This window comes from Oncorhynchus mykiss, chromosome 7, assembly GCF_013265735.2.
Source record: "Oncorhynchus mykiss isolate Arlee chromosome 7, USDA_OmykA_1.1, whole genome shotgun sequence".
Classification (NCBI taxonomy): Eukaryota; Metazoa; Chordata; class Actinopteri; order Salmoniformes; family Salmonidae; genus Oncorhynchus; species Oncorhynchus mykiss.
The window spans coordinates 59,740,978-59,885,156 of NC_048571.1; the positions used below are offsets into that span (position 1 = coordinate 59,740,978).

The following is a 144,179-nucleotide window of genomic DNA, read 5'->3' on the forward strand; positions in this document are numbered from 1 at the left end:
TAAACTTGAGTGTCTCCCTTGATCCTAGGTCCTGGCAGAGTTGTGCAGTCTCAGGACAGCGGAGCTTCGGAGGAATACGCAGATTTAAAGAGGAATCTGTAATTTTTTCCTCCAAAGAGGTTCATGAATTTATCACTGCTGAAGTGAAAGCCATCCTCTCTTGGGGAATGCTGCTTTTTAGTTAGCTTTGCGACAGTATCAAAAATGTATTTGGGATTGTTCTTATTTTCCTCAATTAAGTTGGAAAAATAAGATGATCGAGCAGCAGTGAGGGCTCTTCGATACTGCACGGTACTGTCTTTCCAAGCTAGTCGTAAGATTTCCAGTTTGGTGTAGCTCCGTTTCAATTTTCTGGAAGCTTGCTTCAGAGCTCGGGTATTTTCTGTATACCAGGGAGCTAGTTTCTTATGACAAATGTTTTTACTTTTTAGGGGTGCGACTGCATCTACGGTATTGTGCAAGGTTAAATTGAGTTCCTCAGTTAGGTGGTTAACTGATTTTTGAACGCTGACATCCTTGGGTAGGCAGAGGGAGTCTGGAAGGGCATCTAGGAATCTTTGGGTTGTCCGAGAATTTATAGCATGACTTTTGATGATACTTGGTTGGGGTCTGAGCAGATTATTTGTTGCGATTGCAAACAAAATAAAATGGTGGTCCGATAGTCCAGGATTATGAGGAAAAACATTAAGATCCACAACATTTATTCCACGGGACAAAACTAGGTCCAGAGTATGACTGTGGCAGTGAGTAGGTCCGGAGTCATGTTGGACAAAACCCACTGAGTCGATGATGGCTCCGAAAGCCTTTTGGAGTGGGTCTGTGGACTTTTCCATGTGAATATTAAAGTCACCCAAAAAAATGTATATTATCTGCCATGACCACAAGGTCCGATAGGAATTCAGGGAACTCAGTGAGGAACACTGTATATGGACCATGAAGTCGGTAAACAGTAGCCATAAAAAGTGATTGAGTAGGCTGCATAGATTTCATGGCTAGAAGCTCAAAAGATGAAAATGTAGTTGTTTTTGTTGTAAATTGAAATTTGCTATAGTAAATGTTAGCAACACCTCCGCCTTTGTGGGATGCGGGGGGGATATGGTCACTAGTGTAACCAGGAGGTGAGGCCTCATTTAATAACCTGTTGAATCTAGGGAGCACTATTTTCATTTTTGGAAAAATAACGTTCCCAAAGTAAACGGGCTGTTTTGTCAGGACAAGATGCTAGAATATTATTGACTGCTTAGGATAGAAAACACTAAAGTTTCCAAAACTGTAAAAATATTGTCTGTGAGTATAACAGAACTGATATTGCAGGCGAAAGCTTGAGAAAAATCCAATCAGGAAGGGACTCTTATTTAGAAAGCTCTGCGTTCCTATGCATCCCTATTGAGCAGTGAATGAGATATCAACCAGATTCCTTTTTCTATGGCTTCCCTAATGTGTCTAGTGTCACAATACATAGTTTCAGGCTTTTATTTTGAAAAATGAGCCTGAACGTCAACATTGTGTCAGTGGTCATTGTGTCAGTGGTCAGCTGGAGGCTCTCAGAGTGTTTTGTGCGTAAAAGACAAATGCGGCCATTGTTTTCTCTCTTTCCTCTCTTTCCTACTAAGAAGCCACCTGTCCCCGTTGATATATTATCAAATAGATATTTGAGGATTGATTATAACCAACGCTTGCCATGTTTCTGTCGATATTATGGAGCTAATTTGGAATATTTTTCGGAGTTGTCGTGACCGCAATTTCCGCAATTCAGCTAAACGTGAAGAACTAACAGAGTTATTTCGGCTACAAAAATAATATTTTGGGAAAAAAGGAACATTTGCTATCTAACTGGGAGTCTCGTGAGTGAAAACATCTGAAGGTCAGGGTGACAGGGTGATTAACAAAAGGCTAAGCTGTGTTTCAATATATTTCACTTGTGATTTCATGAATATGAATATTTTCTAGTAATATTTATGTCCGTTGCGTTATGTTAATTAGTGTCAGTTGATGACAATTCTCCCGGATCCGGGATGGGTAGATCCAAGATTAACACAGTAAATTTATCAGGCTTAAGCCATGTTCCAGTCAGGCCAATCACATCAAGATTATGATCAGTGATTAGTTCATTGACTATAACTGCCTTGGAAGTGAGGGATCTAACATTAAGTAGCCCTATTTTGAGATGTGAGGTATCACAATCTCTTTCAATAATGGCAGGAATGGAGGAGGTCTTTATTCCAGTGAGATTGCTAAGGCGAACACCGCCATGTTTAGTTTTGCCCAACCTAGGTCGAGGCACAGACACGGTCTCAATAGGGAAAGCTGAGCTGACTACACTGACTGTGCAAGTGGCAGACTCCATTATCTACTAACACAAAACAAAGAAAAACTAAAAAGATGGAAAGAAAATTTGTATCCACTTAAGTATTTATTCACTATCGTTGTTTGTGTGTTTTTTTTATTTTTGAAGAAAAAAAGAGAAAAAAGCAAGAATAAGCTGCCTGCTAAGCTGGCAGGCTGACAAACAGCATGCTGCCTGGCTTGCACCCTATCTCCTTTACCCTAATCTTGGCACACAGAAACTAATCGGCTACTCGATTTTGGAACATTTTAATGAAAGATTACCTTAATCCAAACTAGAAAATTGAACTCAACCCATCAATCACCCCATTGTCCCCATAACTGTCATGACTGTGGGCTCAACATTTCTGCTTTTGCTAACATTTTACCTTTGACCCCTGACAGAACCTTCCCAATGCCATGAACGCGGCTGAGATCACAGACAAGATGGGCCTGCACTCCCTGCGCCACCGTAATTGGTACATCCAGGCCACAAGCACCACCAGTGGGTACAGCCTCTACAAGGGACTGAACTGGCTGGCCAACCAACTGAAGAACAAGAAGTGAGAAGCGGGAGAGGTACTAGGTGAACCAGGCAGGTAGTGCTGAGCAATTAACCGAAATGTCAGTTATTTTTAGTTTTTTTAAAACAACTAATTGACCGGCCTTCCATTCCATTTCATTCAGGTATTTCCTGTGAGCTCAATGCGCACACTGCGCTGCAGTTTCTCTAGAGATAAATCAGATCAAGCCTGAACTGTACAATATAGTAGGGAGTTGTATTTTCCAACAGGCCAATGTTCTACATAGTTTAACGCAGAAAAAGTGATAATTAACTACAAAGACCATTATCCATTACAGGCCTACGTGTTTCTGTTATGCCTGCTATGTAAGAGACAGAAGAATGCGCAGTTGCTTCGTGAGGGATCTCTACCTGCAAATACATGACCTAAGTGATTGATAGTTGGTATTCAGCAGTCATAAAGTATGCCTTATTTACTTTTAAGAACTACTAAAATAGTGATTTTACAGACAGCTTTAAGCAGCAGCTCTATAGAGATGAGATGATGACTTGGGATGAAATAATAAAGTCATCAAATAAACAAATGTAATAACAACTGAAATATTTTATTAACGTGACATAATGTGACTAAATGATGGTTAATAAGTAATAAGCACTAATGGGCAGTCACTACCATCATGGTACTTGTATTAATAGTTTTATTCTTTGTTGTTATAGTATTCAACCAACATAATGCATAGTGCATTTCATGAAAAAAATATGAGTGATTCTTTTTTAATAATCGAACCGAAACCGAACTGACCTCAAAAAGCACTAATCTCTCAGCACTACAGGCAGGACAACACCACTGGGACTGGGGGTTGGTGAGTTGGTGGTATGATAGTGGGTGTGGGGAGTTTGTCAGGTTGGCTTCGTTGCTTTTTGTTAAGGTTTCGGCCATTGTTTATTTTTTTTCAATGTGCTGTGAAAGCAACAAGGAAGTGACTGCCTCCTCAGCCTTGTAGTTTTTCAACTTTTGTAGTTTTTTTAATGGTATCCAATGTGTAAATGGTAGCAATGGTCTTCAAGCGCGAAAACGATAAGGAAGCAATGCGGAAGTGGCCGTCACTTTCACAGGGTATTGAGTGGATGGTGGTTTGTTGGATGATGAGGATTTGAGTGATTACTGACTCTCTTATTGTCATGCCCTGATTTGTTGTTTTCTGTCTGTCTGTGCCAGTTTGTCTTGTTTGTCAAGTCAACCAGCGTTTTTGTTCTCAGCTCCTGCTTTTCCCAGTCTCCCTTTTTCTCGCCCTCCTGGTTTTGACCCTTGCCGGTCCCGAATCTGAGCCTGCTTACCTGACCATGAGCCAGCCTGCCATCCTGTACCTTTGCCCCACCACTCTGGATTATTGACCCCAGCCTGCCTTGACCTGTCGTTTGCCTGCCCCTGTTGCCGTAATAAACATTGTTACTTCAATACAGTCTGCTTTTGGGTCTTACCTGAAATGTTATACTTATGCCATATGCTCATTACTCATAGGCTACATGCATACAAACAAACACAAATGTACACAACCAAACACACGTCTGCTGTTCCTGTGTCGAGCTCCTGACAATGGGTGAGATGAATATTAGTATAGATACAGTATTGAAACAAAATGTGACTCAAACATGCATTCCTTGAATGTGTTTTTGAATGTTTCTGTGTCGCTTTGACTTTCCATCTGTCAGCTCTTTTTGATCCAGTTGACGTGGTTTGTCTTTCTCTTCGTGTCCTCCTCTCTCCCTTCCTGTGGAGTAACAGAGGATTTTCTCCACTTAAACAGGGTTTTTATTCACTTCACTCATACCTTGTATCGATTGTTATAAGCTTTTTGTTCCTTTTTCTTTTGTGAGCAACAGTGTTGCACTTTGTGTGTGTGTGTGTGTGCAAGTATGTATCTTTGAGAGTGTATATGTGTTGTATGAGAATGTGTGTGTGTGCTGGCATGTGTTTGATTTGCCAGGTAAGAAGGCGGTGTATGTGGATTTATGCAACAAATATAACAAAACTTCTCTAATCATGACATCACATGCTTGTAATTGGCTGTCTGAAACTTCATTGTGAGCCTCATTGGCTCACACACTCTATTCTGTTCCCTTAAGTAGTGACCTGTGTTGTGCTGTATTTGTTTGACATATAGTGATAGATTGCCATGGGCTCCTAGTAACCAGAACCAGAAGATAATGCCTTCTTTCCTGCCTTCGCTCCCTTGTAATATCAGAAATCAGTCTGAGATAGGTCTTGTAGTTGTCCTCCCACGTTTCCACTGTGATCAGGTGAATATACAGTTCCTTATGGGCATGTGGACTTTATCATTGGTCTCCTCTAACCTGCCTAATGGTGCTAGCACTGCATGGACTAACTGCACTGATTTCTGTGTAATAGATGGTCACAATAGATAGCTGGATGCTTATATTGCCAAAAGTTCAAATGCAGCTGCTCTCACACACAAGAGTGTGTTCCATAACTGGATAAAGAGATGCATCACTGCTGAGTCTCTTTTAGCCAAGTGGTGAGATGTGTGATGCCAGTATTGGAAATGATGTGCAACTGTGATGTCCTGCAGTTTGACTCAGACACTTATACACAAAGATGTGCACACCTCTCCTCACTAACACAAGCTGCTACTGCCTGCCTTCCCTAGTTAGGAGTCACAAACTGCATCATATTGCTCGTACTTGAGTTTCTTTTGTCTGTGTTGAGTTGGATCAGAGGAAGACATAATTGTCTAAGTTGATAGGTGACTGAATATGAATATGATGTTTGTTGATGTATGTATTCATGACTGTGTCAATTTATTTGACATGCTCATTTTAATATATTTAATTATTTACTTACAAATAAGCAGGGTGAAACCATTTATCTTTGTATTTTTCAGGAGTTGTATTCTATTTGACCTGTCAGATACAGTATGTTGGTAACACCTAAAGCAAATGACAGTATAAATGGAATGCACTGAGAATATTCATGGCATTACTAGAACAATACCTGACCTCAAACCTCTGATTGTATTCTGTCAAGACTCAACACATCAAACACTCTGATTTAGTTGCTTGTCCAGATGTAAGTCATTCTACCACCACTGATACCAGCAGAACTGAGGTTACTGTCTTTTTGGTGAGTGTTGTAATATGTAACACTATTAAATCATATGCAAACCACACAGTCCAGTATTCACATGCATACAGCATCTGTTACTTGTTTGTGTTGAATAATTTGAGTTTTGTTGCCTTATGTATAACCATTCTACAGTTTTTATATACCTTCTATGAAATGTTTTGTTTTTTGCTCCTTAATGCAAAATTGGTCAACAAGGGGGTTCTGTCCTCTGTCTTCCTTTGGGTTCCTGTGTTTGAGGAGTGTGCTTGGTTCATTTCTAGTAGTTGGTTTTTGGGGTACTGTAAAGTTTGTCATCAGAAGGAGACCAAGGTGCAGCGTTGTAGGCGTACATTCTTTTATTTAAATGTTCCAAGAAAAAAATAAAAAATACAAAGAACGAAAAGCTTCGTCGTGCAAACTCTTTGCACTCAAACAAAGACAAGATCCCACACTGAAGGAGGGAAAAAGGGCTGCCTAAGTATGATCCCTAATCAGAGACAATGAAAGACAGCTGCCTCTGATTGAGAACCACACTCGACCAAACACAAAGAAATAGAGTACATAGAATGCCCACCCCAAATCACACCCTGACATAACCAAATAGTAATCACCCCCCACTCCCTACGCTGATCCCTCCACTTCTGTGGATACGGACCGTGAATCGTCGCCGGAGACTCCGGACCGTGAATCGTCGCCGGAGGAACCGGACCGTGGATCGTCGCCGGAGGCTCCGAACTGGGAACCACCGCCAGAGGCTCCGGACCGGGGATCGTCGCCGGAGGCTTCGTACGTGGAACAGGTCTCACCGGACTGAGGAGACGTACTGGCAGCCTAGTGAGTGGAGCTGCCACAACACATCCTGGCTGGATACTCACTTTAGCTCGGTGAGTGTGGAGAGCTGGCACAGGACACACTGGGCTATGACGGCGCACTGGAGGCATAGTGCGTAGAGCCTGCGCAGGATATGCTGGGCCGTGGAGGCACACTGGAGGTCTGGAGTGCAGAGCTGGCACAACGCGTCCTGGCTGAATACCCCCTGTAGCACGGCAAGTGCGGGGAGCTGGAACAGGCTCCAACTCCTCGTAACGTCGCCGTTCCGCTTTCACTGCCTCTATCCCCTCCTTCGGACGACGATACTCCCCAGCCCTTGTCCAGGGTCCTGCTCCCTCCAGGATTTCCTCCCAGGTCCAGTCCTCCTGACCACGCTGCTTGGTCCATTGGTGGTGGGATCTTCTGTAACGTTTGTCATCGGAAAGAGACCAAGGTGCAGCGTGGTAGGCGTACATTATTTTATTTAAATGTTCCACCTAGAAATAAACAATACAATGAACGAAAAGCTTTGTCGTGCAAACTACATGCACTCAAACAAAGACAAGGTCCCACACTGAAGGAGGGAAAAAGGGCTGCCTAAGTATGATCCCCAATCAGAGACCATGAAAGACAGCTGCCTCTGGTTGGGAATCACACTCGGCCAAACACAAAGAAATAGAGAATATAGAATGCCCACCCCAAATCAAATAAAACGTCTCTCCCAGGGCGTGACAGGTACAAAAATGTGATGTTGTCTGTGAACATAAATTATGATAATCAATGGGAAATAGATGAATTACCTAGTGACTTATTGATGAATTATCAAGTATCTGGGGTGTCATGGACACCTTGTAAAGCTGTAAAGTGATGTAATAAAACAAAGGAAAATAGACTAATTTTCTCTATGACCTGTCTCATAGGCTCTGTGTGAACGTTACTGAAATGTATCTGACAGATGTGGTGACAAATTCAACAGAAGTAGATGACATAATCAACAATCAGAGTATTATTGGCTATAGCCCTCTATCTGCACTAGATCCCAACTTCGGTTCTCCAGTACCCCCAACAGTTCACATTGTTATGGTAGCCCTGGACAAGCACAACCGATTCAACCTATCATCAGGCCCTCAATGAGTTGAATCAGGTATGTTCGTCCGGGGCAAAAAATGTGTGCCGTTGGGGGTACTCAAGGACCAGAGTTGGGATCCACTGGTATGGAGTGCTCCATCACATCTTACCTAGAGCCAGGACACAATCACGCTTCATTTCTGTAATACACAAGTCATTTCTGTAATAAACCTGTGCATCTTTTCATGTTGGCCAACATTTCAAAAATGTTATTGCCATATGCATATGAAATGTTTCATTGCCTGGCCTAACATGAAGGCAACTTTAGTCTAGCTGAATGAAGATATTGTGAAACAACCTCTACATGCTTGTGTTTAACTGTCTATCTTTGTATTTGACCCCATACCTCACTGTTAACCAAGATGAAACAAGAGGTCCTTTTTTGAAATTATAAGATCTTTGAGAAGATCTTCCTGGTCGAACCTCTGGCTATAAAGAGATATTTACTATTCGTTTTTTAACATTGCATAACAACAGTAGGTTTATGGCAATGGCACAAATAAGAACATGTTGGGATGTTTTGGGGGGGAGGGGGGGGGGGGGCTCTACTAAGCTTACACACAGTGCCTTGCGAAAGTATTCGGCCCCCTTGAACTTTGCGACCTTTTGCCACATTTCAGGCTTCAAACATAAAGATATAAAACTGTATTTTTTTGTGAAGAATCAACAACAAGTGGGACACAATCATGAAGTGAAACGACATTTACTGGATATTTCAAACTTTTTTAACAAATCAAAAACTGAAAAATTGGGCGTGCAAAATTATTCAGCCCCTTTACTTTCAGTGCAGCAAACTCTCTCCAGAAGTTCAGTGAGGATCTCTGAATGATCCAATGTTGACCTAAATGACTAATGATGATAAATACAATCCACCTGTGTGTAATCAAGTCTCCGTATAAATGCACCTGCACTGTGATAGTCTCAGTGGTCCGTCAAAAGCGCAGAGAGCATCATGAAGAACAAGGAACACACCAGGCAGGTCCGAGATACTGTTGTAAAGCCGGATTTGGATACAAAAATATTTCCCAAGCTTTAAACATCCCAAGGAGCACTGTGCAAGCGATAATATTGAAATGGAAGGAGTATCAGACCACTGCAAATCTACCAAGACCTGGCCGTCCCTCTAAACTTTCAGCTCATACAAGGAGAAGACTGATCAGAGATGCAGCCAAGAGGCCCATGATCACTCTGGATGAACTGCAGAGATCTACAGCTGAAGTGGGAGACTCTGTCCATAGGACAACAATCAGTCGTATATTGCACAAATCTGGCCTTTATGGAAGAGTGGCAAGAAGAAAGCCATTTCTTAAAGATATCCATAAAAAGTGTCGTTTAAAGTTTGCCACAAGCCACCTGGGAGACACACCAAACATGTGGAAGAAGGTGCTCTGGTCAGATGAAACCAAAATTGAACTTTTTGGCAACAATGCAAAACGTTATGTTTGGCGTAAAAGCAACACAGCTGAACACACCATCCCCACTGTCAAACATGGTGGTGGCAGCATCATGGTTTGGGCCTGCTTTTCTTCAGCAGGGACAGGGAAGATGGTTAAAATTGATGGGAAGATGGATGGAGCCAAATACAGGACCATTCTGGAAGAAAACCTGATGGAGTCTGCAAAAGACCTGAGACTGGTACTGAGATTTGTCTTCCAACAAGACAATGATCCAAAACATAAAGCAAAATCTACAATGGAATGGTTCAAAAATAAACATATCCAGGTGTTAGAATGGCCAAGTCAAAGTCCAGACCTGAATCCAATCGAGAATCTGTGGAAAGAACTGAAAACTGCTGTTCACAAATGCTCTCCATCCAACCTCACTGAGCTCGAGCTGTTTTGCAAGGAGGAATGGGAAAAAAATTCAGTCTCTCGATGTGCAAAACTGATAGAGACATACCCCAAGCGACTTACAGCTGTAATCACAGCAAAAGGTGGCGCTACAAAGTATTAACTTAAGGGGGCTGAATAATTTTGCACGCCCAATTTTTCAGTTTTTGATTTGTTAAAAAAGTTTGAAATATCCAATAAATGTCGTTCCACTTCATGATTGTGTCCCACTTGTTGTTGATTCTTCACAAAAAAATACAGTTTTATATCTTTATGTTTGAAGCCTGAAATGTGGCAAAAGGTCGCAAAGTTCAAGGGGGCCGAATACTTTCGCAAGGCACTGTATGGAATTGTTTTAAGATGAGCATACCATGGATCATTTAACTATATGATTTGGAATTTTAGGAACCTTTTATGCATAAAAAAAAAAAAAAAAAAAAAAAAAAAAAAGATTTGATACAATATTGAATAAAATATTATAGCCCATAGAAACGCATTGATTAACACATTCATAAATGGCAAAAAACTGTAAAAAAAAAAATCATAAGGGAGTGTCTGTCCTATTATCTAGGAGATATAAGAAACCTCAAGAATGATTTTTTTGGGACACATATTAAACCCCTTATTTTTGTTGGCACAAAACTACCTCCATACTTCTATTCATTTGTATGGGTTATGTTCAGATAAGTCCTGAGACACTTGTGGGGGTAGTAGAGCAAAATGGAGAACACCATCATGTTCGTGAGTCTCTTCTTTCCATAGAGTGGTCATTCGTTTGTAGCCCAAAATGTGGGACACTGCAGACGTTTTTGTGAGAAGACCAATTTTTGGGATGTCTCCTGGTCTGACAAACAGCTGTATCTCTGCCACTTTCCAGGCAGATGCATAAGGGTGACATTGGCGAATGTGAGACGCAGACCAATTTCTCTAGCTTAAACTAATGGATTTTGATAGGGATTTTTAAAATTATGTTCATTAGATTGACTCATGGGTGCGTCAATACACTCTTAAAGATTTCAATTAGTGCCTGTCTGTTCAGTCACTGACAAACACACTCACACAGACTGGAGTTACAGGCAGAGCCAGTTTCAAGAGAGCAGTTGTTAAGCTGGCTCATCCACTCAGTCTCTCTCCCTCAGTGTGTGTGTGTGTGTGTGTGTGTGTGTGTGTGTGTGTGTGTGTGTGTGCGTGTGTGCGTGTGTGTGAACTATTCTGAGTCATTGTTCAATCGACAACCTTCATGATGACATATAGACAGTATATTCATATGCAGGTCCTCTACTAGGATAATCATCAGTTCATCACTGTTACAGAATACCAACATTTAAATAGTTGAATTAATTTGATGTACTGAGAAAAACAGTGTTTCAGTGACGCACACGAGAGAATGCAAGAATGTTTTCCCCCTCTGTGCACGGGCTTGTAGGGGTTGAGAAGTAAATTTGACCCGTGGACAATGCTGTCATTCTGATAGCGCTGGTCCAGCCCCCTTCAAAGAAAGAGTGACCAGTCCACGCTACCTAGACATTTATCAATGGTGGACTTACATTAGCCCCGCGATAAGCCAGGAATACCAAACGATGTTGAGTCAATTGTGTGTAGTGTTGTTAATCATCATTAATTGGTAGGGCTACAAGAATGTCTACAATTTATTTTTTCAAATACTTGATGTATATAATTATGGAAGGATATCCAAAAGACATTACAGAAATCAGAAAGATGATACGAAAATGATTTGTATTTTGCATATTGACATGACCAATACGACTAATATAGGCGAATAAAAAAGAAACATGATGAATAGGAAGTTTATTTACTCACAAAGATGGTTCAATAATGATCAATTCGGGACACTTCGATACAAGGTGATTTTCGTAGCAGGTTAGGAGACCAATTTCTCAACCTTAACCCCAGTCTCCTAACCTGTTATGTTAATTATCCTTGCCTGCTGCGTACATTCTCCTAACCTGCTACGAAACAGTCACTTCAGTATAGAAGTGGAGTGAAGATCGTTTCCTTAAACAATTAGTTGCAAGTATTACGTTGTAGACTTGACGCAGACAGTTTTGGAGTAGCCTACAGACGGCGCATTTGTCTCTGGTTGGTTCAACGACAGTCTCTTGTCCAATCAGTGACTACTGATGATTTTACACATCAGAGAGGTTGAAAGATTGTAAACTGTGCCAAACCGATATACACTCGCTCTATCCTCGCCTATATTTTTGTCAATAGGCATACGAGTAGGCTTTTTACGTTTAGTTTTTCTGTAAATTAAATGAATGTTTTAATCCATTCGAATCTGCTGAGTAGTCTTCTGCTGCAAAGAGAACGTTCAAGATCGGGGACTCTTAAATCCGAATTTATTTACTTAGCCTGTTCTCTTTGAGATACGGTACATAGCAGGGGATACATGTTTACATTTAATTGATTTATTTGACTAACAATTCATGAGCAGGAGGAAACCGTGGAGGGTAGTCGATATTGTACATCTCTCCCAGCTCGTAATGTTTGATAAATTGTGTCAACTGTCGGAATGAGGGGACTCCGGAAGGTGCTCGCGCTATGCGTCGCGCTACCATGGCTCCAGCTCACCTGCGCTCAAACTCAAGAAGGTAAGTTTCGTGCCTGTATTGGGCTTGCCGTCAAATTGATTAGACTTTCGCTCAAGTAATTTCCTCTTCCCCCGACAGTGCCCAAATTTCTGTTTAAAAAAACTATTGTGAAAATGAGGAGTCATTTGGGAATTGGCCCAAAGTGTCTCATTTTGTAGCATACCGCATTTACGCCCCAATAAAGTTGCCTATTATTTTGTCAATAATCCCAATGTGGTTCGTGTTTTTTTAGGAGGGACCAATCCCACAGTTGTGTACATAAAATAGTCAATATGGCATCACTTGTCCTCACCTAAATCGGTGCTGTGAATCTGACCCTAGAGACAAAACCAGTTTCATATGTGCTGAACCTGTTTGCTGTGCGTTAGTCGACTTCAGTTAGCCGACATTCGAAACAGCGTGCTTGTATGTGTTTGTGTCAGTTGTGTCTGTTATCGCTTGCCATGCAGCTCCTCCCTATAAATGTCTAAGAAAACAATGTTTACTTTCTGTTTTTCTGTGTCTTTCTCACTTTGCACTTCAAAAGTGTTCCTGGAAAATACTTTCAAATCTGTGCAGTGTATTCACCTGGTATTCATAGTGTGTCAGGTGTGAGTGTGTATAGCCTCCATGTCAGAGTGAGGTGTTGTGATTCGAATCACAAACAACCACGAACACTGGCTGAACTTTGCCTCTGTACTTATGTCATCCGGCTGTAGGTAAATAAGGTGGTGCATTGCAGGAGGAAAACCATGTAAACAACAGGTCAGGGCACAGGTGATCCCCATCAGGTGACAGTCAATGGAAGATAATAGGCTGAAGTAAATAGACTCATACTGTACATGTCACTCAACAGTACAAATATATTTCATATAGATTTTGAAAAGCATCAAATCAATACTTTATTTCCTCTGCATAGCACACTATCCTTATTTCAATGTATTCTCTAGAGATCTATAACTCCTCATCAATATCTGGTAAACAATTCATTCATTGCTGGTAAATGTTGCATGGATCCATTTATTTTTTTACATGTTAATAAATAGTTTATTACACAATGGACCAGAGTTGAATCAGCATGTTAGAATACTCACACTTTATTTTCTGAGGGACAGCTGGTCCTATATGTAACAGGTTGGCTCCAGTCAAATTGAATGAAATATAATTCGATTGATGGACTGGTTCATTAATTGTCCTATATGTGACCATGAGCACTGGTCAGGTAGTGGTTTGTTGTCTTAGCCATCGGGGATGTGGCACAGAGCTCAAGATTACAAGGCCCTGTGTGCCATAAACTCATATCAGGGTTCAGAGATAACAACAACTGCCATGTCATAAAAATATACCTATCACAACACTTTCTCAGGCATCTCTGAAGCTTGGATTTTCCTCAATCTCTTCAAGCTTGTTTTCTATCACCTGGAACTGTGTATGTATGTGTGTGTGTGTGTCTGTGTGCACGTATGTTTGTCTGTGTGTGTGTGTGTGTGAGGGTTGAGGGTTGACATTCCTGGCATGACTATTCTAATGCTCAGATGTTTGTGACTGTAGCATATTTATCTGAATAATTTAATTCTTGTTATATGACACAAATGTATTTTTAATGATTGATAATTTAGCGATTTCTGGTAAAGACCTTAATTGAATTATGATGCACACCCTTGTAGAAAATGCATTATTTTTGGTTAATAAAAACAAACAATTTACCTGTTCAGGTTTTATAATACAGTTATACATCAGGATATTATTTTTGACGATATATCGCAATATTATTATTATTATTATTATTTAAATGGTTCCAATATGTATTTATAGATTTGATTTAATTTCCTTCTTTGTAATTGCACAATAACTGCCCACACAAAACAATTTGTGCCTTACAGGTAATCCTCTCAGTGTTTACTGCTTCACTAGAGGGACACCTGTTCTTATTTACGGATACGTCACAAAAAAATGTTGTCGCACCGGTTAGTGAGGCATGTACTCTAGCATGTTATTGTGTAACCCCTGAACTTTTCAATGTGAACCTCTCAGTCAACACTAGTGTTCCCTTCGCAACACAGGTAGATGTACCCCTTACAGTGAATATTTACCATTTTCATCTATCACAAATAATACCCTGCATCACTGATGCAATTTTCACCAGTATGTGGTACATTTTAACAACTCTTAGTACAAACCTCAAAATAGATCATCAAAAAGGCAGTTCTTTCAAAACTCTAAGTACAACACACAAAATCCTACACACACTTTTTCACCAAACTTAATCATCCAGAAATACATGTTTCACATTGTTCATATTAAGTAATTGTATTTTACAATGCAATGCTCATATTACTTTTGAGAACTACATAATTAAAATATATGTCTGTAAAGTATAAGCTTCTCACTGTAATCAGTGCCTGGAATCTGGTTCAGGTTATTAATCTACCTACCAGGGTGTTTACAAATAATACAGAAACAAGATCATCCACATGTATTGATCACATTTTTGCTAGTACTGTAGGACTTTGTTCTAAAGCTATATCCGTACCCATTAGTTGCAGTGATCACAATATAGTGGCTATATCCAGGAAAGACAAAGTTCCGAAAGCTGGGCCTAAAATAATATTTAAGAGATTATACAAAAGGTTTTGCTGTGACTTATGTGGATGATGTTAAACATCTTTGTTGGTCTGATGTGATTAATAAGGAGCATCTAGACGCTGCACTTGATGAATTTATAAAATGTATTCTTCCAATTATTAATAAACATGCACATGTTAAGAAACTGACTGTTAGAACTGTTAAGGCTCCATGGATTGATGAGGAATTTAAAAACTGTATGGTTGAAAGAGATGGGGCAAAAGTAGTGGCTAATAAGTCTGGCTGCACATCTGACTGGCTGAATTACTGCAAATTGAGAAATGATGTGACTAAACTCAACAAAAATAATAATAAACTGTATTATGAAGCCAAGATCGATGATATAAAGAATGATGGAACCATTTGATGTTGCCAATTATTTTAATGATTATTTCATTGGCAAAGTGGGCAAACTTAGGCAGGACTTATGTATTAAAAACCAAATAATGAAAAAAAGCATTGCAAGTTGGAATTTTGTGGTTAGTGTGGGAGAGGTGGAAAAATTATTGTTATCGATCAATAATGACAAACCTCCTGGCATTGACAACTTAGACGGAAAGCTACTGAAAATGGTAACTGACTCTATAGCCACTCCTTTCTGTCATATTTTTTATCTGAGCTTGGAGGAAAGTGTTTGTCCTCAGGCCTGGAGGGAAGACCAATTCATTCCGCTACCCAAGAGTGGTAAAGCAGCCTTTACTGGTTCTAACTGCAGACCTATCAGCTTGCTGCCAGCTCTGAGTAAACTTTTGGAAAAAATTGTGTTTGACCAAATACAATGCTATTTCTCTGTTAACAAATTAACAACATACTTTCAGAATGCTTATAGAGAAGGGCACTCAACATGTATTGCACTGACACAAATGTCTGATGATTGGTTGAAAGAAATTGATAATAACAAGATTGTGGGAGCTGTCCTGTTTGATTTCAGTGCAGCCTTTGACATTATTGACCATAACCTGTTGTTGAGAAAACGTATGTGTTATGGCTTTTCAACATCTACCATATCTTGGGTTCAGAGCTATCTATCTAATAGAACAGAGGATTTTCTTTAATGGAAGCTTCTCTAATGTTAAACATGTAAAGTGTGGTGTACCGCAGGGCAGCTCTCTAGGCCCTCTACTCTTTTCTATTTTTCCAATGATCTGCAACTGGCAGTAAACAAAGCATGTGTGTCTATCTATGCTGATGATTCAACCATATACGCATCAGCAACCACAGCTAATGAGGTCACTGAAACCCTTAACAAAGAGTTGCAGTCTGTTTTAGAATGGGTGGCCAGTAGTAAACTGGTCCTGAACGTCTCTAAAACTAAGAGCATTGTATTTGGTACAAATCATTCCCTAAGTTCTGTAACTCAGCTGAAACCTGGTAATGAATGGTGTGGCTGTTGAACAAGTTGAGAATACTAAATTACTTGGTTTTACCGTAGATTGTACCAGTACGGGAAAAAGTACAAAAATGTATCCACTCACTACTGTAAGTCTTTCTGGAGAAGAGCGTCTGCTAATGACTAAAATTTAATTGTGATCTGTCATGGTTAAAACATAGATTCAATGGTTGTAAAGATAGGGAGAGGTCTGTCTGTAATAAAGAGATGCTCTGGTTTTATGACACCACACTCCAAAAAGCAAGTCCTGCAGGCTTTAGTTCTGTTTTATCTTGATTATGGTCCAGCCGTGTGGTCGAGTGCTGCAAGAAAATACGTAGTTAAGCTGCAGCTGCCCCAGAACAGAGCGGCATGTCTTGCTCGTCACTGTCATCAGGGGGCTAATATAAATGCTATGCATGCCAGTCTCTCTTGGCTAAGATTTGAGTAGAGACTGACTGCATCACTTCTTCTTTTTATAAGAAATATTAATATGTTGAAAATTCCAAATTGTTTGCATAGTCAACTTACACACAGCTCTGACACACACATTTACCCCACCAGATATGCCACCGGAGGTCATTTCACAGTCCGCAAATCCAGAACAAATTTGAGAAAGTGTACAGTTTTTATTGAGCTATTATTGCATGGAACTCCCTACCATCTCTTATAGCTCAAATGAACAGCAAACCTGGTTTCAAAAAACAGATAAGCAACACCTCACGGCACAACACCTCACGGCACAATGCCTTTCCCCTATTTGACCTAGATAGTTTATGTGTATGTATTGATATGTAGGCTATGTGTGCCATTTGTAAATTGATGTAGTTCTGTCCTTGAGCTGTTCTTGTTTATTAATGTTCTGTATTATGTCATGTTTCATGTTTTCTGTGAACCAAAATTCCAAAATACCAAATACCAAACATAGAAAGTATGATATGTACTCGAATGTACTACTATGATGATGACTATTATGTAACAAATCAAAGTTTTTTGGTCGCTTACAAAGATTAGCAGATGTTACAGCAGGTGTAGCGAAATGCTTGTTTTTCCAGCTCCTACAGTGCTGTAATACAATATCAATACAATACTCATTATATTTCATAGTAAACGTATATTTTTGGATCAGTGGTTGATTGGTGAAAGATGTTTACAAACAAAATAAATGCACAATGAAAGGTTTTTAATTTAATACTGACTGTATTACAAGTTTTAAAAATTCAGCATATACTTGTGAAAATAGTACCAAAGTAATAAAAAAACATACATAGACCTCTAAGGTATGCGGTAATCTCTTGGTGTCCTGAGCCAAGTTTCTGTTTACCTCATCCATCGTTTATATCACTTTATAAAACGTGTTTATCTCCTCCTCCCTCTTTTCTTTCTTGTCTTTCTTTTCTTCCCTTTTCTTTCCACTCCACTTTTTGAGTGTTAAAACATTGGGAACATGAATGAAAATTACAACTAAACCTAATCCAGGACTGAGTAATGTTTCTAGAGGGTTAGGCTACTGGCTATGACAGTAATGTTTTCAAACGTGTTAGGTTACTATCTATGGCAGTAATGTTTTCTAACGTGTTAGTTTCCTGTCTATGGCAGTTTTCAAACATGTTAGGTTACTGTCTATGGCTGTAATGTTTTCAAACGTGTTAGGTTACTGTCTATGACAGTAATGTTTTCAAACGTGTTAGGTTACTATCTATGGCAGTAATGTTTTCTAACGTGTTAGTTTCCTGTCTATGGCAGTTTTCAAACATGTTAGGTTACTGTCTATGGCTGTAATGTTTTCAAACGTGTTAGGTTACTGTCTATGGCTGTAATGTTTTCAAACGTGTTAGGTTACTATCTATGGCAGTAATGTTTTCAAACGTGTTAGGTTACTGTCTATGGCTGTAATGTTTTCTAGCTGTTAGGTTACTGTCTATGGCTGTGATGTTTTGTAGCGTGTTAGGTTACTACAGTGCCTTGCGAAAGTATTTTTAGTGTTTGTGTGGTGATTGTATACTTTCGTGATTGTGTGTGCCTGGGTGTACATGTGCAGGTGCACAGGACTATTTCTCAACAGGCAATTGAACTGGTTGAGTGTCAACAGCTTTAAGCCATCTACTGATAGCAGTGACCCAGCTCAGGCTTCTCCCAGCGCTTAACCTAGGTGGGGTAGTGATAACATGGTTCTCATTGGGAAATGTACACATAAGAACATAATTACAATCTAATGGGTTTCCAATGACCAAATGTGTATACATTGCAAAGTCCATGGTCCAATTTGAGCTGAACAGAACTCCTACAGTACACTGTGCTTGACTGTAGCTTGTACAACTTGGATCTAGTTGGTGGTTCATTATATAATAATTTCTGATCCTTGTTTTTTACATGTTTATTATTCTCATGCAACCTCACAATGCGGGTTGCACATGTATGCAAATGCTGGGCTATAGCAAAAATGTGCAACCCTGTGGGTGTCCAGGACCAGGATAGAAGAGCACTGGTCTAATGTAGCACGCTGCTAAATTAGTGTTCAGGAATGTCCCTTGACCCTCTAACAAGGTAGAGTCAGTGTGCACTGTCTGGCTCTGTGTGTGTGTTCACATTCCTCCATACTAGAGTCAGCACCTGTGACCCCCCCCCGCATACACCCTCTCTCTTTCTCTAACATCCATTCACAGGGAAATATTGTGATGAGCCTTAAGAAACTATAATTTCACTCTGGACCTAACACTATTTGAACCTCTCTCTCTCTCTCTCTCTCTCTCGCTCTCTCTCTCTCTCTCACAATAAAGTGTCTACTATCTCTGCTTTACTGCTTTATGATGTCTGGGCCTGCTCATTGGACTGCTCACACACTATGCTACTCTCTCCAGAATCACCTGCTAGCTTTTACTGATTGTTATTTCCTGTGTGAAGCAAATTAACTAGTACATGTTAACACACTCCTAGCACATGTCTGTGTGACTCCTCACAGTCTCCAGATTTAATGCTGAACATTTATTTCAGATAATTGTGAGAGCACAGGAACACAGCACATAGACAACATGTAAAAAGTGCACATGAACTTGACAACATGGTCTATTTACAGTACCTCATGTTAGTTAAAGTTCAATGTCCCATCAAACCCAACACAGTATATCTTGTTCTTAGAGACATATCTGTCTGTGAATCTGTGAATAAATAACTTATTGATATATATATGGAAAAATATTAATGGAACAGCAACAGCAACTACAATTAAAAAACACATGTTATTATCTAGTTAGCCTCTCTTCCTTCCTCTCTCCCTCTTTCACTTTTTCTTTCTCTCTCTTTGGACATCTGGCTAAGATTTGATTAGCAAAACAGTCTCAGTTGCAATGACATTGAAATGGAAAAGGACTGGACTCCTACAGTCCACAATTAACAAGGCCTTGTAGGTATGCCCCAGAGACAGTCAGTCACTGTATTATATGTAGCACTAGCCTAAAGGGAATGAGAAGGAAACGTGAACAAGTTATTTATTATTCCTAGCACTAACATGTATTAGTCATAGTCAGATTTGACTGTAAGTTGTGACCTGATGTGTTACATCAAAACTACACAAAATGTGTCAGTACAACAACAACATAGGCTAGAGTTAAAAATTGAAATCCTTAAAACTGAAGAACTGTCTTTACCCATCTTTCCCCCAGTGATATGCTCCGGCACCCAAAATGCACTAAGCGTGACAGGAAGTTCACAGACGCAGTACACGCTAATGAAGGAGATGTACAGTGGCTGTGAGATCGTCATGGGTAACCTGGAGATCACCATGATGGAACACTGGAGGGACTTCACCTTTCTTCAGGTGAGGGGATGAACAGGTGGATGAATGGCAACAGGTGTGTATGTGTGTGTGTCTTGCACCAGGAGAATGTATCATCTACTCCAGTCAATAGAAGTCTATATATATAGTGCCAACACTAAACACACAATCAGACATGTCAGGCCACACTTCCCTCTGGGGCACAGAGAACAACACAGAGATTTTATCATTGTGTGTCTCTTGTGGATGATGTCACTGTCTCCTGTACACAATGAGTCCTCTTACATTCCCCTGTGAAACCTTTATCACTGTGGCGCGGCCATGGTAACTGATCACACAGCCATGGTAACTTAACACAAAGCCACGAAAACCAGTTAGTTATCCGTAAACAGAGCCATATACTGTATATGCCTCTGCCTGTAACTAGTTTCTGTCATGGCACAGGTATAGGATCTTAATTTGAGCCAGTTTGATACAGCAGGAAAATTATCCTGCAGCAACAGGAAGTGTAAAATATTATGTGGATTATAATTAATGGACATTTTTTTGTAGGAGTTGATACATTCAAAAGCCTTTTTAAACCTCAAATACACTACAAGTTCTCCTGCAACAGGGTGATCAAATTAAGATCCCACATCTGTACTGTAGTTACCTAATGTTACGGCTGTCATGGTAACAATTGATGAGTGAGAGAGTAAGAGGGATGTTGTGATGTTATAGTCAAAGTTGTTGAATTTTAGAATTAAGATGTCAGTACATGATCCGCTACATCAGGTATTCCCAAACTGGGGCATGCGTACGCAATGCCGTCGGAGATACACCAAATAAAAACGTGATTCATATTTTAAAAAATATGTATATAAAAATATATATATAATTCTTCATATTTTTTTTATTTTTTTTTATTTTTACCCCTTTTTTCTCCCCACTTTCGTGGTAACCAATTGTTGTAGTAGCTACTATCTTGTCTCATCGCTACAACTCCCGTACGGGCTCGGGAGAGACGAAGGCTGAATGTCATGCGTCCTCCGATACACAACCCAACCAGCCGTACTGCTTCTTAACACAGCGCGCATCCAACCCGGAAGCCAGCCGCACCAATGTGTCGGAGGCTACACCGTGCACCTGGCAACCTTGGCTAGCGCTCACTGCGCCCGGCCCGCCACAGGAGTCGCTGGTGCGCGATGAGACAAGGAGATCCCTACCGACCAATCCCTCCCTAACCCGACGCTAGGCCAATTGTGCGTCGCCCCACGGACCTCCCGGTCGCGGCCGGTTACGACAGAGCCTGGGCGCGCCTGGGCGCCCTTAACCACTGCGCCACCCGGGAGGCCAATTCTTCATATTTTCAAACAGTACATTTATATTTTCCAATGGGGCTATACATTTGGGTGAGGTTTTTTTCTCGCCTGAGTAGCCTCATTTTACTACCAAAAATAAAATTAAACCATCTAGTGTTCAGTGAAATAACAACACAATGTCAAATACAGGTAGCCTAGTCAAATAATTCACATCCAATCACATTAACCGTTACTCTCTCGCGGGAAACCTTCACTCTTGCGCAGACATTTAGAAACGAAACATGACAATTTAAAAAATAAGCCACATGAGATTTTTGAGTGAGAATAAAGACTTTTGAGTAGTAAGACATGTATAAAAGCAACATATACCATTAATAAGAAGGGGCTAGAAGCGTCTTATATGGTGAGCTACCAAGTCCCTAGGACAGGCAAGCCCCATACTATTGTGGAGGACTTCATTTTTCTTGTTGCCGCAGATATGGCTGGGACAATGCTGGGGGAAAAGGCCAAAAAACTATACAGACAATGCCATCAAACAACACTGTTTCACAACGCATCAGTGACATGGCAGGAGATGTTTTGAAACAATTACTGCTTCGCATACAAGCCAGTAAAGTATATGCTTTACAGCTGGATGAGTCAACAGATGTGGTGGTCCTGGCACAGCTCCTGGTATATGTCCGTTACGTTTATGGGGGGTCAATTAAGGAATTATACCCTGATGAAGACAGCTTCTCTGTCGAAACGTTGATTATTAGGTTATTAAATTATTGCATCTGAGCTCCTAGAGTGTGCGGCTCTTCTTTAATTTTTAAGTGCCACAACCTCACCTAAATAGGTGTACGTTTCTTTCGCCTCTGGGTCAATTAATGAAGACATCTTCTTCTGCAAACCACTGAAAACCAGGACAACATGAGAGGATATTTTTTAAAGTACTGGACAGCTTTGTGACATCAAATGGACTTTGGTGGTCAAGATGTGTTGGTATCTATACTGATGGCGCAAAAGCCATGACAGGGCGACATAGTGGAGTGGTAACGCACGTGCAAGCAGTTGCTCCCGGCGCCACTTGGGTACACTGCAGCATCCACCGAGAGGCTCTTGCTGCCAAAGGAATGCCTGACAGCTTGAAATATGTTTTTGACACTACAGTGAAAATGGTTAACTTTGTTAAAGCAAGGCCCCTGAACTCTTTCTCAACCATGTAATGCTTTTACATATGACAGAAGTGCCTGGTTATCAAGGGGCAAATTATTGACACGTTTTTTTTTTTATCAAGAGATGAGCTAAAACTTTTCTCACTGACCATAATTTTCACTTGTCTGACCGCTTGCATGATGAGAGTTTCTCACACGACTGGCCTATCTGAGTGATGTTTTTTCTCGCCTGAATTACAGGGACTCTCCTCAATTGAATTCAATGTGCGGGACAAAATTGAGGCTTGGATTAAGAAGTTGGAGCTATTTTCTGTCTGCATTAACAAGGACAACACACAGGTCTTTCCATCATTGTATGATTTTATGTGCACAAATTAACTCAAGCTTACGGACAATGTCAAATGTGATATAGCGAAGCACCTGAGTGAGCTGGGTGCACAATTACGCAGGTACTTCCCTGAAACGGAAGACACAAACAACTGGATTCGTTATCCCTTTCATGCCCTGCCTCCAGTCCACTTACCAATATCTGAACACGAGAGCCTCATCGAAATTGCAACAAGCAGTTACGGGACTATAAAAAGTTTGGGAACCACTGCGCTACATAAATGTTCTTTACTCCGCATACTAGAGGGATACTTGCATGCAGGCTTTTTTCCCAGCCCAGTTCTAACACACCTGATTGAGCAAATCAAGGTCTTGATGTGTAGTTGATTCAATTGAATCAGGTGACAAATGCCTGCTCACACTGCTGCTCTCCAAGATCAACAATGAGGAACATATCCGTATCCTGTTTCCGTCTACAGTAACACCTTTTTCTTTCCGCTTTCTCTTTTCCTCTTTCCTTCTTCCCTGACCTCTTCTCCCCCGTAGTCTATTAGAGAAGTGACGGGCTACATCCTCATTGCCATTAACCAGTTCAGCCGGCTGCCGCTGGACCAGCTCCGTGTCATAAGAGGCACCACTCTGTACGAGGAGCGCTTTGCTCTGGCTGTCCTCGTCAACTACCAAAAGGACGGCCAACACGGACTGAAGGAGCTGGGCCTCACACACCTCACAGGTACGCACGCACGCACGCACGCACACACACACACACAACATTTTTTTTATTGTGATGAAGATAAGTCTTTAAGTGATACACATCATCATCATGAACAGCAACATGGTTATCATGGTCCACATGCCAACTACCATACGAACTTCAGTAGCAGGATTGGGGTAAATTCCAGTCAATCCAGGAAGTACAATGAAATTCAAATTTCAATTCCCAACTGTAGCATGAGAGATGAGAGGAGGCACTGCGGAGAGAGAAATACAAATTTGTGCCCGTTTTGATTTGGTTACTCACCAACGTGTTCTGGCCTGTTAAACTAATTGTTCATCTTCCTTTGTGTGTGTGTATGTGTGTGTGTGTGTTCCAAAGAGATACTGGAGGGAGGGGTGCAGATCATTCAGAATAAGTTCCTGAGCTATACCCCTCAGGTGAACTGGTTGGACATAGTGAAGGATGGAGACTCTGAAGTCATCATCAATGAGAACGGGCCTGAACGTGAGTATAGCATCAGGTAGATGGTAGTACTCACAGAAATGACATGTATTCAGATTAGTGCTAGGACTGCTACTATATACACTACTGTTCAAAAGTTTGGGGTCACTTAAAAATGTCCTTATTTTTGAAAGAAAAGCAAATTTTTTGTCCATTAAAATAACTTAAAATTGATCAGAAATACAGTGTAGTCATTGTTAATGTTGTAAATGACTATTGTTGCTGGAAATGGCAGATTTTTTTATGGAATATCTATATAGGCATACAGAGGCCCATTATCAGCAACTATCAATTATGTTAGCACAGCTGAAAACTGTTGTGCTGATTAAAGAAGCAATAAAACTGGCCTTCTTTAGACTAGTTGAGTATCTGTAGCATCAGCATTTGTGGGTTCGATTACAGGCTCAAAATGGCCAGAAACAATGAACTTTCTTCTGAAACTCGTCAGTCTATTCTTGTTCTGAGAAATGAAGGCTATTCCATGCAAGAAATTGCCAAGAAACTGAAGATCTGGTACAACGCTGTGTACTACTCACTGCACAGAACAGCGCAAACTGACTTTAACCAGAATAGAAAGAGGAGTGGGAGACCCCGGTGCACAACTGAGCAAGAGGACTAGTACATCAGAGTGTCTAGGTTGAGAAACAGACACCTCACAAGTCCTCGACTGGCAGCTTCATTAAATAGTACCCGTAAAACACCAGTCTCAATGTCAACAGTGAAGAGGCGACTCCGGGATGCTGGCCGTCTTCTTCTATGTTTTTGTGTGATGTAGTTTTACATTTTCTAAAATGTCTGACATGTTTTTCAGAGCCATGTGATGAAGCATGCGGAGGTCCATGTTGGGGGCCCAGGAATGACACCTGCCAGAGCTGTGAGTCACTTTTGACCCCTGGCTCTCATTTTCTGACAACACTAGATAGCTTCGCTCTCATGTAATGTCCTACAACCCAGCTCAGTCAGTTTGCTTGACTCAAAGTTCTCTATCTCTCTCTCTGCCCCTGCCCCCCCCCCAGTGACGAAGACAGTGTGTGCCCCTCAGTGTAATGGCCGCTGCTTCGGGAGGAGTCCTAGTGAATGCTGTCATATGGAGTGTGCAGGAGGTTGCACCGGACCCCTGGATACCGACTGCTTTGTGAGTTTGCTATACACACAAACACACCGCAAAGAAGTCTTAAAAGTTGCTCTGATAGTCATTGGATAGAAATGAATGGGTTAAAACTATACTACTAAGCAATGCATACAGTATCATATAACTGTGTTTTTTCTCTATCCAGGCCTGCCGTAACTTCAACAACTCAGGCTCCTGTGTGCCCCAGTGTCCCCAGACCCTCATCTACAACAAGCACACCTTCAAACTGGAGCCCAACCCCAGCGCCAAGTACCAGTACAGTTCCATCTGTGTGGCCCAGTGCCCCAGTGAGTCCACACACAGCATGCTCTCCCCACTTCCCCTCACCAGTCAACTCCTGGTCATAACCATGACCATCATGTCTCACTCATTATCCTCATTCAATCTATCAATTTTCTAGCATGGTCCAAACTTCCTGTGGATTTCCCTGTGGATTGTAATGATTTGGTTTTCTCCCTTTACCTGTCCCTCTGCCCCACTCTTTCTCTCTCACATTACATTCCTCCTCAGCTAATTTTGTGGTGGACGGGAGCTCGTGTGTGAGCAGCTGCCCTTCTTATAAGACGGAGATGGAGAAGAAAGGAGTGAAGAGGTGTGAGCCCTGTGGAGGCCTCTGTCCCAAAGGTACCCGGCTGTCCAGTGCCCACACATACACCCTTCAACTATCATTGCTTTATAGAGAGTCTTCTACTCCAGCAACCTGCCCTTTTCTCTTATCCTTTCTTCTCCCCTCTCCTCAAATATCTAGCTTGTCAAGGAACAGGCACAGCCTCCAGGCAGACAGTGGACTCTCAGAACATTGACAGTTTCATCAACTGCACCAAGATCCAGGGTAGCCTTCACTTCCTGGTCACCGGGATTAAAGGGTGAGTGACAGCAGCAATATTCTATCAAAATGGCATGGCATGGGGTAGTCTAGCTGCCTCTGGAGCACATGTATGATGTATTGCTACCAGCTTATGTTCCAATCTGGCCCAATGTTTTTACAGCACTCTCCTACCTTTCAGCTCTAGCTCTTTCTATCCAATAAACATACAAAATACTTAAATATATACAGTACCAGTAAATCTACTCATTCAAGGGTTTTTATTTATTGTTACTATTTTCTACAATGTAGAATAGTAGTGAAAACATCAAAACTATGAAATAACACATATGGAATCATGTAGTAACCAAAAAAGTGTTAAATCAAAATATGTTATTTAAGATTTTTCAAAGTTGCCACCCTTTGCCTTGATGACAACTTTGCACACTCTTGGCATTCTCTCAACCAACTTCATGAGGTAGTCACCTGGAATGCATTTCAGGTGATTTCTTTCCTTCTTCATGCGTTTGAGGCAATCAAATCAAAATCCAATCCTATTGTATGTGTCACATGCACCGAATACAACAGGTGTGGACCGCACAGTGAAATGCGTACTTACAAGCCCTTAACCAGCAATGCAGTTTTAAGAAAATTCCAGAAGAATAACAAATAATTAAAGAGCAGCAGTAAATAACAATAGTGGGGCTATATACAGGGGGTACAGGTACAGAGTCAATGTGCAGGGACACCGGTGTCGAGGTAACTAAGGTAATCTGTACATGTAGGTAAAGTTATTAACGTGACTAGATAATAACCGAAAGTAGCAGCAACATAGAGGGTGGGGGCAATGCAAATAGCCTGTTCAGGAGTCTTATGGCTTGGGGGTAGAAGCTTCTTGGACCTAGACTTGGTGCTCCGGGACTGCTTGCACTACCCTCTGTAGGGCCTTGCGGTTGGAGGCCGAGCAGTTGCCATACCAGGCAATGATGCATTCCATCAGAATGCTCTCGATGGTGCAGCTGTAAAACCTTTTGAGGATCTGAGGACCCATGCCAAATCTTTTCAGTCTCCTGAGGGGGAATAGATTTTGTCGTTCCCTCTTCACGACTGTCTTGGTGTGCTTGGACCATGTTTGTTTGTTGGTGATGTGGACGCCAAGGAACTTGAAGCTCTCAACCTGCTTCACTACAGCCCCGTCAATGATAATGGGGATGTGTTCGGTCCTCCTTTTCCTGTAGTACACAATCATCTCTTTTGTCTTGATCATATTTAGGGAGAGGTTGTTGTCCTTGCACCACACGGTCAGGTTTCTGACCTCCTCCCTATAGGCTGTCTCATCATTGTCGGTGATCCGGCCTACCACTGTTGTGTCATCTGCATACTTAATGATGGTGTTGGAGTCAAGTCCACGATCCAGTTGCAGAGGGAGGTGTTTAGTCCCAGGGTCCTTAGCTTAGTGATGAGCTGTGACGGCACTATGGTGTTGACTGCTAAGTTGTAGTCAATGAATAGAGTTATCACATAGGTGTTCCTTTTGTCCAGGTGGGAAAGGGCAGTGTAGAGTGCAATAGAGATTGCATCATCTGTGGATCTGTTGGGGCGGTATGCAAATTGGAGTCGGTCTAGGGTTTCTGGGATAATGGTGTTGATGTGAGCTATGAGCAGCCTTTAAAAGCATTTCATGGTTACAGAGTACTATGGGTCGGTAGTCATTTAAGCAGGTTACCTTTGTTTTCTTGGACACAGGGACTATGGTGGTCTACTTGAAACCTGTTGGTATTACAGACTCAGACAGGAAGAGGTTGAAAATGTCAGTGAAGACACTTGCCAGTTGGTCAGCGCATGCTCGGGGTACGTGTCCTGGTAATCCGTCTAGCCCTGCGCTCTTGTGAATGTTGACCTGTTTAAAGGTCTTACTCACATCTGCTGAGGAGAGCGGGATCACACAGTCGTCTGGAACAACTGATTCTCTCATTCATGTTATTCAGCTCATCTGGTAGACTCGTATCACTCGGCAGCTCTCGGCTGTGCTTCCCTTTGTAGTCTAATAGTTTGCAAGCCCTGCCACGTCCGAAGAGCGTCGGAGCCGGTGTAATATGATTCAATCTTAGTCCTGTATTGAAGCTTTGCCTGTTTGATGGTTCGTCGGAGGGCATAGCGGGATTTCTTATAAGCTTCCAGGTTAGAGTCCCGCTCCTTGAAAGCGGCAGCTCTACCCTTTAGCTCAGTGCGAATGTTGCCTATAAGCCATGGCTTCTGATTGGGGTATGTACTTACAGTCACTGTGGGGACGACTCCATCGATACACTTATTGATGAAGCCAGTGACGGATGTGGTGTACTCCGCAAAACAGTCCTGTAGTTTAGCATCTGCTTCATTTGACCACTTTTTTTAAAGACAAAGTCACTGGTGCTTCCTGCTTTCAGATTTCCCAAATGGAGGGCGAGGGAGAGCTTTGCACTCTGTGTGGAGTAAAGGAGTTGTTTTCCCTCTGGTTGCACATTTAACATGCTGATAGAAATTAGGTAAAACTGATTTAAGTTTCACTGCATTAAAGTCCCTGGCCATTAGGAGCGCCACCTTTGGATGAGCGTTTTCCTGTTTGCTTATGGCGGTATACTACAACGTTTCAGGTAAGACCCAAATTCAGACTGTGTTCAGGTAACAATGTTTATTACAGTGAGCAGGCAAACAACAGGTCAAGGACGGCAGGGGTCGATAATCCAGAGTGGTGGGGCAAAAATACAGAACGGCAGGCAGGCTCATGGTCAGGTCAGGCAGAGGTCGGTAATCCAGAGGGGCTATAGCGGTGTGCCATCCGGCTTAACATCCTTGGGTACCGGTGGGTGTTGCGGATGCAAAGTGGCCCGGGCCTTACTGAATCCTCCCGGAGGTCCTGATACACCGCGGGAATGGCGGAGATGTCCGGGGCAGAACGGGCTCCAGCCCACAATGGCACCACTAGACCAGTCAATCGAGGGATTGTGTCACTGGAGCCAAGAGAATCCCAATAACAAAGGAACCTGCTGAGAATCAATTAGCAGGAATTGGATCGTCTCGCTGTGGTTCCCGACACTCGTAGGTTGATGGAGGTCGTATGGTGGGTGACCCGGCCTATAGAACACCCGTCTAGCGCTCTAACATTCATGGGAAAGGAGAGGGGTTGAGTGGGGATGCCCAGCTCGGACGCCAGGGAAATGTCCGTAAGACTCATATCGCCCCCCCGAGTCGATGAGTATCTGGAGAGACTTGGACTGGGCCCCCCACAGCAGGGTGGCATGGAGAGGGGGGAGATTAGGGGAAGAAGCTAAATTGTCCTTAGGACCCACCAGAGTACTCATCCCTACCAATTAGCTAGGTCTTTTGAAGGGACAGGTAGACACATAATGATAGGCAGTACCGCAATACAGACAATACAGACTCTGGGTGTTAAGTCTGCATACGCGTTCGGCTGGAGACAACCTAGCCCTGCCGAGCTGCTTTGGCTTGGGAAGAGGTAAACTGGCAGTCTGGGACGTAGACGCCGGGGACTTCCTGAGTCCATCAGATGCAAGGTGGGATCCTTGAGTGAGAGATTGGGACAGCAATCAGACCTCTTCTGCCTCCTACGTTCCCATAGCCGTCCATTGAGCCAGATGGTCAAAGCGATGAGTGAGTCGAGATCCATCAGTAGTTCCCGGGCTGCAAGCTCGTCCTTTACTTCCTCCGATATTCCGTGCAGGAAAGTGTCGAACAGCGCTTTCGGGTTCCAGGCACCCTCCGCTGCTAGCGTGTGGAAATCCACCGCATAGTCAGCCCCACTGAGGGAGTCTTGCCAAAGCTGGAGTAACCTCTGGGCAGCTTCTCCACTGGACACCGGCGCCTCAAACTTTTGTCACCTCCGACCACGAATACCTCCAGACTGAGGCAGATGGCGGATTGTTGCTCCCACACCAACGTGGCCCAGGCGAGTGCCCTCCCGGACACCAACGTAATGATGTACGCTATCCTCGAGCGGTCCAAGGGGAACGAAGAAGGCTGCAGCTTGAAAACAAGGGAGCACTGGAACAGAAAGGCCCAACAGGTTCTGGAATCTCCATCGTAGGGCTCCGGGGGTGGTAAGTGGGGTTCCTGGGAAACCGGGGTGATGGCGCTGCTACCAGCCGGGGTACCAGGCGTCCAAAGCTAGGCCGTGACATTCAGCCACGGCCTGAAACCCTTCCATCAGACCGCGAAGCAACTCCTTATGCCTACCAATGGTGGCTCCTTGGGAGAAGATGGCATTGCGGAGCTGGTCCAAGTCTGCTGGGTAAGTCATGGCCAGTTCGTACTATAACATTTCAGGTAAGACCCGAATGCAGACTGTGTTGAAGTAACAATGCTTATTACAGTAACAGGGGCAGGCAAACGACAGTGCAAGGCAGGCAGGGTTCGATAATCCAGAGTGGTGGGGCAAAGGTACAGGATGGCAGGCAGGCTCAGGGTCAGGAAGAGGTCGGTAATCCAGAGTAGGGGCAAAGGTACAGGACGGCAAGCAGGGTCAGGGACAGGCAGAATAGTCAAGCAGGTGGACAGGCAAGGGTCAGAACCAGGAGGGCGAGAAAAAGAGAGACTGGGGAAAAGCAGAAGGAGAAGTTGACTTGACAAACAAGACGAACTGGCAACAGACAAACAGAGAACACAGGGATAAATGCACAGAGGATAATGGGGAAGATGTGCGACACCTGAAGGGGGGTGGAGACAATCACCGATGAAACAGATCATGGCGTGACATATACAGCTCATTGAGTGAGTTTTTAGTGCCCGCATCAGTCTGTGGTGGTATGTAGACAGCTATGAAAAATACAGATGAAAACTCTCTAGGTAGATGGTGTGGTGTACAGCTTATCATGAGATACTCTACCTCAGGCGGGCAAAACCTCGAGACTTCCTTAGATATCGTGCACCAGCTGTTGTTTACAAATATGCATAGGTTCCCACTCTGTGTCTTACCAGAGGCTGCTGTGTTATTCTGCCGATAGTGTATAACCTGCAAGCTGTATGTTATTAATGTCGTCGTTCAGCCACGACTTTGTGAAACGTAAGATATTACAGTTTTTAATGTCCCGTTGGTAGGATATACATGCTTTCAGTTTATCCCAATGATTTTCCAGCGATTGAACGTTGGCTAGCAGTACGGATGGCAAAGGCAGATTAGCATGATCCTCACAAGGCACCCCGATCTCTTTCCACAAAATCTCAGTTTCTATCTCCAGCTAATGACAGGGATGAGGGCGTTTGGAGTATATCCTTCCCATCCGACTCATTAAATTCTTCGTCCAATTCGAGGTGAGTAATCGCTGTTCTGATGTCCAGAAGGTGGCAGCAACATTATGTATGTACAAAATAATTCACAAACAACACGGGAACAAAAATAATAATTGCACGGTTGGTTAAGAGCCAATAAAAGGGCAGCCATCCCCTCAGGCGCAATCAGTGGCGTTGTGACAGGGTAGGGGTGGTATACAGAAGATAGCCCTATTTGGTAAAAGACCAAGTCCATGTTATGGCAAGAACAACTCAAATAAGCAAAGAAAACTGACAGTGCATCATTACTTTAAGACATGAACAGCAGTCAATCCAGAAAATGTCAAGAACTTTTAAAGTTTAAGTGCAGTTGCAAAAACCATCAAGCGCAATGATGAAACTGGCTCTCATGAGAACCCCCACAGGAAAGGAATACCCAGAGTTACTTATGCTGCAGAGGATAAGTTCATTAGAGTTACCAGCCTCAGAAATTGCAGCCCAAATAAATGCTTCACTGAGTTCAAGTAACAGACACATCTCAGCATCAACTGTTCAAAGGAGACTGCGAGAATCAGGCCTTCATGGTCAAATTGCTGCAAAGAAACCACTACTAAAGGACACCAATAATAAGAAGAGACGTGCTTGGTCAAAGAAACACAAGCAATGGACATTAGGTGGGTGAAAATCTGAGAGACGGAGTTCAAATTTGAGATTTTTGGTTCCAACCGCCGGGTCTTTGTGAGATGCAGAGTAGCTGAATGGATGATATCCGCATGTATGGTTCTCACCGTGAAGCATGGATGACGCTGTGTAGGTGCTTTGCTTTGCTGGTGACACTGTCAGTGAATTCAAGGCACACTTAACCAGCCTGGCTACCACAGCATTCTGTAGCGATATGCCATCCCGTTTGCGCTTAGTGGGACGATCATTTGTTTTTCATCAGGACAATGACCCAACACACCTCCAGGCTCTGTAAGGGCTATTTGACCAAGAAGGAGAGTGATGGAGTGCTGCATCAGATGACCTGGCCTCCACAATCACCCGACCTCAACCCAATTGAGATGGTTTGGGATGAGTTTGACTGCAGAGTGAAGGGTTAAGCAGCCAACAAGTGCTCAGCATATGTGGGAACACCTTCATGACAGTTGGAAAAACTTTCCAGGTGAAGCTGGTTGAGAGAATTCCAAGAGTGTACAAAGCTGTCATTAAGGCAAAGGGTGGCAACTTTGAAAAATCTTAAATCTTAAATATATTTTCATTTGTTTTAACACTTTTTTGGTTTCTACATGATTCCATATGTGTTATCTCATCGTTTCTACAATGTAGAAAATAGTAAAAATAAAGAAAAACCTTGGAATGAGTAGGTGTGTCCAAACTTTTGACTGCTGCTGTATACATATTCAAAATGGCACAGTAATGTCAACTTGATGTGTTCACCTTTCAATGGACCTCACTATTTATGTTGGATGATCTTCTATACACAGTGATCCCTACAACAACATCACAGCTTTGGACCCAGAGAAACTGAAGATCTTCAGAACTGTGAGAGAGATCACAGGTGTGTGCTTGTGTGTATGTTGAAGTTTCAAATGCATGTGTCTGTTTAGTGGCAGCGGTGTGAGTGATATGATGTATTCGTGTTTGGAAGGTGTTCTGTGTTTTAACACCTTCTGCGGTTGCCAGACGTTCTGAGTATCCAGTCGTGGCCTGAAAATCTGACTGACCTGTCGGTGTTCTCCAACTTGGGAACCATACAAGGAAGAACCCTCTACAGGTGACCATCTATCTCTGTCTTTCGCACTCTCTGACATTAGACTTGTGTCTTTGTCTCTCTGCACTTAAGAAATATCACTTTCTACAGTATGTGTCCACTGAACCCATTTCCATCTCCATCTGTGCTTAACTGCATTGTAGACATGCATGCATAGACTGGCCTGTTGTGTCTTGTGTGTCTTGTCACCACTTTATCTCTCATCCCCTTTCACCCCATTTCTCATCCCCTGCTCTTGCTCCCCTTTCTCTCGGTCTCTTCTCTCTTTCTCTATTCCTCTCTCGCTCTCTCTATTCCTCTCTCGCTCTCTCTATTCCTCTCTCGCTCTCTCTCATTTGTTCCATCAGCGGCAGACACTCTAAAAAGTCCAGTAGTGTGTGTGACAGTTGTTTTAGTAATCTGACTACTAATCTTCCTGATACTGTGTGAACTGAAAAACAGCGTCATACTCAGACAATGCTAAACAAAACAAAAATCCTCTGAAGTGGTTACGAGTGGTCTTGAACTGTATGAGAAGTGTCTCAGCTGGTGATGGGTGGGGGATTTTAGTGTAGTTGAGGTATAATCCTCATGATTGTATTTTGAACTTGATCATACCTTATGACCACCAGTGGAGGTCAGTGCCGTTTAAAATGAAGGAGGATGATTTTCTTTTCATGAGCATGGCCTTATTTCTTTTACAGCATATTGGATGACTCTCATTCATATTCTGTTCACCCAGTTCAATGTAACAGGTTATAGGTGTAGGCTACTACATGATCTTCTAATTTTCCATATACCCATCATGAGGTTGCTACAACCTAGCTTATGAATGAAAGTTTACAACGTAGGAGCACACAGGTCGAGAGACAAATTTGAGGTGACAGACAGTGACATTCAATACCGCCTTGCACGCTTTTGCCTGCATCTAGCTGATATAGGCTGTAATCATTAGTCCAACAGTTGCAAATGAGAGTTTCTCTTGGACAAATTCAGGTGTGTTTATCCCCGTTTTGTTGTGTTCGCTTACGTTTAAGGAACGTTTTCAACAGAATCGACAGAATGATTACACCCCTGATCACGTGTAACAGAGTTCACTCTCATAACACCCACCTTGTATTCCTGCTCTTCCCTTCGCTTGTGGACTTCAATGCACAACAAATCAGCTGTATGCGACCAGGCGAAAAAACCTTTCCAAGCCAAACCTCTACAAACAGCCTACATCGTTATCACCATAAGCTAAAGTAACGTCATAGTCAGCATAGCTAAAATAACTAACGTGTTAGTAAACCCGCTAAAATCATACAGTAAAGTTAGTGTACAGTCAGTAAGCAGTTACACCGGCAGGCCCCGGTGACAATAAATTACTAATACCAAAAGCTTAACTTGTGTAACGATCGTCATATGAAGAAGTGGACCAAAACGCAGCGTGGTAAGTGTTCATGATAAATGTAATACTCAAAACACTCTAACAAAATAACAAAGAGGGGAAAACCGAAACAGTCCTGTCAGGTGCAGACACTAAACAGAAAACAACTACCCACGAAACCCAAATGAAAAAGGACAACTTTTATATGATCCCCAATCAGAGACAACGATGGACAGCTGCCTCTGCTTGGGAACCACACCAACATAGAAATAAAGAAACTAGATTGCCTACCCTAGTCACAGTGACAACTTGACTTGGAAGAGTTCCAGTGTTGTGTTGGAAAGTCATAGCCAGCTAGCTAACATAGCATCCCTCTGTTTGAGCAGGGTGTTTCAGTAGGCTAAACTAGCTAGCTAAGTAAGGGAAACTGAAAGTGAAAAAAATGACTCTCTATTTCGCTCTTGCTTCTCCTTCATTTTGGAAGAAAGTAATTTGTTCAAAACTGTTCAACTATTGTCTTTCTGTTTCTACTCACCACATTTTATACACTGCAGTGCTAGCTAGCTGTAGTTTATGCTTTCAGTACTAGATTAATTCTCTGATCCTTTGATTGGGTGGGCAACATGTCAGTTCATGCTGCAAGAGCTCTGATAGGTTTGAGGACGTCCTTCCGGAGGTTGTTCTAATTACTGTGTAAGTCTATGGAAGGGGGAGAGAACCATGAGCCTCCTAGGTTTTGTTTTGAAGTCAATGTACCCAGAGGAGGACGGAAGCTAGCTGTCCTCCGGCAACACCATGGTGCTACCCTACAGAGTGCTGTTGAGGCTACTGTTGGCCTTCTTTTCAAAATAGTGTGTTTTAATCAGTTATTTGGTGAAATGTCATTGTATTTACTATAGTTTTATCTAAATAACTTTTTAAATGTTTTACATTTCAAATGTTTATGAAATTCACTGAGGAGGCTGGTCCTCCCCTTCCTCCCGTGAGCAGTCTCCACTGATGACCACATTGGCTAATAGGAGTCTCTACCACAATAGCATATGAATTCTATACATAATAACACACACATTTTCTGTCTACATGTAGACAATTAATTCATGTTTGGGAGCAGCAATGCCTTATCTGGGATTCATTTACTTCTCTTTCCTGACTTGATTTATGTTCCCAGCACCAATATACATTTGTACATATTTTTTTCTGAAATATCCTCCATTCCCTCCACCTTAATGGTTCTCTCTCTCTTGGCTCTCTCTCTTCCTGTCATCACCCTATCCCTCTACCTTGCTTCTCTTCCTCCTCCTACATTCTTCCCTCCTCCCTCTTCTCCAGGGGCTACGCCATGCTGGTGATGCGTATCCCGTCACTGACCTACCTGGGGCTGCGCTCACTGCAGAGTATCAATGACGGCGGTGTCTACATCACAGGAAACAGGAAGCTATGCTACCACCACACCGTCAACTGGACACGCCTCTTCAGTAGTAGCTCCCGCCCACAGCGCCACCAGAAGAACATCGACGTCAAGGACAACCGACCCCAGAGCCAATGTGGTGAGACGGGGGATAGAGGAGAGAGATTGGGTGACATCTTCAAAATCATTAAGTAAATTTTTTTGCGTGTACACTAGTGAATTACTAATAGTTTTTTGCATATTTTTTGTTGTGTGTGTGTGTAGTTGCGGAGGGGCATATGTGTGACCCTCTGTGTTCGTCGGAGGGGTGTTGGGGTCCTGGGCCAGACCAGTGTCTATCCTGTAAGAACTACAGCCGGGGGGGAACCTGTGTCAATCAGTGCAGATTTCTCACCGGGTCAGTACTCATTCAAAAAAAATGTGTCTTTATAATAATGTTGATTTGTCAGTATGTCTCAATGTGTGTACGTGACTATGTGTTTAACCTATTTTTCCAATCTCAATCTCTGCTTTTCTCCAGGAAGGGGCGTGAGTTTACAAGTCCGAAGGGAGAGTGTATGCCCTGTCACTCGGAGTGTGAGGTCCAGGAGGGACAGCCCACCTGCATAGGACTGGTATGCTCACCTCTAACATCTGCCCATAGACCTCTCTCAAAGCATCTTAAAAAGACAGTTCTATGAGCTCAGAGTGATTAGTTGAAAAGTGTCTCTCAAAGTTTTCAGGACTATCTGAAATGTAGTGCTTCACTGCCGCCTTGTGGATAATATTTTGAACCACAATTACATGGATATTGTCAACTGTCTCCATCTCTCCATCCCCCTCTACCGCCCTCGCCGCCTCTCTCGCTCCTTCGCTCGCTCACTTTCTTTCTTTCTCCCTCTCACTCTCTCACTTTCTCTCTGCAGGGAGCTAATGAGTGTGTGGTGTGTGCCAGTCTGAGGGACGGTCCTCACTGTGTTTCCTCATGCCCTGAAGGAGTGATGGGGGAGAAGGGTCTCATCTTTAAATACCCCAACCAGCAGAGACGCTGTGAGCCCTGCCACCTCAACTGCACCCAGGGGTGAGAGACGAGTTAGAGAATGGGGGAGTGTGTGCGTGTGCGTGTGCGTGTGTGTTAAATATCTCTCTGCTCTGTGTTTTCAGTTGCTCAGGCCCCGGAATTGGGGACTGTTTGGACTCCACCAGATTAACTGATGGGTGAGTGTAGTTTCTATATTTTTTCTACCTGTGACTGACAACCTGATTTCTCCTCACTGTAAGTTTTGTTTAGTCTAGAACGTAGCATTATTCATTATTGTATATCAGGTGCTGATTGGCTGATACATGTCTCTTTTCAGCCAATCCATTACAGGAATTGTTTTGGGAGTTTTGGCAGCAGTGATAGTGGGCTTCTCCATCTTTGTGATGAGTGTTCTGTACCGCCGAGGTCTTGCCATCCGGCGCAAGAGAGCCATGAGGCGATACCTGGAGAGCGGAGAGGTGGGAAGGGATGCTGTGTGTGTGTGTGTGTGTGTGTGTGTGTGTGTGAGAGAGAGAATTATAATTAATTAATAATGAATACTCTTAATAAGAGTATGTGTAGTCTATTGTCTTGATATGTGTCGATATTAATTGTGTGCATGACGTGCATGTCTCTGTAGAGTTTTGAGCCTTTGGACCCTGGTGAGAAAGTGGTCAAAGTTCATGCCAGGATCCTGAAGGTCACTGAACTCCGTAAGATCAAGCTACTGGGCACCGGTGTGTTCGGCTCCGTCCACAAGGTGTTTACATCATCAACCGTCGCCCTCTTAAAGCCCCTATTATCATCATCACCCTGCACCTCTCCGATTTTCCCGTAGGCCCTACATGTATTGTGCTACTTACCTTACTTGTCTTCGTTTCATTGTGAGGCAACCCCTCTCTCCTCTCTTTTCCTCCATATTTCTCAGGGCATTTGGATTCCTGAGGGAGACTCAGTGAAGATCCCTGTGGCCATAAAGACTATTCATGATCGAATGGGGCAAAATACCTTCCATGAGATCACAGAGGTAAGAAAACACTCTCACACACCCACTCTCAAGAACCCCTGCCCCTTAAAGCATACCGACCTGATACCCACTTATCTTGACTCTTGCTGCACCCCACCGACATACATCACTGTTGCAGTTGTTAACCTTTCTGATCTCCCCATCCCGGATCCGGGTTCGTGAATACAGACTCAAGCTCATTACCATAACGCAACGTTAACTATTCATGAAAATCGCAAATCAAATGAAATAAATATGCTAGCTCTCAAGCTTAGCCTTTTGTTAACAACACTGTCATCTCAGATTTTCAAAATATGCTTCTCAACCATTGCAAAACAATCATTTGTGTAACAGTATTGATGGCTAACGTAGCATTTAGCATTAGCATTCAGCTGGCAACATTTACACAAAAAAACAGAAAAGCATTCAAAAAAATCATTTACCTTTGAAGAACTTCAGATGTTTTCATTGAGGAGACTCTCAGATAGCAAATGTTCAGTTTTTCCTGAAAGATTATTTGTTTAGGACAAATCGCTCCGTTTTCTGCGTCACGTTTAGCTATGAAAAAACCCCTGTATCCAGGATTGTGTAAATCTATCAGCAAGCTCATTAGCATAACACAACGTTAACTATTTATGAAAATCGCAAATGAAATGAAATAAATATGCCATCTCTCAAGCTTAGCCTTTTGTAAACAACACTGTCATCTCAGATTTTCAAAATATGCTTCTCAACCATAGGAAAACAATCATTTGTGTAAAAGTAGCTAGCTAGAGTTAGCATTTCGCGTTAGCATTTAGCGTTAGCATTAGCGTTAGCATCCAGCACGCAACATTAACAAAAACATAAAAGCCTTCAAATAAAATCATTTACCTTTGAAGAACTTCTGATGTTTTCAATGAGGATACTCTCAGTTAGATAGCAGATGCTCAGTTTTTCCAAAAAGATTCCTTGTGTATTAGAAATAGCTCCGTTTTATACATCACATTTGGCTACCAAAAAAAATCCATAAATTCAGTCCTCAAAACGCAAACTTTTTTCCAAATTAACTCCATAATATCGACTGAAAACATGGCAGACGTTGTTTAGAATCAATCCTCAAGGTGTTTTTCACATATCTCTTCATTGATACATCGTTCTTGGAAACATGGTTTCTCTCCTGAATCCCAGGAGAAAATGCCTGCACCTGAAGATTACGCACAAATTTAGACAAAGGACACCGGGCGGACCTCTGGAAAATGTAGTCTCTTATGGCCAATCTTCCAATGATATGCCTACAAATACGTCACAATGCTGCTAAGACCTTGGGCGAACGACAGAAAGTGTAGGCTCATTCGTTGCGCAATCACAGCCATATAAGGAGAGAATGGAAAACAGAGCTTCAGAAATTCTGCTAATTCCTGGGTGATGCATCATCTTGGTTTCGCCTGTAGAATGAGTTCTGGGGCACTTACAGACAAAATCTTTGCAGATTCTGAAACTTCAGAGTGTTTTCTTTCCAAAACTGTCAAGAATATGCATAGTCGAGCATCTTTTCGTGACAAAATATCGCGCTTAAAACGGGAACGTTTTTTATCCAAAAATGAAATAGCGCCCCTAGAGCTCTAACTGGTTAATATGTATGTTATTACCACCCCATAGTCTTTCCTCTGCTTCCATCCCAATGGACATGTATTTATTCATCACAGCTACAGTTGTTATGATGTACAGTACCAGTCAAAAGATTGGACACACCTACTCATTCCACAAATTAACATTTAACTAGGCACACCTGTTAATTGAAATGCATTCCAGGTGACTACCTCATGAAGCTGGTTGAGAGAATTCCAAGAGTATGCAAAGCTGTCATCAAGGGTGGCTACTTTGAAGAATATCAAATATATTTAGATTTTAACACATTTTTGGTTACTACATGATTCCATGTGTTATTTCCTAGTTTTGATGTCTTCACTATTATTCTACAATGTATAAAATAATAAAAATAAAGAAAAACCCTTGAATGAGTAGGTGTGTCCAAACTATTTACTTGTACTGTATATAGTGCTATTTATATTGATATTGTTGTTTTTTATTACCATTTCATTATTTTATTTCACTTAGTTCTGCATGATGGAGCTCAAGGACTAGGATTTTCACTTTACCCTGCAATCACACCTGCAACCATGTACATGTAACTATTAAATACTGAATCTCTAGGGGGAAAAATAAACTGTTATTAATGCTGTTAGATTTTTTTCTGATAACCCCTGCAGCACATGATGGTGATGGGTAGCTTGGACCACCAGTACATCGTCAGGCTCTTAGGTGTCTGTCCAGGTGCTAGTCTCCAGCTGGTCACCCAGCTAAGCAATCAGGGGTCCTTACTGGAACACATCAGGCGCCACAGGGACAGCCTGGACCCACAGAGGCTGCTCAACTGGTGTGTGCAGATTGCCAAGGTGAGATACCGTGTGTGTGTGTGTGTGTGTGTGTGTGTGTGTGTGTGTGTGTGTGTTTTTTTTACAAATGAATTAATAGTGAAAAGCTGATATGTCTTGGGTAAATAAGTATTCAACCTCTTTATGGCAAGCATAAAAACATACAGGAGTAAAAATTTGCTTAAGAAGTCACATAATAAGTTGCATGGACTCACACTGTGTGCAATAATAGTGTTTAACATGATTTTTTAATGACTACCTCATCTCTGTACGCCACACATACAATTATCTCTAAATTCCCTCAGTCGAAGTACATTTCAAGCACAGATTCAACCACAAAGAACATGGAGGTTTTTCAATGCCTCGCAAAGAAGGGCAACAATTTTTTTGTAAATTAATAACGCTTTAGATGGTGTATCAATACACCCAGTCACTACAAAAATTCAGGCGTCCTTCATAACTCAGTTGCAGGAGAGGAAGGAAACGGCTCTGGGATTTCACTATGAGGCCAATGGTGATTTTAAAACAGTTACAGAGTTAAATGGCTGTGATAATATTTTTACATTTTTTAAAATTGAACCTTTATTTAGCTAGGCAAGTCAGTTAAGAACATATTCTTTATTTACAATGACGGCCTATACCGGCCAAACCCGGACGACGCTGGGCAAATTGTGCGCCGCCCTTTGGGACTACCAGTCACGCCAGTAGCTAAGGAAGGATCAATAACATTGTAGTTACTCCACAATACTAACCTAAATGACAGAGTGAAAAGAAGGAAGCTTGTATAGAATAAAAAAATATTCCAAAACATGCATCCTGTTTGCAATAAGGCACTAAAGTAATACTGCAAAGAATGGGGCAAAGAAAGGAACTTTTTGTCCTGAATACAAAGCGTTATGTTTCGGGAAAATCCAACACATAATCACTGAGGACCACTCTTCATATTTTCAAGCATGGTGGTGGCTGCATCATGTTATGGGTATTTTTCAGAGGAATAATGTATGTTAGTATTACGTGATTGCTGTATTTATTTTTTTGATAAACTAGGGACTAGGACTAGGGAGGACTAAGGAGTTATTTAGGATAAAATGAAACAGAATAGAGCTAAGTACATACAGGAAAAATACTAGAGTAAATCCTGGTTCAGTCTGCTTTACAGCAGACATTGGGTAACAAATTCACATTTCAGCAGGACAATAACCTGAAACACAAGGTCAAATATATACTGCTTACCAAGGCAACATTGAATGGCCTAGTTACAGTTACTTAAATCGGATTGAAAACCTATGGCAAGACTTGAAAATGTCTGTCTAGCAATGATCAACTACCAACTTGACAGAGCTTGAAGAATTTATTTATTGCAAATATTGTACAATCCAGGTATTGAAAGCTCTTGGTCTTATCCAGAAACACTCACAGCTGTAACCGCTGCCATAGGTAATTCTAATCATTGAATTTTTCTTCCACTTTGACATTACAGAGGATTGTGTGTCGAACGTTGTCAAAAGAAAAGACAATTAAATACATTTTAATCCCACTTTGTAACTTAACAACATTTGTAAAATGTCAAGTGTGTGAATACTTTCTGAAGGCACTGTATATGATAGAAGTGTATGTGATAAAGGTGTGTGTGATTGTGTATGTGACCGAGGTATGTGTGCTCTCCCCTGTCAGGGTATGTACTATCTGCAGGAACACATGATGGTCCACAGAAACCTGGCAGCCCGTAATGTGCTCCTGAAGAGTGACTACATGGTCCAGATCTCTGACTACGGCATCACAGACCTGCTCTACCCCGATGACAAAAAGTACTTCTACAATGAGGTGAAAGTGTGTTGACGTCCTCGTTAGGTCACATGGAAAAACTAGACATGGATAATGTCTCAGCCTATTATTGATCTTTTGCTCAAAATTGTCTAGAAGCATCTGCTGTCATGTCTTAAGTGAGATGTCGACTAGATAAATGCCCTGTTTCTATACGTGTTTTGTATTGCTGCCATGAACACTAACTATAATGTTTTTTTCCAATGGCCACAGGCTTTGAACTCAATGTAATTCATGGTGACATAGTTCCCTGTCTTGTCTCTCTCACCACAGACGGCCATTAAATGGATGGCTCTGGAGAGCATCTTGTTCCGTAGATATACACATCAAAGTGATGTCTGGAGCTATGGTGAGTCACCGTTTGTGTGTGGGTTTCATGTGCTTTTATAGACTTTTATATCAACGGTAAGTAAGTTCAAAGTACTTGTGTGTATGTTGAATTACCATCATTTTACAGTGTCTATTATATTTCTCTGTCTTGCAGGAGTGACAGTGTGGGAGATGATGTCATATGGGGTGGAGCCCTACTCGGCGATGTGTCCACAAGAAGTGCCAGACCTTCTGGAGAAGGGCGAGCGTCTTTCCCAGCCACCCATCTGCACCATAGATGTCTACATGGTCATGGTCAAGTGTGAGTGACCACCCTCTCTCCTTCACCCTCAATACCAATATACCTAGTTATCCCTCTAGCCACTCTGCCGAAGAAACAGTGGTAACTCCCGGGTGCTGTTATCTACTGTGAGCAAGCTCCTCCAACCTGTGAACAATTTTTCTACCTCAGCCTCCCCAGAAAGGTGCAATCAATACCTGTGCTTCTTCCAAAGCAAAATGTAAAACATGAATAACACCATCCTGCCCTCTCCAGCCCCAGTAGTTGAGCTACTGAGTCCTACCCTCCCTGAGTCAAGATTCTCCACCTTCACCACAGTCACTACAGCTGATGTAGTCAAGCTGGTTAGGACAATGAAGCCCACCACTTGCTCACTTGGCCCTATTACCACCTCCCTTGTGACGACCTGCTTACCTGCTCTGGAGCCTTTCTTCACTGAAATGATCAACAAGTTTATTATCACTGGATGTGTCCCTCAGCTCAAACTGGCCGCAGTCACACCAGTACTTAAAAAGCTTGGATCTGACCCTGACAACCTACAGAACTACAGGCCTATTTCCAACCTGCCCTTCCTGAGTAAGCTGTTTCTGGCCCACTCCAAAACCATCTGGCCACTCACAACCTACTTGAGCCCTTCCAGTTGGGTTTTAGAGCTAGACACAACACTGAGACTGCCATGATAATGGTCACTAATGACCTCCTCATGAATGCTGACTCTGGGGCTGCCAGCATCCTCATACTGCTGGACCTCGGTGCAGCACTCAGCACGGTCAGCCACACCATCCTGCTAAACTGCATGGGGAAGCCCCTTGGCCTGTCAGACACTGTCCTGAACTTGTTTAGGTCCTATCTCACTGATCGCTACAAGTTTGTAGCCATTGGTCCTAGTAGGTCACACACAATGGTAGTCCGATAGGGGGGTGCCTCAAGGGCTAGTGCTGGTTAAGTTTATTTAATTTTTATGTTTTTTTTTTTTGGGGGGGGGGGTTGAGGTGAGGAGGACGATTATTTAAGATACTGTTTAAAGAGGCAGGGTTTCAGATGTTTTTGGAAGATGGGCAGGTTACTAGCTTCAGGGGGAAGCTGGTTCCACCATTGGGGTGCCAGGACAGAGAGGAGCTTGGAGCCGGAGCTTCCCAAGAGACCTGAGGTGGCATAATGGAGTGCTCAGGTTGGGGTGCAGGGTTTGAGCATAGCGTGAAGATAGGAAGGGGCAGTGCCTCTTGCTATTCCGTAGGCAAGTACCATGGTATTGTAGTGGATGTGAGCTTCAACTGCAAGCCAGTGGAATGTGTGTAGGAGTGGGGTGATATGAGAGAACATGGGAAGGTTGAAAACCAGGCAGGCTGCAGTGTTCTGCAGGGTTTGATGGCACAAGCGGGGAGCCCAGACAACAGTGAGTTTCAGTAGTCTAGACAGGAGAGGACAAGTGCCTGGATTAGGACCTGCGGCGCTTCCTGTGTGAGGTAGGGTCGTACTCTATGGATGTTGTAGAGCATGAACCTGCAGGAGCAGGTCAATGCTTGGATGTTTGCAGAGAATGACAGGGGGTTGTCCAGGGTCACGCCAAGGTTCTTTGCACTGTGATGGCGACACTGTGGAGTTGTCAACTTTGATGGAGAGGTCTTTGAGCGGGGAGACCTTCCTCGGGAGGATGAGCAGTTCCATCTTGTTGAGATTGAGCCTGTGTGGGCCGACATCCAAGTTGAGATATCTGCCAGGCGCGCAGAGATGCATGTCACCAACTGGGTGTCAGAAGGGGGGAAGGAGAAAGTTAGTTGAGTGTCATCTTCATAGCAAGGATAGGAGACACCATGTGAGGATATGACGGAGCCTGAGTGACTTGGTGTATAGAGAGAAGAGGAGAGGGCCTATAACCGAGCTCTGGGGGACACCTTTAGGGAGACTACATGGTGCAGACACAGATCCTCTCCACGTCACCTTGTAGGGTAGTTCTGTGTGAGTGAGATCAGTGGACTCAATAGGCTGAGTTGATGTCGTCAACCTTTTTCTCAAAGTGGTTGACAAAGTCGTCTGCAGAGAGATAGGAGGGAGGGGGAGGGGGCAGTGGATTAAGCAGGAAGAAGAAGGTGGAAAAGAGTTTCCTAGGGTTAGAGGCAGAATCTTGAAATGTAGAGGGGCAGAAAGTGGCTTTAGCAGCAAATACAGAGGAAGAGAAGGTAGAGAGGAGCGATTGAAAGGATTAGTTTAGTTTCCTCCATTTTCTCTCAGCTGCCCGCAGCCCTGTCCTGTAAGCTCACAATGAGTCACTCAGCCACGGAAGAGGAGGTGAAGGCAGAGCCAGCCGGGAGGAAATGGGACAGTGTGAGTCATAGGATGTGGAAAGGGAGGAGAGTAGGGATGAAGAGGCACAATCAGGAGACAGGAGGGAGAAGGATTTAGCAGAATGGAGAGATTAAAGGATAGCAGAGGAGAGTGTAGTTGGAGAGAGAGTGAAGATTGCGACGGCGCATGACCATCTGGGTAGGGGCTGTGGTTAGGGTTGGAGGAAAGAGAGACAAAAACAGAGTTGGAAAGAAATGTATCAAAGGCAGACGTTGGGCGGTTGAAGTCGCCAAGTACGAAGAGCGGCGAGCCATCGTCCGGAAATGAGCTTATCAACGTGTCAAGCTCATTGAGGAACTTTCCAAGGGCACCTGGTGGGCAATGGATTACAATAATGTTAAGCTTGAGTGGACAAGTGACAGTGACATTATGGAATTCAAATGAGGAGATGGAAAATCTCCACTTAGGAGAAATGAGTAGACCCGTGACACCACCGTGATGACCAGATGCTCTCGGACTATGAGAGAAAAAAAAAAGAGCAGCTGGAGTAGCAGTGCTCCCTGGGGTGATCAAGGTCTCCGTCAGGGCCAAAAAGTCAAGGGACTGAAAGGCAGCATAGGCTGAGATTAACTCGGTGATCATGACCACAGATCGGCAGTTCGAAACACTGCCAGAGACCTGGAATTCCACATGGGTTGTGCACGCAGGGCAGGGTACACTAAAATATATATGTTTTTTTTTATTAATATATTTTTTAAATTCAGCACCCCTACTTCCAATGCCCACTGCACTCCTGGTTAGCTGCCTGCAGAACATCAAGGCATGGATGCAGTTGAGCTTCCTGCAGTTAAACTGCAAAAAAGACAGAGGTCGTCCTGATTGGCACTCGCACTATCATCAACAACATCAGCAGCTACAGCCTCAATATTGATGGTGTCAAGGTCCTCCCCTCCAGTCAGGTTGACAACCTGGGTGTGATATTTGACAGTCAGCTCTCATTTGATGCCCACATCAAGAGTATGACCAAAGTTTAATATGTCCATTTACGGAACATTGCCAGGTTAAGACTTATGCGATCACAACCTGCAGCTGAGCGACTCCTACACGCCTTTATTTCATCCCGTCTGGACTTTTCTAACACCCTTTTTGTTGGCGCATCTGCCAAGAGCCTAAACAGGCTACAATATGTCCAGAACTGTGCTGCACATGTCCTCACCCACATGTCCCTAGAGTACACTGGATGTATTACATTGAAATAATTAGTTTTGATCTGAAAGTATAGTTGATAAAGAATGCACAAACAACTGGCACTTTATTTTCAATGGGACTCACGTGGCATTATTATAATTTATAGGCTGGATGATTGACGAGAATGTCCGTCCCACCTTCAAGGAACTGGCCAATGAGTTTACCAGAATGGCCAGGGACCCGCCGAGGTACCTTGTGATCAAGGTAAGACAGAATGCCATCTTTGGGAGAAATCAGTTACCAGTAGCCCTACAAATCTATATGCTAAGAATGTGCTTTTCAACTCCCAAATGCCAGTCATTACAGTCCAAAGACTGTGCCGTTTACTTGACAGTCACACTCTTGTTCATCCAAACCAAATGTCAGCTCATGAGGATAATAATGATGTTGTTGGAGAAGTTGATGATTATGATGACTGAAGTTGCATTCCACCAGGGAAGCCCGTCAGACTCTCCCTCAGATGTATCTCACCAACGAAGCACAAAGCTGGATGACATAGAGGCGGGGCAGGAGGACCAGGATGAGGACGGCACGCCCCCTCTCTACCGGTCACAGGCCAGGAGTCTCTCGAGACTTTCAGGAATGGACAGTCACAGGGTGAGGGCTCATATGAGGCATCTCTCCATATTCATACACTATACAAGGAGCCACAAGTTTTTCTGGATCATGTGTCCTATCTAGGAAACCCCTGGCCCGTATCTATGTAACATGGGTAGATCGAACCACCTTTTTGGGTACCCTGTTTTCCTCTAATCCCCATCCTGTGCTGTCCCATTTCTGTATTCCCCTCAGGGTGTTCACAGCAGTCAGGCTGGATACCTGCCTATGACCCCAGGACTGGATAATCCTCAGGTCAGTCACTGGAGATGAACCATGACCATTTTGCATACAAAGATACACTACCGTTCATAAGTTTGGGGTCACTTAGAAATGTCCTTGTTTTTGTAAAGAAAAGCACATTTTTTGTCCATTAAAATAACATCAAATTGATCAGAAATACAGTGTAGACATTGTTAATGTTGTAAATGACTATTGTAGCTGAAAACTATGGAATATCTACATAGGTGTACAGAGGCCCATTATCAGCAACCATCACTCCTGTGTTCCAATGGCACGTTGTGTTAGCTAATCCAAGTTTATAATTTTAAAAGGCTAATTGTTCATTAGAAAACTCTTTGCAATTATGTTAGCACAGCTGAAAACTTTTGTTCTGATTGAAGACGAAATAAAAATGTCCGTCTTTAGGCTTGTTGAGTTTCTGGAGCATTATCATTTGTGGGTTCGATTGCAGGCTCAAAATGGCCAGAAACAAAGAACTTTCTTCTGAAACTCATCAGTCTATTCTTGTTATGAAATGACAGCTATTCCATGTGAGAAATTGCCAAGATACTGAAGATCTCGTACAACGCTGTGTACTGCTTCCTTCACAGAACAGCGCAACTGGCTCTAACTAGAACAGAAAGAGGAGTGGGAGGCCCTGGTGCACAACTGAGCAAGAGTACATTAGAGTGTCTAGTTTGAGAAACAGACACCTCACAAATCCTTAACTGGCAGCTACATTAAATAGTACCCGCAAAACACCAGTCTCAATGTCAACAGTGAAGAGGCGACTCCGGGATGCTGGCCTTCTAGGCAGAGTTCCTCTGTCCAGTGTCTGTGTTCTTTCGCCCATCTTAATCTTTTTTTTTATTGGCCAGTCTGAGACATGGCTTTTTCTTTGCAACTCTGCCTACTCTGGTGTTATTATTTATTTACTAGTTAACCTTTCTAGGGCAGGGGTTCTGCTAGCGGAGTCACAAAAAGCAGAAATATAGATCAAATGAATCACTAACCTTTGATGATCTTCATCAGATGACACTCATAGGACATCATGTTACACAATACATGTATGTTTTGTTCGATAATGTGCATATTTATATCCAAAAATCTGAGTTTACATTGGTGCCTTACGTGCAGTAATGCTTTGATTCCAAAACATCCGGTGATTTTTCAGAAATACTCATAATAAACATTGATAAAAGATGCTAGTGTTATTCACAGAATTAAAGATAGACATCTCCTTAATGCAACCACTGTGTCAGATTTCAAAAAAACTTTACGGAAAAAGCATAATCTGAGAACGGCGCTCAGAACCCATAACAGCCAGAGGAATATCCGCCATTTTGGAATCAACAAAGTTAGAAACAACACCATAAGTATTCACTTACCATTGATGATCTTCATCAGAAGGCACTCCCAGGAATCCCAGTTCGACAATAAATTACTGATTTGTTCCATCATTTATGTCCAAATAGCCACTTGTTGTTCAGACCGGGTTCAGACCAGTAATCCATCTTCATGTGGGGCGCAGGCACTTCATCCAGACAAAATCTCAAAAAGTTCCGTTACAGTCCTTTAGAAACATGTCAAACGATGTATTGAATCAATCGTTAGGATGTTTTTAACATAAAACATCAATGTTCCAACCGGAGAATTCCTTTGTCTTCAGAAAAAGCACTGGAACGAGAGGTAATTCTGTCGGGAGCACGCGTCATGAGCCCAAGGCTCTCTGCCAGACCACTGACTCAAAGAGGTCTCATGAGCCCCTCCTTTATAGTAGAATCTTCAAACCAGTTTCTAAAGACGGTTGACATCTAGTGGAAGCCCTAGGAAGTGCAACCTCATCCATATCTCAATGTGTATTCGGTTGGCTAAGTTTTGAAAAACTACAAACCTCAGATGTCCCACTTCCTGGTTGGATTTTTCTCAGGTTTTCGCCTGCCATATGAGTTCTGTTATACTCACAGACATCATTCAAACAGTTTTAGAAACTTCAGAGTGTTTTCCATCCAATACTAATAATAATATGCCTATATTAGCATCTGGGACAGAGTAGGAGGCAGTTCACTCTGGGCACGCTATTCATCCAAAAGTGAAAATGCTGCCCCCTATCCCAAAAAGGTTCATGGACAAAAAAATGGATTTTCTTTCCAAAAACAAGAACATTTCTAATTGACCCCAAACTTTTGAACAGGAGTGTACATGAAAACGTGAACATGCTAACACGTCTTCCACCCTATATCAATCCTATAGGATTGATCACTCATATTGCATTATACTCCCTTTTCCCCTGTATAGATGGTGTGGCCATCAGCGTCCCGCTCTCGCCTCAATTCCGCCCGCACCATGTCAGAGAGTTCTGAAGGGCGGGGCACTGTGGTGGAGCTGGAGATGAGTGAATACTTTTTATTGGCTGGCAGCATGCGGAGAAAGCGGCATCGGGAGGACAGTGCCTACATGTCCCAGAGGGACAGCATGTCAGGGGGGCCGTCTGAGACCCCCTCCCCTGACACAGAGGGGGAGAAGGACCAGAGCGGATACATGCTCCCCGGACTGGGTGACAGCCCAGGGAGAGGTGATATACCAGAGATAGATGACGCAAACCAACATACCACACAATATGCATAGAAACATCTATCTTTGAGTTTCTGTCTGTTGAACATATTGCATTTATGAATGTTCATTAAGCCATATAAAAAGTGTATATGGTTTTGCATGACATGTTTGGGGATGGTTGCATGGCATTGTTATAACTCTGAGTATATGAATGTCAGTATTAATTGCAAGAGTACTCAGATCATTTCAGATCTCTGGATCACCTTACTCACTCCTTTTTCTCTTGTCACCCTTCTCCACAGAGACCCTACTGTTTAGCTCCCAGGTCACCCTTCCTCACTGGAAGACGTCCAAGGTCTCCTCATACCCATCAGGACCCTCGGAGGACCATGACAGTGCCTGTGAGGAATATGAGTACATGAACAAACAGGCGTCCATTATGTATCTCTCCCCCAGGCAGCAACCTGGACATTCCAAAGATGGCCCACATCGGCTGAAGATGAACAAGAGGCAATGCTCTTCTGTGCCGGACACAGAGTACTCAAAGTGCATGGGGTACAGGACATCAGCTGGGGAGAACAGCGGAGGCCAAACCAAGAATTCAGAACACCAGGACTATGAATTCCCAGCTCTCAACTCTGATGCAGACAACACAGAGCAACTGGGCTCCGGTGATATGGAATACAAGTACATGGACATTCGAAGTGTTGGACCAGAAGCCAGTGAAAGACCAGACGATCCCCCAACACGAGATGTGCCTCACCCTGGAGCTACGCCTAAACAGCGGATGAAAGGCGAGAGAGAGGTGGAGGAAGAGGAGGACGACGAATACGTAGTAGAATATGTAGAAGAGGACGACTATCAATACACTAACAGGCAGCCCAAGCTGCGGCAGGATCTGCGAGGCAGGGAGGGTCTGAGGATGCAAGGAGGAGGAGAGGGAGAGGTGGATGAGTATGAGGACATGGATTCCCTGGCCGCCCCTGGAGCTGGGGACCCAGTGGAGTACGAGAATGTGCAGAGAGAAGGTGAAGGCGCAGTGGGAGGCATAGGGGGTCAGCACACAGGGATGGGGGCATTTGTAAAAGTGTGTGCAGGGGTAGGGGAGCCTAGTGGCGGAGATTGCTCCTTTGACAATCCAGACTACTGGCAGAGCAGGTTGTTCCTGAAGCTTAACGCTGTGAACACGTAGGGAAGTGGACCTCCCTCACTGGCGCTGAAGAGGATAGACTCATCTGTAGCACTTCCATGCCAATTGAAATCAATGAAGGACCAGGGGAGGGGAGAAAGCCATCCAATATTAAAAATATGTGTGGCATGTTTATAACTATATTTTATTTTATGTTTTTTTACCACGTTTTCTCCTCACGCTTCTTGACACAATGCCCACTTAACCAGGAAGCCAGCCTCACCAATGTGTCGGAGGAAACACTGTGCACCTGTCGACCGTGTCAACATGCACTGCACCTGGCCCTCCACAGGAGTTGCTAGTGCGCGATGGGACAAGGACATCCCTGCCGACCAAACCCTCCCCTAACCCGGATGACGCTGGGCCAATTGTGTGCCGCCCCATGGGTCTCCCGGTAAAGGCCAGCTGCGGCAGAGTCTGGACTCAAACCCAGAATCTCTATGTTTGTATCTTTAATGTGTCTGTTACAGGTTTACATTGATCATGTTTTTATCCATAATAACATAAGTTTTGGGATGGTTTCTTTCTGTATTACAAGTGGAATGCACTGTGAGTGAGGGAGGCACTAATGAAATGGCCAGATTACAAGCTTTGTATTTGTGTTTACTTATAAGAACAAAAAATGTATTTGTACAATCTCCTTTTTCACTTGTATTTTCATGTTTTTAATATGTTAATGTTACCTTTTAGTGATATTTTTTTTGCTTTTTTTAAATAATAAAACTCTTTGAAGAATGTACATAATTGTTATTGATCAGGGGGACATAATTCTCATTCAGTTTGTTGATACTAGATCTTTAATTCATTTATATTGTGCTGGTCTTGCTGTTTCTTCTGACAGTCCCATTTATTGGGGTAAGTGAGAAATAAAGGGGCACGTTCCATGTCATCTTTATTGCAGTTGGTTTGAGCAGATTACTAGAGCTCAACACCAGGAACAACATCCATGCTTAAAAGCGCAGCATGCACTCTGGTACTGAAATCCATGCCTCAGGCTGACCGTTTCCTCAGCTGGGAAGTGTGCGTGCACCTACTGTAATTTTGTCCTAGCTCTCCAGTTCAGTGCTTCTTCATTCATTTATCTTTTCAGAAACCAAATCAGTTTTTACCATATTCGAATAAATCAGAATGTTTTCAAATGTTTAGCCTACTTGTAAGACACTTATAAATGTTCCTCTCCCCTTAGGGCATCAAAAGAAATGGCACAGCGCTGAAATTCCCATTTCCATGATTAACACAAACTTAATTCAAAGCAGATGATCATGTGGTATTTGTATTTTATCACATTATAAAGTAACAACTTGATTTGACAAAGGCAGTAAGGCCCTCTGTTGGGATGGGGTTTCTCTCCGTATATCGTGCTCAGTGAGTCTGAGTGATCACTGTTGTCTGGATTGATGATAACCACCGAATAATTTTCCGTCTGTATCTAAAGGACTCTTCTCCAGAGCTTAGACTGCTCCAGAGTCACCGGAGAGTATGATGATTAGGATGATGATGTGTCACCCACATTTTGCACAATATTTACTACTTGAGTCAGTAGTGATTATAACCTTTCTTGGCATGTTATACTTGCAGCAAAGTCACAGTGCCAATACAAAAAAAGACGACCTGTGACGCAACCCATGTTGTGGATGTAGATGAATGTGTGAAATGTAGTTTATTCTGTGGTGCTACGTGTATAGGTATAGTAACTTGAAGGGGATTGAAAAACTACAATCTAAACCATGAAGCTTCACTTCTCATTTTGGCGGCATGGTTGTTGGGACGTTTTTTGTTCTTACGTAGGAAGGGGGTGGGAGGAGAATCTGGAATGAGGGTGCTGGGCTTTTTATCAGCGGAGTGGAGCTTTGGATGTGTGTTGGTCTTGGAGCTTGACATATCGGGAAAAGTGTTGTAAAGAGAGACGTTGTCAAGATGTCTGACAACGAAGAACAAGAACAGACCATCGCGGAGGACTTGGTTGTCACCAAGTACAAAATGGGAGGTGACATCGCCAACCGTAAGTGTCCGATCGGAATGACTTGAAATGAGGTGACCTACTCTGCATGCCATTCGTTTCGTACACACAGCCCATAGTGACAGTGTAGTCACCATAACAGGTAGGCACATACCAATGGCCTTGTTCGAGAGCGTCAAAACAGTGAATGTATCATGGGTGAATTGTGACTGACGGATCTACAAATAATAATTAGTCGTTATGATTCAAGGTGATGTTGGAGATCAGCCAGTTGGCAGTCGCATGTACTGTCGAACAAGCCCAATCAATGACTAAGAAGGCACAGTCCAACAGCCATGTGCTTTGACATGCTAGTCGCAGATTTAGAAACGTGTGGAATGGAAATGGGGCCCAGTCCTAGTTGTCTAGTAACTTGGTGCTAGCAAGCTGACCTCACGTGAACAATGTTAACGCGGTTATTTTGTCAACAACGTAGGCTGTAGATGATTTAACAGTTAGTCACATCAGACAGCTAGCTGTCGAGTTTAGCAAGCAAGCTAGCTAACCAACCACCTTATTTGTTAGTTATCTAGATGTAGCTAGTTGGCTAGCTACTCTAGAAGTCATAGCTAGCTAGCTAGTTCACAGTTTGGGGATAACTGCATTTATGTTTCCATGTCAACCACACAAATTGTAGCTATATGATTGTGCCTGACTAACAGATTAATTGGAACAACAGAATTTGATAGTTAGCCAGCTGTGTGGGTAGGTAGCTATTTAACGTTAGCTACTTGTTTCAAGTTAAGTGAAATTTAGGTCTAACGGATATACTGTTGGCTACAGTGCCTTCAGAAAGTATTCACACCCGTTGACTTTTTCCACCTTTTGGTGTTCCAGACTGAATTTAAAAATTATTAAATTGACATATGCCACAGATCTACACACAATACCCTACAATGTCAGTGGAATTTTGTTTTTAAAGACTTACAAATGTTTTGAGTCAATAATTATTCTACCCCTTTGTTATGGTAAGCCTAAGTATTGAATATTTCAGGAGTAAATATTTGCTTAACAAGTCATATGTTGCATGGACTCACTGTGTTAAAGAAAAATTCAAGTAGTGAATTTCAAGCACACAATCAAGCACAAAAAAACAGGGAGGTTTTCCAATGCCTCGCAAAGAAGGGCACCTATTGGTAGATGGGTAAAAATAAAAATAGCCGACACTGCATTGAGCATGGTGAAGTTATTAATTACTCATTGGATGGTGTATCAATACACCCAGTCACTGTAAAGATACAGGGAGTCCTTCCTAACTCCATTGTCGGAGAGGAAGGAAACCACTCAGGGATTTCACCATGAGGCCATTGGTGATTTTTAAAACCGTTACAGAGTTAAATGATTGTGATCGGAGAAAACAACTGTGGATGGATCAACAACATTGTAGTTACTCCTCAAAACTAACCTATGACGGTGTAGGCCGTCATTGTAAATAAGAATTTGTTCTTAACGGACTTGCCTAGTTAAAGGTTACATTTAATTTAAAAAATATATGTCAATAGGTGCTGTATGTGTGAAGTAGAGAGATGAGGTAGTCATTCAAAAATCATTTTTAAGACTACACACAATGCGTGTGCACCTTATGTGACCTGTTAAACATGTTTTTCTTCTGAACTTATTTAGGCTTGCCATAACAAACGGGTTGAGTAATTATTGACTGAAGACATTTTAGCTTTTCATTTGTAATTAATTTGTACAAATTTCTAAAAACATAATTCCACTTTGACTTTATGGGGTATTGTGTGTGTGTGTGTGTGTGTGTGTGTGTGTGTGTGTGTCGCTGGCCTACAATCTCAGTTTTGTAGATATTTTTTTAAAGTCAGGCTCTAACACAATAAAATGTGGAAAAGGTCAAGGGGTAAGAATACTTTCTGAATGTTTGGCACTGAATGTTTGGCTGGTTTCCAGCTATGGACTTCAGAGACTGACCTCAGTCCCTAGGTTATGACTCATAACTGCTCTTAAACGCTAGTAAAACCAAATGCATGCTTTTCAACCGTTCGCTGCCTGCACCCGGATGCCCGACTAGCATCACCACCCTGGATGGTTCCGACCTAGAATATGTGGACATCTATAAGTACCTAGGTGTCTGGCTAGACTGTAAACTCTCCTTCCAGACTCCTATCAAACATCTCCAATCCAAAATCAAATCTAGAATCGGCTTTCTATTTCGCAACAAAGCCTCCTTCACTCACACCGCCAAACTTACCCTAGTAAAACTGACTATCCTACCGATCCTCGACTTCGGCGATGTCATCTACAAAATGGCTTCCAATACTCTACTCAGCAAACTGGATGCAGTTTATCACAGTGCCAAACGCTTTGTTACTAAAGCACCTTATACCACCCATCACTGCGACCTGTATGCTCTAGTCGGCTGGCCCTCGCTACATATTCGTCGCCAGACCCACTGGCTCCAGGTCATCTACAAGTCCATGCTAGGTAAAGCTCCGCCTTATCTCAGTTCACTGGTCACGATGGCAACACCCACCCGTAGCACGCGCTCCAGCAGGTGTATCTCACTGATCATCCCTAAAGCCAACACCTCATTTGGCCGCCTTTCCTTCCAGTTCTCTGCTGCCTGTGACTGGAACAAATTGCAAAAATCATTGAAGTTGGAGACTGTTATCTCCCTCACCAACTTCAAACATCTGCTATCTGAGCAGCTAACCGATCGCTGCAGCTGTACATAGTATATAGACTATTTTTTTTATTTTCTTTTTCTACTGTGTTATTGACTTGTTTATTGTTTACTCCATGTGTAACTCTGTTGTCTGTTCACACTGCTATGCTTTATCTTGGCCAGTTCTCAGTTGTAAATGAGAACTTGTTCTCAACTAGCCTACCTGGTTAAATAAAGGTGAAATAAAATAATAAAATAAAAGTAACCTGACAATGAAACTTGTTAAATGGCTGCTGATTCATCATGACACAATACAACCATAATGGGTAGTCTTATTCATAGAGAACGCATATGGTGTGATTGAATGTAATAATGACATCTTTGGTCTCACTTCTACACTCTAATCTTTTTGACCTCATCTGTCTGATACCGCTCCACCTCCTATTCCCCTGACCGCCCTCTCTTCTGTTATCCAGAGGCCCTGCGTGTGGTGATTGAGGCAGCCAAGTCAGGGGTGTCTGTCGTCAACCTGTGTGAGAAGGGAGATGCTCACATCATGGTCGAGACTGGCAAGGTCTTCAGGAAGGAGAAGGATTTAAAGAAAGGTGAGGGGCTGGGATAGAGGGGAGATAAGGATGGGTGAGAAGTGCAAGAGGAATGGGGCTATTTACTGTACTGATAAAACTGTTTGCCCTGTCTCCCATAGCTGTTTATGTAGGGCAGGTGGTTCAAAGCAGTGGTTGTTCTCATGATGTGGTTAATGTGTTGTCATACTGTCTCCAAATTAGAAACATCACCTGATCAGTTCAGCCTGTGGCAGGAGTCTGCATGTGTCCATGCCACACATTCACAATGAGCCTGAACGTGGGATGGGTCATTGAATATGCCAGTGAGATGACAGAACTATGAAGAGTGATATAGGGCAAGAATAGGGATGTAATTTGACATCAGTCAGGTCTCTCTCACAAACACTACAGATTATTTTAAATTAAAGATTTGGTGGTTCTCTCTTCCCTTTTCCAGGCATTGCCTTCCCTACCAGCGTCTCAGTCAATAACTGTGTTTGCCACTTCTCTCCCCTGAAGAGTGACCCTGACTACACACTTAAAGATGGGGACCTGGTCAAAATGTAGGAACCTCCATCTGCAGTAACGTGGCCCCCATCACTCTGTGTCTCCAGTACCTCTCTCGTCTGTCATCTTGTGTGCTGTGTTCTCATGCATCTGATGCTTGGCTGTTGGCTTGTATTTTCTGTTAGGTCTCGTCTCTCTGTATGTCTATGTGTGCCGTATGTCTATCTGTCATGTGGCAAATTCTAAGTAATGATTGGATTACATGTCTTGTTCATCTGGCATTGGTGTTCAATTGTCACTTTGGCCATTGCGTAGTTAAACAAGCCTCATCATCTTAGTTGTTGAATTGCCCACTTTTGTCTTCATCTCTGACCCTACCTTTCCTGTTTTGTGTCAATATATAATAATGTCACTGTTAGGAATATTGTGAGTGTAATGTGTTTAAGACCCAACTAATGGTTAAATGCCAGCTTATGCTGTGGTACTGTATGGCTGTGCCATTCTTAGAATCTGAAAAGTAACCTTTTTCATTACTATAACAAAATCCTGGGTGTGTCCTTCCACCATGACAATGAAATTGCTAGTGTTGCTGTCTTTGAGCTACATTGAGCCCCCTGCAGTATTGTTGTAGGTGAACATGAACAAACCAGTAACAAAACTTACCCTCAGCACATCCTCACTCACCGTAATATAATCACACACATTCGATTATTTCGTATTTGTCTGACCTTGTATTTTTTGTTGACGTCTTTCCCATATGATCTTTGGGAACACAACATTGAAATAATAATCTCATCTAGTCCTTTTACACAATTACATACAGTGCCTTCAAAATGTATCCATACTCCTTGACTTATTCCACAGTTTGTGTTACAGCCTGAATTCAACATTGATTAAATTGATTTTTTTCTCACCTATCTACACAGAATACTCCATAATGACATGTTTATAGAAATGTTTCCAAATTTATTGAAAATGAAATACAGAAATATCTAATTTACATAAGTATTCACACCCCTGGCAGAAATAATTCTGAATGTCTGATGCACTTCTATTTTCCTCATGACTTATCACATTTTCATCTCCCCTTTTCCTTTCCATCTCTGCCCCCTTTATTTCTGCAGTGATCTTGGTGTCCATGTTGATGGCTTCATCTCTAATGTAGCTCATAGTTTTGTTGTGGGAGCTACTAAGGTATGTACCTTGTATGGCCTTATGACTTGGTTTTTGATCCCTCATCGCAACAGGCTTAAAGTTCCCACCTCTTCCCTGTGTATGTAGGAGGCTCCAGTGACAGGGAAGAAAGCTGATGTGATCAATGCAGCTCACATGTGTGCGGAGGCAGCCCTACGCCTTGTCAAGCCTGGCAACCAGAACTCAAAGGTGACGGAGGCATGGAACAAGATTGCTCAGTCATTCAAATGCACGGCCATTGAGGGTGAGTGCCTTTGCTAGTTAAGTTGACTCTGGTTCATGGGTCTAAGATAGTGAATCAACAGTTTTATCTGACCTTTAACGTATGAAGTTTACTGTTGTGTGACAACAGTCAAATGTAGGGAGAAAAACTTTGCAATGTTGTTGTTTTTTGGTGCCTTTCTGTTTAAGGTATGTTATCTCATCAGCTGAAGCAGCACATCATCGATGGAGAGAAAACCATCATTCAGAACCCCACAGACCAGCAAAGGTACATTATTGTCCGAGCACTTGAACACTTTTAATTTACCTTTATTTAACTAGGCAAGTCAGGTAAGAACAAATTCTTATTTTCAATGACGGCCTAGGAACAGTGGGTTAACTGCTTTGTTCAGGGGCAGAACGACAGATTTTTACTTTGTTAGCTCGGGGATTCGATCTTGCAACCTTTCAGTTACTGGTTACTAGTCCAACGCTCTAACCACTAGGCTACCTGCCGCCCAGTCACACTTTGTAATAATTCCTGTCACCCCAGAGAATAGTGCTTTGACAAAGTGCAATACCACAAAGACAGACAGGAGGACACTAAGACTGAATGATAACTGAAAGCTTTGAGTTGCGTGAGTTGCTCGGATTTGTTACTGTTGATGCCCGTCTGCAGGAAGGACCATGAGAAGGCGGAGTTTGAGGTGCACGAGGTCTACGCTGTGGATGTCCTGATCAGCACTGGTGAAGGGAAGGTAAAAGAGAGGGAGATGTTTATTTTTTTTGTTCACTGCCCCAATGAACTGTCCTAAGAAGCCCCTAATCGTTTTCCTTTACATTTCTTACCTGGCTAAATGTGCCTGTCCAATGTTTCTATGCTCTTATACCCAGGCCAGGGATGGAGGCCAGAGGACCACAATTTACAAGAGGGACCCCAGTAAGCAGTACGGGCTGAAGATGAAGACCTCCCGCATGTTCTTCAGTGAGGTGGAGCGACGCTTCGACGCCATGCCCTTCACTCTCAGGTAGGATACCAAATGGAAGCACATTAGGAGTGTCAGAGAGATGTTATAACCAACCCCATATCAAGACCATACTCTTATTTAAAAAAAATTAATCAACCATATCTGATGCTGAGTCAGGTGCTTTGAATGTCTGTTGGAAACCTCCTCAGCTAACGGGTCTGTCCTGTTGCTCTCCTCTCAGGGCGTTTGAGGACGAGGCTAAAGCCCGCCTGGGCGTGGTCGAGTGTGCCAAACACGAACTGCTTCAGCCTTTCAGTGTGCTCAACGAGAAGGAGGGTGAGTCTCTGCATCTGTCTTTTCCTATCCTCTGTGCTCTTCTGTTTCGATTTACCTGTCTCATCTCTCACTCTGTCTCCCAGGAGAGTTTGTGGCCCAGTTTAAGTTCACAGTGCTGCTGATGGCCAACGGCCCCCATAGAATCACCAGCGGACCCTTTGAGCCAGAGCTCTACAAGTCAGAGCACGAAGTGCAGGACGCAGAGCTTAGGGTAAGTAAGGCTCCCAGGCAACCTGAAAAGCTCTTCACTGCTCATATTACATGAATAACTATCCATGAACAGGGATTTGCATCTCAGAGCCTGAACTAGATAACTGTGAGTTGGCGGCAGGATTTGACCGTTATATTTCCACACTTGCCAGCTCTGTTGTGCTCTCCCCCTTCAGACTCTACTGCAGAGCTCAGCTAGTCGCAAAACACAGAAGAAGAAGAAAAAGAAGGTATTTGATATGAGAAACTAATTAAGTCGATACACTCTTCGCTCTCTCCATTCTTATCTGTGCCCTCCTTCCTCTCTCCTAGGCCTCCAAGACTGTGGAAACCGCTACTGGACAGCCAACTGAGGAGAGCAAAAAGGTGGCAGAGTAGATGGCTACCTGTCTTCCAACACCCTGACATACATACACCCCCCCCCCCCCCCCACCCAAAGAATGGAAACTTAAAAAGTTAATCTAAATCTTCCCCAACTGTTAGCTCTTTTTGACCCACATGCCCTTTTCTAGCATATGGCCCATTGAATAAATCTGATAGATCTCAAATCTGTTGAAAAATACAATTTTGTGTCCCACATCATTCATTTGATTCTGAATGAGGGTCACACCTGTGTAACACATTGTTGTAAACAACATATTTGCCATTGATACTTAACTGGAATATTAGATTGGGGAAACACATTTTTGGAATATGATGGATAAATAACCTTTTGTAGCAGTGTTTTTACACCTTATTGTTAGGTGATGTAACTTCCTGACTTCAGGATGGTTGCCATCTATAGGTGAAGTTTTATAAACTTTCTAAATTAACAAAAAATAGTAAATAAAGCAAGTTTTAATTTAAACTGGATGATATTTGTTGTAAAATAATGTTGGGGTTCCAGTCACTTTGTAATAATTCCAAACCCTGATAAGCTGACTTGGTATTTTCATTGTACATGAAGGAGACCGACTTAGCCCCTCAAATGTTTTGCCCTAGAATCCTATTTGGTTCAAGTGTTAGTTATTCAAACATGACAGAATTGAATGGTTAGAGCACAGAATTTAGAGAACAGAATTCTCGCACCAACACCTGAATAGTTTATGGGGAACGAACCCTGCTACGTTTACTGCCAGCCCCTTCTTTCCTGGTAGGGGATTTTTTTTTAGGAAGTAGTGCGTTGTTTTCAGTCAAACAATTTTTTAAAATAGGTTTTTATTTTCAACGATACCTAATTTTTATCAACCATCTAACGTATGAAACTTTTTAGTGGAGCTTTTAAACCGTGTCTTCAATCAGAACTGCATGAAATCATATTTTATGCAAACCCATTATTCTGCTAAGTAAGATATATCATTATCTGGCAAAGCTACATTGACAACAGTTGTAGTAGAATGATTTTAGTGACAGTTAGTTAGTTAGTTTAGTTTACTTTTCTGTGGAAACTATGCACACATTTTTGATGTAATTGCATACAAGTATTTTTTTAAGCCAGCCATCAGAATAACCTCCCCATGTACCCTAATTTGGTCAGCTCAGACATGCACAAAGAGTTCATGTAAGTCAACATACAGATCCCCTGTGTTTTTGTTTTATTTTCAAAAAATGAAGAAAACATTCAATAAACTTTATAATACCAGTGCCTTGTGTTTTAATTATTTTTTAAAAGTAGTTTCCACTATAATTCTATTGATGCTTTTGATCTATGAAACACAATTCTACCATCAGAGCACAACTCATGGACTGTATAGGGCACAGATGGAAAATCCTATGTTATCTACGGGTCCCTGGACCTTCAGTTTCACCATGATCAGAGTTCTTCTGATTATATATATCTGTAAGGAGGACCGCAGATATTTAGTGTGGTGAAAAATAACTTGCTCACAGAGTTTTTAAACCTTTGTTTGATTTGCTTGATGAGATTTTAAAGGAAAGTTACATGGATGGAAAGTTTCACATTTTTAAAGTTGTGTACAAGTACAGTAAAATGTATTTTTTTGCTTGCTTTTTCCCAACAATGCAGTAATCAGTATTACTATGAAAAGTACATTAAAAAGTCAAGTAGAAAAAAAACATGAGAAATCAAAGTAAGTACACAAAGTAAGTAAGATATAGGTCAGTGACAATACCATGTTTACAATAGAGCCCAATAGTGGAGGTGTCACAATACCCATAAAATCTAGTGTCAAATGGAAATTGTTCCAATCGTTTTTCCACCTTAACATTATCTCAGGGGATTTTAGAAACCCTTAAAATAAGGGCTGTTTCATGTTGGCCATGTAAATATTTTGGACAAGGTGACTTTTAACAATAAATAAACTAAAATAAATGTATCAACATATTTGGCTCTGTTTACATAAAGTAAAGTGTGCATAGAGTCAGTGCAAAACTACAAAATAAAATAGAAGGGTCCATGCAGATAGTCTTTGTGGCCATTTTGTTAGTCTTATGGCTTAAGTCTGCCCCATCTTGCTATTACAAACTGAATCCATAGACTTACACGGTTGTAGACCAACTAAACATACCTGTGCACAGGTGCATAATTCCAACATAAAATATTAGTTTATGTTCAATTCTTTCTGCCTACATCTCCCAGTGAGCACTAAACTGAGCAAGGGGCAATTTAATATGACGTTTGTTTTGCGTTGGCACTATAAATCCCCTCCCCTTTCTTCGTCACATCCTCTTTCAAGTTGGTGTCCTCGCTTTAGTGGTAAGTCTTATAGTATTCTATCCCGAAACGAATCCAAACTAATCTGGAATAAATGGTTGGCATCCATTGCATCTAACAACTTTGTTATATATTTTATTGCAGACACATCTCCACAAGATGAGAGCAAAGGTAAATTGATGAATATCAACTTATTGGCGGGTTTTTGTTTGGCTCTTTGTCACTACTCGTCAGTGGCTAGCTAACGCCAGGCGAACCTTTTTCTAGTTTCCTTTATTTGTTTTAACTTAACTGGTGTACTAGTAGGTCTTTGTCGCAGGGTTATATATATATATATATATATATATATATATATATATATATATATATATATATATATATAAGTTACTAACAAATGTTAACGCAACAATTTCAACACCTTAAGGAGTTAGTCGCTCAATCGAAAATTAATTGGGCCCAAATCTATGGCATTCACATGACTGGACAGGGACACTTGCCCGCCCACATGTTTAATAGGCTTGATTATGCCACAGCTACCAGGTGGATTATTTTGGCGAAGGAGAAATGCTAATAACGAATGTCAACATTTGTCCACAAAATTAGAGAAATTAGCTTTTTTTTGTATTTCTTGGCTCATTTCAGCTCATGAAACGTGGTGACCAACACATTACATGTTGCGTTTATTTATTTTTTGTGTAGTTAGAACGGCCCAGTGGCACATGAACGGTACTAGCAATGTTGCTTTTGATGTCTTTTGTAGCCTGCAGTAATGCAACATGGTAGTGATTTCTAGTGCCATGTTTATTCAAAACATGCAGTGACGTTAATCTCAAATCATACTCAGCATGTTAACAAAATACTTGGCTTGTTTTGAATGTGGATTTTCACTTGACAAGTGTTTTTTTTATTACAGTGGAGGAAGAAGCGTATGCGCAGGTAATAATCATTCTTTGCCTTAATTCATATGTTGGATATGAATGGTACAAGTTGTCATTAGCCAAACATGGTGCTCCGTGTATACAGAGCAATTGATACACTGCAAGATTGGCTGGACTTGCGTTTTACTTTGAGAATCATGCTTAGCACAATTTCGGGCTCATTGAGTTCAATTCTGGGTGTACACTTTGTCATTGAGTACTGGTGTAGACTTAATCATTGTTAAAGTCCCTACAGTTACTTTGCAATCTCAACTGATATGGCTGTGTAGTTTTGCATGTAATGTAGTGCTGTTCACTCATTGTCACTCTTGTCTGTAGGCTGAAGCGTAAAAGGCGAAAGATGAGGCAGAGGTCTAAGTAGACTGGCCCATCCATACCCTACAGCTGTGATCTCCAAGCCCTCTCTGGTGACTGAAGACTGCAGTCCATGATGTGAAGAGCTGGACGTGGTAGTCTGAAGCAAACGTTGCAATGGCGTAAAGGACAGATCCCGGCTACCCAGTCTTCTACTCTGCAAGTGGCTTCTGGCTGACTACTGGAGAATGGCGAGGAAGACCTGAGATTGAATCTTTGGTCGTTTTTAATTCTGGCCTTATACCATCTGCCCAGCACAGTTGTAAAGACCATAATAAATATTTGGTTTACTAACTACATTGCTCCCTGTTAATTGATTTATTGGTCGTGTCTTTCAAACCACATGTTAGCCCTACAGTAAAATCCTTATGAGAACGAGGCAACTCTTGAAACCATATTGCAGCACACTTAGTTTGTGAAATGCCTTTGGGTATTGATATGGGTTCAGGTTCTTGACTCATACTTAAGGATAGCCTTTGGGGTTCTATTTTTTTTGGGGGGGGGGGGGGGGGGGGGGGGGGTGTAATACGATTGTGCTTAGTGTGAAACAAGGGCTCCTGTAAATTTTCAGAAACGTTGTTTAATAGTACTATGACAAACAATAGTTTAGGATTTAGATGAAATGAATGGAATGGCAGTTTTGGAGCGCTTATCTAGTGGGCTTCAGGTCCAACTAATGGGAACATGTCCACCACTAAACTAATTCCAAGCCCCAAAATGCATAATTCTGAAAAGATTAACTCAGTCCACTTGGGCTCGACAGTGAGTCGTTTTGGATGCTTACCCTGCTATAGAAAACCACAGGATATGGGAGACGACAATATCGACATGGGCAATCAGCTACAACTCTTACCCGGTTCAAAGGTCTTTAATTGCATTGGTAGACTAGTGTACTGAAGCGTACGTTATTGTAATGGGACCTTAAACGCATCTGTTTTCTATTCAAAGAAACGAGGCATTCATGTGACAGCATAATGAACTCAATCACTGTCGTAGTGAAGCTAATTTTCATGGATTGCTTTCATTAAAATGTATCTTGCTAGTTACATAACTGATGTCGTGTTGGTGTAAAGTACTTAAGTAAAAAAAAGCATGCTAATGTAATTTAATTCCCAGCTGCTAGTCATGCCAGTCTACTAGTAATAGCTTGCCAAACCTAGGTTTTCTGTGATTATCTTCATGTCCAACAGGTTATTAACGCAATCACTCGGGAAATTGTTTTGCAATGGGTCAAGTGAAAGTACATATTTGCTTTCTTTATGGCCACTGACTTATTCTTACAGAAAATTAAGAGGATGAGATGGGGACTGACTCGGGACAGTGAGGATGAAGAAAAACCAAGCATAAACTTTGACCCAAGTCTTCCAACTTCACATGCTGTGGGTTTCATATTTACATCTACAAAGTATTGTTGTACAGCTGTATCATTGAGTATAGAGTTCTTGGTTTTCTACACTGCACAAGTGCTTCGGCCCCCCTCCCAGTACGATGACGACAACTGCCAGACCATCCCAGTGCTTCCATTCACCGCCATCATGCTTATCCCTGGACAGACCCTGCCGGAGGTCAGCAATGATGCGCAAAATCATCCAGAGAGACCGCACCTTTGCTGTGCTCGCACACAGGTATAGAGTGAAGGGAGGGAGAGAAGGAGAGGGTGGGAATAAGGTGAATGGGCTCTGTTTAGGGCTGTCTGTACCTCTCACCTTACCCTCCAGTGACAGGCGAGGTGCATGCAGAGTTTGGGACGACAGCTGAAATCTATGCTTATCGGGAGGGGCAGGAGTACGGCATCGAGACTGTCAAAGTGAAGGTAGTCGGACGGCAGCGGTTCAAGGTCCATGAGATCAGAACCCAGGCAGATGGGTGAGTGGAACCAAATGTTACTGAACAGAACCACCTGAAACCTCGTGGAACCTGGGCAGAGTAATGAGTAAAACAGCTTATACAGAAGACCAAAATCTATCCAATCTGTCTGTCACTTGAGCTTCATCTCTAAATGTAATCATCATTCTCACTTTCATAAAGGCATTATTATCTTCATGGCCTTATAAGTAGAGATTGGCCTTGTCCGAAATCCACCTTGCCTACTTCTTACTAAAACTACATACGGTGTACTAATATTACTGCATACTAGATCTTACTGTTTAATAAAAACATGCATTAAGCAACAAATATCAACATATTACTCATCCATACTGAGAAGATGTCATCTATTGCTCACCATTTGTACATTTTTGCAGAGTGCGTCCCCTATTCTGATTATCAGCTGTTATCAAACACACGTGTGTGTAAAAATACGATTCTCTTCCTCAATAGTGTGCAGCAAATTCTACTAGATGAAAAGCAGAAATTAGTATGACATCCTGGCATTTAAAACATATTCAATAAAAAAGAAATGTCACATACTATAAAACGTTCTATTTTCACATACCCTAAAAGCCTACTATTTAGAATGCAGGTATGGTTATTCTGACATGGCCTCTATGTACAGTATGAATGAGCAACAAATATTTAGCAAGTTATTCCACAAGATGGCACACTCATTCTTTTTCTGCTTTTAGTAGAAAAGCACATTAGACACTATGGGGAGGTGATATAATATACTAGCCTTTTAAACAATATACAGTGCCTTGCGAAAGTATTCGGCCCCCTTGAACTTTGCGACCTTTTGCCACATTTCAGGCTTCAAACATGAAGATATAAAATTTATTTTTTTGTGAAGAATCAACAACAAGTGGGACACAATCATGAAGTGGAACAACATTTATTGGATATTTCAAACTTTTTTAACAAATCAAAAACTGAAAAATTGGGCGTGCAGAATTATTCAGCCCCCTTAAGTTAATACTTTGAAGCGCCACCTTTTGCTGCGATTAGAGCTGTAAGTCGCTTGGGGTATGTCTCTATCAGTTTTGCACATCGAGAGACTGAAATGTTTTCCCATTCCTCCTTGCAAAACAGCTCGAGCTCAGTGAGGTTGGATGGAGAGCATTTGTGAACAGCAGTTTTCAGTTCTTTCCACAGATTCTCGATTGGATTCAGGTCTGGACTTTGACTTGGCCATTCTAACACCTGGATATGTTTATTTTTGAACCATTCCATTGTAGATTTTGCTTTATGTTTTGGATCATTGTCTTGTTGGATGACACATCTCCGTCCCAGTCTCAGGTCTTTTGCAGACTGCATCAGGTTTTCTTCCAGAATGGTCCTGTATTTGGCTCCATCCATCTTCCCATCAATTTTAACCATCTTCCCTGTCCCTGCTGAAGAAAAGCAGGCCCAAACCATGATGCTGCCACCACCATGTTTGACAGTGGGGATGGTGTGTTCAGCTGTGTTGCTTTTACGCCAAACATAACGTTTTGCATTGTTGCCAAAAAGTTCCATTTTGGTTTCATCTGACCAGAGCACCTTCTTCCACATGTTTGGTGTGTCTCCCAGGTGGCTTGTGGCAAACTATAAACAACACTTTTTATGGATATCTTTAAGAAATGGCTTTCTTCTTGCCACTCTTCCATAAAGGCCAGATTGATTGTTGTCCTATGGACAGAGTCTCCCACCTCAGCTGTAGATCTCTGCAGTTCATCCAGAGTGATCATGGGCCTCTTGGCTGCATCTCTGATCAGTCTTCTCCTTGTATGAGCTGAAAGTTTAGAGGGACGGCCAGGTCTTGGTAGATTTGCAGTGGTCTGATACTCCTTCCATTTCAATATTATCGCTTGCACAGTGCTCCTTGGGATGTTGAAAGCTTGGGAAATCGTTTTGTATCCAAATCCGGCTTTAAACTTCTTCACAACAGTATCTCGGACCTGCCTGGTGTGTTCCTTGTTCTTCATGATGCTCTCTGCGCTTTTAACGGACCTCTGAGACTATCACAGTGCAGGTGCATTTATACGGAGACTTGATTACACACAGGTGGATTGTATGTATCATCATTAGTCATTTAGGTCAACATTGGATCATTCAGAGATCCTCACTGAACTTCTGGAGAGAGTTTGCTGCACTGAAAGTAAAGGGGCTGAATAATTTTGCACGCCCAATTTTTCAGTTTTTGATTTGTTAAAAAAGTTTGAAATATCCAATAAATGTTGTTCCACTTCATGATTGTGTCCCACTTGTTGTTGATTCTTCACAAAAAAATACAGTTTTATATCTTTATGTTTGAAGCCTGAAATGTGGCAAAAGGTCGCAAAGTTCAAGGGGGCCGAAAGCAAGGCACTGTATATACTGACAAAAGCACATACAGTGCCTTCAGAACGTATTCATACACCTTGACTTATTCCATATGTTGTTGTGTTACAGCCTGAATTCAAAATGGGTAAGAAAATAAATACATTTAATCCATCTTCACACAATACCCCATAATGACGAAGTGAAAACATATTTTTGGAAAAGTTTACAGAAATATCTAATTTACGTAAGTATTGACACCTCTGAGTCAATACTTTGTAGAAGCTCCTTTGGAAATGATTACAGCTGTAAGTCTCTAAGAGCGTTCCACCCACACCTGGATTGTGCAACATTTGCCCGTTATTCTTTTCAAAATTCTTCAAGCTCTGCCAAATTGATTGTTGATCATTGCTTATACAACCATTTTCAGGTCTTGCCATAGATTTTAAAGTAGATTTAAGTCAAAACTGTAACTCGGCCACTAAGGAACATTCACTCTCTTGGTAAGCAACTCCAGTGTAGATTTGGCCTTCTGTTTTAGGTTATTGTTCTACTGAAAGGGGAATTCATCTCCACCAGTGTCTGGTGGGCAGCAGACTGAACCATGTTTTCCTCCTCTTTTGCCTGTGCTTAGTTCCATTTATTTTTTTTATCCTGAAAAACTCCATAGTCCTTAATGATTACAAGCATACCCATACCATGATGCAGCCACCGCTATGCTTTAAAATATTGAGAGTGGTACTTAGTCATGTGTTGTATTTGACCAAAACATAACACTTTGTATTCAAGACAGAAAGTTCATTGTGTTGTCACATTTTTTGCAGTTACTTTAGTGCCTTTCAACATTGTATAAAATATTCTGGGCCCTCAGTTTTCCATGCCAGTGTACTTGTGTCAGACACAACTGTAGGCTATTTGCGCAAGGATAAGAAGCAGTGCTTGACTTGGGCAGGAGCTCACCGGAGCTGAGTACTGTCACTTCAAATGTTCTACTGCTTATATATTACCTCAACAATATTGTGGAGCTCTTGTACCTAAATATAAACAGTACCAGCACCCAAAATGAGTACTGGAACCTATTTCAGTCCAAGTCAGGCACTGATAAGAAGTAATCAGGTAGGCCTATTTTATGACGTTTCCACTGGACCAGAGCATGATATTTTCCCCTTTCACACTGAGTGGTTATCAAAAGGGAGAGAGCTGGAAAGATTTTTCAAATACGTTGAGAAACTTGTAATTCTCAATGGATGTAAAAACATACTTTGTTAGCCTATAGGCCTAATAGGCCTAATTCTATGTATAATCAGGCCAGGTAGCCTATAGGCCTAATTCTATGTATAATCAGGCCAGGTAGCATATAGGCCTACTATGTATAATCAGGCCAGGTAGCCTATAGGCCTACTTCTATGTGTGCGCGTCCTTACTCAACATTGACAAAAGCGCTCCAAACAAAAGACAATGACTAAATTTACAAAACTCATAAATGGAATGAAATAAACCAAAACTTGTTTCTCACAAATGTAGTTTGGTTTATGCTCTCTGCAAGCAATATGTCCACTCCGACAATGATAATGAGAAGACTGGAATAATAATATTGAATGCATTAACAGAAATTACCTTTGCCAAAGTAACAAACATTGTACATTAGAATTATAGGAATTAATGTTAAATGTACTACTGGTGCTAAAATATTCATACCCCTTGACTTTTTCCACATTTTGTTAGGTTACAGCCGTGTTCTAAAATTGATTAAATGGTTTTTCCCCCATCTTTCTACACACAACACCCCATAATGACAAAGCAAAAACAGATTTTTAGAAATGTATTACAAATTTAAAAAACTGAAATATCACATTTACATAAGTATTCAGACCCTTTACTCAGTACTTTTTTGAAGCACCTTTGGCAGTGATTACAGCCTAGAGTCTTTTTGGGTATGATGCTACAAGCGTGGCACATCTGTATTTGGGGAGTTTCTTCCATTCATGTCTTCAGATCCTTTCAAGCTCTATCAGGCTGGATGGGGAGTGTTTCTCCACAGCTATATTCAGGTCTCTCCAGAGATGACCGATCAGTTTCAAGTCTGGGCTCTGGCTGGGCCACTCAAGCACATCCAGAGACTTGTCCCGAAGCCACTCCTGCGTTGTCTTGGCTGTGTGCTTAGGGTCGTTGTCTTGTTGGAAGGTGAACCTTCATCTCAGCCAAAACCAGATCGCTGGAACTGAAATTCGAGCTGGTCTGCGCATGCCTGTAGTGCCTTGCTTCTGACACCGTCTGGATCATATGATTTTTGTGGGTTGACATGTTGAATGTATTTCTTGATGTCATTCACAGAGATCTGTATATCAACAGCTGGTATGCTGTCTATACTGTCCAAGGCTACTTTCTGCTTCAATGTAAAATCACACATCAAAAAGAAAGGAGGACCAAGGCACTCTTCATATAATTAATTAAAATGCCTTTATTAATACTTATTAGTATATGAAGAGTGCCTTGGTCCTCCTTTCTTTTTGACGACCAATTTACCCCTTTTACCAAAGAGCACCTCCTATCTACCAAAATGTACTATTGTGTACCTTAGTAGCGCTTCCCTTCCTCCTCTTTCTACTAGTAAAATCACACATGTCAAACCGACAATAGAAACTGTTCAAATAATTTGCAAAAGCAAGGTCCTTTTCGACAATGTATCTTTGGTTTGTAACCCTTGTCACGCTTTCCTACTGTCCTTGTCCTTGAAAAGGTTTTCTCATTTGTCTTTGTATGCTGCCTTGCACTCATTGATTTTGCTTTTCTTTCTTAAAGCTGCAATATGTAACTTTTGGGGGACCTGACCAAATTCACATAGAAATGTGTGTTACAGATCTGTCAATCGCATTGAAAGCAAGTCAAAAGCTGTAGATCTGTTCTATGTTTGTTTCATTTTTGCATTTTTTTCCCCAGCTTCAAACAGCTGAAAATACAATACCTTTAGATTCTACACAATACTTGCTTGTTTTGTCACATAAACGGAAATTAGGCAAACTATTTGAATTTTTGCAACCAGGAAATGGCGCAGCGAATTCTGGATAGTGCATCTTTAATAAGCTTAAACTTGTCATTCGATTTTTCTATAGGCTATTGATATTGTTTGTTCTCTCATTATTAGACCTTTGGCTACCTTATGTTTTTACCTTATGCCATTCAAATAACCTTTTGAGATAGAACTCTGTTATATTCATTGTTTGACCGGGAGAAAGCCATGCATAAAGTTATTAACCTTAGGCTATGAATATGACTCAAGGCTATCAAATGAAGAGAAGGGAAAAGAGGCTACATTCTTTTAATACAGCTAGACCGAAGACTCTTTAGACACACTATAGCCTTATGCCCATGCATTTGACAGAGAGAGAAAGTATTTTCTGACTGGGCATTTTGTGCTGCTTTGGTGAATTCTCTGCTCTCTTTGGCCTGCATTCCTCTCTTGCTATATATAGTTATTGGAACAGGCTATAGGAATAGGCAAATTACTCTGAATGTCGCTTGTGTGCTGCCCTGCTGTGCGCTGCGACACTAAATGTTTTACTGCGTGGCGCCAGTGAAGTTCAAATATGCAAAACCATCGTCTGTCTCATCACTATGAGACCTGGTCGGTCTTTGTCATGGAGAGAGAGTTCCTAATGTTTTGTACAGTCAGTATGTACCACTATTCACATGATATACTACACATACTCTACTACCCTCATAATCTAGTTTAAATGAGACATCACATATCTAAAACAGGAGTTCTCAAATGTTTTGGGGCCGGGGACCCCTTTTATGATAGCAAATTCACCAATGACCACCTCATAACACAACTCGAGTGAGATAGAAATAGCATACAGGGTGTTTTACTATGACTTTGGCAGTGCATGGTCGGACGAACCACGGGCCGAACCCTGAGAAGGAACATTTTGTCATGGGGCAGATAGATGTTTTGTTGTTGCAGCTTTGAAGCTAATATCCTGCAATTCTAAAATAATTGCCGTGATGCAGATAGAAAACTTTGCCATTTCAAAGCTTAAATTACAGTGCATTTATGTCAACAATTTTTGTTGTTGTTGGTGTTATGCTGAAATATGTATAATTGGTGGAGTACTGTGGATACCAATATCCCTGTGAGCCTCCCAGGTCCATGTTGCCCAGGGTTAAGAACATCCATTGTAGATTAATAATATTACATTGTATTACATTACATACTTTTAACTTATTCCACAGATCCCTACGCCAAAAGTAGTTTAATGTGTTAGTAATATTCATAAAAAAATGTAATGTCCAAAAAAAGAGATCTGGCCGTGGACCCCCTGCAGTACCTCCGTGGACCCCCTGCAGTACCTCCGTGGACCCCGGTTTGAGAACCCCTGCCTTAAAATATTACCTTATATGTCTGTGTATGTTGTTCTGTTGATGGTGAAGTCATGCACCGTCTGTTATCACACGCTCTTGAAGTTAACAGAGTGTGGTGGTAGTGACAGGGTGTGGAGAATAGGAGCGGTGGGAAGGTTAATTGTTTGTTAGGGGGATGTTTAACATGCAGATGTAGTGGTGACAGTCTTCGGTGGCGAGACACACGGAACATGAGACGCATTTTCAACTGTAGGCCCAATCTTACGGAGTGTTCAGATAAACTTGTTTTGTCTAGAACAGACATGCTTTTCTGTCATGTGGAAAAGGAATAATGTCCCCTCTATATATAGTTGCTCCCCCTGAATGTGACCTGCAACCCAGTGTTGTTTGTGTAACACAAGGCATATGAATGAAGATGTTCTCCTGCTGAGGTGATGTTTTCTGTGTGTTTGCCTGTGTTCCAATCAGAGGAAGTTCCACTGGGCCAACATGACATCGTGGCCTCCCTGGGTCTACGCCCTCTATGACTCTGTGTACTCAACACTGTTCTATAGGTTAGTGTTTTAACCTCTCAGGGCTAGATATACAGTCCATTCAGAAAGTATTCAGGCCCCTTCACTTTTTCCACATTTTGTTACGTTTCAGCCTTATTTTAAAATGGATTACATAATTTTTTTTCCTCTTACAATCTACTCACAATACCCCATAATGGATAAGCAAAAAACAATTTAGACATTTTTGGAAATAAATAAAAACTGAAATACCTTATTTACCTAAGTATTCAGACCCTTTGCTATGAGATTAGAAATTGAGCTCAGGTGCATCCTGTTTCCATTGATCATGCTTGATGTTTTTACAACTTGATTGCAATCTACCTGTGGTAAATTCAATTAATTGGACATGATTTGGAAAGGCGCACACTTGTCTATATAAGGTCCCACAGCTGACAGTGCATGTCAGAGCAAAAACCAAGACATGAGGTCGGAAGAATTGTCCTTAGAGCTCCGAGACAGAATTGTGTCGAGGCACACATCTGGGGAAGTGCATCAAAAAATTTCTGCAGCATTGAAGGTCCTCAAGAACAGAGTGGCTGCCATCATTCTTAAATGGAAGAAGTTTTGAACCACCAAGACTATTCCTAGACCTGGTCATCTGGCCAAACTGAGCAATCGGGGGAGGTGGGTCTTGGTCAAAGAGGTGATGGTCACTCTGACAGAGCTCCAGAGTTTCTCTGTCGAGATGGGATAACCTTCCAGAAGGACAACTATCTCTGCAGCACTCCACCAATTGGACTTTATGGTAGAGTGTTCCGGCAGAAGCCACTCCTCAGTAAAAGGCACATGACAGCCCGCTTGGAGTTTGCCAAAAGGCACCTAAATGACTCTCAGATCATGAGAAACAAGATTCTCTGGTCTGATGAAACCAAGATTGAACTCTTTGGCCTGAATGCCACGTGTCACATCTGGAGGAAACCTGGCACCATCCCTATGGTGAAGCATGGAGGGGGCAGAATCAAGTTGTGGTGATGTTTTTCAGCAGCAGGGACTGGGACACTTGTCAGGATAGAGGAAAATATGAACGGAGCAGTACAGAGAGATCCTTGATGAAAACCTGCTCCAGAGTGCTCAGGGCCTCAGCCTGGGGCGAAGGTTCACCTTCCAACAGGACAACGGTCCTAAGGACACAGCCTAGACAACGCAGGTGTGGCTTTGGGACGAGTCTCTGAATGTCCTTGAGTGGCCCAGCCAGAGCGCAGACTTGAACCCGACCGAATATCAAAATTGCTGTGCAACGACGCTCCCCATCCAACCTGACAGAGCTTGAAAGGATCTGCAGAGAAGAATCGGAGAAACTCCCCAAATACGGATGTGCCAAGCTTGTAGCATCACACCCAAGAAGACTCAAGGCTGTAATCACTGCCAAAGGTGCTTCAACAAAGTACTGAGTAAAGGGTCTGAATACTCATGTAAATGTGATATTTCTACATTAGCAAAAATGTCTCTTTGTCATTATGGGGTATTGTGTGTAGATTGATGAGGGGGAAAAAATATTTCATCCATTTTATAATAAGGCTGTAACGTAACAAAATGTGGAAAAAGTCAAGAGGTCTAAATACTATCTGAATGCACTGTAACTACTGTGTGTACACAGACAGAACATTGCCAATGGAACTTGATTTGAGCTGATTTATTCCATAATGTGTTTTAGAAAAATACTTTACCAGTTAAGTGACGACACACATCCTGTTTGTAACCTTGTTTCTTGTGTTTGTCCCCCTGGAGACTCTGATGAATAGAGTGAAGAGACAGCTCCATGAGTGGGACGAGAACCTCAAGGATGATTCCCTCCCCACAAACGCTATAGGTACAACTCCCCGGCCTGCCCTAAAGGCTACTGTATATTTCTGCCACAAAAACCATCATATTTTCAGGTACTTCTTCCAACCTCTCAGATTGAAATCCTGATCTGTAACCTACCATCTCCCCATCCCTCCTTCCTATCAGATTTCTCCTACAGAGTGGCAGCCTGTTTGCCCATAGACGATGCCCTCCGGCTCCAGCTGCTGAAGATAGGCAGTGCCATCCAGAGGCTGTGCTGTGAGCTGGACATCATGGACTGGGTGAGCACACAAAGACAGACAGACGCAGACATGTGCACACACACAGAGCCATAAATACACATCACTAAACCTTACAATTTAAAGGCCAAGCACACTGCTCAACGCATGAACCAGGCGAGGACTTGTTCATCTGTCTGACACACAGAGCCGTATCCACACACTGTTTGATATTTACCCCTACACCCACCACGAATCCATTCAGCTGTACCCACTGTACCCCAACTGATCTGGTCTAATCTCTTACCCCTACTCCTCCCTGTTGTTCTGTGGTAGACTCCCGTCTCTCTCTCTCCTCTCTTTCCTCTACTCTAATGTGCTAGTGTTATATTTAGCCACCGCCTATAAAAGTGATGATAATTTCCTCTCTCTTGAGGTGGTGGGTCGGAGATGCTGCCTTCTTTTGTGAGCTCTCCCATGCATTGAGAGCTGTGCAAGTGTTAAAACACCTCTTCTCTAATCCATCCCTCCATCCTCACCCTCCTCATCGTCGCTCTGACTAGAGCTGGAACAATAAGCTGAAAATATTACAGACGCTGACATTGCCTTGCTCTTATTATCGAAGCATTTTGCTTATGTTGGTAATTTTCTGTGATTTTGCAGCAAAATGTTCTTGTTCTAAAAATCATTATTTGGTCAACAATAATAGCCTATGCATAATGTATATTCCTGCTATGAAAGTACAGTTAAAGTCAGAAGTTTACATACAACTTAGCCAAATACATTTGAACTCAGTTTTTCACAATTCCTGACATTTAATCCTAGTAAAAATCCCCGTTTTTCGGTCAGTTAGGATCACCACTTTATTTTAAGAATGTGAAATGTCAGAATAATAGTAGAGAGAATTATTGATTTCAGCTTTTAGTTCTTTCATCACATTCCCAGAGGGTCAGAAGTTTACATACACTCAATTAGTATTTGGTAGCATTGCCTTTAAATTGTTTAACTTGGGTCAATCGTTTCAGGTAGCCTTCCACAAGCTTCCCACAGTAAGTTGGGTGAATTTTTGGCCATTCCTCCTGACAGAGATGGTGTAACTGAGTCAGGTTTGTAGGCCTCCTTGCTCGCACACGCTTTTTCAGTTCTGCCCACAAATTTTCTATAGGACTGAGGTCAGGGCTTTGTGATGGCCACTCTCTAATACCTTGACTTTGTTGTCCTTAAGCCATTTTGCCACAACTTTGGAAGTATGCTTAGGATTATTGTCCATTTGGAAGACCCATTTGCGACCAAGCTTTAGCTTCCTGACTGATTTCTTGAGATGTTTCTTCAATATATCCACATAATTTTCCTCCCTCATGATGCCATCTATTTTGGGAAGTGCACCAGTCCTTCCTGCAGCAATGCACCCCCACAACATGATCCTGCCACCCCCATGCTTCACGGTTGGGATGGTGTTCTTCGGGTTGCAAGCCTCTCCCTTTTTCCTCCAAACATAACAATGGTCATAATGGACAAACAGTTCTATTTTTGTTTTATCAAACCAGAGGACATTTCTCCAGAAAGTACAATCTTTGTCCCCATGTGCAGTTGCAAACCGTAGTCTGGCTTTTTTATAGCGGTTTTGGAGCAGTGGCTTCTTCCTTGCTGAGTGGCCTTTCAGGTTATGTCGATATAGGACGCGTTTCACTGTGGATATAGATACTTTTGTACCTGTTTCCTCCAGCATCTTCACAAGGTCATTTGCTGTTGTTTTGGGATTGATTTGCACTTTTCGCACCAAAGTATGTTCATCTCTAGGAGACAGAACGCATCTCCTTCCTGACTTGTATGACGGCTGCGTTGTCCCATGGTGTTTATACTTGCGTACTATTCTTTGTACAGATGAAAGTGGTACCTTCAGTTATTTGGAAATTTCTCCCAAGGTTGAACCAGACTTATTGGCTGATTTCTTTTGATTTTCCCATGATGTCAAGCAAAGAAGCACTGAGTTTGAAGGTAGGCCTTGAATTGCATCCACAGGTACACCTCCGATTGACTCAAATGATGTCAATTAGCTTATCAAGAGCTTCAAGAGCCATGACAATTTTTTATGGACTTTTCCAAGCTGTTTAAAGGCACAGTCAACTTAGTATATGTAAACTTCTGACCCACTGCAATTGTGACACAGTGAATTATAAATTAAATAATCTGTCTGTAAACAATTGTTGGAAAAATTACTTGTGTCATGCACAAAGTAGATGTCCTTACCGACTTGCAAAAACTATAGTTTGTTAACAAGAAATTTGTGGAGTGGTTGAAAAATGAGTTTTAATGACTCCAACCTAAGTGTTTGTAAACTTCAACTGTAGTTTGCTGTTGCTAGCTAATTTGTCCTCGGATATAAACATTTGGTTGTTATTTTACCTGAAATGTACAAGGTCCTTTTTTGTTGTTGCTGGATATTAGTAAAATGTTGACCCATTTTAACTCATGCAAAATCGTGTGTCCCCTACTCTGACAATTAATCCACAGATTAAAGGGGAAACTGAGTTGGTTTCTAGTAATCTCTCCTTGTTCAGTCTTCTTTTCTACTTCTGTGGATTTTATATGGCAGTTGGCAACCAACATTAAGGTGCGTTACTGTAACCGACTGGACTGGCATATGGACCTCCTTCATCTTTCAATCACCCATGTGGGTATATGCTCCTAAAAACCAATGAGGAGATGGGAGAGGAGGGACTTGTAGCGGGTCAGGCGTCTAAAAATGCAGACACTCGTTGACCCACACAGAAGCAGTTTGGATGAAATAATTGAATAACATGTATGTGTACATTTATGCAACACAGGCTATTTCACAGCAGTTTAGATGGTACAATGATTCTCTAAACTATATACTTGCTTAAGCTAACTGTTCGAGTTTTTGGGGCGGCAGGTAGCGTATTGGACAGAGCTTTGGGCCAGTAGCCGAAAGGTTGCTAGATCGAATCCCTGAGCTGAAAGGTCAAAATCTTTCGTTCTGCCCCAAGTCACTTAACACACTGTTCCTAGGCCATCATTGTAAATACGATTTGTTCTTAGCTGACTTGCCAAGTTAAATAAAGGTTAAATACATTTAAAAAATGTAAAAGGAAATAGTATTTTAGCAACCAAGAAGTGGCGGTGGAATTTCTACATCTTTAAAAGATTGTCTCAAAGACCCATTAAATGTAACAATAACTTGAATCTATAAAACCTCAAATAATATGGAGTTTCTCATCAATGTCCCTGAACACTCAACACTTTATCTATGGGCTCATCAGAGTGGCGTGCGCGCGCAAGGAAGGGTTAAGCAAGTTCGTGTCTCTTGTTTGACATTCATCTAGTTAAGTTTCATAACCATCTCTCTGGCTACTGTCCCATTCTGTCTGTCTACACTGTCTGATTCGACCTGGGTCATTCTAGAATATTTGTAGTTTTAATGTATTCGTATACTTTAATATCTTTTTTTTGTACAGTGTGGTTCAGACAATAAAAACATTATCTCTACCCTGGTCTCCTCCCCCCCACACACACACACCTGCAGCTTGTCTCTGTATGGCCCCATGGCAGCCTATGTTAACTCCCACGGTCCATGAGACCCTGACCGTCTACAAAGCCAGCAACCTCAACCTGGTCCGCAGGCCGTCTACGCTCCACAGCTGGTTTCCAGGGTAACCCCTCTCTATACATGCCTCACACACATACATACATTCCCTCGCTCTCACACATTTAGATGTACACTAACCCATTCCCCACACTATAGAAACTCACCCACAGCCTTACACTCACAAATTATATTCTCAAGTGACACACATGTCCAAGACCCTTGGGCTCCCCTGGGTTCTCAGTGATTCTGTTATGTTACGTAAGGAATCTTCAACCAAAGCCACTCGTCAGTCCTCAGCGCTCCTGTGTTTGCCTCCTGTAATAATGACAGCAATAACTTCCTCCACTTATCCTCCCCATGGGCTGGCACTGTTCAAGATGAGTCTTATTCAAGTCCTCTGTGGGGAGCTATAGAGGAGGAAGAAACCTCTCTGCCACACTGCTCTTCTGGTGAAGAGTGTTATTACAGCCTGTTGTTCTGAGTAGACATGTTGTGGAGAGAGCAACAGACACACAACATGACAGATTTAGGCTGTTTATTGGTGTCTTTCATCTGTTAATTGCAAGGGCTTCTTTGTGATAATTGTTATTCAAATGGTAGGTTGTTGCCAGGAAGAGAACCCTGAGAAGTGTCTAAATTGAACAGGTGTCAGATGGGAGTGGAGTGGTTTGTCTGTGTGCCTTCCCTCCTTTGCCTGGCCTGCCGCCATTCCTACGTGACAGCCAGTAAGGGCTTTATTCTGAGGAGAAAATGGAGAGGTGATGAGAGAGGGCATTGTATTGAATAGACACAGTCTGTGTTTTTTCTCTATGTAATATATGTGCATGAGAGCATCAGAAAGTCCAAGGCCTCTATTAGCAATGCTGTCTGGTATGCCATATACTGTGTGATGAGGGGAATTGGAAGACTAGGTTATTCGTTTCTGTGTCAGATGCCTTATGTCAACAATAAGAAGTGAGGCATGCTGCACAAATCCCTAAGGACTGATGGAAGTTATTTCTGCCTCTCTCGCTCGCTCCTCCCCCCTCCCTCAGGTATGCCTGGACGATCGCTCAGTGTCAGATCTGTGGCTCCCACATGGGCTGGAAGTTCACGGCCACCAAGACGGACTTATCCCCTCCTCGTTTCTGGGGCCTGACCCGCTCAGCAATGCTGCCCCGCATCCCCCAGACAGGTGGCCAGGAGGGGGACGAGGGCTCCCGCCTGGTTTGCCTGTGGCAACATGAGGACCTCCCTGCCACCCATGTCGCCAACACACCCTGTCCACTGGCGAGGGCCTCTCCTTAGTACTCGGTGTCCCACCCAACCCCCGACAGCCATGGCAGCAAATCCCTCAAATAAGGTCATCCTGCCTTTAAATGTCACTTTCTAACACACACACACACACACACACACACATAGAGAGGAAGATGATGGAGAGGTGTTTTGTTCCTGAGTGCAGTGACACTGGAGATGGAATGCGTTGCATATTGACAGATACAGTGCCTTGCGAAAGTATTCGGCCCCCTTGAACTTTGCGACCTTTTGCCACATTTCAGGCTTCAAACATAAAGATGTAAAACTGTATTTTTTTGTGAAGAATCAACAACAAGTGGGAGACAATCATGAAGTGGAACAACATTTATTGGATATTTCAAACTTTTTTAACAAATCAAAAACTGAAAAATTGGGCGTGCAAAATTATTCAGCCCCTTTACTTTCAGTGCAGCAAACTCTCTCCAGAAGTTCAGTGAGGATCTCTGAATGATCCAATGTTGACCTAAATGACTAATGATGATAAATACAATCCACCTGTGTGTAATCAAGTCTCCGTATAAATGCACCTGCACTGTGATAGTCTCAGAGGTCCGTTAAAAGCGCAGAGAGCATCATGAAGAACAAGGAACACACCAGGCAGGTCTGAGATACTGTTGTGAAGAAGTTTAAAGCCGGATTTGGATTCAAAAAGATTTCCCAAGCTTTAAACATCCCAAGGAGCACTGTGCAAGCGATAATATTGAAATGGAAGGAGTATCAGACCACTGCAAATCTACCAAGACCTGGCCGTCCAGGTCTTGGTAAACTTTCAGCTCATACAAGGAGAAGACTGATCAGAGATGCAGCCAAGAGGCCCATGATCATTCTGGATGAACTGTAGAGATCTACAGCTGAGGTGGGAGACTCTGTCCATAGGACAACAATCAGTCGTATATTGCACAAATCTGGCCTTTTATGGAAGAGTGGCAAGAAGAAAGCCATTTCTTAAAGATATCCATAAAAAGTGTTGCTTAAAGTTTGCCACAAGCCACCTGGGAGACACACCAAACATGTGGAAGAAGGTGCTCTGGTCAGATGAAACCAAAATTGAACTTTTTGGCAACAATGCAAAACGTTATGTTTGGCGTAAAAGCAACACAGCTCATCACCCTGAACACATCATACCCACTGTCAAACATGGTGGTGGCAGCATCATGGTTTGGGCCTGCTTTTCTTCAGCAGGGACAGGGAAGATGGCTAAAATTGATGGGAAGATGGATGGAGCCAAATACAGGACCATTCTGGAAGAAAACCTGATGGAGTATGCAAAAGACCTGAGACTGGGACGGAGATTTGTCTTCCAACAAGACAATGATCCAAAACATAAAGCAAAATCTACAATGGAATGGTTCAAAAATAAACATATCCAGGTGTTAGAATGGCCAAGTCAAAGTCCAGACCTGAATCCAATCGAGAATCTGTGGAAAGAACTGAAAACTGCTGTTCACAAATGCTCTCCATCCAACCTCACTGAGCTCGAGCTGTTTTGCAAGGAGGAATGGGAAAACATTTCAGTCTCTCGATGTGCAAAACTGATAGAGACATACCCCAAGCGACTTACAGCTGTAATCGCAGCAAAAGGTGGCGCTACAAAGTATTAACTTAAGGGGGCTGAATAATTTTGCACGCCCAATTTTTCAGTTTTTGATTTGTTAAAAAAGTTAGAAATATCCAATAAATGTTGTTCCACTTCATGATTGTGTCCCACTTGTTGTTGATTGATTGTGTCCCACAGTTTTATATCTTTATGTTTGAAGCCTGAAATGTGGCAAAAGGTCGCAAAGTTCAAGGGGGCCGAATACTTTCGCAAGGCACTGTAGATATGGGAAATTGAGCAATATTTATTCTGCAACACAGGCAAATCTTTCCCATAGCATGCTACTCTGGACTTGTCTGTACTGCTCTCTCTATCTAGCTCCAATACTATCTGTCACAGACATGGCACGCACTAGTGCATTGCCATACTATCAAACTGCTCTAAACCATAGGTGTGACTTTGCATGCAGTATCCAGCTAGGTGTGTATAGGGTTATAGACTCCGATCAAGAGGACTTTGGGGCCCATAATCTCTAAACAAACAAATCAATAGAAAGCAATTTGGGATTCTGGTCACCGTTAGTTGTTGATGTGTTTCTCAGAGAACCTAATTTCTGCTGGATTGGTTCATGGAGAGATAGACCATGTAAAATCCAGGATTAGAGGGGGTTTGTATATGTGGAAGTATGCTGCTTTTACAAGGATGTATCATGCCTTTGTTTCATGTGCCAGATGTTTTGATCAGTTGGTCAAGAAGGTCATGTGGTCTGATGAGACAAAAATAGAGCTTTTTGGTCTAAACTCCATTCGCCGTGTTTGGAGGAAGAAGAAGGATGAGTACAACCCCAAGAACACCATCCCAACTGTGAAGCATGGAGGTGGAAACATCATTCTTTGGGGATGCTTTTCTGCAAAGGGGACAGGACGACTGCACCGTATTGAGGGGAGGATGGATGGGGCCATGTATCGCGAGATCTTGGCCAACAACCTCCTTCCCTCAGTAAGAGCATTGAAGATGGGTCGTGGCTGGGTCTTCCAGCATGACAACGACCCAAAACACACAGCCAGGGCAACTAAGATGCATCTCAAGGTCCTGGAGTGGCCTAGCCAGTCTCCAGACCTGAACCCAATAGAACATCTTTGGAGGGAGCTGAAAGTCCGTATTGCCCAGCGACAGCCCCGAAACCTGAAGGATCTGGAGAATGTCTGTATGGAGGAGTGAGCCAAAATTCCTGCTGCAGTGTGTGCAAACCTGGTCAAGAACTACAGGAAACATATGATCTCTGTAATTGCAAACAAAGGTTTCTGTACCAAATATTAACTTCTGCTTTTCTGATGTATCAAATACTTATGTCATGCAATACAATGCTAATGAATTACTTAAAAATCATACAATGTGATTTTCTGGATTTTTGTTTTAGATTCCGTCTCTCACAGATGAAACGTACCCATGATAAAAAATTACAGACCTCTACATGCTTTGTAAGTAGGAAAACCTGCAAAATCTGCAGTGTATCAAATACTTGTTCTCCCCACTGTTTGTAGTATACATGTAGAGATACTCATTTCTATTTTGTAACTGATGGAGGCCCATTTAACTGCAAGACACTGTGCCTCTGAAGTACCTCTGGTCAGTGAAGACTAGAGTTGGCTTGGTGCCAGGTGTAGACTTGAGGAAAGCAGGGCCCAAGGCAGTGGATCCAGAGAATCCGTCAGTCACCATGGTTCTGTGTGTGATGTTGATGGCTGGATGGAGTGCCTATGGTCCAAATCGATGTCTTGTTTGTTTGTTATATCAGTGAGCCACACAATTAAATGTGTAACCAGTAATAAGTAACCAGTCAGTTATGGAATTTCTGGTCTGATATACAGTTGAAGTCAGAAGTTTACATACACTTAGGATGGAGTCATTAAAACCACTCCACAAATTTCTTGTTAACAAACTATATTTTTGGCAAGTCGGTTAGGACATCTACTTTGTGCATGACACAAGTAATTTTTCCAATAATTGTTTACAGACAGATTATTTCACTTATAATTCACTGTATCACAATTCCAGTGGGTCAGAAGTTTACATACACTAAGTTGACTGTGCCTTTAAACAGCTTGGAAAATTCCATAAAATTATGTCATAGCTTTAGAAGCTTCTGATAGGCTAATTGACATTATTTGAGTCAATTGGAGGTGTAACTGTGGATCTATTTCAAGGCCTACCTTCAAACACAGTTCCTCTTTGCTTGACATCATGGGAATGTCAAGCAAAAATTTGATTTGATTTGAAATCAAAAGAAATGAGCCAAGACCTCAAATAACTGTAGACCTCCACAAGCCTGGTTCATCATTGGGAGCAATTTCCAAATGTCTGAAGACACCACGTTCATCTGTACAAACAATAGTACGAAAGTATGAACACCATGGGCCCACGCAGCCATCATACTGCTCAAGAAGGAGACGCATTCTGTCTCCTAGAGATGAACGTACTTTGGTGCGAAAAGCGCAAATCAATCCCAGAACAACAGCAAAGGACCTTGTGAAGATGCTGGAGGAAACGGGTACAAAAGAATCTATATCCACAGTGAAACGAGTCCTATATCGACATAACCTGCAAGGCCGCTCAGTAAGGAAGAAGCCACTGCTCCAAAACCACTATTTAAAAAAAAAAGCCAGACTACGGTTTGCAACTACACATGGGGACAAAGATTGTACTTTTTGGAGAAATGTCCTCTGGTCTGATGAAACAAAAATATAACTATTTGTCCATAATGACCATCGTTATGTTTGGAGGAAAAAGGGGGATGCTTGCAAGCCGAAGAACACAATCTCAACCGTGAAGCACGGGAGTGGCAGCATCATGTTGTGGGGGTGCTTTGCTGCAGGAGGGACTGGTACACTTCCCAAAAAAGATGGGATCCCGAGGGAGGAAAATTATGTGGATAAATTTAAACAACTTCTCAAGATATTAGTCAGGAAGCTAAAGCTTGGTCGCAAATGGGTCTTCCAAATGGACAATGACCCCAAGCATACTTCCAAAGTTGTGGCAAAATGGCTTAAGGACAACAAAGTCAATGTATTGGAGTGGCCATCACAAAGCCCTGACCTCAATCCCATAGAAAATGTGTGGGCAGAACTGAAAAAGCGTGTGCGAGCAAGGAGGCCTACTAACCTGACCCAGTTACACCAGCTCTGTCAGGAGGAATGGGCCAAAATTCACCCAACTTATTGTGGGAAGTTTGTGGAAGGCTACTCAAAACGTTTGACTCAAGTTAAACAATTTAAAGGCAATGCTACCAAATACTAATTGAGTGTATGTAAACTTCTGACCCACTGGGAATGTGATGAAATAAATAAAAGCTGAAATAAATAATTCTCTACTATTATTCTGACATTTCACATTCTTAAAATAAAGTGGTGATCCTAACTAACCTAAGACAGGGAATTTTTACTCTGATTAAAGGTCAGGAAATGTGAAAAACTGAGTTTAAATGTATTTGGCTAAGGTGTATGTAAACTTCCGACATCAACTGTATCTGTGATGTAGAACCTCAACACTCTTGCCTCTCCCATAGCCATGTAGTTCAATTTTTTTTTTAACAATGTAAAACAGGATTGATTTGTTCAGCTCAATTATCACCATTTTTAGCAAAGTAATTCTACGCAGTAAGAAATGTTCTTCAATACAATTGAGATTGTATTTTTTCATTTTTAACATTTGTTTGGTATACCAGTAGGTAACACTTCAGATGAGACAAATGCCATTGAAGAAGAACCTTGGATTAGTGGAAATAGAAAACAAGTAGAAAAGGAGCCCCAGATGCCTTGGTACGAAAAAGGTTTAGAAACTGTGATCTGCTGTGTAAAATCAGAGCATAGTACAGTACTACAGTCAGCACTAGGCGTACAGAGGCCCATTATCAGCAACCATCACTCCTGTGTTCCAATGGCTCGTTGTGTTAGCAAATCCAAGTTTATCATTTTAAAAGACTAATTGATCATTAGAAAACCCTTTTGCAATTGTTAGCACAGCTGAAAACTTTTGTTCTGATTTAAAGAATCAATAAAACTGGCCTTCTTTAGACTAGTTGAGTATCTGGAGCATCAGCATTTGTGGGTTCGATTACAGGCTCAAAATGGCTAGAAAAAAATAACTTTCTTCTATAACTCGTCAGTCTATTCTTGTTCTGAGAAATTAAGGCTATTCAATGCGAGAAATGTAACCAGAATAGAAAGAGGAGTGGGAGGCCCCGGTGCACAACTGAGCAAGAGGACAAGTACATTAGTGTCTAGTTTGAGAAACAGACTCTCACAAGTCCTCAACTGGCAACTTCATTAAATAGTACCTGCAAAACACCAGTCTCAACGTCAACAGTGAAGAGGTGACTCAGGGATGCTGGCCTTCTAGGCAGAGTTGCAAAGAAAAAGCCATATCTCAGCCCGGCCAATAAAAATAAAAGATTAAGATGGGCAAAAGAACACAGACACTGGACAGAGGAAGATTGGAAAGAAGTGTTATGGACAGACAAATCTGAAGTTTGAGGTGTTCAGATTGTGGCGAAATCTGCACAGAGCCTTCACCGTGCACTGCCACTTTAAGAGCGCATGAGCAGTAAGGAAGAAGAATATAAAGAGAGCTCGTTCAGCTCTTTGGGGAGGGGCTCTTTGGTGGCGCGACAGTTTGATTGTGTGTGCTGTGCTGCAGAAGTTTTGTTTGGTTTCAGCGTGTGTAGTTTATAGAGTGTTTAACTCAATCATCGGTGTAATCGCTCTAGGTCGTGGTTGTTTTTGTTTGGGACCACGCCCGTTATGGATCGCATGGATTAGTAGCAACATTGTTGCGAAGCTTTAACATACAAACCATCGGACAGTCAGACAGTACACCTGCACGCCTGAAGACCACAGCTAAGACCTCTCTTGTTCTCTTTCTCTTTTTCTCTTCCCTCTATCGTTCCAGTGCTTTACCCTGAAACAGACTCTCTATTTTTCCAATGCACTTCCCATTGAAGTGCATTAGAGCTGGACTATTATTGCCCTGCCTGAAGTATTTGGACATTTTAGTTAAAAGGGAGGTTGCTTGCCAATTGTGTATTGTTATGTGAACTGTATTGAGATGTACTAATGACATGTGGCCGAGAAGACTGGACATTTTTAAGGCCTTTGTTGTGTCGATGAACACCCCCCACATTCATACCCTCTGCACTCATCTACTAGAAAATAATACAGATTATTGCAAATCCTATGTTGATGACTGGGTTCGTTCTTGTATGAAGTTGCTGTTGAATTGCTCTGCCATTATTAGTATTAGTATTATTGTATGAGGTATTCTTGTTTGGGTTACCCCTGTGCTGTGATGTGGGTTTTATATGGTGTGTATTCTCTTTTCTCTCCACTGGCTATCTGGTAAACAGGCTACACTCTAGGCAGTCTCTTCTGCTGATGTGTGTGGGTCTGGTAGTGGTTCTCTCTATTCTACTCTTTTCCTTTCGGCATGGTTAATACCTGCCTGGCGCCCGAACAAAAGCTTTCTTTACCCCTCTCTAATAAATACCGCTACAGAATTGGCGCCCGAACAGGGACCTGAAGAGAAACACCCATGACACCATCCACACAAGGTTGAATCATGTCTTTTGTTGGAACCCCATACTGTGTCAATGTGGACACACCTGATGGTAATCATGTTCGGGATTCTTTCATTGTGGAAGGACTTAATGAACTAATGGAGTTGGATAGCACTGACCCTAATCCCCAGGTTTCTGGCTCACCTATAACATCTCCACCATTACCCTCCCCTCAAACCCTTCCGGTTACCCTGTCCAGAGAGACTGGGAGAGGTGTCTCTGTGATCCCTGGACAACTGGAACATCAATGGACACACACCAATCATAGTTTGACAATGCAGGAGAATGCCATTCGCAAACTCAGTGAATGTGTGGAGGCTCATCAGACAGATATGCAGAGGAGGTTGGATTACCTTCCCTGTCAAATGGAGGAAAACCAACAACAAATTGTTCAGAGACAGAAATATTTACAAGATTCTCTGAAGCAGGATATTCAAGGAAAACTGCACCGGTTCAAAACACAAATGGAAACTAACCATCATCAAGTCATACTCTTTCTTGAGGACGAACAAAAATGGAGAGCAGAGGAGTCAGCCTCTGTTGTGAAGGGAGTGTGTTCTTATCTGAAGGAAGTTATGGAGGACATGAAGAACTCTCTCACAGGGGAACTACGATTTTTGATTGAACAGACTCAAAAGGACATCGTTAATGAGATGGAAAAAGCACAGAAGGCCACAGACCTTCAACTGGAAGGGCTGCACCAGGAGGTAATGCAGTGATTTTCCCTTCTGGACAAATCTTCTGCACCGCCCTCAGGTTTTACCTCTGCCACTGGCTTGGCCAGTAAGGTAATAGGAACAGGTAGTACTACAAAAACCCCTCTGAAGATACTGTTAAACAACAGAACTCCCGCTGCCACTGTCATGCCTCCTCTAGAGCGCTCCCTCCCTATCAAACTACTTTTCCCCACTTTTGGCAGCCCAGAAGATGATGTTGATCCACTGTTTTTCTTATCTAAGTGTAATGATTTTCTTTCTATCCGGCCCCTTACTGACTTGGAGGTTCTGGCCACCCTCCGCAGTGTTCTCCATGGTACAGCAAGAGACTGGTGGGAGATAGCCCGTGAACATGTGTCAACCTGGGAGGAGTTTCAAAAAATATTCCTCTTAGCCTTCCTCTCAGAGGACTATGGGGATGAACTGGCGGAACGTGTTCGTAACAGAGTCCAGGGTGAAGCAGAGCCAATACGGGACTTTGCCTTCTCCTATCGAGTTCTATGTAGAAGATGGAAGGCTGACATTACTGAGCAGGAGATGGTCAAACTCCTTCTTAAGAACATGGTTCCCCGCCTTGCTAGTCAACTTCGAGAACGTGTGCAAAATGTGGATGATCTGGTGCGGCTTGGGACTCAGTTTGAGAAGGACTGGAAGCGCCACCTCCAAACTAAAAACCCGGTTCCCTCATCCCAGTATACCAATAACTCTCCTGGGGCTAAACCGTCTCAGATATTTGTACCCAAGATCCAGGACAAAAGTCCAGTTATGTGTTGGAGGTGTAAAGTCCAACATCCTCCAGATTCTTGCCCGCTCTATGTCCAGCGTCAGGATTCAGGAAAAGGTCGGAAAGGACCGAAGACTGAAAGTCTAGACAGGCGTGGTGGCTTGCATACAATTGGGTCAGCCTTAATGCCCACCATGAAGCCTTTAGACAGCACAGCTAGCGGTCTTATTCCTATTCCGCAACAACTATTGGTTCCTCTGACTGTTAGGAACTGGAGAGGGAAGGCCATAATCGACACAGGGGCATCTTACACCCTGATGCAAGAGGCCCTGTGGCAGAACATGGCATTACCTCATGAGGAGCTACGAACATGGGAGGAGGGACCATTGTACTTGGCCAATGGAGAACCTACCACTCCCTTGGGCTGGATTAGTATAATAATACAACTGCATGGTGAGACTATTAACCTTCCTGTGGCAATTCTTGCAGATTCAAGCCTTGCATTTGCTGTAGTCCTTGGCCTAGACTTCCTGTTCTTCAGTGGACTGACCATCTCGATGTCCGAACCCTCCTATCGGCTGCACTCTGACTATTCTCAGCCTCATCCATTTCAACCTGGTAATGCACTGATTTCAGGTTGGAGCCTGCTACATTATGCAGAGTCCGGACAAGGTCAACTCAGAAACAGAGAAAATATAAAGAGACAAAGACAAAAACATGTTCCACCAGTGAAGTCTGAGAACCCAACTATCACCCTGATTACCGCTGTACCCCCCCTTCTATCAGAGAGCAAAAGCAAACCTGATGCTGATTTCTACATCAAACAAGCGGTGCAACAGGCATGTCTGTCGGATGATGAAAGGTGGCAGCTATCCCAGATGTTGGACGTGAACAGTGAGGTCTGTACTCTTACACTCGGCCGTACAACCGTCTTCAAACACAAAATCTATACCCGGCATGAGGTCCCTATTAAGCAGCGTCCCTACAGGCTGTCCCCCGCCAAACTGGCCATTCTCAATGAACAGCTCAAAAGCATGTTGGAGAATGGAATTGTGGAACCTTCTTTTTCCGGATGGGCTTCTCCGGTTGTCCTGATTCCTAAGAAAGATGGTGGATATCGATTCTGTGTGGACTACAGGAAGCCGAATGCCATAACAGAAAGTGATGCCTACCCTCTACCAAACATAAATGACATACTGGAATCTCTGGCAGGAGCATCCATCTTTAGTAATCTGGATCTGAACAGTGGCTATTGGCAGGTGTCAATGGATCCCGCTAGTCAGGACAAGACTGCCTTTGTCACCCCTGCTGGTTTGTACTCCTTCAAAGTCATGCCTTTTGGTTTGAAGAATGCTCCAGCAACCTTCCAAAGGTTGATGGAGACTGTCCTGGGAGATCTGAGGGGTAGAAATTGTCTTGTGTATCTGGATGACATCATAATCTACTCCTCCTCTGTCGCGGAACATCTGCAAGACATTCAGTCCGTCTTCGACAGACTAAAGGCTGCAGGTTTGACCTTGAACTTGAAGAAGTGTCGTTTCTGTCTGCCAGAACTCAAGTTCCTTGGTCATGTGGTTAATGCTGAAGGTATCCATGCAGATCCAGACAAAGTTGCAGCCGTGCAGGAATTCCCAATTCCCACATCCCTCAAGGCTGTTCAGCGGTTTCTGGGTATGGCTGGATGGTACCACAGGTTTGTGCCTGACTTTTCAAAGGTAGCCGAACCCCTCAATCACCTTAAGAAGAAAGGTGTGAAATTCCAATGGACCCCTGCATGCCAAGGTGCATTTGAAGCACTCAAAAACAGTCTAATTACTCCTCCAGTGCTTGGACATCCTAACCTGAATGCTCATTTCATTGTGTACACGGATGCAAGTCAAACAGGACTTGGAGCAGTCTTGGCTCAACAAACAGGACTTGGAACAGAAGAAGTTCTTGCCTATGCAAGTCGCACCCTTAATTCAGCCGAGAGGAATTATTCAACGACTGAAAGGGAATGCCTCGCTGTGGTCTGGGCTTTGGAGAAATGGAGCTACTACTTGGAGGCAAAGATCTTTACCGTTGTCACAGACCATGCTGCTCTGCAGTGGGTTCTGGCATCAGGCAAGACCAACAGCCGTCTTATTCGCTGGTCTATCAGACTGCAGAAGTTTGACTTCATCATTGATTATCGCAAAGGAAAACTGAACGTTGTACCAGATGCCCTTTCTCGGATTACAGAGACTGCCAATGTTTGTCCTCCCTTGTGCAGTACCTATACTACCGCTAAATGTCTGGATGATGAGTGTATGGAGAGCACAGCAGAAGGATGCTGCCATCATGGCGATCCACAAGAGTCTGTCTGAAGAAGACTCCAAGAGTCGCTTCAATGATAAGTATAGCATAATTCAGGATAAAGTGTATCGAAAAACTCCAAGAGGAGATGGAATACACAGCACCCATTATCGCGTATTCATTCCCTCTACATTGTGTGACCAGATAATCCAAGCTTATCATGCCAATCCCATGAGTGGCCATCTTGGAGTTTTTAAAACTTATCGAAGACTACAAGATGTGGTTTACTGGCCAGGCATGTGGGTTGATACCCGGAAGTTTGTACAGCAGTGTGAAGTCTGCCAGAAATACAAACCAGACATTGGCAGACCTGCCGGGAAAATGCAGCAGACCGTGGTGAACCATCCAAATGAAATGTTGGGAATTGACCTCATGGGACCTTTTCCTCCCAGCCGGGGGACACGGAATGAATTTTTATTGGTGGTAGTGGACTACTACACACACTGGGTGGAGTTGTTTCCCCTCCGCAAAGCCACTGCATCAGCCATTGCTCTAATTCTGCGAAGGGAGGTTTTTACCAGATTTGGAATTCCGGACCAAATCCTCTCTGACCGAGGTCCGCAGTTCATATCAGGAATATACAAAGAGCTCTGTACCTACTGGGGTGTAATTGCCAAGTTGACCACAGCCTACCATCCTCAGACCAACCTGACCGAGAGGGTAAACCGAACCCTGAAGGGGATGATTGCTTCATTCGTGGGGGATCAGCACACAAGGTGGGATCAGCATCTTCCAGAATTTCGCTTTGCACTGAACTCTGCCGGGGAGGGGCTCTTTGGTGGCGCGACAGTTTGATTGTGTGTGCTGTGCTGCAGAAGTTTTGTTTGGTTTCAGCGTGTGTAGTTTATAGAGTGTTTAACTCAATCATCGGTGTAATCGCTCTAGGTCGTGGTTGTTTTTGTTTGGGACCACGCCCGTTATGGATCGCATGGATTAGTAGCAACATTGTTGCGAAGCTTTAACATACAAACCATCGGACAGTCAGACAGTACACCTGCACGCCTGAAGACCACAGCTAAGACCTCTCTTGTTCTCTTTCTCTTTTTCTCTTCCCTCTATCGTTCCAGTGCTTTACCCTGAAACAGACTCTCTATTTTTCCAATGCACTTCCCATTGAAGTGCATTAGAGCTGGACTATTATTGCCCTGCCTGAAGTATTTGGACATTTTAGTTAAAAGGGAGGTTGCTTGCCAATTGTGTATTGTTATGTGAACTGTATTGAGATGTACTAATGACATGTGGCCGAGAAGACTGGACATTTTTAAGGCCTTTGTTGTGTCGATGAACACCCCCCACATTCATACCCTCTGCACTCATCTACTAGAAAATAATACAGATTATTGCAAATCCTATGTTGATGACTGGGTTCGTTCTTGTATGAAGTTGCTGTTGAATTGCTCTGCCATTATTAGTATTATTGTATGAGGTATTCTTGTTTGGGTTACCCCTGTGCTGTGATGTGGGTTTTATATGGTGAAGGAGAATTGGCGCCCGAACAGGGACTTGAAGAGAAACACCCATGACACCATCCACACAAGGTTGAATCATGTCTTTTGTTGGAACCCCATACTGTGTCAATGTGGACACACCTGATGGTAATCATGTTCGGGATTCTTTCATTCAGGAAGGACTCGATGAACTAATGGAGTTGGATAGCACTGCCCCTAATCCCCAGGCTTCTGGCTCACCTATAACATCTCCACCCTTACCCTCTCCTCAAACCCTTCCGGTTACCCTGTCCAGAGAGACTGGGAGAGGTGTCTCTGTGATCCCTGGACAACTGGAACATCAATGGACACACACCAATCATAGTTTGACAATGCAGGAGAATGCCATTCGTAAACTCAGTGAATGTGTGGAGGCTCATCAGACAGATGTGCAGAGGAGGTTGGATTACCTTCCCTGTCAAATGGAGGAAAACCAACAACAAATTGTTCAGAGACAGAAATATTTACAAGATTCTCTGAAGCAGGATATTCAAGGAAAACTGCACCGGTTCAAAACACAAATGGAAACTACCCATCATCAAGTCATACTCTTTCTTGAGGATGAACAAAAACAGAGAGCAGAGGAGTCAGCCTCTGTTGTGAAGGGAGTGTGTTCTTATCTGAAGGAAGTTATGGAGGACATGAAGAACTCTCTCACAGGGGAACTACGATTTTTGATTGAACAGACTCAAAAGGACACCGTTAATGAGATGGAAAAAGCACAGAAGGCCACAGACCTTCAACTGGAAGGGCTGCACCAGGAGGTAATGCAGTGCTTTTCCCTTCTGGACAAATCTTCTGCACCGCCCTCAGGTTTTACCTCTGCCACTGGCTTGGCCAGTAAGGTAATAGGAACAGGTAGTACTACAAAAACCCCTCTGAAGATACTGTTAAACAACAGAACTCCCGCTGCCACTGTCATGCCTCCTCTAGAGCGCTCCCTCCCTATCAAACTACTTTTCCCCACTTTTGGCAGCCCAGAAGATGATGTTGATCCACTGTTTTTCTTATCTAAGTGTAATGATTTTCTTTCTATCCGGCCCCTTACTGACTTGGAGGTTCTGGCCACCCTCCGCAGTGTTCTCCATGGTACAGCAAGAGACTGGTGGGAGATAGCCCGTGAACATGTGTCAACCTGGGAGGAGTTTCAAAAAATATTCCTCTTAGCCTTCCTCTCAGAGGACTATGGGGATGAACTGGCGGAACGTGTTCGTAACAGAGTCCAGGGTGAAGCAGAGCCAATACGGGACTTTGCCTTCTCCTATCGAGTTCTATGTAGAAGATGGAAGGCTGACATTACTGAGCAGGAGATGGTCAAACTCCTTCTTAAGAACATGGTTCCCCGCCTTGCTAGTCAACTTCGAGAACGTGTGCAAAATGTGGATGATCTGGTGCGGCTTGGGACTCAGTTTGAGAAGGACTGGAAGCGCCACCTCCAAACTAAAAACCCGGTTCCCTCATCCCAGTATACCAATAACTCTCCTGGGGCTAAACCGTCTCAGATATTTGTACCCAAGATCCAGGACAAAAGTCCAGTTATGTGTTGGAGGTGTAAAGTCCAACATCCTCCAGATTCTTGCCCGCTCTATGTCCAGCGTCAGGATTCAGGAAAAGGTCGGAAAGGACCGAAGACTGAAAGTCTAGACAGGCGTGGTGGCTTGCATACAATTGGGTCAGCCTTAATGCCCACCATGAAGCCTTTAGACAGCACAGCTAGCGGTCTTATTCCTATTCCGCAACAACTATTGGTTCCTCTGACTGTTAGGAACTGGAGAGGGAAGGCCATAATCGACACAGGGGCATCTTACACCCTGATGCAAGAGGCCCTGTGGCAGAACATGGCATTACCTCATGAGGAGCTACGAACATGGGAGGAGGGACCATTGTACTTGGCCAATGGAGAACCTACCACTCCCTTGGGCTGGATTAGTATAATAATACAACTGCATGGTGAGACTATTAACCTTCCTGTGGCAATTCTTGCAGATTCAAGCCTTGCATTTGCTGTAGTCCTTGGCCTAGACTTCCTGTTCTTCAGTGGACTGACCATCTCGATGTCCGAACCCTCCTATCGGCTGCACTCTGACTATTCTCAGCCTCATCCATTTCAACCTGGTAATGCACTGATTTCAGGTTGGAGCCTGCTACATTATGCAGAGTCCGGACAAGGTCAACTCAGAAACAGAGAAAATATAAAGAGACAAAGACAAAAACATGTTCCACCAGTGAAGTCTGAGAACCCAACTATCACCCTGATTACCGCTGTACCCCCCCTTCTATCAGAGAGCAAAAGCAAACCTGATGCTGATTTCTACATCAAACAAGCGGTGCAACAGGCATGTCTGTCGGATGATGAAAGGTGGCAGCTATCCCAGATGTTGGACGTGAACAGTGAGGTCTGTACTCTTACACTCGGCCGTACAACCGTCTTCAAACACAAAATCTATACCCGGCATGAGGTCCCTATTAAGCAGCGTCCCTACAGGCTGTCCCCCGCCAAACTGGCCATTCTCAATGAACAGCTCAAAAGCATGTTGGAGAATGGAATTGTGGAACCTTCTTTTTCCGGATGGGCTTCTCCGGTTGTCCTGATTCCTAAGAAAGATGGTGGATATCGATTCTGTGTGGACTACAGGAAGCCGAATGCCATAACAGAAAGTGATGCCTACCCTCTACCAAACATAAATGACATACTGGAATCTCTGGCAGGAGCATCCATCTTTAGTAATCTGGATCTGAACAGTGGCTATTGGCAGGTGTCAATGGATCCCGCTAGTCAGGACAAGACTGCCTTTGTCACCCCTGCTGGTTTGTACTCCTTCAAAGTCATGCCTTTTGGTTTGAAGAATGCTCCAGCAACCTTCCAAAGGTTGATGGAGACTGTCCTGGGAGATCTGAGGGGTAGAAATTGTCTTGTGTATCTGGATGACATCATAATCTACTCCTCCTCTGTCGCGGAACATCTGCAAGACATTCAGTCCGTCTTCGACAGACTAAAGGCTGCAGGTTTGACCTTGAACTTGAAGAAGTGTCGTTTCTGTCTGCCAGAACTCAAGTTCCTTGGTCATGTGGTTAATGCTGAAGGTATCCATGCAGATCCAGACAAAGTTGCAGCCGTGCAGGAATTCCCAATTCCCACATCCCTCAAGGCTGTTCAGCGGTTTCTGGGTATGGCTGGATGGTACCACAGGTTTGTGCCTGACTTTTCAAAGGTAGCCGAACCCCTCAATCACCTTAAGAAGAAAGGTGTGAAATTCCAATGGACCCCTGCATGCCAAGGTGCATTTGAAGCACTCAAAAACAGTCTAATTACTCCTCCAGTGCTTGGACATCCTAACCTGAATGCTCATTTCATTGTGTACACGGATGCAAGTCAAACAGGACTTGGAGCAGTCTTGGCTCAACAAACAGGACTTGGAACAGAAGAAGTTCTTGCCTATGCAAGTCGCACCCTTAATTCAGCCGAGAGGAATTATTCAACGACTGAAAGGGAATGCCTCGCTGTGGTCTGGGCTTTGGAGAAATGGAGCTACTACTTGGAGGCAAAGATCTTTACCGTTGTCACAGACCATGCTGCTCTGCAGTGGGTTCTGGCATCAGGCAAGACCAACAGCCGTCTTATTCGCTGGTCTATCAGACTGCAGAAGTTTGACTTCATCATTGATTATCGCAAAGGAAAACTGAACGTTGTACCAGATGCCCTTTCTCGGATTACAGAGACTGCCAATGTTTGTCCTCCCTTGTGCAGTACCTATACTACCGCTAAATGTCTGGATGATTCCTTTCCTCTGGATGATGAGAGTGTATGGAGAGCACAGCAGAAGGATGCTGCCATCATGGCGATCCACAAGAGTCTGTCTGAAGAAGACTCCAAGAGTCGCTTCAATGATAAGTATAGCATAATTCAGGATAAAGTGTATCGAAAAACTCCAAGAGGAGATGGAATACACAGCACCCATTATCGCGTATTCATTCCCTCTACATTGTGTGACCAGATAATCCAAGCTTATCATGCCAATCCCATGAGTGGCCATCTTGGAGTTTTTAAAACTTATCGAAGACTACAAGATGTGGTTTACTGGCCAGGCATGTGGGTTGATACCCGGAAGTTTGTACAGCAGTGTGAAGTCTGCCAGAAATACAAACCAGACATTGGCAGACCTGCCGGGAAAATGCAGCAGACCGTGGTGAACCATCCAAATGAAATGTTGGGAATTGACCTCATGGGACCTTTTCCTCCCAGCCGGGGGACACGGAATGAATTTTTATTGGTGGTAGTGGACTACTACACACACTGGGTGGAGTTGTTTCCCCTCCGCAAAGCCACTGCATCAGCCATTGCTCTAATTCTGCGAAGGGAGGTTTTTACCAGATTTGGAATTCCGGACCAAATCCTCTCTGACCGAGGTCCGCAGTTCATATCAGGAATATACAAAGAGCTCTGTACCTACTGGGGTGTAATTGCCAAGTTGACCACAGCCTACCATCCTCAGACCAACCTGACCGAGAGGGTAAACCGAACCCTGAAGGGGATGATTGCTTCATTCGTGGGGGATCAGCACACAAGGTGGGATCAGCATCTTCCAGAATTTCGCTTTGCACTGAACTCTGCCGGGGAGGGGCTCTTTGGTGGCGCGACAGTTTGATTGTGTGTGCTGTGCTGCAGAAGTTTTGTTTGGTTTCAGCGTGTGTAGTTTATAGAGTGTTTAACTCAATCATCGGTGTAATCGCTCTAGGTCGTGGTTGTTTTTGTTTGGGACCACGCCCGTTATGGATCGCATGGATTAGTAGCAACATTGTTGCGAAGCTTTAACATACAAACCATCGGACAGTCAGACAGTACACCTGCACGCCTGAAGACCACAGCTAAGACCTCTCTTGTTCTCTTTCTCTTTTTCTCTTCCCTCTATCGTTCCAGTGCTTTACCCTGAAACAGACTCTCTATTTTTCCAATGCACTTCCCATTGAAGTGCATTAGAGCTGGACTATTATTGCCCTGCCTGAAGTATTTGGACATTTTAGTTAAAAGGGAGGTTGCTTGCCAATTGTGTATTGTTATGTGAACTGTATTGAGATGTACTAATGACATGTGGCCGAGAAGACTGGACATTTTTAAGGCCTTTGTTGTGTCGATGAACACCCCCCACATTCATACCCTCTGCACTCATCTACTAGAAAATAATACAGATTATTGCAAATCCTATGTTGATGACTGGGTTCGTTCTTGTATGAAGTTGCTGTTGAATTGCTCTGCCATTATTAGTATTATTGTATGAGGTATTCTTGTTTGGGTTACCCCTGTGCTGTGATGTGGGTTTTATATGGTGAAGGAGAATTGGCGCCCGAACAGGGACTTGAAGAGAAACACCCATGACACCATCCACACAAGGTTGAATCATGTCTTTTGTTGGAACCCCATACTGTGTCAATGTGGACACACCTGATGGTAATCATGTTCGGGATTCTTTCATTCAGGAAGGACTCGATGAACTAATGGAGTTGGATAGCACTGCCCCTAATCCCCAGGCTTCTGGCTCACCTATAACATCTCCACCCTTACCCTCTCCTCAAACCCTTCCGGTTACCCTGTCCAGAGAGACTGGGAGAGGTGTCTCTGTGATCCCTGGACAACTGGAACATCAATGGACACACACCAATCATAGTTTGACAATGCAGGAGAATGCCATTCGTAAACTCAGTGAATGTGTGGAGGCTCATCAGACAGATGTGCAGAGGAGGTTGGATTACCTTCCCTGTCAAATGGAGGAAAACCAACAACAAATTGTTCAGAGACAGAAATATTTACAAGATTCTCTGAAGCAGGATATTCAAGGAAAACTGCACCGGTTCAAAACACAAATGGAAACTACCCATCATCAAGTCATACTCTTTCTTGAGGATGAACAAAAACAGAGAGCAGAGGAGTCAGCCTCTGTTGTGAAGGGAGTGTGTTCTTATCTGAAGGAAGTTATGGAGGACATGAAGAACTCTCTCACAGGGGAACTACGATTTTTGATTGAACAGACTCAAAAGGACACCGTTAATGAGATGGAAAAAGCACAGAAGGCCACAGACCTTCAACTGGAAGGGCTGCACCAGGAGGTAATGCAGTGCTTTTCCCTTCTGGACAAATCTTCTGCACCGCCCTCAGGTTTTACCTCTGCCACTGGCTTGGCCAGTAAGGTAATAGGAACAGGTAGTACTACAAAAACCCCTCTGAAGATACTGTTAAACAACAGAACTCCCGCTGCCACTGTCATGCCTCCTCTAGAGCGCTCCCTCCCTATCAAACTACTTTTCCCCACTTTTGGCAGCCCAGAAGATGATGTTGATCCACTGTTTTTCTTATCTAAGTGTAATGATTTTCTTTCTATCCGGCCCCTTACTGACTTGGAGGTTCTGGCCACCCTCCGCAGTGTTCTCCATGGTACAGCAAGAGACTGGTGGGAGATAGCCCGTGAACATGTGTCAACCTGGGAGGAGTTTCAAAAAATATTCCTCTTAGCCTTCCTCTCAGAGGACTATGGGGATGAACTGGCGGAACGTGTTCGTAACAGAGTCCAGGGTGAAGCAGAGCCAATACGGGACTTTGCCTTCTCCTATCGAGTTCTATGTAGAAGATGGAAGGCTGACATTACTGAGCAGGAGATGGTCAAACTCCTTCTTAAGAACATGGTTCCCCGCCTTGCTAGTCAACTTCGAGAACGTGTGCAAAATGTGGATGATCTGGTGCGGCTTGGGACTCAGTTTGAGAAGGACTGGAAGCGCCACCTCCAAACTAAAAACCCGGTTCCCTCATCCCAGTATACCAATAACTCTCCTGGGGCTAAACCGTCTCAGATATTTGTACCCAAGATCCAGGACAAAAGTCCAGTTATGTGTTGGAGGTGTAAAGTCCAACATCCTCCAGATTCTTGCCCGCTCTATGTCCAGCGTCAGGATTCAGGAAAAGGTCGGAAAGGACCGAAGACTGAAAGTCTAGACAGGCGTGGTGGCTTGCATACAATTGGGTCAGCCTTAATGCCCACCATGAAGCCTTTAGACAGCACAGCTAGCGGTCTTATTCCTATTCCGCAACAACTATTGGTTCCTCTGACTGTTAGGAACTGGAGAGGGAAGGCCATAATCGACACAGGGGCATCTTACACCCTGATGCAAGAGGCCCTGTGGCAGAACATGGCATTACCTCATGAGGAGCTACGAACATGGGAGGAGGGACCATTGTACTTGGCCAATGGAGAACCTACCACTCCCTTGGGCTGGATTAGTATAATAATACAACTGCATGGTGAGACTATTAACCTTCCTGTGGCAATTCTTGCAGATTCAAGCCTTGCATTTGCTGTAGTCCTTGGCCTAGACTTCCTGTTCTTCAGTGGACTGACCATCTCGATGTCCGAACCCTCCTATCGGCTGCACTCTGACTATTCTCAGCCTCATCCATTTCAACCTGGTAATGCACTGATTTCAGGTTGGAGCCTGCTACATTATGCAGAGTCCGGACAAGGTCAACTCAGAAACAGAGAAAATATAAAGAGACAAAGACAAAAACATGTTCCACCAGTGAAGTCTGAGAACCCAACTATCACCCTGATTACCGCCGTACCCCCCCTTCTATCCGAGAGCAAAAGCGAACCTGATGCTGATTTCTACATCAAACAAGCGGTGGAACAGGCATGTGTGTCGGATGATGAAAGGTGGCAGCTATCCCAGATGTTGGACGTGAACAGTGAGGTCTGTACTCTTACACTCGGCCGTACAACCGTCTTCAAACATAAAATCTATACCCGGCATGAGGTCCCCATTAAGCAGCGTCCCTACAGGCTGTCCCCCGCCAAACTGGCAATTCTCAATGAACAGCTCAAAAGCATGTTGGAGAATGGAATTGTGGAACCTTCTTTTTCTGGATGGGCTTCTCCGGTTGTCCTGATTCCTAAGAAAGATGGTGGATATCGATTCTGTGTGGACTACAGGAAGCCGAATGCCATAACAGAAAGTGATGCCTACCCTCTACCAAACATAAATGACATACTGGAATCTCTGGCAGGAGCATCCATCTTTAGTAATCTGGATCTGAACAGTGGCTATTGGCAGGTGTCAATGGATCCCGCTAGTCAGGACAAGACTGCCTTTGTCACCCCTGCTGGTTTGTACTCCTTCAAAGTCATGCCTTTTGGTTTGAAGAATGCTCCAGCAACCTTCCAAAGGTTGATGGAGACTGTCCTGGGAGATCTGAGGGGTAGAAATTGTCTTGTGTATCTGGATGACATCATAATCTACTCCTCCTCTGTCGCGGAACATCTGCAAGACATTCAGTCCGTCTTCGACAGACTAAAGGCTGCAGGTTTGACCTTGAACTTGAAGAAGTGTCGTTTCTGTCTGCCAGAACTCAAGTTCCTTGGTCATGTGGTTAATGCTGAAGGTATCCATGCAGATCCAGACAAAGTTGCAGCCGTGCAGGAATTCCCAATTCCCACATCCCTCAAGGCTGTTCAGCGGTTTCTGGGTATGGCTGGATGGTACCACAGGTTTGTGCCTGACTTTTCAAAGGTAGCCGAACCCCTCAATCACCTTAAGAAGAAAGGTGTGAAATTCCAATGGACCCCTGCATGCCAAGGTGCATTTGAAGCACTCAAAAACAGTCTAATTACTCCTCCAGTGCTTGGACATCCTAACCTGAATGCTCATTTCATTGTGTACACGGATGCAAGTCAAACAGGACTTGGAGCAGTCTTGGCTCAACAAACAGGACTTGGAACAGAAGAAGTTCTTGCCTATGCAAGTCGCACCCTTAATTCAGCCGAGAGGAATTATTCAACGACTGAAAGGGAATGCCTCGCTGTGGTCTGGGCTTTGGAGAAATGGAGCTACTACTTGGAGGCAAAGATCTTCACCGTTGTCACAGACCATGCTGCTCTGCAGTGGGTTCTGGCATCAGGCAAGACCAACAGCCGTCTTATTCGCTGGTCTATCAGACTGCAGAAGTTTGACTTCATCATTGAGTATCGCAAAGGAAAACTGAACGTTGTACCAGATGCCCTTTCTCGGATTACAGAGACTGCCAATGTTTGTCCTCCCTTGTGCAGTACCTATACTACCGCTAACTGTCTGGATGATTCCTTTCCTCTGGATGATGAGAGTGTATGGAGAGCACAGCAGAAGGATGCTGCCATCATGGTGATCCACAAGAGTCTGTCTGAAGAAGACTCCAAGAGTCGCTTCAATGATAAGTATAGCATAATTCAGGATAAAGTGTATCGAAAAACTCCAAGAGGAGATGGAATACACAGCACCCATTATCGCGTCTTCATTCCCTCTACATTGTGTGACCAGATAATCCAAGCTTATCATGCCAATCCCATGAGTGGCCATCTTGGAGTTTTTAAAACTTATCGAAGACTACAAGAGGTGGTTTACTGGCCAGGCATGTGGGTTGATACCCGGAAGTTTGTACAGCAGTGTGAAGTCTGCCAGAAATACAAACCAGACATTGACAGACCTGCTGGGAAAATGCAGCAGACCGTGGTGAACCATCCAAATGAAATGTTGGGAATTGACCTCATGGGACCTTTTCCTCCCAGCCGGGGGACACGGAATGAATTTTTATTGGTGGTAGTGGACTACTACACACACTGGGTGGAGTTGTTTCCCCTCCGCAAAGCCACTGCATCAGCCATTGCTCTAATTCTGCGAAGGGAGGTTTTTACCAGATTCGGAATTCCGGACCAAATCCTCTCTGACCGAGGTCCGCAGTTCATATCAGGAATATACAAAGAGCTCTGTACCTACTGGGGTGTAATTGCCAAGTTGACCACAGCCTACCATCCTCAGACCAACCTGACCGAGAGGGTAAACCGAACCCTGAAGGGGATGATTGCTTCATTCGTGGGGGATCAGCACACAAGGTGGGATCAGCATCTTCCAGAATTTCGCTTTGCACTGAACTCTGCCGTGCAGGAGACTTCTGGGGTCACTCCCGCCGAACTCCACCTGGGAAGACCACTAAAAGGACCGATGGACAGGGTCTTGCAAAGTTCGAATGTTTCACCTGACTGCCCAGCGTTTGATGCCGTACAACACCACCACACCTTGCTAGCCAGAGTGGAGGCTAGCAAAACCAAAGCCAAACAACGACAGCTGAGAAACTATGACAAACATAGACGAGACGTGTGTTTTCCACCCCAGTCTCGTGTCTGGGTACGTTCACATCATCTGTCAAAGGCATCTAAGAAGTTCACTGCCAAGCTAGCTTCGAGATGGAAAGGTCCATACCGTGTAGTGCAGCAGTTGGGACCAGTGAACTACTTGGTCTGTTTGGAGGACACTGGGGAAGATGTCAGGACAGTGCATGTTGTTGACCTAAAGCCCTGCTACCCTACGGCAGAAGAGCTGGATCGCAGGCAAAAGCAACACCTGCAGGACCTCTTCGTGGAGGACTCTGATGAGGAGGACTTCCCTGGTTTTGTGTAGCAGGAACATGAACCTGTCAAAGCCTGCATCCTCTCTGTTTCTACAGGCATTGTTTTTTCATGGGGGGAGGAGTGTGGCGAAATCTGCACAGAGCCTTCACCGTGCACTGCCACTTTAAGAGCGCATGAGCAGTAAGGAAGAAGAATATAAAGAGAGCTCGTTCAGCTCTTTGGGGAGGGGCTCTTTGGTGGCGCGACAGTTTGATTGTGTGTGCTGTGCTGCAGAAGTTTTGTTTGGTTTCAGCGTGTGTAGTTTATAGAGTGTTTAACTCAATCATCGGTGTAATCGCTCTAGGTCGTGGTTGTTTTTGTTTGGGACCACGCCCGTTATGGATCGCATGGATTAGTAGCAACATTGTTGCGAAGCTTTAACATACAAACCATCGGACAGTCAGACAGTACACCTGCACGCCTGAAGACCACAGCTAAGACCTCTCTTGTTCTCTTTCTCTTTTTCTCTTCCCTCTATCGTTCCAGTGCTTTACCCTGAAACAGACTCTCTATTTTTCCAATGCACTTCCCATTGAAGTGCATTAGAGCTGGACTATTATTGCCCTGCCTGAAGTATTTGGACATTTTAGTTAAAAGGGAGGTTGCTTGCCAATTGTGTATTGTTATGTGAACTGTATTGAGATGTACTAATGACATGTGGCCGAGAAGACTGGACATTTTTAAGGCCTTTGTTGTGTCGATGAACACCCCCCACATTCATACCCTCTGCACTCATCTACTAGAAAATAATACAGATTATTGCAAATCCTATGTTGATGACTGGGTTCGTTCTTGTATGAAGTTGCTGTTGAATTGCTCTGCCATTATTAGTATTAGTATTATTGTATGAGGTATTCTTGTTTGGGTTACCCCTGTGCTGTGATGTGGGTTTTATATGGTGTGTATTCTCTTTTCTCTCCACTGGCTATCTGGTAAACAGGCTACACTCTAGACAGTCTCTTCTGCTGATGTGTGTGGGTCTGGTAGTGGTTCTCTCTATTCTACTCTTTTCCTTTCGGCATGGTTAATACCTGCCTGGCGCCCGAACAAAAGCTTTCTTTACCCCTCTCTAATAAATACCGCTACAGAATTGGCGCCCGAACAGGGACCTGAAGAGAAACACCCATGACACCATCCACACAAGGTTGAATCATGTCTTTTGTTGGAACCCCATACTGTGTCAATGTGGACACACCTGATGGTAATCATGTTCGGGATTCTTTCATTGTGGAAGGACTTAATGAACTAATGGAGTTGGATAGCACTGACCCTAATCCCCAGGTTTCTGGCTCACCTATAACATCTCCACCATTACCCTCCCCTCAAACCCTTCCGGTTACCCTGTCCAGAGAGACTGGGAGAGGTGTCTCTGTGATCCCTGGACAACTGGAACATCAATGGACACACACCAATCATAGTTTGACAATGCAGGAGAATGCCATTCGCAAACTCAGTGAATGTGTGGAGGCTCATCAGACAGATATGCAGAGGAGGTTGGATTACCTTCCCTGTCAAATGGAGGAAAACCAACAACAAATTGTTCAGAGACAGAAATATTTACAAGATTCTCTGAAGCAGGATATTCAAGGAAAACTGCACCGGTTCAAAACACAAATGGAAACTAACCATCATCAAGTCATACTCTTTCTTGAGGACGAACAAAAATGGAGAGCAGAGGAGTCAGCCTCTGTTGTGAAGGGAGTGTGTTCTTATCTGAAGGAAGTTATGGAGGACATGAAGAACTCTCTCACAGGGGAACTACGATTTTTGATTGAACAGACTCAAAAGGACATCGTTAATGAGATGGAAAAAGCACAGAAGGCCACAGACCTTCAACTGGAAGGGCTGCACCAGGAGGTAATGCAGTGATTTTCCCTTCTGGACAAATCTTCTGCACCGCCCTCAGGTTTTACCTCTGCCACTGGCTTGGCCAGTAAGGTAATAGGAACAGGTAGTACTACAAAAACCCCTCTGAAGATACTGTTAAACAACAGAACTCCCGCTGCCACTGTCATGCCTCCTCTAGAGCGCTCCCTCCCTATCAAACTACTTTTCCCCACTTTTGGCAGCCCAGAAGATGATGTTGATCCACTGTTTTTCTTATCTAAGTGTAATGATTTTCTTTCTATCCGGCCCCTTACTGACTTGGAGGTTCTGGCCACCCTCCGCAGTGTTCTCCATGGTACAGCAAGAGACTGGTGGGAGATAGCCCGTGAACATGTGTCAACCTGGGAGGAGTTTCAAAAAATATTCCTCTTAGCCTTCCTCTCAGAGGACTATGGGGATGAACTGGCGGAACGTGTTCGTAACAGAGTCCAGGGTGAAGCAGAGCCAATACGGGACTTTGCCTTCTCCTATCGAGTTCTATGTAGAAGATGGAAGGCTGACATTACTGAGCAGGAGATGGTCAAACTCCTTCTTAAGAACATGGTTCCCCGCCTTGCTAGTCAACTTCGAGAACGTGTGCAAAATGTGGATGATCTGGTGCGGCTTGGGACTCAGTTTGAGAAGGACTGGAAGCGCCACCTCCAAACTAAAAACCCGGTTCCCTCATCCCAGTATACCAATAACTCTCCTGGGGCTAAACCGTCTCAGATATTTGTACCCAAGATCCAGGACAAAAGTCCAGTTATGTGTTGGAGGTGTAAAGTCCAACATCCTCCAGATTCTTGCCCGCTCTATGTCCAGCGTCAGGATTCAGGAAAAGGTCGGAAAGGACCGAAGACTGAAAGTCTAGACAGGCGTGGTGGCTTGCATACAATTGGGTCAGCCTTAATGCCCACCATGAAGCCTTTAGACAGCACAGCTAGCGGTCTTATTCCTATTCCGCAACAACTATTGGTTCCTCTGACTGTTAGGAACTGGAGAGGGAAGGCCATAATCGACACAGGGGCATCTTACACCCTGATGCAAGAGGCCCTGTGGCAGAACATGGCATTACCTCATGAGGAGCTACGAACATGGGAGGAGGGACCATTGTACTTGGCCAATGGAGAACCTACCACTCCCTTGGGCTGGATTAGTATAATAATACAACTGCATGGTGAGACTATTAACCTTCCTGTGGCAATTCTTGCAGATTCAAGCCTTGCATTTGCTGTAGTCCTTGGCCTAGACTTCCTGTTCTTCAGTGGACTGACCATCTCGATGTCCGAACCCTCCTATCGGCTGCACTCTGACTATTCTCAGCCTCATCCATTTCAACCTGGTAATGCACTGATTTCAGGTTGGAGCCTGCTACATTATGCAGAGTCCGGACAAGGTCAACTCAGAAACAGAGAAAATATAAAGAGACAAAGACAAAAACATGTTCCACCAGTGAAGTCTGAGAACCCAACTATCACCCTGATTACCGCTGTACCCCCCCTTCTATCAGAGAGCAAAAGCAAACCTGATGCTGATTTCTACATCAAACAAGCGGTGCAACAGGCATGTCTGTCGGATGATGAAAGGTGGCAGCTATCCCAGATGTTGGACGTGAACAGTGAGGTCTGTACTCTTACACTCGGCCGTACAACCGTCTTCAAACACAAAATCTATACCCGGCATGAGGTCCCTATTAAGCAGCGTCCCTACAGGCTGTCCCCCGCCAAACTGGCCATTCTCAATGAACAGCTCAAAAGCATGTTGGAGAATGGAATTGTGGAACCTTCTTTTTCCGGATGGGCTTCTCCGGTTGTCCTGATTCCTAAGAAAGATGGTGGATATCGATTCTGTGTGGACTACAGGAAGCCGAATGCCATAACAGAAAGTGATGCCTACCCTCTACCAAACATAAATGACATACTGGAATCTCTGGCAGGAGCATCCATCTTTAGTAATCTGGATCTGAACAGTGGCTATTGGCAGGTGTCAATGGATCCCGCTAGTCAGGACAAGACTGCCTTTGTCACCCCTGCTGGTTTGTACTCCTTCAAAGTCATGCCTTTTGGTTTGAAGAATGCTCCAGCAACCTTCCAAAGGTTGATGGAGACTGTCCTGGGAGATCTGAGGGGTAGAAATTGTCTTGTGTATCTGGATGACATCATAATCTACTCCTCCTCTGTCGCGGAACATCTGCAAGACATTCAGTCCGTCTTCGACAGACTAAAGGCTGCAGGTTTGACCTTGAACTTGAAGAAGTGTCGTTTCTGTCTGCCAGAACTCAAGTTCCTTGGTCATGTGGTTAATGCTGAAGGTATCCATGCAGATCCAGACAAAGTTGCAGCCGTGCAGGAATTCCCAATTCCCACATCCCTCAAGGCTGTTCAGCGGTTTCTGGGTATGGCTGGATGGTACCACAGGTTTGTGCCTGACTTTTCAAAGGTAGCCGAACCCCTCAATCACCTTAAGAAGAAAGGTGTGAAATTCCAATGGACCCCTGCATGCCAAGGTGCATTTGAAGCACTCAAAAACAGTCTAATTACTCCTCCAGTGCTTGGACATCCTAACCTGAATGCTCATTTCATTGTGTACACGGATGCAAGTCAAACAGGACTTGGAGCAGTCTTGGCTCAACAAACAGGACTTGGAACAGAAGAAGTTCTTGCCTATGCAAGTCGCACCCTTAATTCAGCCGAGAGGAATTATTCAACGACTGAAAGGGAATGCCTCGCTGTGGTCTGGGCTTTGGAGAAATGGAGCTACTACTTGGAGGCAAAGATCTTTACCGTTGTCACAGACCATGCTGCTCTGCAGTGGGTTCTGGCATCAGGCAAGACCAACAGCCGTCTTATTCGCTGGTCTATCAGACTGCAGAAGTTTGACTTCATCATTGATTATCGCAAAGGAAAACTGAACGTTGTACCAGATGCCCTTTCTCGGATTACAGAGACTGCCAATGTTTGTCCTCCCTTGTGCAGTACCTATACTACCGCTAAATGTCTGGATGATTCCTTTCCTCTGGATGATGAGAGTGTATGGAGAGCACAGCAGAAGGATGCTGCCATCATGGCGATCCACAAGAGTCTGTCTGAAGAAGACTCCAAGAGTCGCTTCAATGATAAGTATAGCATAATTCAGGATAAAGTGTATCGAAAAACTCCAAGAGGAGATGGAATACACAGCACCCATTATCGCGTATTCATTCCCTCTACATTGTGTGACCAGATAATCCAAGCTTATCATGCCAATCCCATGAGTGGCCATCTTGGAGTTTTTAAAACTTATCGAAGACTACAAGATGTGGTTTACTGGCCAGGCATGTGGGTTGATACCCGGAAGTTTGTACAGCAGTGTGAAGTCTGCCAGAAATACAAACCAGACATTGGCAGACCTGCCGGGAAAATGCAGCAGACCGTGGTGAACCATCCAAATGAAATGTTGGGAATTGACCTCATGGGACCTTTTCCTCCCAGCCGGGGGACACGGAATGAATTTTTATTGGTGGTAGTGGACTACTACACACACTGGGTGGAGTTGTTTCCCCTCCGCAAAGCCACTGCATCAGCCATTGCTCTAATTCTGCGAAGGGAGGTTTTTACCAGATTTGGAATTCCGGACCAAATCCTCTCTGACCGAGGTCCGCAGTTCATATCAGGAATATACAAAGAGCTCTGTACCTACTGGGGTGTAATTGCCAAGTTGACCACAGCCTACCATCCTCAGACCAACCTGACCGAGAGGGTAAACCGAACCCTGAAGGGGATGATTGCTTCATTCGTGGGGGATCAGCACACAAGGTGGGATCAGCATCTTCCAGAATTTCGCTTTGCACTGAACTCTGCCGGGGAGGGGCTCTTTGGTGGCGCGACAGTTTGATTGTGTGTGCTGTGCTGCAGAAGTTTTGTTTGGTTTCAGCGTGTGTAGTTTATAGAGTGTTTAACTCAATCATCGGTGTAATCGCTCTAGGTCGTGGTTGTTTTTGTTTGGGACCACGCCCGTTATGGATCGCATGGATTAGTAGCAACATTGTTGCGAAGCTTTAACATACAAACCATCGGACAGTCAGACAGTACACCTGCACGCCTGAAGACCACAGCTAAGACCTCTCTTGTTCTCTTTCTCTTTTTCTCTTCCCTCTATCGTTCCAGTGCTTTACCCTGAAACAGACTCTCTATTTTTCCAATGCACTTCCCATTGAAGTGCATTAGAGCTGGACTATTATTGCCCTGCCTGAAGTATTTGGACATTTTAGTTAAAAGGGAGGTTGCTTGCCAATTGTGTATTGTTATGTGAACTGTATTGAGATGTACTAATGACATGTGGCCGAGAAGACTGGACATTTTTAAGGCCTTTGTTGTGTCGATGAACACCCCCCACATTCATACCCTCTGCACTCATCTACTAGAAAATAATACAGATTATTGCAAATCCTATGTTGATGACTGGGTTCGTTCTTGTATGAAGTTGCTGTTGAATTGCTCTGCCATTATTAGTATTATTGTATGAGGTATTCTTGTTTGGGTTACCCCTGTGCTGTGATGTGGGTTTTATATGGTGAAGGAGAATTGGCGCCCGAACAGGGACTTGAAGAGAAACACCCATGACACCATCCACACAAGGTTGAATCATGTCTTTTGTTGGAACCCCATACTGTGTCAATGTGGACACACCTGATGGTAATCATGTTCGGGATTCTTTCATTCAGGAAGGACTCGATGAACTAATGGAGTTGGATAGCACTGCCCCTAATCCCCAGGCTTCTGGCTCACCTATAACATCTCCACCCTTACCCTCTCCTCAAACCCTTCCGGTTACCCTGTCCAGAGAGACTGGGAGAGGTGTCTCTGTGATCCCTGGACAATTGGAACATCAATGGACACACACCAATCATAGTTTGACAATGCAGGAGAATGCCATTCGTAAACTCAGTGAATGTGTGGAGGCTCATCAGACAGATGTGCAGAGGAGGTTGGATTACCTTCCCTGTCAAATGGAGGAAAACCAACAACAAATTGTTCAGAGACAGAAATATTTACAAGATTCTCTGAAGCAGGATATTCAAGGAAAACTGCACCGGTTCAAAACACAAATGGAAACTACCCATCATCAAGTCATACTCTTTCTTGAGGATGAACAAAAACAGAGAGCAGAGGAGTCAGCCTCTGTTGTGAAGGGAGTGTGTTCTTATCTGAAGGAAGTTATGGAGGACATGAAGAACTCTCTCACAGGGGAACTACGATTTTTGATTGAACAGACTCAAAAGGACACCGTTAATGAGATGGAAAAAGCACAGAAGGCCACAGACCTTCAACTGGAAGGGCTGCACCAGGAGGTAATGCAGTGCTTTTCCCTTCTGGACAAATCTTCTGCACCGCCCTCAGGTTTTACCTCTGCCACTGGCTTGGCCAGTAAGGTAATAGGAACAGGTAGTACTACAAAAACCCCTCTGAAGATACTGTTAAACAACAGAACTCCCGCTGCCACTGTCATGCCTCCTCTAGAGCGCTCCCTCCCTATCAAACTACTTTTCCCCACTTTTGGCAGCCCAGAAGATGATGTTGATCCACTGTTTTTCTTATCTAAGTGTAATGATTTTCTTTCTATCCGGCCCCTTACTGACTTGGAGGTTCTGGCCACCCTCCGCAGTGTTCTCCATGGTACAGCAAGAGACTGGTGGGAGATAGCCTGTGAACATGTGTCAACCTGGGAGGAGTTTCAAAAAATATTCCTCTTAGCCTTCCTCTCAGAGGACTATGGGGATGAACTGGCGGAACGTGTTCGTAACAGAGTCCAGGGTGAAGCAGAGCCAATACGGGACTTTGCCTTCTCCTATCGAGTTCTATGTAGAAGATGGAAGGCTGACATTACTGAGCAGGAGATGGTCAAACTCCTTCTTAAGAACATGGTTCCCCGCCTTGCTAGTCAACTTCGAGAACGTGTGCAAAATGTGGATGATCTGGTGCGGCTTGGGACTCAGTTTGAGAAGGACTGGAAGCGCCACCTCCAAACTAAAAACCCGGTTCCCTCATCCCAGTATACCAATAACTCTCCTGGGGCTAAACCGTCTCAGATATTTGTACCCAAGATCCAGGACAAAAGTCCAGTTATGTGTTGGAGGTGTAAAGTCCAACATCCTCCAGATTCTTGCCCGCTCTATGTCCAGCGTCAGGATTCAGGAAAAGGTCGGAAAGGACCGAAGACTGAAAGTCTAGACAGGCGTGGTGGCTTGCATACAATTGGGTCAGCCTTAATGCCCACCATGAAGCCTTTAGACAGCACAGCTAGCGGTCTTATTCCTATTCCGCAACAACTATTGGTTCCTCTGACTGTTAGGAACTGGAGAGGGAAGGCCATAATCGACACAGGGGCATCTTACACCCTGATGCAAGAGGCCCTGTGGCAGAACATGGCATTACCTCATGAGGAGCTACGAACATGGGAGGAGGGACCATTGTACTTGGCCAATGGAGAACCTACCACTCCCTTGGGCTGGATTAGTATAATAATACAACTGCATGGTGAGACTATTAACCTTCCTGTGGCAATTCTTGCAGATTCAAGCCTTGCATTTGCTGTAGTCCTTGGCCTAGACTTCCTGTTCTTCAGTGGACTGACCATCTCGATGTCCGAACCCTCCTATCGGCTGCACTCTGACTATTCTCAGCCTCATCCATTTCAACCTGGTAATGCACTGATTTCAGGTTGGAGCCTGCTACATTATGCAGAGTCCGGACAAGGTCAACTCAGAAACAGAGAAAATATAAAGAGACAAAGACAAAAACATGTTCCACCAGTGAAGTCTGAGAACCCAACTATCACCCTGATTACCGCCGTACCCCCCCTTCTATCCGAGAGCAAAAGCGAACCTGATGCTGATTTCTACATCAAACAAGCGGTGGAACAGGCATGTGTGTCGGATGATGAAAGGTGGCAGCTATCCCAGATGTTGGACGTGAACAGTGAGGTCTGTACTCTTACACTCGGCCGTACAACCGTCTTCAAACATAAAATCTATACCCGGCATGAGGTCCCCATTAAGCAGCGTCCCTACAGGCTGTCCCCCGCCAAACTGGCAATTCTCAATGAACAGCTCAAAAGCATGTTGGAGAATGGAATTGTGGAACCTTCTTTTTCTGGATGGGCTTCTCCGGTTGTCCTGATTCCTAAGAAAGATGGTGGATATCGATTCTGTGTGGACTACAGGAAGCCGAATGCCATAACAGAAAGTGATGCCTACCCTCTACCAAACATAAATGACATACTGGAATCTCTGGCAGGAGCATCCATCTTTAGTAATCTGGATCTGAACAGTGGCTATTGGCAGGTGTCAATGGATCCCGCTAGTCAGGACAAGACTGCCTTTGTCACCCCTGCTGGTTTGTACTCCTTCAAAGTCATGCCTTTTGGTTTGAAGAATGCTCCAGCAACCTTCCAAAGGTTGATGGAGACTGTCCTGGGAGATCTGAGGGGTAGAAATTGTCTTGTGTATCTGGATGACATCATAATCTACTCCTCCTCTGTCGCGGAACATCTGCAAGACATTCAGTCCGTCTTCGACAGACTAAAGGCTGCAGGTTTGACCTTGAACTTGAAGAAGTGTCGTTTCTGTCTGCCAGAACTCAAGTTCCTTGGTCATGTGGTTAATGCTGAAGGTATCCATGCAGATCCAGACAAAGTTGCAGCCGTGCAGGAATTCCCAATTCCCACATCCCTCAAGGCTGTTCAGCGGTTTCTGGGTATGGCTGGATGGTACCACAGGTTTGTGCCTGACTTTTCAAAGGTAGCCGAACCCCTCAATCACCTTAAGAAGAAAGGTGTGAAATTCCAATGGACCCCTGCATGCCAAGGTGCATTTGAAGCACTCAAAAACAGTCTAATTACTCCTCCAGTGCTTGGACATCCTAACCTGAATGCTCATTTCATTGTGTACACGGATGCAAGTCAAACAGGACTTGGAGCAGTCTTGGCTCAACAAACAGGACTTGGAACAGAAGAAGTTCTTGCCTATGCAAGTCGCACCCTTAATTCAGCCGAGAGGAATTATTCAACGACTGAAAGGGAATGCCTCGCTGTGGTCTGGGCTTTGGAGAAATGGAGCTACTACTTGGAGGCAAAGATTTTCACCGTTGTCACAGACCATGCTGCTCTGCAGTGGGTTCTGGCATCAGGCAAGACCAACAGCCGTCTTATTCGCTGGTCTATCAGACTGCAGAAGTTTGACTTCATCATTGAGTATCGCAAAGGAAAACTGAACGTTGTACCAGATGCCCTTTCTCGGATTACAGAGACTGCCAATGTTTGTCCTCCCTTGTGCAGTACCTATACTACCGCTAACTGTCTGGATGATTCCTTTCCTCTGGATGATGAGAGTGTATGGAGAGCACAGCAGAAGGATGCTGCCATCATGGTGATCCACAAGAGTCTGTCTGAAGAAGACTCCAAGAGTCGCTTCAATGATAAGTATAGCATAATTCAGGATAAAGTGTATCGAAAAACTCCAAGAGGAGATGGAATACACAGCACCCATTATCGCGTCTTCATTCCCTCTACATTGTGTGACCAGATAATCCAAGCTTATGCCAATCCCATGAGTGGCCATCTTGGAGTTTTTAAAACTTATCGAAGACTACAAGAGGTGGTTTACTGGCCAGGCATGTGGGTTGATACCCGGAAGTTTGTACAGCAGTGTGAAGTCTGCCAGAAATACAAACCAGACATTGACAGACCTGCTGGGAAAATGCAGCAGACCGTGGTGAACCATCCAAATGAAATGTTGGGAATTGACCTCATGGGACCTTTTCCTCCCAGCCGGGGGACACGGAATGAATTTTTATTGGTGGTAGTGGACTACTACACACACTGGGTGGAGTTGTTTCCCCTCCGCAAAGCCACTGCATCAGCCATTGCTCTAATTCTGCGAAGGGAGGTTTTTACCAGATTCGGAATTCCGGACCAAATCCTCTCTGACCGAGGTCCGCAGTTCATATCAGGAATATACAAAGAGCTCTGTACCTACTGGGGTGTAATTGCCAAGTTGACCACAGCCTACCATCCTCAGACCAACCTGACCGAGAGGGTAAACCGAACCCTGAAGGGGATGATTGCTTCATTCGTGGGGGATCAGCACACAAGGTGGGATCAGCATCTTCCAGAATTTCGCTTTGCACTGAACTCTGCCGTGCAGGAGACTTCTGGGGTCACTCCCGCCGAACTCCACCTGGGAAGACCACTAAAAGGACCGATGGACAGGGTCTTGCAAAGTTCGAATGTTTCACCTGACTGCCCAGCGTTTGATGCCGTACAACACCACCACACCTTGCTAGCCAGAGTGGAGGCTAGCAAAACCAAAGCCAAACAACGACAGCTGAGAAACTATGACAAACATAGACGAGACGTGTGTTTTCCACCCCAGTCTCGTGTCTGGGTACGTTCACATCATCTGTCAAAGGCATCTAAGAAGTTCACTGCCAAGCTAGCTTCGAGATGGAAAGGTCCATACCGTGTAGTGCAGCAGTTGGGACCAGTGAACTACTTGGTCTGTTTGGAGGACACTGGGGAAGATGTCAGGACAGTGCATGTTGTTGACCTAAAGCCCTGCTACCCTACGGCAGAAGAGCTGGATCGCAGGCAAAAGCAACACCTGCAGGACCTCTTCGTGGAGGACTCTGATGAGGAGGACTTCCCTGGTTTTGTGTAGCAGGAACATGAACCTGTCAAAGCCTGCATCCTCTCTGTTTCTACAGGCATTGTTTTTTCATGGGGGGAGGAGTGTGGCGAAATCTGCACAGAGCCTTCACCGTGCACTGCCACTTTAAGAGCGCATGAGCAGTAAGGAAGAAGAATATAAAGAGAGCTCGTTCAGCTCTTTGGGGAGGGGCTCTTTGGTGGCGCGACAGTTTGATTGTGTGTGCTGTGCTGCAGAAGTTTTGTTTGGTTTCAGCGTGTGTAGTTTATAGAGTGTTTAACTCAATCATCGGTGTAATCGCTCTAGGTCGTGGTTGTTTTTGTTTGGGACCACGCCCGTTATGGATCGCATGGATTAGTAGCAACATTGTTGCGAAGCTTTAACATACAAACCATCGGACAGTCAGACAGTACACCTGCACGCCTGAAGACCACAGCTAAGACCTCTCTTGTTCTCTTTCTCTTTTTCTCTTCCCTCTATCGTTCCAGTGCTTTACCCTGAAACAGACTCTCTATTTTTCCAATGCACTTCCCATTGAAGTGCATTAGAGCTGGACTATTATTGCCCTGCCTGAAGTATTTGGACATTTTAGTTAAAAGGGAGGTTGCTTGCCAATTGTGTATTGTTATGTGAACTGTATTGAGATGTACTAATGACATGTGGCCGAGAAGACTGGACATTTTTAAGGCCTTTGTTGTGTCGATGAACACCCCCCACATTCATACCCTCTGCACTCATCTACTAGAAAATAATACAGATTATTGCAAATCCTATGTTGATGACTGGGTTCGTTCTTGTATGAAGTTGCTGTTGAATTGCTCTGCCATTATTAGTATTAGTATTATTGTATGAGGTATTCTTGTTTGGGTTACCCCTGTGCTGTGATGTGGGTTTTATATGGTGTGTATTCTCTTTTCTCTCCACTGGCTATCTGGTAAACAGGCTACACTCTAGGCAGTCTCTTCTGCTGATGTGTGTGGGTCTGGTAGTGGTTCTCTCTATTCTACTCTTTTCCTTTCGGCATGGTTAATACCTGCCTGGCGCCCGAACAAAAGCTTTCTTTACCCCTCTCTAATAAATACCGCTACAGAATTGGCGCCCGAACAGGGACCTGAAGAGAAACACCCATGACACCATCCACACAAGGTTGAATCATGTCTTTTGTTGGAACCCCATACTGTGTCAATGTGGACACACCTGATGGTAATCATGTTCGGGATTCTTTCATTGTGGAAGGACTTAATGAACTAATGGAGTTGGATAGCACTGACCCTAATCCCCAGGTTTCTGGCTCACCTATAACATCTCCACCATTACCCTCCCCTCAAACCCTTCCGGTTACCCTGTCCAGAGAGACTGGGAGAGGTGTCTCTGTGATCCCTGGACAACTGGAACATCAATGGACACACACCAATCATAGTTTGACAATGCAGGAGAATGCCATTCGCAAACTCAGTGAATGTGTGGAGGCTCATCAGACAGATATGCAGAGGAGGTTGGATTACCTTCCCTGTCAAATGGAGGAAAACCAACAACAAATTGTTCAGAGACAGAAATATTTACAAGATTCTCTGAAGCAGGATATTCAAGGAAAACTGCACCGGTTCAAAACACAAATGGAAACTAACCATCATCAAGTCATACTCTTTCTTGAGGACGAACAAAAATGGAGAGCAGAGGAGTCAGCCTCTGTTGTGAAGGGAGTGTGTTCTTATCTGAAGGAAGTTATGGAGGACATGAAGAACTCTCTCACAGGGGAACTACGATTTTTGATTGAACAGACTCAAAAGGACATCGTTAATGAGATGGAAAAAGCACAGAAGGCCACAGACCTTCAACTGGAAGGGCTGCACCAGGAGGTAATGCAGTGATTTTCCCTTCTGGACAAATCTTCTGCACCGCCCTCAGGTTTTACCTCTGCCACTGGCTTGGCCAGTAAGGTAATAGGAACAGGTAGTACTACAAAAACCCCTCTGAAGATACTGTTAAACAACAGAACTCCCGCTGCCACTGTCATGCCTCCTCTAGAGCGCTCCCTCCCTATCAAACTACTTTTCCCCACTTTTGGCAGCCCAGAAGATGATGTTGATCCACTGTTTTTCTTATCTAAGTGTAATGATTTTCTTTCTATCCGGCCCCTTACTGACTTGGAGGTTCTGGCCACCCTCCGCAGTGTTCTCCATGGTACAGCAAGAGACTGGTGGGAGATAGCCCGTGAACATGTGTCAACCTGGGAGGAGTTTCAAAAAATATTCCTCTTAGCCTTCCTCTCAGAGGACTATGGGGATGAACTGGCGGAACGTGTTCGTAACAGAGTCCAGGGTGAAGCAGAGCCAATACGGGACTTTGCCTTCTCCTATCGAGTTCTATGTAGAAGATGGAAGGCTGACATTACTGAGCAGGAGATGGTCAAACTCCTTCTTAAGAACATGGTTCCCCGCCTTGCTAGTCAACTTCGAGAACGTGTGCAAAATGTGGATGATCTGGTGCGGCTTGGGACTCAGTTTGAGAAGGACTGGAAGCGCCACCTCCAAACTAAAAACCCGGTTCCCTCATCCCAGTATACCAATAACTCTCCTGGGGCTAAACCGTCTCAGATATTTGTACCCAAGATCCAGGACAAAAGTCCAGTTATGTGTTGGAGGTGTAAAGTCCAACATCCTCCAGATTCTTGCCCGCTCTATGTCCAGCGTCAGGATTCAGGAAAAGGTCGGAAAGGACCGAAGACTGAAAGTCTAGACAGGCGTGGTGGCTTGCATACAATTGGGTCAGCCTTAATGCCCACCATGAAGCCTTTAGACAGCACAGCTAGCGGTCTTATTCCTATTCCGCAACAACTATTGGTTCCTCTGACTGTTAGGAACTGGAGAGGGAAGGCCATAATCGACACAGGGGCATCTTACACCCTGATGCAAGAGGCCCTGTGGCAGAACATGGCATTACCTCATGAGGAGCTACGAACATGGGAGGAGGGACCATTGTACTTGGCCAATGGAGAACCTACCACTCCCTTGGGCTGGATTAGTATAATAATACAACTGCATGGTGAGACTATTAACCTTCCTGTGGCAATTCTTGCAGATTCAAGCCTTGCATTTGCTGTAGTCCTTGGCCTAGACTTCCTGTTCTTCAGTGGACTGACCATCTCGATGTCCGAACCCTCCTATCGGCTGCACTCTGACTATTCTCAGCCTCATCCATTTCAACCTGGTAATGCACTGATTTCAGGTTGGAGCCTGCTACATTATGCAGAGTCCGGACAAGGTCAACTCAGAAACAGAGAAAATATAAAGAGACAAAGACAAAAACATGTTCCACCAGTGAAGTCTGAGAACCCAACTATCACCCTGATTACCGCTGTACCCCCCCTTCTATCAGAGAGCAAAAGCAAACCTGATGCTGATTTCTACATCAAACAAGCGGTGCAACAGGCATGTCTGTCGGATGATGAAAGGTGGCAGCTATCCCAGATGTTGGACGTGAACAGTGAGGTCTGTACTCTTACACTCGGCCGTACAACCGTCTTCAAACACAAAATCTATACCCGGCATGAGGTCCCTATTAAGCAGCGTCCCTACAGGCTGTCCCCCGCCAAACTGGCCATTCTCAATGAACAGCTCAAAAGCATGTTGGAGAATGGAATTGTGGAACCTTCTTTTTCCGGATGGGCTTCTCCGGTTGTCCTGATTCCTAAGAAAGATGGTGGATATCGATTCTGTGTGGACTACAGGAAGCCGAATGCCATAACAGAAAGTGATGCCTACCCTCTACCAAACATAAATGACATACTGGAATCTCTGGCAGGAGCATCCATCTTTAGTAATCTGGATCTGAACAGTGGCTATTGGCAGGTGTCAATGGATCCCGCTAGTCAGGACAAGACTGCCTTTGTCACCCCTGCTGGTTTGTACTCCTTCAAAGTCATGCCTTTTGGTTTGAAGAATGCTCCAGCAACCTTCCAAAGGTTGATGGAGACTGTCCTGGGAGATCTGAGGGGTAGAAATTGTCTTGTGTATCTGGATGACATCATAATCTACTCCTGGGGCGGCAGGGTAGCCTAGTGGTTAGAGCGTTGGACTAGTGACCGGAAGGTTGCGAGTTCAAACCCCCGAGCTGACAAGGTACAAATCTGTCGTTCTGCCCCTGAACAGGCAGTTAACCCACTGTTCCCAGGCCGTCATTGAAAATAAGAATTTGTTCTTAACTGACTTGCCTGGTTAAATAAAGGTAAAATAAATAAAAAATAAATAAATAATCTACTCCTCCTCTGTCGCGGAACATCTGCAAGACATTCAGTCCGTCTTCGACAGACTAAAGGCTGCAGGTTTGACCTTGAACTTGAAGAAGTGTCGTTTCTGTCTGCCAGAACTCAAGTTCCTTGGTCATGTGGTTAATGCTGAAGGTATCCATGCAGATCCAGACAAAGTTGCAGCCGTGCAGGAATTCCCAATTCCCACATCCCTCAAGGCTGTTCAGCGGTTTCTGGGTATGGCTGGATGGTACCACAGGTTTGTGCCTGACTTTTCAAAGGTAGCCGAACCCCTCAATCACCTTAAGAAGAAAGGTGTGAAATTCCAATGGACCCCTGCATGCCAAGGTGCATTTGAAGCACTCAAAAACAGTCTAATTACTCCTCCAGTGCTTGGACATCCTAACCTGAATGCTCATTTCATTGTGTACACGGATGCAAGTCAAACAGGACTTGGAGCAGTCTTGGCTCAACAAACAGGACTTGGAACAGAAGAAGTTCTTGCCTATGCAAGTCGCACCCTTAATTCAGCCGAGAGGAATTATTCAACGACTGAAAGGGAATGCCTCGCTGTGGTCTGGGCTTTGGAGAAATGGAGCTACTACTTGGAGGCAAAGATCTTTACCGTTGTCACAGACCATGCTGCTCTGCAGTGGGTTCTGGCATCAGGCAAGACCAACAGCCGTCTTATTCGCTGGTCTATCAGACTGCAGAAGTTTGACTTCATCATTGATTATCGCAAAGGAAAACTGAACGTTGTACCAGATGCCCTTTCTCGGATTACAGAGACTGCCAATGTTTGTCCTCCCTTGTGCAGTACCTATACTACCGCTAAATGTCTGGATGATTCCTTTCCTCTGGATGATGAGAGTGTATGGAGAGCACAGCAGAAGGATGCTGCCATCATGGCGATCCACAAGAGTCTGTCTGAAGAAGACTCCAAGAGTCGCTTCAATGATAAGTATAGCATAATTCAGGATAAAGTGTATCGAAAAACTCCAAGAGGAGATGGAATACACAGCACCCATTATCGCGTATTCATTCCCTCTACATTGTGTGACCAGATAATCCAAGCTTATCATGCCAATCCCATGAGTGGCCATCTTGGAGTTTTTAAAACTTATCGAAGACTACAAGATGTGGTTTACTGGCCAGGCATGTGGGTTGATACCCGGAAGTTTGTACAGCAGTGTGAAGTCTGCCAGAAATACAAACCAGACATTGGCAGACCTGCCGGGAAAATGCAGCAGACCGTGGTGAACCATCCAAATGAAATGTTGGGAATTGACCTCATGGGACCTTTTCCTCCCAGCCGGGGGACACGGAATGAATTTTTATTGGTGGTAGTGGACTACTACACACACTGGGTGGAGTTGTTTCCCCTCCGCAAAGCCACTGCATCAGCCATTGCTCTAATTCTGCGAAGGGAGGTTTTTACCAGATTTGGAATTCCGGACCAAATCCTCTCTGACCGAGGTCCGCAGTTCATATCAGGAATATACAAAGAGCTCTGTACCTACTGGGGTGTAATTGCCAAGTTGACCACAGCCTACCATCCTCAGACCAACCTGACCGAGAGGGTAAACCGAACCCTGAAGGGGATGATTGCTTCATTCGTGGGGGATCAGCACACAAGGTGGGATCAGCATCTTCCAGAATTTCGCTTTGCACTGAACTCTGCCGGGGAGGGGCTCTTTGGTGGCGCGACAGTTTGATTGTGTGTGCTGTGCTGCAGAAGTTTTGTTTGGTTTCAGCGTGTGTAGTTTATAGAGTGTTTAACTCAATCATCGGTGTAATCGCTCTAGGTCGTGGTTGTTTTTGTTTGGGACCACGCCCGTTATGGATCGCATGGATTAGTAGCAACATTGTTGCGAAGCTTTAACATACAAACCATCGGACAGTCAGACAGTACACCTGCACGCCTGAAGACCACAGCTAAGACCTCTCTTGTTCTCTTTCTCTTTTTCTCTTCCCTCTATCGTTCCAGTGCTTTACCCTGAAACAGACTCTCTATTTTTCCAATGCACTTCCCATTGAAGTGCATTAGAGCTGGACTATTATTGCCCTGCCTGAAGTATTTGGACATTTTAGTTAAAAGGGAGGTTGCTTGCCAATTGTGTATTGTTATGTGAACTGTATTGAGATGTACTAATGACATGTGGCCGAGAAGACTGGACATTTTTAAGGCCTTTGTTGTGTCGATGAACACCCCCCACATTCATACCCTCTGCACTCATCTACTAGAAAATAATACAGATTATTGCAAATCCTATGTTGATGACTGGGTTCGTTCTTGTATGAAGTTGCTGTTGAATTGCTCTGCCATTATTAGTATTATTGTATGAGGTATTCTTGTTTGGGTTACCCCTGTGCTGTGATGTGGGTTTTATATGGTGAAGGAGAATTGGCGCCCGAACAGGGACTTGAAGAGAAACACCCATGACACCATCCACACAAGGTTGAATCATGTCTTTTGTTGGAACCCCATACTGTGTCAATGTGGACACACCTGATGGTAATCATGTTCGGGATTCTTTCATTCAGGAAGGACTCGATGAACTAATGGAGTTGGATAGCACTGCCCCTAATCCCCAGGCTTCTGGCTCACCTATAACATCTCCACCCTTACCCTCTCCTCAAACCCTTCCGGTTACCCTGTCCAGAGAGACTGGGAGAGGTGTCTCTGTGATCCCTGGACAACTGGAACATCAATGGACACACACCAATCATAGTTTGACAATGCAGGAGAATGCCATTCGTAAACTCAGTGAATGTGTGGAGGCTCATCAGACAGATGTGCAGAGGAGGTTGGATTACCTTCCCTGTCAAATGGAGGAAAACCAACAACAAATTGTTCAGAGACAGAAATATTTACAAGATTCTCTGAAGCAGGATATTCAAGGAAAACTGCACCGGTTCAAAACACAAATGGAAACTACCCATCATCAAGTCATACTCTTTCTTGAGGATGAACAAAAACAGAGAGCAGAGGAGTCAGCCTCTGTTGTGAAGGGAGTGTGTTCTTATCTGAAGGAAGTTATGGAGGACATGAAGAACTCTCTCACAGGGGAACTACGATTTTTGATTGAACAGACTCAAAAGGACACCGTTAATGAGATGGAAAAAGCACAGAAGGCCACAGACCTTCAACTGGAAGGGCTGCACCAGGAGGTAATGCAGTGCTTTTCCCTTCTGGACAAATCTTCTGCACCGCCCTCAGGTTTTACCTCTGCCACTGGCTTGGCCAGTAAGGTAATAGGAACAGGTAGTACTACAAAAACCCCTCTGAAGATACTGTTAAACAACAGAACTCCCGCTGCCACTGTCATGCCTCCTCTAGAGCGCTCCCTCCCTATCAAACTACTTTTCCCCACTTTTGGCAGCCCAGAAGATGATGTTGATCCACTGTTTTTCTTATCTAAGTGTAATGATTTTCTTTCTATCCGGCCCCTTACTGACTTGGAGGTTCTGGCCACCCTCCGCAGTGTTCTCCATGGTACAGCAAGAGACTGGTGGGAGATAGCCCGTGAACATGTGTCAACCTGGGAGGAGTTTCAAAAAATATTCCTCTTAGCCTTCCTCTCAGAGGACTATGGGGATGAACTGGCGGAACGTGTTCGTAACAGAGTCCAGGGTGAAGCAGAGCCAATACGGGACTTTGCCTTCTCCTATCGAGTTCTATGTAGAAGATGGAAGGCTGACATTACTGAGCAGGAGATGGTCAAACTCCTTCTTAAGAACATGGTTCCCCGCCTTGCTAGTCAACTTCGAGAACGTGTGCAAAATGTGGATGATCTGGTGCGGCTTGGGACTCAGTTTGAGAAGGACTGGAAGCGCCACCTCCAAACTAAAAACCCGGTTCCCTCATCCCAGTATACCAATAACTCTCCTGGGGCTAAACCGTCTCAGATATTTGTACCCAAGATCCAGGACAAAAGTCCAGTTATGTGTTGGAGGTGTAAAGTCCAACATCCTCCAGATTCTTGCCCGCTCTATGTCCAGCGTCAGGATTCAGGAAAAGGTCGGAAAGGACCGAAGACTGAAAGTCTAGACAGGCGTGGTGGCTTGCATACAATTGGGTCAGCCTTAATGCCCACCATGAAGCCTTTAGACAGCACAGCTAGCGGTCTTATTCCTATTCCGCAACAACTATTGGTTCCTCTGACTGTTAGGAACTGGAGAGGGAAGGCCATAATCGACACAGGGGCATCTTACACCCTGATGCAAGAGGCCCTGTGGCAGAACATGGCATTACCTCATGAGGAGCTACGAACATGGGAGGAGGGACCATTGTACTTGGCCAATGGAGAACCTACCACTCCCTTGGGCTGGATTAGTATAATAATACAACTGCATGGTGAGACTATTAACCTTCCTGTGGCAATTCTTGCAGATTCAAGCCTTGCATTTGCTGTAGTCCTTGGCCTAGACTTCCTGTTCTTCAGTGGACTGACCATCTCGATGTCCGAACCCTCCTATCGGCTGCACTCTGACTATTCTCAGCCTCATCCATTTCAACCTGGTAATGCACTGATTTCAGGTTGGAGCCTGCTACATTATGCAGAGTCCGGACAAGGTCAACTCAGAAACAGAGAAAATATAAAGAGACAAAGACAAAAACATGTTCCACCAGTGAAGTCTGAGAACCCAACTATCACCCTGATTACCGCCGTACCCCCCCTTCTATCCGAGAGCAAAAGCGAACCTGATGCTGATTTCTACATCAAACAAGCGGTGGAACAGGCATGTGTGTCGGATGATGAAAGGTGGCAGCTATCCCAGATGTTGGACGTGAACAGTGAGGTCTGTACTCTTACACTCGGCCGTACAACCGTCTTCAAACATAAAATCTATACCCGGCATGAGGTCCCCATTAAGCAGCGTCCCTACAGGCTGTCCCCCGCCAAACTGGCAATTCTCAATGAACAGCTCAAAAGCATGTTGGAGAATGGAATTGTGGAACCTTCTTTTTCTGGATGGGCTTCTCCGGTTGTCCTGATTCCTAAGAAAGATGGTGGATATCGATTCTGTGTGGACTACAGGAAGCCGAATGCCATAACAGAAAGTGATGCCTACCCTCTACCAAACATAAATGACATACTGGAATCTCTGGCAGGAGCATCCATCTTTAGTAATCTGGATCTGAACAGTGGCTATTGGCAGGTGTCAATGGATCCCGCTAGTCAGGACAAGACTGCCTTTGTCACCCCTGCTGGTTTGTACTCCTTCAAAGTCATGCCTTTTGGTTTGAAGAATGCTCCAGCAACCTTCCAAAGGTTGATGGAGACTGTCCTGGGAGATCTGAGGGGTAGAAATTGTCTTGTGTATCTGGATGACATCATAATCTACTCCTCCTCTGTCGCGGAACATCTGCAAGACATTCAGTCCGTCTTCGACAGACTAAAGGCTGCAGGTTTGACCTTGAACTTGAAGAAGTGTCGTTTCTGTCTGCCAGAACTCAAGTTCCTTGGTCATGTGGTTAATGCTGAAGGTATCCATGCAGATCCAGACAAAGTTGCAGCCGTGCAGGAATTCCCAATTCCCACATCCCTCAAGGCTGTTCAGCGGTTTCTGGGTATGGCTGGATGGTACCACAGGTTTGTGCCTGACTTTTCAAAGGTAGCCGAACCCCTCAATCACCTTAAGAAGAAAGGTGTGAAATTCCAATGGACCCCTGCATGCCAAGGTGCATTTGAAGCACTCAAAAACAGTCTAATTACTCCTCCAGTGCTTGGACATCCTAACCTGAATGCTCATTTCATTGTGTACACGGATGCAAGTCAAACAGGACTTGGAGCAGTCTTGGCTCAACAAACAGGACTTGGAACAGAAGAAGTTCTTGCCTATGCAAGTCGCACCCTTAATTCAGCCGAGAGGAATTATTCAACGACTGAAAGGGAATGCCTCGCTGTGGTCTGGGCTTTGGAGAAATGGAGCTACTACTTGGAGGCAAAGATTTTCACCGTTGTCACAGACCATGCTGCTCTGCAGTGGGTTCTGGCATCAGGCAAGACCAACAGCCGTCTTATTCGCTGGTCTATCAGACTGCAGAAGTTTGACTTCATCATTGAGTATCGCAAAGGAAAACTGAACGTTGTACCAGATGCCCTTTCTCGGATTACAGAGACTGCCAATGTTTGTCCTCCCTTGTGCAGTACCTATACTACCGCTAACTGTCTGGATGATTCCTTTCCTCTGGATGATGAGAGTGTATGGAGAGCACAGCAGAAGGATGCTGCCATCATGGTGATCCACAAGAGTCTGTCTGAAGAAGACTCCAAGAGTCGCTTCAATGATAAGTATAGCATAATTCAGGATAAAGTGTATCGAAAAACTCCAAGAGGAGATGGAATACACAGCACCCATTATCGCGTCTTCATTCCCTCTACATTGTGTGACCAGATAATCCAAGCTTATCATGCCAATCCCATGAGTGGCCATCTTGGAGTTTTTAAAACTTATCGAAGACTACAAGAGGTGGTTTACTGGCCAGGCATGTGGGTTGATACCCGGAAGTTTGTACAGCAGTGTGAAGTCTGCCAGAAATACAAACCAGACATTGACAGACCTGCTGGGAAAATGCAGCAGACCGTGGTGAACCATCCAAATGAAATGTTGGGAATTGACCTCATGGGACCTTTTCCTCCCAGCCGGGGGACACGGAATGAATTTTTATTGGTGGTAGTGGACTACTACACACACTGGGTGGAGTTGTTTCCCCTCCGCAAAGCCACTGCATCAGCCATTGCTCTAATTCTGCGAAGGGAGGTTTTTACCAGATTCGGAATTCCGGACCAAATCCTCTCTGACCGAGGTCCGCAGTTCATATCAGGAATATACAAAGAGCTCTGTACCTACTGGGGTGTAATTGCCAAGTTGACCACAGCCTACCATCCTCAGACCAACCTGACCGAGAGGGTAAACCGAACCCTGAAGGGGATGATTGCTTCATTCGTGGGGGATCAGCACACAAGGTGGGATCAGCATCTTCCAGAATTTCGCTTTGCACTGAACTCTGCCGTGCAGGAGACTTCTGGGGTCACTCCCGCCGAACTCCACCTGGGAAGACCACTAAAAGGACCGATGGACAGGGTCTTGCAAAGTTCGAATGTTTCACCTGACTGCCCAGCGTTTGATGCCGTACAACACCACCACACCTTGCTAGCCAGAGTGGAGGCTAGCAAAACCAAAGCCAAACAACGACAGCTGAGAAACTATGACAAACATAGACGAGACGTGTGTTTTCCACCCCAGTCTCGTGTCTGGGTACGTTCACATCATCTGTCAAAGGCATCTAAGAAGTTCACTGCCAAGCTAGCTTCGAGATGGAAAGGTCCATACCGTGTAGTGCAGCAGTTGGGACCAGTGAACTACTTGGTCTGTTTGGAGGACACTGGGGAAGATGTCAGGACAGTGCATGTTGTTGACCTAAAGCCCTGCTACCCTACGGCAGAAGAGCTGGATCGCAGGCAAAAGCAACACCTGCAGGACCTCTTCGTGGAGGACTCTGATGAGGAGGACTTCCCTGGTTTTGTGTAGCAGGAACATGAACCTGTCAAAGCCTGCATCCTCTCTGTTTCTACAGGCATTGTTTTTTCATGGGGGGAGGAGTGTGGCGAAATCTGCACAGAGCCTTCACCGTGCACTGCCACTTTAAGAGCGCATGAGCAGTAAGGAAGAAGAATATAAAGAGAGCTCGTTCAGCTCTTTGGGGAGGGGCTCTTTGGTGGCGCGACAGTTTGATTGTGTGTGCTGTGCTGCAGAAGTTTTGTTTGGTTTCAGCGTGTGTAGTTTATAGAGTGTTTAACTCAATCATCGGTGTAATCGCTCTAGGTCGTGGTTGTTTTTGTTTGGGACCACGCCCGTTATGGATCGCATGGATTAGTAGCAACATTGTTGCGAAGCTTTAACATACAAACCATCGGACAGTCAGACAGTACACCTGCACGCCTGAAGACCACAGCTAAGACCTCTCTTGTTCTCTTTCTCTTTTTCTCTTCCCTCTATCGTTCCAGTGCTTTACCCTGAAACAGACTCTCTATTTTTCCAATGCACTTCCCATTGAAGTGCATTAGAGCTGGACTATTATTGCCCTGCCTGAAGTATTTGGACATTTTAGTTAAAAGGGAGGTTGCTTGCCAATTGTGTATTGTTATGTGAACTGTATTGAGATGTACTAATGACATGTGGCCGAGAAGACTGGACATTTTTAAGGCCTTTGTTGTGTCGATGAACACCCCCCACATTCATACCCTCTGCACTCATCTACTAGAAAATAATACAGATTATTGCAAATCCTATGTTGATGACTGGGTTCGTTCTTGTATGAAGTTGCTGTTGAATTGCTCTGCCATTATTAGTATTAGTATTATTGTATGAGGTATTCTTGTTTGGGTTACCCCTGTGCTGTGATGTGGGTTTTATATGGTGTGTATTCTCTTTTCTCTCCACTGGCTATCTGGTAAACAGGCTACACTCTAGGCAGTCTCTTCTGCTGATGTGTGTGGGTCTGGTAGTGGTTCTCTCTATTCTACTCTTTTCCTTTCGGCATGGTTAATACCTGCCTGGCGCCCGAACAAAAGCTTTCTTTACCCCTCTCTAATAAATACTGCTACAAGATCACAAAGAAGAACATTCGTGAGACGCAGAAACATTGAAAAGATGCTGGAAGAGTGCTTGACGCCATCTGTCAAGCATGGTGGAGGCAATGTGATGGTCTGGGGGTGCTTTGGTGGTGGTAATGTGGGAGATTTGTACAGGGTAAAAGGGATCTTGAAGAAGGAAGGCTGTCACTCCATTTTGCAATGCCATGCCATACCCTGTGGATGGCGCTTAATTGGAGCCAATTTCCTCCTACAACAGGACAGTGACCCAAAGCACAGCTCCAAACTATGTTTCTTCCCTAACTTTTTAGGGAAGAAGCAGTCAGCTGGTATTCTGTCTATAATGGCCAGCACAGTCACCAGATCTCAATCGTATGGAGCTGTTGTGGAAGCACCTTGACCGTATGGTACGTAAGAAGTGCCCATCAATCCAACTTGTGGGAGGTGCTTCAAGAAGCATGCGGTGAAATCTCTTCAGATTATCTCAACAAATTGACAACTAGAATGCCAAAGGTCTGTAGGTCTTTAATTGCTGCAAATGGAGGATTCTTTGACGAAAGGACACAATTATTTTTTCAATTAAAAATCATTATTTATATAACCTTGTCAACATCTTGTCTATATTTCCTATTCATTTTGCAACTCATTTCATGTATGTTTTCATGGAAAACAAGGGACATTTCTAAGTGACCCCAAACTTTTGAACAGTAGTGTACATCAGTGTGACTCGCTGTTCCGTTGGCGGTAACATCTGTGACAATTAGCTACAAACACATCTTGACATGTCAATATGCCTCAATGCGTACTGTATGTATGTGTGCGTGCGTGTGGTGTGGTGTGTGTATCTACATGTATTGAGGAAATTGCTGTCCTTTTGTATTTGTTTGTGTCCTCAGTGGCAGCCCCAGGTGACCGATTGCTTAAGGTCAATACAGTGTAAGGGACAATATCCATCACCATGGGGGATGAGTAATAGAACCATGTCTCACGGGGCTGGTGAACACATTATTAGTCTTCAATTTTTATTCAGCAGCCATATTACCCTGCATCCCAGTGCTGGCTTGCCTCTGAAGTTATGCTGGGTTGGGCTAGATGGGAGACCAGATGCTGCAAGAAGTAGGTGTTGGAGGGCCGATAGGACGCAAACTTTTTTCTATCCTCCTAATCAGGGACTAATTCAGACCTGGAACACCAGGTGAGTGCAATTAATTAGCAGGTAGAAACAAAAAACGGAAGTGTTTCGGCTCTCCAGGACCGGAATTGGGCAGCCCTGTGTGTAGTCTGACACACTAATGCCCCTGAATGTTTTCAGTGTTCTACTGTAGCTCAAATTAAAGTAAGGAGCATACTTGTTTGTTCTTTGGCATATGTGGAGGTGCACATGTTCCTGCAGTCCATCTCAGCAGAATCAGCAGGGCTTTTAGAAGCTAGTAGACCCTCTTCTCACTTCACTGTTGTAACCAACAAAGGAACACCAGGCACTCCTTGGACAGAAACAGCAGCTATAGAGAGATGCAGCATGTATGAAAAACCTTTCGACAGAATGGGGTAAAAGTGAAAGAGTGAAAATGGAAAGGTGGGAAGAAAAGGGGTGGCAGGAATCCACTCTGTACTGAGTATCCATACGTGATTTCCAGTAATTGGTGAGCATGTGAGTGGACTTGACTTGTGTGTCTGCGCTGTGTGTTGTAGGCATACAGGTACACGTGCAACACGGTGTGCTGGCTTGGTCAGTGCTTTCCTGGTAGCCTCCTGTCGCTGGCCCAGCGAGGGGCTAACCAGAGAGAGGGGATACTGGGTGTGTGACTGGCCTCTGGGAGAGGTATTTAAAGTACTATTCTTCCTGCCCAGAGAGAGGGGATACTGGGTGTGTGACTGGCCTCTGGGAGAGGTATTTAAAGTACTATTCTTCCTGCCCTTTACTATTGATATTTTGGACAACTTTTTAATTCACTACATTCCTAAAGAAATAATGTACTTTTTACCCCATAAATGCTCCCTGACACACAAGTACTCGTTACAATTTGAATGCTTAGCAGGACAGGAAAATTGTCCAATTCACACACTTTTGAAGAGAACATCCCTGCTCATTCATACTGCCTCTGATCTGGTGGACTAAACACACATGCTTTGTTTGTAAATTGTCTGAGTGTTGGAGTGTGCCCGTGGCTATCCGTAAATTGAAATAGAAGAGTGTGTCATCTGGTTTGCTTACTATAAGGAATTTGAAATGATTTATACTTTTGATACTTAAGTATATTTTAGCAATTACATTTACTTTTGATACTTAAGTATATTTAAAACAAAATACTTTTAAACTTTTACTCAAGTAGTATTTTAAAGGGATTTTACTTGAGTGATTTTCTATTAAGTTATCTTTACTTTGACTTAAATATGACAATTGGGCACTTTTTTTTACCACTGTCTGCTACTGTAACAGCCCCAGTGCCTGGCTTGTGTCTCTTTAGTCTTCCTGGCTGTGATTCTGGTCTGCATCACTTTTATCTTGCTCGGCTCTATCTTAACACTTAGCCAACTACTCTCATTTTATTCCATTTGCATGGCCATAATGAATGTAATCCGAAATACACTACATGACCAAAATTATGTGGACACCTGCTCGTTGAACTTCTCATTCCAAAATCATGGGTATTAATATGGAGTTGGTCCCCCCTTTGCTTCTATAACAGCCTCCACTTTTCTGGGAAGGCTTTCCACTAGATGTTGGATTATTGCTGCATGGACTTGCTTCCATTCAGCCACAAGAGCAGTAGTGAGGTCAGGCACTGATGTGTGGTGATTAGGCCTTGCTCGCAGTCAGCGTTCCAATTCATCCCAAAGGTGTTCGATGGGGTTGAGGTCAGGTCTCTGTGCAGGCCAGTCAAGTTCCTCCACACCGATCTCGATAAACCATTTCTGAATGGACCTCACTTGGTGCACAGGGGCATTGTCATTTTGAAACAGGAAAAGGGCCTTCCCCAAACTGTTGCCACAAAGTTGGAAGCACAGAATTGTCTAGAATGTCATTGTATGCTGTAGCATTAAGATTTCCCTTCTCTGGAACTAAGGGGCCTAGCCCAAACCATTATTCCTCCTCTACCAAACTTTACAGTTGGCACTATTCATTCTGGCAGGTAGCGTTCTCCTGGCATCCGCCAAACCCAGATTTGTCTGTCGGACTGCCAGATGGTGAAACGTGATTAATCTCTCCAGAGAACACGTTTCCACTGCTCCAGAGTCCAATGGGGGCGGGCTTTATATCACTCCAGCCGGTGCTTGGCATTGCGCATGGTGATCTTAGGCTTATGTGCAACTGCTCAACCATGTAAACCCATTTCATGAAGCTCCCGACTAACAGTTGTTGTGCTGACATTGCTTCCTGGGGCAGTTTGGAACTCGGTAGTGAGTGTTGCAACCAAAGACAGACAATGATTTTTACGAGCTTCAGGACTCAGCGGTCCAGTTCTGTGACCTTGTGTGGCCTACAACTTCGCAGCTGAGCCGTTGTTGCTCCTAGACAATTCCACTTCACAATAACAGCACTTACAGTTGACCGGTGGTAGCTCTTACGGGCAGAAATCTGACAAACTGACTTGTTGGAAAGGTGGCATCCTATCACGGTGCCATGTTGAAAGTTACTGAGCTCTTCAGTAAGACCATTCTACCGCCACTATTTGTCTATGGAGATTGCATGGCTCTGTGCTCAATTTTATAGACCTGTCAGCAACGGGGGTGGCTGAAATAGCCAAATGGACTAATTTGAAGGGGTGTCCACATACTTTGTATATATAGTGTATATCTCTCCATATGTTACTCATTCCTTCTCCCCCACCTCTTTTTTAACATTAATTCTATCAGGGAGTCATACTGAGACCAAGGTCTCTTTTACAGATGAGCCCTGAATTATATAAATTACAGACATCAATATAAATACAAAATGCAAGCAGAAAGAAAAACAGTCATAAAAAACAAACAGATGAATCAGTAATAAGATCCTCAATCAGCTTTCTGAATTGTCCTAGAGGCACCAGAACATCACATTTAACAACATTTTGAACATTGTTCCACAAATAAGGTGTACGAAAGGTAAATCAGCTTTTAGTTAACTCATTAGTGACCAAAGGAGTTTCCGGAGTTAGCCATCCCTGAGACTGGGTGTGTTAACTAGCATGTTTAAAGTTTAGTAAAGATATTAGGTACAGTGGGAATTTTTGTAAAAGGGCTTTATAAATGAAAACATATCAATGTATCAACCTATGTGACATCAAAGAAGACCAACCAACTTTCTGGTAGAGAATGCAGTGATGATAGGAACATTGACTGAATAATCCGCTTTCTACTATATTTCTATAGAAGAAGACCATTTTTATTCTCAGCTTCATAACAAACTCATCAATATGCTTTTCAAAAGAACACTTCATCTGTCAAAGTACATATGCTTAAATCATCAGAGTTTTATGCACTCTAGAGAACAACATACAGTGCATTTGGAAAGTATTCAAACCCCTTGACTTTTTCCAGATTTTTGTTACGTTACAGCCTTATTCGAAAAGTGAATAAATAGTTTTTTTTCCCTCATCAATCTACACACAATATCCCATAATGACAGAGCAAAAACAGTTTCTTTAGAATACAAAAGCACATTTGACAACGATTACAGCCTCAAGTGTTTTTGGGAATGGCTCTACAATCTTGGCACACCTGCACACACGTCTTCTATGCAGATCCTCTCAAGCTCTGTCAGGTTGGATGGGGAGCTCTGCTGCACAGCTATATTCAGGTCTTTCCAGAGATGTTCGATCGGGTTCAAGTCCGGCCTCTGGCTGGGCCACTCAAGGACATTCAGAGACTTGTCCCGAAGTCACTCCTGTGTTGTCTTGGCTGTGTGCTTAGGGTCATTGTCATGTTGGAAGGTGAACCTTCATCACAGTCTGAGGTTCTTAGCTCTGAAGCAGGTTTTCAACAAGGATCTCTCTGTACTTTGCTCCGTTCATCTTTGCCTAGATCCTGACTAGTCTCCCAGTCCTTGCCGTTGAAAAATATCCCCACAGCATGATGCTGCCCCCACAATGCTTCACCATAGGGATGGTGTCAGGTTTCCTCCAGACGTGATGCTTGGCATTCAGGCCAAAGAGTTCAATCTTGGTTCTCATGGTCTGAGTCTTAAGGTGCCTTTTGGCAAAATCCAAGTGGGCTGTCGTGCCTTTTACTGAGGAGTGTCTTCCATCTGGCCTGATTGATGGAGTGCTGCAGAGATGGTTGTCATTCTGGAAGGTTCTCCACAGACAAACTCTAGAGCTTTGAGTTACCAACATCAGGTTCTTGGTCACCTCCCTGACCAAGGTCCTTCTCCCTGATTGCTCAGTTTGGCTGGTCATACCCAAGAAGACTCAAGGCTGCAATTGCTGCCAAAGGTGCTTCAACAAAATACAGAGATAAAGGGTTTCTGAATACTTATGGAAATGTGATATTTCTGAATACTTTCCGAATGCACTGTTTATGTTTTGATTATTAATACTTTCTAAGGCTGCATGATGTGACTCCAATTATGATTTTGAAAAAGTTGCATGAAAGGCATGAGCTCTGCTTTGTTTTTTTTGTGCAGGCTGTACACACTTCATCAGTCTCTCATTCACAATTTGACAAGCACTTGATAATGCCTCAACTTCCCGGGTGCATCCCCTCTAATACCCCCTAAAAAAAAATCTGTGCCTTTTGTAGCTGAATATGATAATTATAATTCCCTTCTATAATTCGGCTGCTTCCAGAATCATCTCACACTCACATGGCTCTCCGTCACGTGATTGGGACTTGAAGACAGACACCTCTGGGACGCAACTGCGCGCATCTTTATCCAATTCCGAGGTGCATATTGACAATATTGGAAGAACTTTCCACATTTACTTTTCAGTTAGCCAACAAGTTGAGTAGGCCTACCGAACAGCAAAGCACTAGCCTATGTCAATCTACTATTCTCCCATAGTACAAACGTTGACCTATTCTGTGCTAGAAATATGCAAAAGGGATGCAAAAGATCCCAAATGAATACAACCACTAGCTTACAAAAAAATAAAGCAATGAGCCTGACGCAACAGATGAGAATGTTTAGCTTAAAGTGTTGATAAACTATTAGGCTATTCCATCACATTATAAGTGCAGCAATTCGCACACAGCAGTAGGTTATAAGCACAAATGTTCCATTAGCAGGAAAACACAATTCTCAAAAGTGACCGCAAATGTGATTATGCATTTATTGCTTTTATTATAAAGGTGCATTTTTATGGTGAAAATGATCTTCCCAAACTTGAAACTCACACGCTGCTTATATATGCCAGTTAGGCTCTAAACCCGTTGTAAAGCGGATTAATGTGATTTATTATTTGGCCACTTTAGTTGTGATACAAACCGTATAAAAATGTATTGGCCTATGAGCTAGGCTACATGAGGCGTGCAACTATGATTTGAAAATGTAGCAACAAAAAAAAAAGAATGCACTGTTTGCCTTAAACTGGACATCATTCACAAGTGATAGGCTAATATTGTCACCCGTCCCACTATTATTGATTAAATCTTGTCTTTACGTATACTAAATAATATGTGTGAAATTTGTTTTGATTTAGAATGGACCATTATCTTGCACCTGTCGTGAAACGGGCAGCGGGGAAAAATGCATGTCATCTATGCACTTAAATAGCAAATGGAGGACACTTTTCACATGGTTCGTTTTCATGCCTGCAAGGTAGGCTATAGTCCTGTTGTAAAGAGAAGCAATGTGCTTAATATCAGGTCATTTTAGAAATAAATATAGTAGGCCTAGCCTATAGAAAGCTGATGGGCTCCTATTTTTTATAGAGGTCATCACTCTGTTATTTCATGCAATTGCATAGCCTATAGAAAGTGTCATGGGCTCTCATGAAGTGTTTGTTTAGATTTTCGAATACATTTGCATTGGTGTCAGTGATTAGAGGGACAATAGAGTGCTGAGTACCAAGCAGTTAGCAAGTTTGGTAGGCTACTAATGACCATCAGCAGCATCAGATCTTGGAAAAGCCTATTTGCTGACTGTGGTCATGACTCGTGACCGCTCAACATAACAGCCCTACTCATTACAGCAGATTTTATTGCAGTGAGCCAGGTAAAGATGCTTTAGAGACATGGAAACTGGTAGTTTAAAGAAATGAAGAAACTTAACAATTTCTTACAGTTAAAGAAAAGTCTTCAAGTTAGGTTCATGAAGTCACTGACGCTATTCATCTGCTACATCTTCCTCCCCAGGGGCATGTTGGGAGCTTGTGCTAGCAGGGTTATGAACTTCTCTAAGACATTTGATCAAAATGTTGAGGCATTTTCATCTCCATGGTGACCTGCTCTAGAATGATGTACCTGTGCCTCTTGATGAAATAAATAACTTATTTAAATAATGCTCTAATAGATTAATTCAATTTTTAAACAATACACTTTTATGAATAATACAAATTCACTGCTGACATCTAGGCTGGAATAATACATTATGGCCGTTCTCTTGCATTTCAAAGATGATGGTACAAAAAAAAAATACAAAAAGAAACGCATGTTTTTTTCTTTGTATTATCTTTTACCAGATCTAATGTGTTATATTCTCCTACATGAATTTAACATGAACACAAACTTCAAAGTGTTTCCTTTCAAATGGTATCAAGAATATGCATATCATTGCTTCAGGTCCTGAGCTACAGGCAGTTAGATTTGGGTATGTCATTTTAGGCAAGAATTGGGGGGAAAAGGGCGGATCCTTAAAACCTCTTGACGCTAGGGGGCACTATTTTTATGTTTGGAAAAAGCCTGAGAAAAATCAATCAAGAAGTGACTCTTATTTTGAAACAAATGTGTTCCTATGCATCCCTATTGACCATTGAAAGGGATATCAACCAGATTCCTTTTTCTATGGCTTCCCTAAGGTGTCTAAACCCTTTAGACAGTGTCAGGCCTTTATTTTGAAGAATGAGCGTGAACGACCACATTACATAAGTGGTCAGGTGGGGGCTCTCAGAGTGATTTTTGCGCAAAAGAGAGAGGCGGCCATTGTTCCTCCCGGTCCTAGTGAAAAGCCAACTGTCCCGGTTGATATATTATCGAATAGATATTTGAAAAAAACCTTGAGGATTGATTACAAAAAAACGTTTGCCATGTTTCTGTCGACATTATGGATATAATTTGGAATTTTTGTCTGCGTTGTCGTGACCTCTATTTCCGGTGGATTCCTGGGCATAACGCACCAAACTAACGGAGGTATTTGGATATAAAAAATATCTTTATGGAACAAAAGGAACGCTTGCTGTCTAACTGGGAGTCTCGTGAGTGAAAACATCCGAAGATCATCAAAGGTATACGGTTAATTTGATTGCTTTTTTGATTTTCGGGACCAAGCTTCCTGATGCTAAGTGTACATCATGCTATGCTAGGCTATCGATAAACTTACACAAACGCTTGTATTGCTTTCGCTGTAAAGCATAATTTCAAAATCTGAGACGACAAGGTGATTAACAAAAGGCTAAGCTGTGTTTCACTATATTTCACTTATGATTTCATGAATATGAATATTTTCTAGTAATATTTTTTGATTCTTGCACTATGCTATTCAGCGGTTGATGATGACAAATATACCGGATCCGGGATGGGCAGTTCTAAGAGGTTTTAAGGGTGTGTTCGTAAATTCAATCTGGAGTTCCAGAGTGCGCTCTGGGCGTGTGTAAAATCAGAGTGTTGTCAGATTGTCCATTTGTAAATTCAGTGTTTCGCTCTCAGATTGTTCAGAGCGCACACTGGACACTCTGGCCGGGGAGTAGGGTTGATCAGAGCACAGTCAAGCACCCACGCTAACTGGCTAACATTGGCTAGCTTGCTAGCTACTTTCAAACACAAATGAGAGAACACCTCACTCTGACCATATTACTCGCCCTAGCAGAGCTAGTTAGGCTGTTGTCATGTTATCTAGAGTGTTGGTGACGGTCACTTTGCTGCTGGCAACAATTTAATTATGTTTTTATGCTGATGTTTACTGACACTGGTCATATTCAACTGGTGTTGTGTATTTGTAAATTCATCAGTTTTTCCGCGCTCTGGCACACTCAGACGAGAGTGCTCTAAAATCAGAGTATATAGCCAGAGTGAATTTACAAACTCATCCTAAATGTGTTTTTCAATTAAGCAACACATTACAAAAATGAAGATGCTCTCTTAATGTTCAGAATGTTCCTACCTCCTTACCTAATGCTATTTTGCTTATTTGTTTGTTCATCTGAATGCTTGTTTCCCTATCAAGGGCTGAACTATCCTCCATAAATCCCTCAGAAATCCATCCTCTTTCTCCCTCTGTTGGTTTTGTATTTGTTAATCTGTCCTAATTCTTCTTGTTTTCCTTGTTGGGGGTTTATAGTCCCCCAATCCTATTCCTCCCTTGTGTTGCCTGATGATTCATCTGATGCGCCTTACTAGAACCAAGTCGATCAATTTTTCAATAGCCAAACTATTTCCACAAAATAAAAATATCTTCCAATTCCTATAGAATTCCTATATTGCTGTGTTCCCATAGAACACAGCAATTTGCTAAAATAACTAAACTGTTCACATATAATAAAATAATTTCACAAAAAATTGCAATTTAAGGAGAGGTCTTCTTATTTTAGTACTCATCACACCAGAAAGTTGGTTGGTCTTCTTTGATGTCACATATGTTGATGCATTGCTATGTTTTTGCTATGCAAAAAGTCCCGCTGTACCTAACATCTTTACTAAACTTTAACCATCCCTGAGACTGGGTGTGTTAACTCGTATGTTTAACTCTGGAAATTAATTTGATCTCTACGGAGTTTGGTAAATCAGCTTTTGTGGAACAATGTTCAAAATGTTGTTAAATGTGATGTTCTGGTGCCTCTAGGACAATTCAGAAAGCTTTTTACTGATTCATCTGTTTGTTTTTTATGACTGTGTTTTTCTTTCTGCTTGCATTTTGTATTTATATTGATGTCTGTAATTTATGTAATTCAGGGCTCATCTGTAAAAGAGACCTTGGTCTCAGTATGACTCCCTGATAAAAAATAATGCGTTTTGGTCCTCTTCTCCTTCACCAGACGAAAACCGTTACAGAATCACCCACCAACCAAGGACCAAGCAGCATGGTATCGGGCAGCAGCAATCTCCGGACTCATGAACATGGGAGGAGATTTTGGACGGAAAAGAACCCTGGGCACAGGCTGGGGAATATCGCCGCCCCAAGGCAGAGCTGGAGGAAGCGCGACAGGCACGAGAGGCAGCCCCAAACATTTTTTGGGCGGGGGCACACGGTTAGTGTGGCAGAGTTACTGTCACGTTCTGACCTTCGTTTACTTTTATGTCTTTGTGTTAGGTTGGTCAGGGTGTGAGTTGGGGTGGGTTGTCTATGTTCTTTTTTCTAGATTATATATTGGCCTAGTATGGTTCTCAATCAGAGGCAGGTGTCGTTCGTTGTCTCTGATTGAGAATCATACTTAGGTAGCCTTTCCCACCTGTGTTTTGTGGGTGATTATTTTTCCGTGTCAGTGTTTGTTCCATACGGGACTGTGTCGGTTTTCATTTATTTCTCTTGTTCCTTTTGTTTTTCTGTGTGTAGTGATATTTCATTAAAATATATTATGGACACACACCATGCTGCGTTTTGGTCCTCTTCTCCTTCACCAGACGAAAACCGTTACAATCACATAAAATGGCTCAAATTAGAATCAGGATTAGAAGCTGGTTTGGTCTTAACCATACGGGTGTGTGGTAACACATCATTCAAAGATCAAAATACCTACCCGAGGCCCTCAGAAGAAAGATTATTGATGCCCATGAGTCTGCGAGGGGTTACAAATCCATTTCCAAGCAATTTGAAGTACATCATTCCACTGTCCGACAGCTCATCTACAAATGGAGAAAATTCCAGACCGCTGGCAATCTACCTAGGACAGGTCGTCCCACCAAATTCAGCCCAAGAGCTGACTGAAAGATGCTCATAGAAGTCTCTAAGAACCCCAGGGTAACATCAAGGGATCTACTGGCCTCTCTTGCCACAATCAATGTCAAAGTGCATGAGTCAATTGTCAGAAAGAGACTGCACAAACTTGGCCTACATGGGAGGTCAGGAAGGAAGAAAAGAATATAAAGACACGACTGACGTTTGCCACAGACAACACCTGGGTAAAGACCAAAACTACTGGAACAATGTGCTCTGGACAGATGAGTCAAAGGTGGAGTAGTTTGGCCACAATGCCAGATGCCATGTTTGGCAAAAACGAAACCATGCCTTTGAGCAGAAGAACCATCTACCAACCGTAAAGCATGGAAGCGATGGTATTATGGTTTGGGGCTGCTTTGCAGCCTCAGGGCCTGACCAACTTGCAAAAATCGAGTCAACCACGAGTTCTATATTGTACCAGAGAATTCTTGAGGAGAATGTGAGGTCATCTGTCAAAAAGCTGAAGCTGAAGCTGAACCGAACATGGATCTTGTAACATGACAAAGATCCAAAACACAAAATCAAAGCAGGTTATCTCAAAAAGAAGAAATAGAGGGTTATGGAATGGCTGAGTCAAAGCCCAGATCTCAATCCTGTCGAAATGCTGTGAGGGTCTTGAAGAGAGCTGTGCATGATGCAAGGAAGCCCTCAAACATGACACAGTTGAAGCAGTACTGTAAAGAAGAGGGGGGGGGGGGATTCCTCCCAGTCGATGTAAGAGACTGATAGACAGTTACAAGAAACGGCTACATTAAGTTATTCACTCTAAAGAGGGCAACACAAGCCATTGAAGCTAGAGATGTACTTATTCTTTCCGCACTATGAAATTGCATTTCCGTTGATTGTTGATGAATAAATGATTGCAACGTATAATCTTTCAGTGTTATTTGTTAAATTATATTACCTTTATCTGTCAATAGTGTTGAAGTGAAGATTACATATCCATCTGTCCAAATATTTACAAAAAAGGCAACTTTCCAGTGGGTGTACTTACTTTTTCACGACTCTACATGCCATGTAGCAGACGCTTTTATCCAAAGCAACTTAGTCATGCGTGTGTATATTTTTATGTGTGTGTGGTCTCAGGAATCAAACCCACTAACCTGCTGATGCAAATGCCATGCTCTACCAACAGAGCTAAAGAGGACATTTTGACTGGTGATTACTTATGCAGACTCAGCACTCAGTGTGTTCCACTCAGTTAAATCCAAATCCATGTACCCTGAGGAACACAGTGACTGGGTGGCTTTTCTATGTTTGGTGGAAAAGCATAAGTGCAAAAAATGGTGAGTGAGAGAGTAACAGGGAGGGAGGGAAGGATGAATCTGAGAGGGACAACAAATAAGCTATTATGAGTCACCCACTCTCTGATACACTCCACTTCCATGACATGTGCACTCAGAAACCACACGTGTCCATAGAACAAGATTATCAAAGTGAGTGATGAATTGAAGAAAATGGCAGCAGTTTTTAACCTTACTGTAATAGATTTTTATTTAAATGAGAGCAAAAATATATTTTTAGCAAAAAACTTTCTCAAGCAATAATTTAGCTAGGACTGTCTGGGAGTAGTCTGAGTGGGCAGGGGAAAACTAGCTGTTATTGGCAGAGGTTTGGAACTCACTATTAACCAATTTACTACATGGTGATGTCTCCATGGAAAGCCAAAAACTCCCGCCCATGCAAACATGCTGATTAGAAGGTCCTGTGTACATTTTATTTTCAATAAGCAGGAATTAACACAGATTTTTTTTTAAATCACATTTTTACAGTGTTAGTTTCAGCTGTTGTACAGTACATATGGTGTCCACCTGCTCTGCCCAGAGTGGGTGAAAACGTGCTTCGGTGATCAAATTTCACTTCCTTATGTTATAAAATACATTTTACCAAGACAAATATGATTATTCATGTTCTGAATTGTTCAGTGGGGTCTTTCACTAACATTTCAACACCATTATATACAAAAAGTCGGATTTCGTAACCGAAAACATTGAATAATAAGCACCAAGCTCTGTTGACATAGCTGTGCAGGTTTCTCATAACAACTTTTAAGGATTTTACATTTTGTGGTCATCACTTTCAAAGTTTTTGAATGAAATGTAAAATGCTTTGAAACTGAAAGCTCGTTATATGCTGAGTGCTCTGTTGATATTTCACAGAGATACGCTTGTTTTTGTGAGAAAATGTCAAATGAATTTGAAAAGTGTATACTAAAATATGAAAATATTACATGTCATGTCTCAAAATTGATATCAATCTTACCTCTATATTGTTGTATGTCTTGATGATTCGAGAAGAAAGATTAGTTAAATGGGAAAGTGAGCAAGTCGGGTAGCCAGTAGCCTTAATTCTTTTACAGAATTTAGCCTACACTAGCTGACGTGATGCAATTTTCCAGTTTTTTTTGTACCACTTTTTCCTCTTGCCTCCATTGGTCACCCTAATTCAGGCCATCCTACAATGTTAAAAGCTCCAATAACTTTTATAGAGACATATGCTTAGAGGAGTTTCTGAAATTAACATTATCTTACCCATTGGTCAAAATTAGCCTTGTTTGATTAGACACCATACAATGCGATACAAAACACAGAAAACAATGGATTTTGACTGCACTGGGATTTATGCTGGAATAGGCCAGATATAACAACTGATGGTTGTCATGGTGTTGTTGCTCTTTGATGCTGGGCCATTAGTCCCATCATTCAGTAAATATATATATATATATATATATATATATATGCTGTAACACACACACACACACACAGTCCTCCTGCACCACTGTTCATACAGTAGCTTCCACCAGCTTGTATATTCAAGACCCTTTTCTTCTCTGCCTGAGATGACCTTTTAGGATTTCAGAAGTTGTCTTTCTATGTAGACTAATAATACACTTTTTTTCTTCTCTTCAGAAATTGTAATTATAAACTGCATTCAAAGAAAAATGTGATCTCTTGCCATTTGAATGCAATTCACAAAAGAACAGAATTAACCTCCAGCATCTTCAAAAACATTGACTAGGTTGATGACACCCCTCAATAGTTGTGTGACTGAACAAACTGGATATCACCAGTTTGCTTTAGTTTCAAAGTGACTGTATATTTGATTTGGCAGGAGCCGGTAATGGCCTCCTGCTCATTGGGTTCCGGTAGCTTTATCACCACCACCACCCTGACTACACCATGTCTGTAAATCTGGTCCAGTAGATGGTTTGCTATCCAGGCCAGACTACTCTAAGGGGAAAGTATGGGGAAGAATCCAGGGGCCGTGTTAATTCCTCCAAGTAATGTGACAGAGGGGATGCGGTGGCGGCCCTGTGACACTCTGCGCATGGTTCTGATTCTCCAAAGGGAAATGAGACTGATTTCTCTAAATGCACCAAAACCCTATTCCCAGCATGTGTTAATCCGATAACAGCGCTGGGAATGAGACGACGGTGGATCCGCTGTGTTGTGTTTGATCAAGGATTTAGTATGATGAGCTCCCTATGAGACGTCATGCACATCTGACTCAGCCTCCATCCCGTTGTGTCCATTGGACCGTTGTCCCAGACACAGATTAAGCCTAGTCTTGGACTGAAAAACTATTTCAATGGGAATTCTCCATTGAGCATGTTTTTTGTCCAGGACTAGGATTAATATGTGTCTGAAAACTGCCTCACTAAGTGGTTACAATAGCCGACTGTTGATCCACAGCTGGCCACTTAGAAACAAATGGGAAGCATCAAGAAAGTTTTATGACATTATGGGCCATTGCGTGGCCCTCACAACAGCATTTTTGGTTTTATCACTCAGCATATGTTTTGTTATGATGAGACATTGGGAGTTACAACTGAAATCAAGTTGTGCAGCACCACACCTCAAACTCCTTCAAAACAACCCAAGAGAAAAGATGGATGGCCTCTCTCTTGTTGTTTCCTCTTTGCCTACACTCAAGCAGTGTGGGTGTGTGGTAATCAATTATCTTTGTTTTCTCTCAATAGTTCCAGCATCTCTCTCCATCTTGCTGTCCTCTCTCAGCTATTTGTCCTCTTTAGTTAGCCAGTGTGTAGGAGAGCAGGTAGGCACAGAGCTAGCTACACTATATGTTATAATAGCTCATTATGACTGTGTTGTGGAGTCTCACAATGGGTCTAAGTCACAGGTCTCATTCATCCACCCACTCTTTGCCCTGTGACGTCAACTAAGTCAGCCACTCCAGCTGGAGCTAACCACTCTGTCAGGAGTAACAGAGCACTCCAGGGCTCTCGTCTCACACCTGGTGGCTTTGTGACTGCCTGAATGGTGCTCTTTATTGGAGCTAGTCATGATTTGGTTGGAGTGGGCGCTACAGTATATGATCAATACACGTGTATCCTGCTCATAAGGAAGAGTCATCACTCACATCATCAGAGCTGAGACCGTAGGCCCTCGTTGTCTGGAAAGTTTCAGTAACTCACCCTTTGTAACTCAGTTGGTAGAGCATGTTGCTTGCATTGCCAGGATAGTGGATTTGATTCTCGTGACCACCTATATGTAAAATGTATGCACGCATGACAAGTCCCTTTGGGTAGAAGTGTCTACTAAATGGCATATGGTATTATAAAATATTGTATTTCTCTTTCACAAACTCTGAGGAAGTGGTGACTCTTCCTCTTCCTTTAATCACGGCACTTCTCTGCACCATCAAACAGGCAAAGCGTGAATACAGGGCTAAGATTGAATCACACTACACCGACTCCGATGCTCGTCTTATGTGGCAGGGCTTGCAAACTATTACGGACTACAAAGGGAAGCACAGCCGTGAGCTGCCCAGTGACATGCGCCTACCAGATGAGCTAAATCACTTCTATGCTCTCTTCGAGGCAAGCAATACTGCATGAGAGCCTCAGCTGTTCCGAACGACTGTGTGATCACGCTCTCCGTAGCCGACGTGAGTAAGACCTTTAAACAGGTCAACATACACAAGGCTGCGGGGCCAGACGGATTACCAGGACGAGTGCTCCGGGCATGTGCTGACCATCTGGTAGGTGTCTTCACTGACATTTTCAACATGACCCTGATTGAGTCTGTAACACCAACATGTTTCAAGCAGACCACCATAGCCCATGTGCCCAAGAACACAAAGGCAACCTGCCTAAATGACTACAGACCCATAGCACTCACGTCCGTAGCCATGAAGTGCTTTGAAAGGTTGGTAATGGCTCACATCAGTACCCTTATCCCAGAAACCCTAGACCCACTCCAATTTGCATACCGCCCAAACAGATCCACAGATGATGCAATCTCTATTGCACTCCACACTGCCCTTTCCCAAACTGGACAAAAAGAAAACGTATGTGAGAATGCTATTCATTGACTACAGCTCAGCGTTCAACACCATAGTACCCTCAAAGCTCATCACTAAGCTAAGGATCCTGGGACTAAACACCTCCCTCTGCAACTGGATCCTGATCCTCAACACTGGAGCTCCCCAGGGTTGCGTGCTCAGTCCCCACCTGTACTCCCTGTTCACCCACGACTGCATGGCCAAGCACGACTCCAACACCATTGTTAAGTTTGCGGACGACACAACAGTGGTAGGCCTGATCACTGACAACGACGAGACAGCCTATAGGGAGGAGGTCACAGACCTGGCCGGGTGGTGCCAGAATAACAACCTATCCCTCAACGTAACCAAGACTATAGGAGATTATTGTGGACTACCGGAAAATGAGTACCGAGCACGCCCCCATTCTCATCGACGAGGCTGTATTGGAGCAGGTTGAGAGCTTTAAGTTCCTTGGTGTCCACATCAACAACAAACTAGAATGGTCCAAACACACCAAGACAGTCGTGGAGAGGGCACGACAAATCCTATTCCCCCTCAGGAAACTAAAAAGATTTGGCATGGGTCCTGAGATCCTCAAAAGATTCTACAGCTGCAAAATAAAGAGCATCACTGCCTGGTACGGCAATTGCTCGGCCTCTGACCGCAAGACACTACAGAGGGTAGAGTGTACGGCCCAGTACATCACTGGGGCTAAACTGCCTGCCATCCAGGACCTCTTCACCAGGCAGTGTCAGAGGAAGGCCCTAAAAATTGTCAAAGACCCCAGCCACCCCAGTCATAGACTGTTCCCTCTACTACCGCATGGCAAGCGGTACCGGAGTGCCAAGTCTAGGACAAAAAGGCCAACAGTTTTTACCCAAAAGCCGTAAGACTCCTGAACAGGTAATCAAATGGCTACCCGGACTATTTGCATTGTGTGCCACCCCCAACCCCGCTTTTACGCTGTTGCTACTCTCTGTTTATCATATACATTCATGTACATACTACCCGAATTGGGCCAACTAACCAGTGCTCCTGCACATTGGCTAACCAGGCTATCTGCATTGTGTCCCGCCACCCACCACCCACCAACTCCCATTTACGCTACTGCTACTCTCTGTTCATCATAGATGCATAATCACTTTAACCATATCTACATGTACTTGCTACCTCAATCAGCCTGACTAACCGGTGTCTATATGTAGCCTCCTATGAGGATGTACACCCCCCGACTTCAGTTCATCAGAGAGCTCTTTTGATGAGATAACAGTGTGTCAGTTAT

The 144,179-nt window shown here is 43.5% G+C and overlaps 3 protein-coding genes, 1 long non-coding RNA gene and 1 pseudogene across 5 annotated transcripts; all 5 read left to right on the forward strand.

Annotated features, from left to right (window-relative positions):
• Positions 1–11,832: 11,832 nt before the first annotated feature.
• Positions 11,833–51,526, forward strand: LOC110528126 (receptor tyrosine-protein kinase erbB-3-like). 2 transcript variants are annotated; one of them, XM_036983673.1, is made up of 28 exons: positions 11,833–12,351; positions 19,987–20,141; positions 23,431–23,617; positions 23,981–24,106; positions 24,915–24,977; positions 25,120–25,238; positions 25,381–25,522; positions 25,746–25,859; positions 25,984–26,101; positions 32,790–32,863; positions 32,989–33,079; positions 35,754–35,971; positions 36,097–36,229; positions 36,353–36,446; positions 36,738–36,892; positions 36,976–37,029; positions 37,170–37,311; positions 37,473–37,592; positions 37,761–37,859; positions 40,091–40,276; positions 41,930–42,085; positions 42,353–42,428; positions 42,564–42,710; positions 46,330–46,427; positions 46,659–46,820; positions 47,016–47,075; positions 49,341–49,617; positions 49,901–51,526. In XM_036983673.1, exons 1-28 carry the CDS (start codon positions 12,273–12,275, stop codon positions 50,788–50,790), a joined length of 4,335 nt encoding a protein of 1,444 aa, XP_036839568.1. In that variant the 5' UTR covers positions 11,833–12,272; the 3' UTR covers positions 50,791–51,526. The 2 variants fall into 2 exon arrangements, with proteins under 2 accessions (XP_036839568.1, XP_021465624.2); XM_021609949.2 differs by having other exon boundaries at positions 11,834–12,351; positions 41,930–42,079.
• A 1,033-nt stretch (positions 51,527–52,559) lies between these two features.
• Positions 52,560–61,013, forward strand: pa2g4a (proliferation-associated 2G4, a). Its single transcript, XM_021609950.2, has 12 exons — positions 52,560–52,789; positions 55,886–56,014; positions 56,433–56,538; positions 57,607–57,676; positions 57,764–57,920; positions 58,088–58,166; positions 58,557–58,635; positions 58,772–58,905; positions 59,087–59,181; positions 59,265–59,392; positions 59,568–59,621; positions 59,704–61,013. The coding sequence occupies exons 1-12, from the start codon at positions 52,705–52,707 to the stop codon at positions 59,767–59,769; spliced, it is 1,182 nt and encodes a 393-aa protein (XP_021465625.1). The 5' UTR covers positions 52,560–52,704; the 3' UTR covers positions 59,770–61,013.
• Positions 61,014–61,984: 971 nt separating this feature from the next.
• Positions 61,985–63,633, forward strand: LOC118965306. Its single transcript, XR_005052623.1, has 4 exons — positions 61,985–62,086; positions 62,189–62,215; positions 62,958–62,980; positions 63,301–63,633. It is a non-coding gene; the product is annotated as an uncharacterized LOC118965306 (long non-coding RNA).
• Positions 63,634–63,868: 235 nt separating this feature from the next.
• Positions 63,869–79,322, forward strand: LOC110528985 (annotated as a pseudogene).
• A 12,423-nt stretch (positions 79,323–91,745) lies between these two features.
• LOC118965358 lies at positions 91,746–95,739 on the forward strand. The gene is made up of 2 exons (XM_036984438.1): positions 91,746–95,632; positions 95,736–95,739. Exons 1-2 carry the CDS (start codon positions 91,800–91,802, stop codon positions 95,737–95,739), a joined length of 3,837 nt encoding a protein of 1,278 aa, XP_036840333.1. The 5' UTR covers positions 91,746–91,799.
• The last annotated feature ends 48,440 nt before the right edge of the window (positions 95,740–144,179 follow it).

Coding starts and splice junctions, on each gene's coding strand:
- LOC110528126 (XM_036983673.1), top strand. CDS start 12,273: ATGAGGGGACTCCGGAAGGTGCTCGCGCTATGCGTCGCGCTACCATGG. Junction 36,230..36,352: donor CAGTGCAGATTTCTCACCGG/GTCAGTACTCAT, acceptor GCTTTTCTCCAG/GAAGGGGCGTGAGTTTACAA. Junction 46,821..47,015: donor CAGGAATGGACAGTCACAGG/GTGAGGGCTCAT, acceptor TATTCCCCTCAG/GGTGTTCACAGCAGTCAGGC.
- pa2g4a (XM_021609950.2), top strand. CDS start 52,705: ATGTCTGACAACGAAGAACAAGAACAGACCATCGCGGAGGACTTGGTT. Junction 59,393..59,567: donor TGCAGGACGCAGAGCTTAGG/GTAAGTAAGGCT, acceptor CTCCCCCTTCAG/ACTCTACTGCAGAGCTCAGC. Junction 59,622..59,703: donor AGAAGAAGAAGAAAAAGAAG/GTATTTGATATG, acceptor CCTCTCTCCTAG/GCCTCCAAGACTGTGGAAAC.
- LOC118965358 (XM_036984438.1), top strand. CDS start 91,800: ATGTCTTTTGTTGGAACCCCATACTGTGTCAATGTGGACACACCTGAT.